Below are 105,681 nucleotides of genomic sequence, written 5' to 3' on the forward strand. Positions count from 1 at the left end.
GCTGCACTATTCACAATAGCTAAGGAATGGAATTAGCCTACATGTACACCAGCAGTTAAACAGACATTGAAAATATGGTATCTATCCATTATGCATTCTGCCCATAAGCAGAAAAAGTTTAGGGTACGGATGGGGTGAGAAGAGCTGAGAGGAGCCAGGAGAACAGCATGGACTCTGCAATAGGGGCTCATGATGCTGAGCCAACAGGGAGGCCAGCAACGTGGGCTTCACAAGACCCCTGTGTCAAAACCAGCCAGTCAGCTCTTCACAGTAGGCAGGAAATAGAACCAGCCTTGACACTTGTCACCGTACAATTGGATGAAGATGTGGTACAGGGCTGGGACATAACTCAGTGCATACAGCCGTTGCTATCCACACAAAAGGTGGGCAGGTGTTGTAGCCCACCCAGGAGCATGAGGCAAAGATTCCGCCCTGAATCTGGCTCCAGGTTCAGTAACAGATCATACCTCAGTAAATAAAGCAGAAAGGAATGAAGGAAGACATCCTACATCAGTCTCAGGTTTCCACATGTAAACACATTCTACCATGTAGGTCCCAGGTATTGAACTCGGATCCTCAGGCTTGGCTGCAAGTTCCTTTACCCAGTGAGCCATCTCATCAGCCCTCAATACAGTATTACTAAGCAGGTCAAGGCATGCATACACTTTTAATCATAACACTTGTGAGGTAGAGGCCTGAGGCTCAGGAGTTTAAGGTCGTCCTTGGCTACATAAGGAGTTCCTGGCCAGCTTGAACTACATGAAACCCTGTCTCAAAAGCCTGGTACTGGAGTTAGAGCCATTGAGATCACCACTGTTTTTCTGCGAGGACTGCTGCCACCATCACTGACAATGCAGCTATCGGTTAAATAAAACCTTAGCTGGGGTCAGAGAAATGGCTCAGTGGTTAAGGGTGCTTACTGATCTGGAGTACTCAGGTGAGGCAGGCACATCAGATGTCTGCTCATAAACACCTGTAAACACCAGTTCCAGGAGATCTGATAATCTCTCCTGGCCTCTGTGGCCACCTGCACTCGTGTGTGTGTGTGTGTGTGTGTGTGTGTGTGTGTGTGTGTATAAATTCCTTAACTGGCAAGCCTATTGTCCTAGATGTTGAGCCCAGTGACAATATCACGTCAAGGCACCCCCAGCCCCAACCAGCAGAAGCTGATCTTTGCCAGAAAGAAGCTAGAAGATGGCCATGCTCAGTGTAACTACAACATTCCAGAAGAGTCTACACTATGCCTGCTTCATCTCAAAGGTGGAGTGAGGGTGTGAAGACCCTCACAGGTTAGCCCATCACTCTGGAAAGGGAGCCCAATGACACCACTGAGACCATCAAATGGAGGATAGACATCTTTCTCAATCCAGCCCCCTGTGCACTTCCTCCTGGCCTGGAGAGAAGGTATCTCTTCCTCCTCCACCCGCCTCCTCCTTCTAAGATTTATTTATTTGTTATGTATGGTGTTCTGCCTGCATGTAACACCTGCAGGCCAGAAGAGGGCACCAGATCTCATTATAGATGGTTGTGAGCCACTATGTGGTTGTTGGGAATTGAACTCAGGACCTTTGGAGGAGCAGCAAATGCTCTCAGCCTCTGAGCCATCTCTTCAGTCTGCCCCCAGCCCCACCCCTCAGGAAAAGTATCTCTTTTTTTCTCCTCTTCTAAGCATTTGACAAGTTTCACTGTACTTGTAACAAAGTGCTTGCATTCCCTCCCTTCCACAGTATTACCTATAGCCCTCATGTTGCTGTTGGGTTTAAAGATTGCTATTTAATAACGAAAGGCAGAGCCGGGCGTGGTGGCGCACGCCTTTAATCCCAGCACTCGGGAGGCAGAGGCAGGCGGATCGCTGTGAGTTCGAGGCCAGCCTGGTCTACAAAGTGAGTCCAGGATGGCCAAGGCTACACAGAGAAACCCTGTCTCGAAAAAACCAAAAAAAAAAAAAAAAAAAAAAAAAAAAAAATGAAAGGCAGAAAGGCAAGACTTCTTCAATAAGATCACACTGGGAAACATGACAAAGTGACCCAGTTTTGGTTGTAATTTTTGTAATTTTTACTTCTGGTTATGTATCTGCATGAGTGTGTCCCTATGGGAGCCAGAAGAAAGCACTGGGCTCTTTAGAACTGGAGTTACAGGTGTTTGTGAGTCACCATGTAGTGCTGCTGAGAACCGATGTTGGGTCCCCCAAGAGCAGCTGGTGCCTTGTGTTGGTTTCTAAATTGTTTGTTTGTTTGTTTACACAAGGCCTCATGTGTCCAAACCTGGCCTTGAACTCCCTATGTAGCTTAGGGTACGCAGAGTAACCTTGAACTGATTTTCTTTAGGTTTATTTATGTGTACTTATATTTTATTTATGTGTATAGGGGGGCTGTGGCCCTCAGAGGCCAGAAGAGGCCATCAGATCCCTTTGACCAGGAGTTACAGGTGGCTGTGAGCAGCCTGACATGGATGCTGGGAACCAAACACGGGTCTTCTAGAAGAATAGCAAGCATTCTTGCGCCATCTTTCCAACCCCAACCCTCTGATTTTGATGGCCCACCTCTCAAAGGCTGGGATTACATTTAGCAGTAGGATTACTCCTACCAAGTTCCATTTGTGCCCTGGTTTGTTGTTGTTTTGTTTTTTTGTTTTTTGGGTTTGTTTTGTTTTTGTTTTGTTTTGTTTTTTGTTTTGCCTGACACCTTGTATTCTCCAAGCTACACCTCCGCTTCCTCTTCACCTTAATGTAACAAAGTATGCTGATGTTAAAAGGAACTTTAAAAAAGCGCACAACTTAGCTGGGTGGTGGCGGCGCACGCCTTTAATTCCAGCACTTGGGAGGCAGAGGCAAGCAGATCACTGTGAGTTCAAGGCCAGTCTGGTTTACAACGTGAGTTCAGAATAGTCAAGGCTACACAGAGAAACCCTGTCTCAAAAAAAACTAAACAAACCCACACACATAACGTTATAAAACACGTCCTTAAATTTATCTTGTGTGTGTGTGTGTGCTGTGTGTGCGAGACTGTGTGTGATGTGTGTGTGTGTGTGTGTGTGTGTGTGTGTGTGTGTGTGTGTGTGTGCAGGTGCATAGATGCAGAAAGCAGAGAAGAATATCAGGTGCCCAGCTCTGTCACCCTCAGCCCAATTCCCTTAACTTGTGATCCCTCACTGAACCGGACCTAGACTGATGGCCAGCAAGCCCCAGCAATGCCACCATCCCCCTCTGCCTCGCTGCTGGGGCTAGAGACAAGTACACAGCTACACGCAGCTTTTTCCCATGGAAGCTTCGGATTCACACTCAGGTCTTTATTCTTGTGGATCAAGAACTCTTACCCACTGGGCCATCTCCCCAGCTGCCTTCCTTGAATTTCTACAGCCAGGAGTGACCAAAAAAAAAAAAAAGGGGGGGGGGGGGGGGGGGGGCATGGACTTACGTAGCAGCTCAAGACTTCTTCCAAAAGAGGAAGTGTGGAAGAAGGGAAGGAGTGGGGGCCAGGACCATCTGGTCACTGTTTCCTGGAACGAAGTTGAGCCATCCTCCTTCCAGCTCCCTCCTCCCATCTCTTCAGCTTTACCATTAAACCCCATGACTACACATGCACCACAACGTTCCCTCTTAATTCTTGCAACAGTCCTGTGCAATTTTACAGATGACACAACTAGTGTCACGTGAGGTTGGCACACATTCAAAGGGTCACCAGGACGGCAGGAGAGGCGGCTCAGTCAGGAAAGTGCTTGTTCCGCAAGCATAGGATCTGAATTTGAATTCCCAGCACCCACGAAAACAAACAAACAACAACAACAACAACAACAAAAACCCTGTGTGCTTTTAATCCTGGTCTTGGGAGGGGGGTTGGGAGAGGAGGAGGAGGACTCGGGGGGGGGGGGGGGAGAGCCCCTGCCTAGAATCCACCAGGAAGAGGCTGGGGGCGTGGCTCAGGGGTGGGTTTTTGCCTACTGTGCCAAAACCTTGGATTCTATCCCAAGTACCAGACCTATACACAAAATAGAGCCGCGGGCAGTTCTATTAGATTAGAAAAGCCACTGCTAAGATTTCATTGTCCCACTCAGTTGCTAACGCTGAACCCTGGGGACATCATCCTTGCCCCCAAAGAGCACAGCCTTTTCCCTAGCAGGCCACCCCCTCACCCCAGACACATTTTCACAATGTTCCTGGCAGCAAGGAGCTGTTGGTCAACTTCTATTTTCAGGTTTGAGTGATTCCACACAAGAGAAAAATGTTCTGGATGGAGAATTTGATGGGTATTTTTTTTTTCTTTTCTTTCTTGTGTGTGCAGCGGCAATAGTGAGAACTGAATCTAACGCCTTAACTGTGCGAGGCCAATGCTATACAGCTGAGGCACACTTCCAACCTCACTACTGGATTCTAGGCAGGGGCACTACACCTGAGCCTTGTCCCTAGGCCCCTACCTAGGGGAGCATTCTATTGCTAAATCATGCCTTTAACCCTGCCTAACATCTTATCTGGACAGTTACTGAGGGCTCGGGACATCCCTGGAGAGGACAGACCAGGCCCTTTGGTACCAGGCAACAGGAAGTCCGCAGCAAGCACATCGCTTTTCTGGCTCCTGACCACTAAGTCAAATTTAAATGGATGCTGTGGTTCTAGGGCCCTGTTTGTTACAGGGAAGACAGGAAGGCAGGGGTAGAGATCCATAGATGCTGGAAGACCCATTACGGATGGTGCCAAGGAAGCCACCAACCAAACTCAGAATCTGGGACATTCCACAGGTCAGGAAAAGAACCTCAAAGAGCACAAGGCAAGTAATGGCAAGTGGTGACCCTCAAGCTAAGGGGAGGTAACAGGTAGAGAGCTGCAGGTGCAAAGGCCCTGGGGCAGGAACGAAGTGTCACTGGTTAGAGGAAGGCCAGCAAGGCCCCCCGAATGGTATATCTACGTCACACAGAAAACAAGACTGGGCATTTTATTCTCATAAAGGGAGGGGGGTGTCTTAACAATTCTTTGTAATGTGGGATAATTGCCAAGAGACCAGCTGATGGCAGTAGCCATGGGGCGATAAATACTTACACAATCAATATTTGTATTTGGTATAGACACTGGGCTGGGCAGTTTTATGTCCACTTGGTACAAGCTAGAGTCATCAGAGGAGAGAGGCTCAGTTAAGAGAATGCCTCTAGGGGGCTGGAGAGCTGGCTCAGAGGTTAGGAGCACTGTCTGTTTGTCCAAAGGCCCTGAGTTCAATTCCCAGCAACCACATGGTAGCTGACAACCATCTACAATGAGATCTGGTTCCCTCTTCTGGTGGGCAGGCACACATGCAAGCAGAATATGTATAAATAATAAATAAATAAATAAATAGTAAAAAAAAAAGAAAAAGAAAAAAGAAAATGCCTCTATTAAACTATAGGGGAGCCTACATCAGAGATTGGTGCGGGGGGGGGGGCCCTGCCCATTGTAGGTGGTGCCATCCTTGGGCTGGCAGTCCTGGGCTCTATAAAAAAACCGACTGAGCAAACCAGTAAGCAGTGCCCCTCCATGGCCTCTTCAACAGCTCCTGCCTCCAGGTCTCTGCCCTGTTTTTGGTGGTGAACTGTTATATGAAACTGTGAGTGAAACAAACCCTTTCCTTCTCAAATTGCTTTTGGTCAGGATGTTTCATCACAGAAATAGTAACCATAACTAAGACAGACACATTATTTCATGTGGGTATCACTACATGTGAAGGTGTCCAGAGGTAGTGGGGTCCACATTTAATCCCAGCACTGGGAGCTAGCCTGGTCCACATGGTTCCAGCCAGCCAGGACTAGACATTATGATGAGATTTTTTTTTTTTTAAGTGAGAGTAATTTGGAGCCGGATGTGGTGGTGTAAGCCTTTAATCCCAGCACTCCAGAGGCAGAGGCAGGAGCATTGCTGTGAGTTCGAGGCCAGCCTGGTCTACAAAGTGAATCTAGGACAGCTAAGGCTACACAGAGAAACCTTGTCTTAAAAAGAAAGAAAGGTCTGGGCTGGAGAGATGGCTCAGTGGTTAAGAGCACTGACTGCACTTCTAGAGGTTCTGAGTTCAATTCCCAGTAACCACATGGTGGCTCACAACCATCTATAATGTATACATAATAATAAATAAATCTTTAGAAAAAAAAAAAGAAAGAAAGAAAGAAGAAGACGACGACGGAGTGAGAATAATTTAAGCAACAGTTTTGTTTCTGCTGAGAACTACTGAATAATCCTTAGCCCACTTTCCAGGCTTCTCTGATAATTAAGGTCACCCAAGGTCTGGTTACGATCTGGAATGAGCAAAGCAAGCGGAAATTTGAGCCGCAGCGCCCCCTGGTGCTCACCTAGCTTATCTACGCAAACAGATCCCGGAGAGAAACAGTTTGCTGCCGGGATCTTAGAGTTTGCACTTTAAACTTTAGAATTACCTCCCGCGTCAGACAACTCCAGCACTTCAGAGCCTGAGGCAAGAGGACTAGGGAGTTCCAGGCCAGCCTGAGCTACAAAGCACACAAAAACACCCTTCGCCTCCCTCTACCAGTTCCTTCAGCACCGAATCCACAAATGTCATGTTCTTTCTACCCCGAGTTGCAGCACTCAGAACAATCCAATTAAAATCCCAGGGGCGATTACGTCCCCCTATATATTCTCATAGGGTATCAAGTCTCTTCTTGGCTACTTGCTGTCCTTCCTCTGAGTGCCACCAGGTCTCCCCCTCCAGGGGACATGGTCAAATGTGAGGCACCAGAGTACGTGAGAAAGTCGTATCACACTCTCCACTCAACTGTGGAGAATATTCTGACCATTGGCTAGATCTGGGAAGGGGTTTAAAGTTTACCTCCTGTATTGTCCTTGGCTGGTGCCTTAGTTTGAGCGGGACCCCTGGGCCCAAATCTGCCTATCATATTGTTCTACTTGTAGAACATAGGGGAGGGGAATAATGGGAAAATGGGGGGCGGGGGGAGGAATGGGAGGATACAAGGGATGGGATAAACATTGAGATGTAACAAGAATAAATTAATAAAAAAAATTTTTAAATAAAATAAAATAAAATCCCAGGGGCTCGTGCTTTCAGCCTTTCTGGGAAATGTCTTTAGAGTCCCTCTGATGAGCTCAAAATCAAGAGGGTCCTCCTTGCTCTGTCTGCAATCTGCATGGTTCATATGCGCAGACAGAACTCAAGAAAAGGAAACGTCACTCTGCTAGGGGGCACTGTGCTCGGCTCCCCCCCACCCCCCAGGGGCACCCTTCTTAGCCTCCCTGCTCTGCACCCTTCCTTCCATGGTATCCAATTGCCTGTAAGTTCCCACTTAGTTCTCAAGACTCCGCTGCCTCCACCCCTCATCTTATTCTACACCCACGGACAGGACCCAGGCCTTCCAGTAACGCTAGGCAAGCGTTCCGGCTCCGTTGCTCTCATCTCCAGTCAACACTTCACTGTCTGACTCAGCATGCGGCATCCTGCCATGGCTTTGCCTTTGCATCACCATCTCCAAATGAAACAGTCTGAGGTGCCTCCCATCCCCGTAGCCTCTTTGCCTGCAACACCTGCCTGGTTGTATCCCCAGAAAAGAACTGTTCCGTGCTATCCACAGTGAAACACAACTGCTGTCACTCAAATACTATGGGCTAAATTATCTGTCTATTCCCCAGAGTTAGATGCTCATCTCCTGCCCCTTAGCATCTTAAGATGAATATATTTAGAAACAAGGTCTTTTTAAAGATAATTAAGGTTTTTTTTTTTTTTTTTTTTTTTTTAATGAGGCCACAGGGTGGGCTCTAATCCAGTATGTGACGTTGTAAGAACTGGAAATTGGGACACCTGCAAGAGGCAACTTAAGTGAGGACACAGGGCTGGAGATGTGGCTCAGCAGCTGGAAGAGTGCTTGCCTAGCAGGCATGAAGAACTGTGCTCATCCCCAGCACTGCATAAGCTGCAGTGGTGCTTGGCTGCAACCCCAACACAGGGAGGGAGAGACAGGAGAAGCAGGAGTTCAGTCTTCCTTGACTGTTTAACAAGGGCAGTCTGGGACTACAGGATACATTTTCCTTAAACAAAAGATAGCTACTTAACAAACCAACCAAGCCAACACCTCGGGCGAAGTCCAAGCCTGCAGAGCTGTGGAATAATAAATTCCTGTTAAGCCATGCAGCATGAAGTACGTGCATTTATTTATTTTGGGATGTGTGTGTGTGGGTGTACACTCATGTGTGTTCATGTGAGCCCATGCATGTATGTGGGCTCCCACTGAAGCCAGGAGAGAGCACTGAATCCCCAAAAGCTGGAGTTAACAGGGAGTTGTGAGCCACCCAATATGGGTGTTGGGAACCAAACTCTAGTCCTCTGTAAGAGGAGCAAGCACTCTTAACCTCTGAGGCACCCAGGCTCTGGGAATAGTTTTTACATTGGCCCTAATGAACAAATATACTTGCACTGATAACTACGATAAGCCCTGCAATTAGGATCTACAGGCAGTATCTTGGGACTAGGCGGGCCCGGTGTTTGAGTTTGCTATGTGATTGGAATGCTGGCTGACTGCTGGCATGCTGGCTTCAAGCTCGACTTGTAGTTCCTGGAAGCTTGCAGGGGAGAATCAGGATTGAGGCCTACTCTGCCTGCTTCTATTTCTGGGGCTGGAGAGATGCTAAAAGCACTGGATGCTTTTAGAGGACCCAGGTTTGACTCCTAGCATCTACATGGCATCTCACAACCATCTATAATTCTGGTTCCTGAGGACCCTACAACCTATTCTGGCCTCTGCAGGCACTGCATCATAGGGTACCAAACATACACGCAAGCAAAACAGCCATACACATAAAATAAAAAGAATTTTTTCCTTAATTCTAACCAAACAGTCTAAAGCATTTGAGTAAAAATGGGGTGCCAGCCCTACCATCCCCAGATCTGCACCTCTCTGCTGACTCCTCTGCAATTTGTCTACTAAAATTGGGCCCTGGGTTTGAATGGAGGGCCCAGCAAGGGGGGCCCCCTTATAAACTTCAAGCTAACGTTGAAAGTACAGTCCAGGCTCTCAGCCTTCAAGGTAGCTAAAGATGCTGCTGTGGCCAGGGAAAGGTTCAGGCAGGATAGCAAAGTATGGGGGCGGGGGGGGAGGGGTCTGCAGCATGGGTCTGGCTCAATAGCGCTCCCTCTGGGAAGAAAATGAGGTAAGCCCTGATGGAAAGACAGAAAGGAGGAATTTATTTTTCTGGAACAGGAGGAGAGGGCAGAGGCAAGCGGCTGAGTCAAGGCAGAGCCATGTCTTCCAGCTTCTGATCCAGGGTCTTGAGGTCATCGAGGAAGCGGGTTGGAGTGAGGATGTGGGAAGAGCCTGGGCAAAAGGGGAGGGTTAGGGAGGCAGAGGTGCTTCCTGGGAGTCTACTCCCCTTGGCTCTTGTCCTGGCTGGGGAGAACAAGTTCCTGCCCCTCTGTAGACCAGGGCCCTGTCTCCTCAATGATTCAGGAGTTCAGAAGCTTAGGATCATGAGTGTCCAGCCCCAGGTGATTACTCTACCGAGAACTCAAACCCCAGCTCCTTCAAACCCCAGATTTCTGGCCCTTCTCCCCCCCTCGAGCCTAAAACGTTCTGAGTCTAATCCTAGGCCTTTAGGGACTCTGAGGTCAGCTTCAGCCTCTCACAAACCAGAGTTTAGCCTCAGAACCCAAAGGATCTCAAAATCCAACCCTAGATTTCAATAGACTCCAGAGTCCAGCACATGACCCAAAGAGACTCCAGAGTTCAGCCCCCAGCTTTTAGGGACCCAGAATCTAACCACTGGCTCCAAGGAAGCCCAAGTCCATCCCCAAGTCTTAAGGATCCCCATATCTTAGGCCTTCGGGGATATCAAGCCTAACTGCAAATTCCAAGGGACCCCCAAGTCCAGTCCTGGACCCCAAGAGTCCCCAGAGTCATGCTCCCAGGGACCCTAGTTCTTGGTACTCACCTATAAGCACCTCCCACTTGCCTTCAGTGGCCCTGGTCACCTCATAGGCAGCCCTCATTTCAGACATGGCCACACCACCCATAATGCACACGATGAGCCTGGGCCCAGCCCGAGTCTCTATGCCAGCTTTGTTCTTATGCCAGTGGCCAAAGCGAGCACTGCTGAGGTGATAGGTAGAGGTCAGTTCAGCCTAGCTGCTCCCAGGCCCCAACCCAGGCCTCTCCAGGGCCCTCACCTGACAGCTGCCTGTGAGCTGGACACAGGGGCAGGGTCAGACACAAAGGGCCACAGCTTCCGGTCCAGCCGGTCCTCCACCACATCCTGAGTGACCAGACGGGAAGGGTTAAAGGACCTCAGCCAGTGGTGCTCAGAAACTGAAATGGCCATGGGCCACAGTACCACTGCCTACAACTCCTTGTCTCTTGGGGCCCAGGAATCCAAGGTGCAAAGTTGCTGGGCCCCCAAGCACGAGGTACCAGGGCATTCCAAGGACTGGTAACAGAACCCCTGAAACATTACTATTTGATGTTGAGGCTTTGGGGTGTCAGGGAGGGCAGAAGCCAGCATAAAAGTAGCTTCTGGGAGACCAGGATATAGATTAGAAGAAAACACAGGGTGTAGGGAAAGCAACAGCCTCTAGCAAGGAGTTCCTGTGATGCCCCAGTTTCTCTGGTGCAGTTTAGTGTGTCCCTTCCCTGCAGAGCAGACAGGGTACCAGGGGTATGCTGATAATGAGGGATTTTCCACTAAGCCCCAAGGCTTAGCACTGAGAGCCCAGGTGGGCGGGATAGAGGGCTTAGTTGCTAATGGGATCAGTAGAGAGGAACAGGCCCCCCCCCCAACTTATGTACCTCCATCACATCCTTGATGACTGGGGACCAGCGAGACAGCTGGTAGGTGGGCTCCAGGCGCTCTCTCCGCTCCAGTCGGCTAGAGGTCCCTGAGCCCTACACAGGGGCCCGGTGGGGACAGAACGGGGTTGGGGAGGGGAGGGAAGGAGGCCCATCACAGATAGGAAGGGGCTATGAGGCTACACAGAAAGAGAGACGTGGAGCAGAAAGAGACAGAGACAGGGGGAAGCGGCAGCTAAAAGAGACAGAAGAGATGGAGAAACAAAGGCAGAGAGGGCAAAGAGAGTAAGAAAGATATAGACAGTCAGAGACAGAGATAGAGGTAGAGACAGAGACACACAAAGAAAGATAAGATACAGACAGAGAGACAGGTAGAGACAGACAGAGCTGGGAGATAAGAGGCAGAAAGACACACAGACATAGAGATACAGAGATGAACACAGAGGCAGGGAGACGGAGGGATAGGGATGGCAAGGGAGACAGCAGAAACAGAAGTGGGAGGAGAGAAACAGAACAAAGAAAAAGAAGGAAGATTAAGGTGAGGTCAGGTGAAGGTAGAGAAACAGCAAGTGGCAAGGGGCGAGGCAGGTGCGGAAGCTCACATCTATCATGCCAGGTACTCAGGACGGTGACACAAGGGGATGGCCACGGATTTGAGGCCAGTCTGAGTTATGGAGTGGGTTTAAGGCCAGCCTTGGCTGCAGAGTAAGTTCAAAGCCAGCCTGAGCCACAAAGTGAAACTTGTCTCAAAATAATGTGTGAGGGCGACAAGACCAGGGAGGGGCAATGGACATCCCCACAGGCCAGTGGGGGCGCATGATCAGGCAAAGCTGGACACACAGGTCGGGAGAGGCAGACGACAGAGCGGAGCACAGGAAGCCACCATGTGTACTGGGTGGGGTGAGACGTTTAGTGAGGCCTCCAGAGGCCCTAGTTTGACCCTGTCTCTCCCATTAATGGTGACTCGCTCTCCCACTTGCCCCTGAAGACTCAGGACCGCACACCCATATTGTACTAGCATCTAAGGGGTCCCCCATTTCAGCTCTGCTGCCCATCACGTTAGAGAATTAGAGAAGGGCCTTGGTGTTCTTGGTCCCCAAAATGCCACGCCATGCTTGTGCACACAGGCTGCGCATATACCATCCCTGATCCTGTAAGGGCCAAGCTCCATGGCTCATCAGCTCCCCACATACCGTGGAGTTGGTGACAGTGCCCCCCAGCTGCTCCAGGTTCCGGATGAGGTTGCTGTAACCCTGCACATTGGCATGCTGGATCAACTTGGCCAGGTTTTCCTCACTCACACCTGGGGTACAGCAACGGGGTTAATAAGAAGTGACTGCCTTGCGGGCTCCTGTGTGAAGAGATTTGGCCTTTTGTTTTGTTTAGGAGGGAGGGGTGTTGTTTTGTTTTGTTTTGTTCTTTCTTTGTTTTGTTTTGTGTTTCGAGACAGGGTTTCTCTGTGTAGCTCTGACTGCCTTGGACTCACTTTGTAGACCAGGCTGGCCTGGAACTCACAGAGAATCCGCCTGCCTCTGCCCACCAGAGTGCCAGGATTACAGGTGTGCGCCACCATGCCTGGCTTTGTAAAGATACTGTAAAGGGAATATCCTCACAGCTAGGATGTCTCCAAGACCTAGGGGCTTCTGGTGCTTAGAGAAAAGGGAATCGCAGACAGCTATCTCTGTAAATATCTCCAGGGACAGGAATGGCTACATCTGAATGACAGAGCGGAAAAGGTAGAGTGGGGGTTCTTGCAGAACTAGTTGAAAGGAGCTGGAGAGGTGGCTGAGGGGGTCAGAGAGCTTGCTGCACAAGCATGAGAGCCTGAGTCCAAATCCATAGCGCCCACCTCAAAAGCAGAGCATGGCCAGATGTGCCTGTCAGCAGTGCTGTCGGAGAAACAGGAAGATCCCTGGGAATTTCTAGACCCCAGCCTAGGTCAGGTTCAGGGAAGAGACCCTGTTGCCAAGACTTCAGAGGCTTGGTGCCTGACCTGACTAGGAGCAGTGAGGAATGAAGAAAAAGACACCAAAGAAATGATAGACTTGTCCGGGCCAGGTCGCGCACACCTGTAACCCCAGCACTCGGGAGGCAGAGGCAGGCAGATCTCTGTGAGTTCAAGGCCAGCCTGGTCTACAAAGCGAGTCTAGGACAACCAAGGCTAACACAGAGAAACCCTGTCTCAAAGAAAAAAAAAGGAAAAAGAAAAAAAAAAGAAATGACAGACTGGGCTGGAGAGATGGTTAAGAACACTGTCTGCTCTTCGAGAGGTCCTGAGTTCAATCCCCAGAAACTGCAATGGTGACTCACAACCATGCCCTCTATTGCCCTCTTCTGACATGCAAACAGAACACTCATATATATAAAATAATAAATAAAATCTTAAAAAAAAAAAAAAAAAAAGACACGTGCAGAAAAGCTGGGGTCTAATAGCCTGTGCACACTCTGATGGAGTGGCAGTTCCTAGTTTTTGCCCACAGTAGTCAATTGTTTGTAAACACTTAACTTGCCTTTGGATCAGAGGAAGGTCTTGACATTCCAAGCCTGACCCAAGAAGTCCTTGCCACCTCATGAACCTGAAGCACTGAGTCCTTGTCATGGCTGTGCCCACGTCAACAATATCCACACAGGATTTCCCCTGTTCCCCACACCCTGTCTCAAGAGAGTACTGATATTCTGCAGGACACCAATGTCATACTCTGGTCTTCCCACATGCGTGCAAAAAGACCTGAGTTCAAATCCCCAGCACCCGGTAGTTATAGGTACCTGTAACCCAGTGCTTCAGGGATGGGGACAGGATCATCACAGGCTTACTAGACTCCAGCCTAACATAACATCCAGGGAGAGACCATGTCTCAAAGGAATAGGAGAGGGAGTGACAGAGCGAGGCACCTCATGACTTGGTCTGGTCTCCCACGTGTGCAGAGAGCACACAGAGCTACACTACACAAACATGCCTAGAATCAGTAGAGGGAACACCAACTGTATAGGAGCCACGAGCCACAGGTGTGGAGTCTTTTCTTGGCCAACCTTTCTAAAAAGAAAGTGTGTGTGTGACCTTTTTTATTCTCTCAGTAGCTTGGAGCCTACCAATTCAACTAGACTGGCTAAACAGCAAGCTCTTGGGATCCTCCTGTCTCTACCTCCCAAGACCCAGGATTACATGTGGGCATCACACGGGCTGGAAAGATGGCTCAGCAGTTAATAACACTGGCTGTCTTTGCAGAAGATCCAAGTTCAGTTCCCAGCACCTACATGGTGATTCACAACTACCTATAACTCCAGTTTCAGGGGATCTGACACCCTCCTCCGGGTTCCACAGGTCCTAGGCACACATATGGTACACAAACATACATGTAGGCAAATCACTCATACATATAAAATAAATAATTTGTTTCGTTTTCTTTTTTTCAAGGCAAGGTTTCTCCACGTAGTCCCACCTGTCCTAGGAGTTGCTCTATAGAACAGGATGGCCTTGAACTCTGAGATCCACCTGTCTCTTCCTCCTAAGTACTGAGATTAAATGTGTATACCACCACTACCCAGCTAGATAAATAAATCTAAATAATAACATTAATTAATAATTAGAACAGGTTGGCCTGTGGGCATGCCTGTGAAGGATTTTCTTCATTTCATTAGTTGAAGTGAAAAGACCTGCCTACTATGAGTGGCAACATTCCCCAGAGAAGGGATCCTAAACTGTGTGAGAGTAGACAAATAAGCCAGACAGTGGTGGCGCACGCCGTTAATCCTAGCACTTGAGAGGCAGAGGCAGGTGGATCTCTGTGAGCTCAAGGCCAGCCTGGTCTACAGCGGGGAGTTCCAGGACAGCCAGGGCTCTGTTACACAAACTGTCTCCAAAAAAAATGGGGGGAGAGGGGGGAGGACAGAGCCGATGGCTGCTCTCTGCTCAGCTGTGGTTATGACCTTCAGGCTCCTGCCACCCTGACCTCCACTCAGTGATTACTATAACCTGGAACTGAGAGTCAGATAAACTCTTTCTCTCTTAAGTTGCTTTGTTGGGCTATTTTACCACAGCGACAGGAGACAAAGCTACTATAGCAGCCAGCACGCTAGGTGATGAGGGCCTTGTAGCTGGGATGTTTCTAGGGCCCGAGTCCATCCCTGGCTGGCCCCCTCACCCACCATTCCGCAGGAGGATGTAGAGCAACAGAACCCGGATCTTGTCATAGGGTGGCACCGAGGCATCCAGCAGCACTGGGACAATCAACTTCATGGCGTCCTTGATCTTCTCCCCCTCTGCATCAGAGCCCATGGCCAGGTCCTGCCAGCAGCCAGGGGACAGGGACGGGAGGTGGGGGGAGGGGAAGGGGGGAGGGTGCAGGGGGGGAGGGGGTTGGGGGAGGGAGGAGGAAAGCACAGCATCAGGTAAATCAGGGGCTTTGATAAGATGTTCTCACCCTGTCTCATCCTAGAGACTGAAGCTCAGCTAACTGAGCACAGGCCAAGCCCTCCCCATAATCTCCAGCTCTCACTTAGGTCATGTCTCTAGGCACAACTGAGCCACCTCTCTAAGACCCTCACCAGAGCCCATACTTCCTCCCCAAACCCAGCCCCTCCACAAGTTTGACCCTCTATCTGAGGCCCTGCCCTCCACTAAGTTCTCCCTGCCAGAGGGCCCCGACCCTTGTGTGTGTACATGTACACACACACACACACACACAAACACATACACACACACACACACTTTTGTTTTTTGTTTTTGTGGGGTTTTTTGTTTTTCCAAGACAGGGTTTCTCTGTGTAGCCTTAGCTGTCCTGGACTCACTTTGTAGGACCAGGCTGGCCTTGAACTCACAGTATCCACCTTCCTCTGCCTCCCGAGTGCTGGGATTAAAGGAGTGAGCCACCATGGCCGACTCCCGTGCTTTGTCCCATGAAGGGCCCTGACCACCTCTTTCAGGCTTCGCTCCTCCCCAAGTTCTACCTCCTGGGAAGCCCCACGCCTCACTAGGTTCTGCCTCCTGGAGGGACTCGCCCCTCCCCCCTTCTGGGACCCCACCCCTCCCTAAGTGCTGCCTTCTCAAGCTTCCAAAGGTCCTGCCCTTCCCAAAGGCCCGGCTCTACCTGCTCCACACTGCACAGCTTCTCCACCGAGCCCTTGAAACGTTTCATGCAGTCGTCTGCTAAGTGCAGGTGCGTGGAATACTGCAGGGTGGGAACTGGGTTAGGAGGGGAAATCCGGTCAGACAGCCGGACTGAGTCCAGGTAGGGTCGGCTGCCCAAGCTTTACCTTACTCAGCTCCTTCTGGTACTGAGGCATCTTCTTCAGGATGTGGGACAGGTCTTTGATGTTGGCCTAACACGGGGGTAGAAGGCAGAGAGGGTAGGTGTGAGGCCAAGCCCCACCCTATGCCAGGGAAGGTTCCACCCTGGCCTAAGGGCACAAGCTGAGGTCCTGCCCCACCGTGGATCTCTACCTTGTCCGTGGTCAGCCGCTTGCTCTCACAGAATGTTTTCAGGAGCTCCGTGACCTTCCTAGCCATGAGCAAGGGCAGGGGGAAAGGAAAGGATGCTGAGACAGTTGGCGGGGGTGGGGGGGGTGGGGGGTGGGGGTGGGGGGGTGGAGAGGCCTTTTACTGCCAGCTGATGGGAAACCCCTAGACGCATGTGCCAGTCCCAAGCCATGGGGGTTGCACTGGGGTGAAGTGTGGCTAGAGGCAGGTCAAGGGTCCCCCGGAAGAATGTAACGTCTAGAGGGACAGTCACTAGGGATTGAGGCCTGGGTGCTGGGGCCCTCCAATGCAGTCCCCGGGGCCACGCCCTCACTTGGAAACATCTGCTATGTGCATGTGCCGAAGCTCCACCCACAGGTCGTCATCCTCATCCAGGAGTACAGCTTTCTCCCGGGATTCACTCAGTCCTGTGGTCTCATACCTGGAGAAGCAGGCCAGATCAGAAGGCGGGAGGTTTACGCTGGCTAAGGAAGGCACGGAAGGCATGCTCCTGGGTCTGCCTACCTGTACGTGTCCTGTTCAATGTCCAGAAGGTCATATGCCATGGCCTGGAATGTGAGCTCATGTAATAGTGGGGACACGGGATCTGCTGCCCGGTCCATTATAAGCAGCTGTGAGCGTGTTTTCTCTGGGCCCTTAGGCAAGGAGAGAGAAGAATGAAAATACTGACTGGGACCCTACAAAGCGCCCCCGGCACCTCCCCAGCATCCTCCCTCCTCACCTCGCCCAGACTGGGAGTGTCTGCCTTGAAGGCATTCAGCTTGGCCAGGACAGCATGAGCCAGCTGGGCTGTGTCTTCTGGACCCCTGGAGGTGATGCAGTCAAACACAGGGGCATCAGGACGTGGGGGCCGGAAGGACTGCGCACAGATTGGGAATACCAAGGTAGGGGTGAGGGTGGGAGTGAGGGGACTGAGTTAAAGACTGGACACGGGAGCTGGGGAGGTGGCCACGTCAATAAAATGACTATCATATAAGCATGAGGGCCAAGTTCGATCCCCTAGAACCTTGTCTCAAAAAGACAGCTAAGTGGTTAAAGGCTCAAACTGCTCTTCAGGAAGACCTGAGCTCAGCTCCCAGCACCCACATCCAAAGGCTCACGGCTCAAGGCCACCTATAACTCTACTTCCAGGGGGTTTGAACCTCTCTTTAGGACTACCTGAGAACCTTCACTTGCACATACACACAAACTGTTTTTTTTTTTAATCTTAAAAAAAAAAAAAAGGTGGATGGTGACTGAGGAAGACATCTGAGGTTGGACTCTGACCTCCACGCATACACACATGTGTACACACATGAGCACATGCATACACATAAGGGGGAAACGAACGCAGAATGGGAGTGAAGGTAACAAGGTAGCATCGGGGTTGGGGGTGGAGATGGGTTCCCACTTGCGGTAACGAATAGATGGGTATTCCTGGAGGGTGGCACATAGTGTGGCTATCTGCTGGGCCAACGCGTCAAGCTGCCGCGCCCGCTCCCCTGCTCGGAATGGGCAGTAAAGGTTGTAGGTGCTATGTGGGGCATCCAGAGAGAACACCTGGGGGCGGGGAACAGAAGTGTCACAACCACCACTACAGGGGATACCAATCCAACTTCCAGCTGCTGTCCCTGCATCTCCCAGGGGCCTTTGCTATCTTCTGGAACCTGTCCTGCCCTCCTAGAAGCAGGCTAGGGTAGCCCCCACTGAAGCTGAAAGGGAACAGAGATGGCTCCTTGCTCCTTCACACTATGGGGAATGCGACAGTTCTGCCCCACACTCCATGCTGCCTGCTGGCAATGCACAGAGAGCCAGCACTCCAGGCAGGGGACTGTTAACTGTTCACTCTCTGTCAGTGCTGTCTATCCTGCAGCGAGCTTGGACTACTTGGTCAAGGATGGGCCACCCTTTCCCCACCACAAGCTGGAGCTGTACCTGGGCCTCATAGGGGAGGAAGGCAAGGTGGATCTCTTTCAGTGTCTTCACAACCTTTGCCAGGCGAGAGCGGCCCAGTTCACTGAACAAGGGCTCAGGGCACGCTGCAGTTGGCGGGGAAGGACCATCAGAGCAATGTTCTGTCACTGTACTCCCCACCTCATCACAGCACCCAACACCCTGGTTCTCCTTACTCACTGTCAGTGAAGAAGACATGGGCCGCTTTGTAGGTGAAGGTTGGTGTCCCCCGGAAGTCTGCAATCAAGGCCTGAACAGACTAGGGAGTACAGATCACTGTTGGAGCCAGACCCTGCACCCCAGATCTACCTTCTACAGGGAGCCCCTGCAACTGATGCTCATCCCCCCCACTATGTGATTGTGGGAGGGACTCACATATACACATACATTGACACATACATGCATTCTGACATGTACACTCATGTATACATATACACATGTACATTTTGACATGTAAATGCACAAATGCCTGAATTCTCATGTGCGTACATATATACACACACAAATTATGACATATACCCATACATGCACAGACACCTGCATTCTGATGTGCATACATTGACACATGCATACATGCATCCTGAAGCCCATATGCATGCATTCTGATATATACGCACATATACTGGCATATGCATACACATGCATGTGCATTGTGACATGTGTATATGCATGCATCACGTGAGCACACATACATTATGACATGTGCGTGCATGTTCAGATACAACCGGCACGTACACCGTGTAAGCACACACAAACCCATGCATGCCCAGGCCCACTCCTGTAAGCACCTTCTCTGTGGGGCTCAGCAAATAAATGGCCTCCAAGCTGGGAATGGGTTCTCGCCGTTTGTTAATGTCTTCCACGACTAAAGGCAACAGAGGAAGAGACACACGTGGGTGGCACAGAAGAAAAGACAGGGAGTCTTAGGTTTGGGGAACTGGACCCATGGCGGGGTATTTTAAAGGGCTGTACTACTCCCTTAGGTTCCTAAATAGAATCATATACCTGAGAGCCCCCCACTTTAAAAGCTGCAGTCGGGGTTTTGCACAGCCATACTTTTGGTGTCTATCTACTCTCGAGAACCCTGAGTCCACCCAAGCTTCTTAAAAAGACACCTATAGGGGTTACACAGTCACTGTTTTGTTTGTTTTTGAGACAGAGTCTCATGTAGCCCAGGTGGCCTTGTACTTGCTAGCTGACTAACTTTAAACTTTGGATTCTCCTGCTTCTACACCCCCCCCTCGCCCCTGAGTGCTGAGGCTGTACACATTTGCCAACATGCCCATTTTATAGGGTGCTGGGGTTGAACTCAGGGCTTTGCTCACATTAGGCAATTACTCTGCCAACGCAGTTACACTCTCAGCCCAGGAGGTTTGAGTTGGTTACAGCCAAATGATGCTCACCCTTTAGGGGGTGGCAGTCAGGAGGTCCTACGTGGAACCTCATGGACTTCCTTGTTCAGAGGATGCACTTGGTCACATGCTCCTGGCTACGTAGGGAGAAGTCCGTGCCGAGCCAATCTGAGGGGAGTCCCGCACTCAAGAGCTACATCCAGAGGAACCGCGTTTAAAGGGGGGGGGGGTGTCTCACACTCAGGTTTAGTCTAGGGGACACAGGGGCAGGCATCCACTCACTGGTGATGCCCTCCGCCAGGATGTCTGACATTTTACAACAGGATGACAAGATCCGCATGCTTGGGTGATCCATGATGAGCACCTGTCCAGATGGACGGACACACGGACACATGGAGAGGTAAAGCCATGGAAAAAAAAAAAAAAAAAAGAGGACTGTAGCTGGTCCCAAGAGGATCAGAGGCAATGGGGCACCCAGGGGCCCCTCACGTTTTGGGGTCTCGGCACAGATCTGGGTAAAAGGCTGCCTCTGGGTACCCAGGCACTCTGCCTCAGCCCTTACCTTCCACTCGCCTTCCTTTTTCACACTCCGGATGACTCCACTTAGAATTTCTACAGGGAAGGGAGGAGGGGAGAAGAGGGCTTGGGAAACTTGGTCTCTGGGCTGTGGAACCACAACCTGGATCCTGAGTGGCAACACCTGGCATTACCCCCAACTTACAGGTGGCCAAATTGAGGTTCTGTGAGGTCAGGTTACTTAGCCTCGTGTCCACACAGTACAATGCTCAGAGTACAGGTGCATCTTAGGGAGTTGAATAGACGGGAATGAGGGCCTCCTGGTGCCCCTTTAGACTAGAATGCTTGGTTCCCAGATCTAAGTGTTCCTATTAACCTCCAAGCCTGGTTCCCCCATCTCCCACTAACCCTTGTGTAGTGGAGGTTCCTTTTTAACACCTTTTCCACCAAACCTGTTCTGTCCTAAGGAAGGAGTTGGGGAAAAGAGGAAAAAGGGTGGCCTTGCCCAGAGCCTGGCCAGTGCGCCCCAGTGTCGAGTCCACTCTTATCAGGACGGAAGAAGCAGCTGAGGCCGGAACTACTGGAGGTGGGGGAGGGGCGTCCTCAAACCCTCTTCTCCCCACCAAGAACCTGAGCCTGCAAGGAGAAGCCGATCCTTGCAAGGATCTCCTAGGCATGAAGCAAAAGGGAAAGCTGTCCCTTCGTCACCTCCATGGGGCAGGTGCATATGAACCCCTGATGGCTCATATATTTCTTGGACCTACTAACTAGGGCACTGTAGGGCACCACCGCACCCCACCACCCCACCCCACCCCGGGGTCTAGCTCCTGAACTTTCCGGGTTCAGACACTCCACAACCTGTTGCGGAGGCAGGCCCAGAGGTCTAGACTCAAGACTGCGCCTCTGTCTTATCACTTCGTTGAGTCCTCTCCGTCCCAACTTTGTTCCGCCAGCTGCAGTAGAGGGGCAGGTAGCCCAGCTGGGCCCAAGTCCCCCGCCCGTCCCCTCAAGAGTCAAGTGCTCTCCCCACCGTCAGGATCCTGGGATGCCAGAATCCATGCACCACCCCTCTCCAGAGGTCCTCAGCCCCCCAAAGGAGAGCCAAGGAAACACCAGAGCCCCGCCCCGGAGTGACACTCACTTTCCCCCACTACCGCCTTCAGCCCGGAGGGCGCCATCTTCCCCCAAAGAGTACTGCCGCTTCCGGGTCGGTCCCAAGGTGGGGGCGTGGCCTTATGCGTCATCCCCGTGGGCCCCACCCCACGAGCTCCGGCCACGCCCCCTGCGCACCTGGTCCCGCCCTGTAGTGGTCCAGTTTGTTCTACTCCGTGGCAGGCGCACTGACAGGGACTCAGATGGACAATCCCCAGTCTGTGCAGACTCTCGAGGAGTCCTTCATGGGAGTCAAGTGCTCCCTCGCTCACTCACATTGGGATCAGTTTGCTCAGCGTGATGGCAGAGTGTTAAAACCACCCATCTCCCCCGGATACCAAAACCACCCTGTCCAGAAGTTACTCCGCGCCCACTCAAAGGACAGCGAGACTTTCTAGATCTGCAACTGTTACAACTGCCTTCTGTAATCCAAAGACTATTAGCACAAGCTTGAGCAACATTTGGTAGACTCTGGAGGCTTGTAGACCCCACCGTGTGCTAGGCACCTTTTCCTCCCCCCTCCCCTTTTCTTTCTTTTTTTTTTTTTAATCTTTATTTATTTATTATGTATACAGTGTTCTGCCTGCACGCCAGAAGAGGAGCACCAGATCACATTATAGATGGTTGTGAGCCACCATGTGGATGCTGGGAATTGAATTCAGGACCTTTGGAAGAGCAGTCAGTGCTCTTAACCTCTGAGGCATCTCTGGCTAGGCACCTTTTCTATCCACCTGCCTCTGCCTCAAGAGTGCTGGGATTAAAGGCACGCGTCGCCGCCACCCCACTCCACCCCCACCCCCACCCTGGCTGCTAGCACCTTTTCTATGAAGTTTGCTCTCAGTCTTAACATTCTGTGAGAGCGCCGTGCTAAAACAGAAACACCGACTGTGTTCAGGGATTATGAACGTGTATCTGAGACTATTCGTGAAGGAATCCTTCTCAATCTCTTTCATTAGTATATATTAATTGCACGCGATACTGTGTTTCACTATGACATTTTCATATATGCAAATAATGTTTGCTGATCATATTCACTGTCATCTCCCTCTAATGCCCATTCTGGATGATCCTTTTCCCCTTCCTAACCAGTCCTCCTTCTATTTACATATCTGGCGCTCTCTCTCATTCTGTGTGTGTGTGTATGTGGGGGGGGGGGGAGGGAGGGAGAGAGAGAGAGACTCTGACTGAGGATTAAACTCAGGATCTCACACATTCTAGACATGTACTTTATTACTGAGCTACAACTCCAGCTAACGACTTCAGGGGCCACACACACAAGGTGACAACTGCCTCCATGTGCTTAATATACAAATAGATCAAATGCTTACACACCACACACACACACACACACACACGGGCAGGGGGAGGAGGAGCAAGCGACACCTTGTGACACAAGGGTTCAGTCCCTGTATCAGCCATAGTCACCAGGTGAGCGTTGTGGATGTGGGCTTGTTCATCTGAACTAGTTTTTTTCCTGATGACTCTTAGTCTCCCAGGTGGGGCTAGGAATGGAACTCAGCTGGCGGAGTGCTAGCCTATTATGCACAAAGCTCTAGAGTCCACCCCCAGCACCACATAAACCAAGCATGGTGGTCGACACATGTAATCCCAGCAACTTCTAGAGGTAAGAGGATCTGGAATGCAAGGTCATCCTTGGCTACACAGCTGGTTAGTACCCAGGTTATGCTACATGATACCCTGACTCAAGAAAAAAAAAAAATCCTAAAGGAAACCAAAAAGAGCAAGAGTTTGAGCTAGAGGTAAATGTGAGGGTGATTTACTGGAGCAGGTGTGGAAAGTGCTTAACATGGGGCGGGGGGACTTGGCTGGCAGGAATGGAAAGCAGATGAGAAGAGAGTAAGTGCTAGGCAGGAGAGTGCAGTGGCTGCCAGGAGTAGGAAATGGGTAGCAGGAGTGGAAAGTGACTGACAGAAGTGAGAAGTGAGTGACAGAAGCAGGGAGTGACAGAAGCAGGAAGTGACAGTGGCCAGACTTCTTCGGGAGGTCAAACTTGAATGAAAATAAGGATATGACCACTCCAAGGTAGGGTTGAGGAGAAGGATTTTATTGTAAATATGAGGGAGAGTACCGCCAGAGGCACCCAGGAGAGTCCAGAGCAGGGAGAGAAAGTAGTAGGCTAGACATGACCAGTAGATTGAAGCAGGTCATGAGAGCAGAGAGATGGGAAGAGAGAGAGGAAGAGAAGAGAGACGTGGACAAGCTGACAATGGGGGGGGGGGGGGAGGAACCAAGAGTGGGTGTGGTCAAAATGGCTGGGTCAAAATGGAAATCAAAAGCTGGGGGAGGGGAAGCGAAGCCCCTGGGTTGGACAGGGTTAGAGCAGGGGGCATGGGCGAGACAAGCAGACACGAGCCACAGGTCGTTTATGGGACCCATGAGATGGCTGTCCAGGAAAGGCACTTTACATCAAGGCTGACAGCCTCGGTTCAATTCAGGAATCCACATGCTGGAAGGAGAGAACTGACTCCTGAAAGCTGTCCTCTTGTCCTCTGACCTCTACATATATGCCATGACACTCACCAAAAAAAAAAAAAAAAATTAATGGCTTTGGGTATATTAAAGGGTTATACATCTATTGCCATAATCCATTTGGTTGTTGTTATATTAAACCTGAGAATTGTGGGGGAAAAAAACCAAGTCCACAAATGTCTGACTAAAGCAAACTGTGTTTTGGTGCACACCCAGGACTGGCCAGTCAGCTGCCTCTCCCTAAGTCAGGATTTTAGAGAGCAGCCCCTAACCGCCTCTTGAAGTTCCTTTTATAAGAGAGATAAGGTGTTTACAGGAAAGCGTTGCCATACACATCGTTAGATACAATGAAAAGGAAGGAATAAAGCTAAGTAAATGTGGCCGCAAGTTTAGTGTAGGTTATAAAAACATGTTGTGCAGTTTACAAGTTTACATCACATCTAAGAAAAAGGAATTTATTCTTTTTGTTTGTTTGGTTTGGTTTTGGTTTTTCAAGACAGGGTTTCTCTGTGCAGCCCTGGTTGTCCTGGCACTCTGTAGATAAAACTGGCCTTAAATTCAGTGATCTTCCCACCTCTGCCTCCTGAGTGCTGGGATTAAAGGCATGTGCCACCACCGACTGGTTTAGGAACTTACTCTTGTTTTTTTTTTTTTTTTTTTTTTTTTTTTTTTTTTTTTTTTGGTTTTTTCGAGACAGGGTTTCTCTGTGTAGCCTTGGCCATCATGGACTCGCTTTGTAGACCAGGCTGGCCTCGAACTCACAGCGATCCGCCTGCCTCTGCCTCCCGAGTGCTGGGATTAAAGGCGTGCGCCACCACGCCCGGCTGGAACTTACTCTTAATTACAAATAGAAACTTTAACTTGGAAGGACTTAACACAGGACAAACAGGAAGTTATTCTTTAACTACAACAGAAACCTTAACTTACACAGGTGAAAAGGGAACTTGTTCTTAACTGCAAACAGAATTTTTCCTGTTTTGGTCTCACAGTGGGTGACCTTAGGTAATGCTGGTTGACCCGGAGCTTGCTATGTAGTCCAAGTTGCCCTTGAACTTGAGATCTTCCTGACTCAGCTTCTTAAGTGCTGAGATTACAAATGTGTCTCAAAGAAAGTGGACAGTGTTGCTGACAACGACAGGGAGGTCCAGGACAGACAGGTTTACATTTCAAAATAGAAAGAAGGGAATGGAACAGGACAGAGGGAAGGGAAGGGGAGGGGAGGGAGCAAGGAAGGAAGGAAGGAAGGAAGGAAACTAGCTGGAAAGATGGGTAAGTAGTTAAGAGTACTGACTGGCTGGGGGCTGGAGAGATGGCTCAGAGGTTAAGAGCACTGGCTGCTCATCCCGAGGTCCTGAGTTCAATCCCCAGCAACCACATGATGGCTCACAACCATCTATGATATGATATGATGCCCTCTTCTGGCATGCAGGTGTGCATGCAGACAGAGCACTGTATACATAGTAATAAATAAATAAATCTTTAAAAAAAAAATACTGACACTGGCTCCTCTTTCACAGAGCTCAGGTTCAATTGCCAGCACTCACATGGTGGCTCACAGCCACCCATAACTGCAATTCCAAGGGATCCAATGCCCTCATCTGGTCTCCATGAGCACATAACACATGGGGTGCATAATAATACATGCAGGCAAAATACCCGTACACATAAAATGAATATAATTGTAAAGCCAGGATACTCAATGCCAAGTCAGCCAACAATCTAGGAGCTTGAGGCTTCATTTCTCAGACTATGTGTCAAAAATAAAGGTAGGGAAGCCTTCCAGTGTTAACTTCTGATCTTCACATGAGCATCCAGGCACCACATGGGCACACATACACTGCACACTCAGACCTCACCCCACCCCACCTCCCCTCAAAAAAGAAAGGTAACTTTTAAACTTTATTTAAACTTTTTCTTAAAAAGATTTATGTGTGTGGATGTTCTGCCTGCGTGCATGTCTGGGCACCATGCATGTGCCTGGTACCCAGGGATAATAGAAGAGAGCATTAGCTCCCTGAGAACTGAAGTTACAGGTATTTGTGAGCCGCTGTGTGGGTGCTGGAAATGAAACCTAGTCCTCTGGAAAAGCACTTAGTGCTCTTAGCCTGTGAGCTAGCTGTCTCTCCAACCCAGGAAGCCTAAGTGGTTTCCTGAAAGGCACCGGTTCTTGGGGGGCATGGTCAGAAAGTCACAGCTGTTCACTGGAGTGGACAGGGACTTTCTTCATGTTCCTTGTGAGAATGAGAGACTGAAGACAACTCAACTTGGCATCTGAGGGGCAAGTAGACAAGAGAGCCAGGAGTTTCCTTCTGGGTGGTCCTAGCAGCACTACAAGAACTCAGGGGTGTTTAGTAGCAGAAGCCAGGTTGACTGGTGTGTCTGTGCAGGGTGCAGGGATTGGGAGAGGAGACTTGGACCCCAACTCCTGCCTTGGATATGCCCCTGTGGATGTCACCTGCCTTGTAGTGGGATGAACTCAGACAGGAAGGGGGGTGGCTTGGGTGGGGACATCCTGCAGGCTCCACCCTCCCATTGGTTGGTCTTCATTGTTGTCCTGGCTTCCCACTTGAGAGTCCTCAAGGCCCTGTGATCATAGCTGGGCCCGGTGATGTTCAAACCTGGACTGCCCTGCCTGCTATGCCCACACCCACCTCAGCACCAGTCTGGATGAACAATTACCTAGAGATGATCTTTCTGAGGCTTAAGCATCGGTGGGAGCAGATGGGATATGAGCTGGGGATTTGGGGATGGGGAGATATGTTTCCCCTTCCCCCACATCCTGGCCCTTTAAAAGGCCCTCCCCGGTGTGGAGGCCCCTTCAGAGGCCAGGAGAAAAGTGTGGGAGAGACATATGATGGATCAGGAAGAAGAAAAGGGAGAAGGGAGCTCAGACCTTCCTGACAAGGTAAGAGGGCTCTGGCTGACACTACCACCAGCTTCTTGAGTTCTCAGCATCCATGACTGACAGGCTTAATTCATTTGTAGGGCATCTAATTAGCAAGCAAGTCTCTGGGGCCCCCTGACCCAGTTCATAACACATGAGGGGTATAGGTAGTAGGTATATCTGCTCCTCCCCCACCCAGGGCAAAAGGATAGATTCTTAATACCTCCCCCAAGAGATGGTAGATGCTAGGATTTAGGGGCATTTCTGAACCCAGTTTCCCTGTTAAGTGTCCCACCCTCCCCCCAAACAACCCCAGTCTGGTCTCAATCTAGGACAGTAGTGGAATGCTGTCCCTAGAGGCAGTACTGTATGAAATTGCGCTGCAGGCTGGGGCCCCAGGCTGGGAGGTGGGGGGGGAGGGGTGGTTGGGGGGCAGGCCAAGGAAAAAGACTTGTTTCATTTAGAGAAACTCCGCAGACCCGAGAGGACGATGGTGAGAGCAGAGATGGGAAGGCAGGCACTGGTCTAGATGGGAGCTGACTGGAAGACAGGGAAGGTACAGCACCCAACTAAACCATCACGTCTGTCCACAAGGCAGGTTCACCGGACCAGGAAGGCTTCTTTAACCTGCTGAGCCACGTGCAGGGTGACCGGATGGAGGAGCAGCGCTGTTCCTTGCAGGCTGGACCAGGCCAGACTCCAGAAAGCCGTGAGCTGGGCATGATGCAGGGGGACGGTGGGGAGCCTGCCTGAGAAGTAAATGTGACAGGAGCGCAGGGGTGACTCAGGGTGGGGGGCACTGTGTGAGCTCCTTTGGTGTCTGTATTCATGCCCACCTGACTCTCTCCCAAGCAGAGGGTAGCCCTGCTCCAGAGATGGACAATCTCATGGATATGCTAGCCAACACCCAGGGCCGACGCATGGATGACCAGCGGGTAACAGTCAATTCCCTGCCCGGCTTCCAGCCTATTGGTCCCAAGGTAGGTGAGGTGATGTCCAGATAACCTGTGCAGACAGGTCCCAGTATAGCCCTCTAAATCTATGCCCCATCTGCAGCCGAGACAGGCTAGGATCCTATCTCTCCATCTGTCTTGAACTCTGGAAAAGGAAAATTCAGTTGGAGGTCAGAGGAGCTTAAGGTCACGCAGGACTCATGCTAGTGTCAACTGGCTGGAATTTCAGCTCCTGCTCCGACATCTGTGTATTTGGGAGAAGCCACAGGGAGGAAATAGGCAGTTTTCCTAATGGTGACACTCCCGTGTATCAACAAAGAGCATGATTTTGGTTTTGGGGTGTTCTGTTTTGTTGTTTTTGAGATAGCTCAAGCTGGCCTCAAGCCCTCTTACCAATAATGACTTTAAACTTCTAACTTTCCTACACGTACTTCCTAGGTGTCGGGGCTACAGGTGTGGGCCACCACGAGTGCTTTGTGTGGCTTGGGATGGAATCCAGGGTTTTGGTGCGTTCTGTCAGCTGAGTGCTATCCCCAGCCCTTTGTGTACACTAGCATACATGTTTAGAGGTAGAGGCCAAAAGCCACCTTCAGATGCTGTTCCTCGGGCTTTATCACCTTGATATTTGAGACGGGATCTTTCACTACCCTGGAACTCACCAAGGAGACCAGGTTGCCAGCCTTAGGGATCCTCCTGACTGTATCTCTCAAGGCACTGAGATTACAAGTGCACAGAACCAAACCTGGCTTTTCACTTAGGTGCTGGGGATTAAACTTGGGTCTTCAAGTGTACACAGCAAGGATTTTAATGACTGAGTTATCGTCTCAGCCCATTGGTTTGTTTTTGAGACAGGGTTGGGTAGCACTGGCCAGCCTGGAACTTACTATGTAGACCAGGATGGCCTTGAGATAATCTTCCTGCCCCTGCTTCTTGAATTCTGGGATAATAGGCCAGATTCTGATCAAGAACCCACTGAGAAGCCGGGTGTGGTGGCGCACGCCTTTAATCCTAGCACTTGGGAGGCAAAGGCAGGCGTATCACCGTGAATTCGAGGCCAGCCTGGTCTACAAAGCTAGTCTAGGGCAGCTAAGGCTATACAGAGAAACCCTGTCTTGGAAAGACCACAAACACATACAAACACACAGAGCTGACCATCTTATACCAAATACATTCCTGACTGGCAGACGAAGGCAGACAAAGAGAAATGTTGTCTGGACGCATCTCTGGCTTGCATTTTCCTTGGGCCCCTCGCTCTGACCCTTCTTCATCCACAGGATGGAATGCAGAAACGGCCTGGGACCCTCAGTCCTCAACCCCTGCTCACCCCTCAGGACCCTGCCGCACTCGGCTTCCGCAGGAACAGCAGCCCCCAGCCCCAGACACAAGCTCCTTGAGAGTTCTAGCCATCCTGGGCCCTCCCACTGGCCCCTGAGAACAATAAAAACTTGGCACTAGCAATAAACAGTTGAACGTGTGTTATTTCCTGGGCGGAGGGGCTGGAACTTCAGAGCTTGAGGGAGGAGTCAGGAGCTCTGCTGGGCAGCTTGTAGAAGTCTCTCTTCCCTCTGCTTTCGGATCTTCTGCTTAAATTCTTCTAGCTCTTGGCGCTGCAATGGGGGAAAGGGGTGTGATGGAAAGAAAGAAGGGACATACACCTCAGGGCCTGGACTTGCTGCTACTACCCTCTCTTTGGCTTGAGAGTTTCCGTGTCCGCACTGGGACCCCCATGCCAATCACAGTCACCATATAATTGAGTCCAGCTTCATCCTTCAGGGAGAAGGTGATATATGAAACTGTTTGTGCCCTCCCATTTTTTTTTTTTTTTTTAAAGACAAGGTCTCATATACCACAGGCTAACCGTGAGTTCACTATACAGCACAGGAGACCCAGAATTCCCAGCCCTCCTGCATCTATCTCCTAAGCTCTGGAATGCTGGGATTACAGCTCCCTCTTCCCTCTGTCTCCCTATGAAGCCCCGGATGGCTTCAATCTGATAACCCCCCTACACCTTTCCAAGGGATCACAGGTGTAATACCATCACAAACAACGAGAAACTTTTATGGAGACAAGGTCTCTAGCTCAGGCTAGCCTAGAACTCCTATTTGTTCTTTTATGGAGACGAGGTCTCTAGCTCAGGCTAGCCTAAAACTCCTATTTGTTCTTCTACTTCCAATATTCTACTGTGGCTGAGGGTGAAATTTTCATTCCAAGCCCATCCAGGGTAAGGTGTCCCACCCCCTAGGGAAGAAGAACAGGTTACTCACCTGATCCTCCTTCTCTCGTGGCCACAGCTCCCTCTGTGGAACAAAGTCACAGGTGAGAGGACACGGGAGAATCCAGAGACCACATTCAGAGCAGGGTTGTCTCATGGGAGGCAGACAGTGCTCTCCCCCCACCCCGCTCCCACCCCGGCAGCAAGGTACTGACTCCTACCCTCCTTTCCCCATCCCCAGGGATCATCCAGCAAACACCCTCCTGATACCCACCTTGCGCTGGATAACATAGTCCTCAAACCATTCTGCCTGATTGGAGATCCAGAACATCACCACGGGGAAAGTAAGGTAGAGCGACATCTGCAAAGGCAGGGGTGGATGGGCAGAGGCCAAAACTGTCAGCACCCCAGTACAGGGAGATTGTAGGAAAGCCAGATCTATACAAACACACACACACACACACACACACACACACACACACACACACACACACACGGGTGGGGGGGCAGGGACGGACATGCGTGCACAAAGTAGGAGGAAGGGGAGAGAAAGAGAGGGAGAGAGAGGGGGAGGGAAGGAAGGAGGGAAGAAGAGAGATAGAGAGCGAGAGAGCAACAGTGCAAGAATTTCCACTACAATGACATATCCTCGAGACGTTATTGTCTCCTAACTGACACCAGTCGCTTTTCATATAGAGGGGACTCTCATTTTTCAATTATATTGTCTCCTACATCTAGGCATCTGCCTGTCTGAGACGCATTATGAGCCCTGGGCTCCCTTTCCGAAAATCCCACTCTGGATCTGAAGCCTCCCTTCCTTGAACTACACCTTTCAGCTCACCCCTAAGACGCGTCCTCAGACCAAACCCAGATTCTCCTTTCTGAGCCCCTATATCTAGTACTTTTTCCCGTGGAACGCCCCCTCTGCACGTCTCTCACTTGCAAAATCTAGTCTCAAATTCTGAAAGGTCTTGGGTCCAGACGTCTAACCCACAGAGTTCACTGACCCGAAACACCTCTAATTTCAACCCCATCTCGTTTCTCCGGTTCTACGAAGCTACTTCCGTCCAAAATCGACTCTCCAGCAATACAAAAATCTCATTGGTGCGTCGGTGGCGTCATCATCCGGCGCCCCTTTTCTGCTTCCGGTCGCCGCCTTGCCTATACAAAATTCAGCCGATCACGCCCTGCTGACAAAGTGAGGTGCAGCCAATAGGAAACGGGTCTATCTCTGAGAGGGTGGGCCTTCTGTGAGCGACGCCACCAGAGCACGACGCTGTCTGTACCTGGGGAGCCAGGAAGATGGTAGTGATGGCGCGGGTTCCCCGTCCCGAGCGGCCGGATCTTGTTTTTGTAAGTGTGCGCCTACGCGGAGGGTGATACACGAGAGAAGATCAGAGGCTGGATCGGAATCTGGCTCTCGGGGGAGGGGGTTAGGCCCAGACTGTGCATGCCCAATCTATGGGACCTCAGCGAGCCAAAGGCGACATGTCAAAACACGGATCAGGTCGAGAATAAAGAACTGGATCCTTGCGGGGCATGGTGGTACACGCCTTTAATCCTAGCACACGGGAGGCAGAGGCAGGCTGATCGCTGTGAGTTTGAGGCCAGCCTGGTCTACAGAGTGAGTCCAAGACAGAGAAGCCCTGTCTTGAAAAACTAAAAAAAGTAAAAAGTAAAAAGTAAAAAAAAAAAGAACTGGATCCTTCATGGCATCAGTGAGGAGCTGAGGAGCTGCTGTTGAGGTTAAGGCCTTGATAGCTCGCGCCGAGAGAAGTGAGGTCAAGAGGAGACTGAGACAGACAGTAGGGAAAGAGCGTGGATTTTGATAGGCATAGTGTCCAGGTTAAAGTTCTGGCTTCTGGATAATAATAGCTTGACGTCTGCGGCTATAAGAACCTTGGAGGATGAAGATAAAACTAACGTGTGGATGGCCACTGGGGATCCTTAAAAGGTGAAACTGTGGTGGCTGAAAGAGACGCCCCATATTTCCACGTACATAGTGTTCAAAGTTAAGGTCCATAACCCTCCTGTGTGTTTTTGGGGTTACTGGGGTTTAACCAAGGGTCTTGTGCATGCTAGACAAACACCCTGTCACTGATCTATCTCCTGTACACACATATGTACCCCACCTCCTGAGAGGTCTGGGGAGGTTGAGCTATGAGGGCCAGAGGTCTGAATTAACACGCTAGCACAGTGATTCTCAACCTTTGTAATGCTGCAACCCTTTAATACATGTTACGGTGACCCCCCCCCAACCATACAGTTATTTTTGTTGCTTCTTCGTAACTGAAGTTTTGCTACGATTATGAATCGTAATGTAAGTACCCGTGTTTTCTGATGGTCTCAGGCGACCCCTGTTAAAGGGTCATTCGTCCCTCAAATGTGTCCTGAGTGACCTAGCTTCGACAGAGGAAGAAATCACGCGGGGGACCTTGTTGTATTGTGTTTGTTTGCTTGTTAAAGTTGTGTTTTTAAAAGAATGTTTATGTGTGTGTGTTCTTATGGGTATGTGCATGTGAATTAGGGGTCCACAGAGGCCAGAGGCTGGAGTTACAGGTGGTCATGAGCTGCCCTGACATGAGTGTAGGAACTGAGTTCAAGTTCCCTGCAAAAGCAGTACATGGTCTTAACTGCTGAGGCCTGTCCCCAGCATATTGTGTGTGTATGTATGTATGTGCATTGGTCAGAAATAGATTATGTTTAGCCATATTCCTCAGTTGCTCTCCATCTTCCTTTGGGACAAAGTCTTCCCTACGAACATGAAGCTCACTGGCGGGCTAAATGCCTGGCCAGTGAGCTCTAGAGGGGTCTACCTGTCTCTGATTGCCCAGCATTGGAGTTACAGATACACACTGCCATGCCTGGCATGTACAGGTAGTCATGCTCAGGCATACCAACTGGGCCATCTTTGCACTTCTATTTTGCTCTTTGTTTTAATTTTAGCATGTGTAAGAGACAAGTCCTCTGTGCACCACTATGTGCATGTGGGAAAGAAGAGGGCCACTGAAAAGATTTATTTATTTATTTATTATGTAGATAACATCCTGCCCACCAGAAGAGGGCGCCAGATCTCATCATAGATAGCTGTGAGCCACCATGTGGTTGCTGGGAATTGAACTCAGGACCTTCAGAAGTGCTGCCAGTGCTCTTAACCTCTGAGCCATCTCTCCAGTCCCCAAGAGGGCCACTTAAAAGAGTTGATTCTCTCCTATCGTGTAGCTAGAACTCAGGGCCTCAGGCTTGGTGACAGATGCCTCTACCCACTGGGCATCTCACCAACCTCCCATTTGTTTTATTCTCTGAGGCCTTTTTTTTTTTTTTGCCTCTGAGGTGATAGGGGTGTGGGCTTGCACCACGACCTTTTGGAAGGGCGTGAACTTTTAGTAGGAGCCTAGAGTTTGGGGCTAAGCCCCAGTATGGGATGTGGCTCCGTGGATGCGCTGAGGACAGGCCTCTTTTCTCCCCCTTCCCTGGCCCTGGCAGGAGGAAGAGGACCTTCCCTATGAGGAAGAAATCATGCGCAACCAGTTCTCCGTCAAATGCTGGCTCCGCTACATCGAGTTCAAACAGGGGGCCCCGAAGCCCCGCCTCAATCAGTTGTACGAGCGAGCGCTCAAACTGCTCCCCTGCAGGTGTGCATGACCCTCCCTGTGCTACCGTGCTTACCAGCTTCCACCCCTCCACATCCAGTCCCGACACAAGTGACAACGTACCCAGGCGATGGCCGGAAACACGGCCCCGGGATAGGTCACACCATCGTCCCTCCTGTGCCAGGCTTTTCCCTTCCCTGTGAGCTCTCTTGGCTCTCCTTATTCCCTTTCCTCACCGCAGGTGCCTCCAGAGCCAAGAAAGGGTTCTGGAGTGTTCCATAACCCATCGTATCTGTCTTTCCCGCTCTTTAGCTACAAACTCTGGTACCGCTACCTGAAGGCACGCCGGGCGCAGGTGAAGCATCGCTGCGTGACTGACCCCGCCTATGAAGATGTCAACAACTGCCACGAGAGGGCCTTTGTGTTCATGCACAAGGTGGGGAGCTGGAGAAGGGGCGCGGGGGAGGGGGCAGCGGGGGGGGGGGGGCGGCAAGTTCACCGCCATGAGAGGGCCTTTGTTTTCATGCACAAGGTGGGGAGCTGGAGAGGGGCGTGGGAGGGAGGGGGGGCAAGTTCACCGCTCTTGTGAGAACTATTTCCCCAGGGAGATGTAAACAGGGGGTCTACCCCCTTCCTCACAGTGCTCCAACAAAACAAAGTACCGGTCCATCAAAATGTCCTACCAACTTGAGGAACGAATGAGCTTATTGGGCTTATTTACAGAGCCTGAGTGAGGGGTCACGAGACAGACCTGTCGCCTCCCTGCTGCCCTTATTCCCTAGCTATGGATGGTAAGCAAGCCATGGAGCCTATGGCTCAGACCTGGCCCGCCACTCTCCGTTATTTCCAGATGCCACGTCTATGGCTAGACTACTGTCAGTTCCTCATGGACCAGGGAAGAGTAACACACACCCGCCGCACCTTTGACCGGGCCCTTAGGGCACTACCCATCACACAGCACTCTCGAATCTGGCCCCTGTATCTGCGCTTCCTACGCTCCCACCCACTGCCTGAGACTGCTGTGCGAGGCTACCGTCGCTTCCTCAAGGTGAGCACCATTGGCTAGACCAGTTCCCGGTCGGCTTCCAATCCCTGGCTTATTGGGATAAGGGCCCTCATGTAACATATAGGCTGCAGGAAGAGGTTCCAATGAGTAGATAACAGTTTATTTAAGATTTCTCTCTCTCTCTCTCTCTCTCTCTCTCTCTCTCTCTCTCTGTGTGTGTGTGTGTGTGTGTGTGTGTGTGTGTGTGTTGCATACCCAAGCATGTGGAAGGCCAAAGTTGATACACATCTTCCTTAATTACTCTTCACTTTATTTATTGAGGCAGGATCTCTTACTGAACCTAGCTCACCAGCTAGAACTAGATTTGGCTAGTTCTCGCTAGCTCCAAGGACACCCCACCCCCACCCCGCCGTCTCTGCCTCTCTAGTGTTTCCATGGCTACCTAATGTTTATGTGGGTTCCGGGTATCCACACTCCAGTCCCCACACTTGCAAGGCAAATGTTTTATACTCTGGGTCGTCTCCCCAGCCCCTGTGATGTCTTATCTTTAGTTTCTCAGGTAGTTAGCTTTTAGCTTGTACCCGCACCACAGTGGGCATAGACGTGAGAGCTAGTGACGGCGTGCATAAGGCCCTCCCTACCACTGCACAGGGCTTTCAGTCTAACAGAGTAGACACATGCATGGACCAGCTATGTGAAACAGTAAAACCACACATGGCAAGAGGCATTAATAAGATAAGTGTGGAGAAGGCAGCATCTCAGGCAGAGCATTGTGTGCTCAGGCTCTGGTATATGTTATAGTAAATTCCTTTGCATGGTCCTGCTTGGGTGGCCGCCTGTGACCGAAGCAGCTTCATCCCTGACCATTAGAGGCTGAGCTGGACTGCTTAGAACTAGGGTTGGACAGTGTTGAGGGTGTCGAGGGAGGTGTCAAGCCTGGCAGAAAGGCCAAGGCTGGACCATTCAGGACTAAGGCTGGCTGCTCAGACTAGATTACTGTCGTCTTAGTTTCTCTTTCTTTCTCCTCCCCCCGCCCCCTTCTTTCTTTTGGTTTCTTGAGACAGGGTTTCTCTGTGTAGTGTTGACTCTCCTGGGCTTGCTCTGTAGACCAGGCTGGCCTCGAACTCACCTGCCTCTGCCTCCCGAGTGCTCTCAGCTTCTCTTTCTGTTGCTGTGATAAAGCGCCCTGAAACAATCTAAGGGCAAAGGGTTAACCTTGGCTCACAGTTCAGGGCTACAGTTCATCACAGAAGGGAGGGTGGTAGGAGTTTGAAACGACTAGTCACTTCACCTCCGAGATCAGAGCCCGGCTCTGCACGCACACGGGTTTGTACAGCATCATACAGGGTTCCTGCAGAGGAAATGGTAGCATCCATAACTAGAATGAGTCTTCTGGTATAAGTTAACATGATCCAGTTAATCTTACAGACATGTTCTCTGGCCCATCTCCTCGGTAATTGTAGATTCTGTCAGGCGGACGGTTGACACTATCCATCACAAGTAATGTAGCCAAGCTGACCTAAAGGAACAAGGGCAAGCCAGTCAGGCCCAGCGCCACAAGGCTGCAGTGCTGAGCCCAGGCTGGACCACCAGGGATGGCTGTTTGCTAAAAAACTTTTAATTGGAGGGTTGAGGGGGCAGGTGAGGGGAATGGAGAGGCCTAGAGCTACTTAGTCAGGAGAGAGCTGTCATCTCCTGCAGCCCCACTCACCTTCTCTGGGGTGGCTGTTCTCCAGCTGAGTCCTGAGAGTGCTGAGGAATACATCGAGTACCTCAAGTCCAGTGACCGGCTGGACGAGGCTGCACAGCGCCTGGCCACTGTGGTGAATGACGAGCGCTTTGTGTCCAAGGCCGGCAAGTCCAACTACCAGGTGGGTCTGCTGGAAAATGGCGACTGGGTGAGAGGTGTCTGCCATCCTGGCCCAGGACTCAGATGTTTCCCCCATACCCTGTGTCTTGTAGCTATGGCACGAGCTGTGCGACCTTATCTCCCAGAATCCGGACAAGGTACAGTCCCTCAATGTGGATGCCATCATCCGCGGTGGCCTCACCCGCTTCACTGACCAGCTGGGCAAGCTGTGGTGCTCCCTGGCAGACTACTACATCCGCAGCGGCCACTTTGAAAAGGTGTGTGGCTACCTAGGCCTCAGCTGTGGGGTGGGTCTCTGGAGGACACACAGAGTGCATGAACAGGACACAACCACAGACACGCTGTGTGCGACACATCACATACATGCACACATTTGCCATCCCAGCAGTGAGGATGGGTGCAGCGGCCCTGTAGGCGCGTGAGCCTTTGGGCAGGCTGACTTGGGGTGTGGCTCTCTTACATCCTACATGTTTATCTTGGGATCTTGTTAACTTAGATGCCTTGTTTGAGAGCTTGTTTCGGGGAGCACGGCTACTCATATACTCTTGACCGAAGACCAGTTCTCTTTTCATGGACAATTGTCCTTTTCCACGTACATAGTGAGCAGCCTGCAGCTTTAGGAGGGACATACTTGGGACAGTGAGGAAGGAAGGGGACACCTGCCTATCCAGCCTGATCAGCTGAATCAGCTCTAGCACTCAATGTGGTGACAGATGTCTCAGCCAGCCTGCCTTCACGGATGTCCCTGAGTGTCCCTGTGTTGCAAAAATGGGGGTGGTGGCTACTCTTTATCATCCCTGTAGGGAACTGGATCCAGCAGCACAGGCAGAGTACTCACCAGTGGCCTGATGTGAAAAAAAATCTCCCCTTGGGTGATTTTGACTGTGGCTGTCCTTACCATCTTGCTTTGTAGAGGCATGCTGGGAAGAGGGGACTGGGTGGGACTCTGAGGGTCTCCAGAGGAATGATGGGCTACTGTGGCCTAAGGAAATTGGGGAGGAGGCCTGGAGTGAGTGATGCTGAGGGATTGTGCAAGGCAGTTGAGAAGTTCACAGAGCCCCTTTCCCTAGTGCCTTCATGAGGACGTGGGGTAGAGAGATGGGACTGTGCTGTCTAGGGATGAGGAGAGTCTGGAGAACACATGCTCAGGAAGGGGGTCAGGCAGCCACTAGAGGAGAGAAGGAGCCTCCACAGACAAGCTGTGCTGTGTGACTTCCTGGTGAGACATAAGCAGACGTCTCTTTACCACAGATAGGTAGTTTATTTCTTTAGTCTCCAAATGTATGCAGGAAACCAGGGAACTTATTGGGCTTCCTCACAGGAACATGGGTGAGGATAATTTACATGGATGGCTCAGAGTAGCTGCATCACTGAGAGCCCACCCCAGCTTGGGAGATGGTTCACGAAAGCCGCATCCTTGGAGACATCCTGGGCCTTAGGGCTTGGTTGTAGAGTCTCCCTTACCTGCCAGTTGTTAGCTGCTTATATAACTTGGGGGTGGGGTGGGGTGGGGGTCCTTGTGACTCTTGCAAGTTTCTTTTGCTTTCTTAGCCTCAGCAGCCTCCCTCTCCCTCCAGAAAAGAAGATTGCAGTTAGGAAGAAACAACTTCATAGTAGGCTGTGCTTAGAGTTCTGTGGGAGCTGGAGTCTCGCTGCTCACCTGTTCTCACAGGGCCAGTACTATATGGAACTGGCTCAGTTGAATCTTGGGACATTGCCACACAGGGGACTACCCAGCCTACGTAGGAGGCCCTGCAGCTTCAGACGGTCAGGCAGGATAGGGCAGGGATAAGCCAGCGGAGTTCCATCCTACGCTTGGCGCTGGTCAGCCCATGGGTGCTGGCAGAGGGTCCTTATGGGTGGGCTCTCATGCCTCTCCTCTGTACCTCTCCTCAAACCATGCCTGAACCCCCACAGGCTCGGGACGTGTATGAAGAGGCCATCCGCACTGTGATGACTGTGAGGGACTTCACCCAGGTGTTCGACAGCTATGCCCAGTTCGAGGAGAGCATGATTGCAGCGAAGATGGAGACTGCCTCTGAACTGGGCCGTGAGGAGGAGGGTGAGATGTGGGACACCTGGCCGGGGAGGAGAGGATTGAATTCCTTGCCAGTGCTGGCAAGGGCAGAGGCTGGATGGATGCTGGGGCCAAAATGTCCTAGAGTCGTCTTAATTGGGTATGGGCATGGCAGGAGGGCTGGTGCTAGGTCCTTGGTGGTCTGCCTGCCTCTTTAAGGGTCTACACTGCTAGGCTTGGAGGGAAGGAAGCTTAGGAACAGAAGTAGCCAAGGGCCTGTGCTGTCACCTCCAAGCGCCCCTGACTTCGTGACCGTGTTTGGCTCCCAGATGACATCGACCTAGAGCTGCGCCTGGCTCGCTTTGAGCAGCTCATCAGCCGGCGGCCCCTACTTCTCAACAGTGTCCTGCTGCGCCAGAACCCACACCACGTCCACGAGTGGCACAAGCGTGTGGCCCTGCACCAGGGCCGCCCCCGGGAGGTGTGTGATGGTGGCCCCCAGTTCATCTTCCCCTGCCCCTTAGAGCTGCCATGGCCCCACCCTGCCTTCACCTGTCTGGTTTGAATGCTCTAGATTATCAACACGTACACGGAGGCCGTGCAGACAGTGGACCCCTTCAAGGCCACGGGCAAGCCCCACACACTGTGGGTTGCGTTTGCCAAGTTTTATGAAGACAACGGACAGCTGGATGATGTGAGTGGGCCGTGTGCACGCACACATGCATGCTGTTACATCTTCACCGTGGGACCTGGGGGTGGCCAAGTGGCAGGGCCTCAGCCAATCTCTGCCCATCACCATAGGCCCGTGTCATCCTAGAGAAGGCCACCAAAGTGAACTTCAAGCAGGTGGACGACCTGGCAAGCGTGTGGTGCCAGTGTGGGGAGTTGGAGCTCCGGCATGAGAATTACGATGAGGCTTTGAAGCTGCTGCGGGTAAGGATGTGAAGACTGGCTAGGGGTGTGTGATGGGGCCCAGGCAGGATAGCCCCCCTCAGGGCCTCTGCCACTGTCTTTCCACAGAAAGCGACAGCTTTGCCAGCCCGCCGGGCTGAGTACTTCGACGGTTCAGAGCCTGTGCAGAACCGTGTATACAAGTCGCTGAAGGTGTGGTCCATGCTTGCGGACTTGGAGGAAAGCCTGGGCACTTTCCAGGTCAGCTGCCATGGGCAGGGGTGAAGGGGAGCTGGTTCCCAGCCCCAGAGCGGAGCATGTCTTGACCTGTTTGTTCCCACAGTCAACCAAGGCTGTCTATGACCGAATCCTGGACCTGCGCATAGCCACACCGCAGATAGTCATCAACTATGCCATGTTCCTGGAGGAACACAAGTACTTTGAGGAGAGCTTCAAGGTGAGGCGTGCCCTAAGACTGCAAGTCAAGGTCAAAGCCCAGTAAGGCCATTCCTTCCTCTGTGGTCTACAGATGTCCACTTGTCCCTGTCCTCTCCCTGTCGCTGTCTTTATACATCTGTGTTCAGAAACACCGGCACCACAGGGTACAGGCTTGTATTGGGTACAAAACATCTGACAAAAGCAAGTTAAGAGAGAAGAGTTTTATTCTGGCTCACAGAGGATATGGTCCATCATGGAGGGCAAGGCGTGGCAACAGAAAGATTGTCTGGCTAGTCAGGATGCATCAGCAGTCAGGAAGCACAGGCGATGACTGTTGGTGGTTGGCTGTTTCTCCTTTTTATGTAGTCTAGGCTCCCAGGCCATGGGATGGTGCCCACCCCCATTTAACATGGATCTTTCTGCCTCAGTTAACATCATCAAGATAATCCTTCAGACAGGCTCAAGTTTGTTCCTTGGGTTATTCTAGATCATGCTAAGTTGACCATAGTAACTATCACAAGGGTAATTTTTATCCCTTTTGGCAGTGTATTCCAGTGTATGGAACCCAGGACTTCAGGCATTCAAAACAGGGGCTCTTACTACTAAGGATGTATTGGCCTTTGGTCTCTTGTAAAGCCACTAGTCGTGATTGGTTAGGTCCACCCTAATGATGTCATTTTAAGTCCTTTTCCTCATTTCCAAATAAGGTGTTGCCATGGCACTTGGGAAATGAGGGCCCCAGCATGTGAATGGTGTGGAATATGGGCACCTCCCCCATAGCCAGCCACTGAGTCCTTCTCCAAGTACTTGGGTGAAACAGAACAAACATGGGAGCCATGTATGCAGCTCCCATTGGCCGCTGCTTAAGTGAGAGGGTCTAAGTCAGTACAGTGGTGAGTGTGTGTGTGTTTTTGTGTGTGTGTGTGTTTGTGTTTGTGGTGGCCATAGGCAGATGCTCAGGGAGGGAGGTTGCATTTATTCACCTGGTCCCAATCCTGCCCAGAAATAGGAGTCCTTTCCCAGAACACTGGGTGCTGCCTGTGTCTGTAGAGGTTAGGAGCTACCTCATTCGTGACGTACCAGACTCTGTTTAGAAAGCCCCTATTGAGTCCTTGAGGTCCTTGTAGTTGGGGGAGAGTGACATACTTAAACGTGCCATGGTGGAGGGGTGGGCAAGGAAGGGGCCCTGGGTGCTAACCTGTGGCTTCCTTGGAAACAGGCCTATGAGCGTGGGATTTCACTGTTCAAGTGGCCCAACGTCTCAGACATCTGGAGCACCTACCTGACCAAATTCATCGCTCGTTATGGGGGCCGCAAGCTGGAGCGTGCACGGGACCTCTTTGAGCAGGCACTAGATGGCTGCCCACCCAAATATGCCAAGAGTGAGGAGTCTGTGGGCTGTCTCGGGACATGGGGATAAGTGGCACGGGCTGAGCTGCAGGCTGCTAACTGGACCCTTCCATCTTCTGCAGCCCTGTACCTGCTTTACGCACAGCTGGAGGAGGAGTGGGGCCTTGCCCGCCATGCCATGGCTGTGTATGACCGTGCTACCAGGGCCGTGGAGCCAGCCCAGCAGTACGATATGTTTAACATATATATCAAGCGGGCTGCTGAGATCTATGGCGTCACCCACACGCGGGGCATCTACCAGAAGGCTATTGAGGTACCCACCACTAGTGACCTGGTATGGGGTTGGGGTCCAGGTAGAAAGGAGGATCCCAGAAAGCCTGCCTATGTAGGGTGTGGCAGAAGGCCTTCCTGAAGCCAGGTACCTGGACCCCTTTCCTTCACCCCTGCTCTCCCTGACCCCGTGCCCCCCACCACTGTGCTAGGTCCTGTCTGATGAGCATGCCCGCGAGATGTGCCTGCGGTTTGCAGACATGGAGTGCAAGCTTGGTGAGATCGACCGCGCCCGGGCTATCTACAGCTTCTGTTCCCAGATCTGTGATCCCCGGGTAGGGTTGGGCCTGCCTCTGGGAAGGTGAGGGTGGGCATTGGGGATGCTGTTCCAAGCACCTGACTCACCCACATGCCTGCACCCCACCACAGACAACTGGGGCCTTCTGGCAAACATGGAAGGACTTTGAGGTCCGGCACGGCAACGAGGACACCATCAGGGAGATGCTGAGGATACGTCGGAGTGTGCAGGCCACATACAACACTCAGGTCAACTTCATGGCTTCACAGATGCTCAAGGTGTCAGGCAGTGCCACAGGCACCGGTGAGCTGCTGTCACCTCCCTTTCCTTATCATGGGCAATGTCTTCCCCACCCCAGAGCACTCGCTGCCCAGCCTAGGCCTCCCGGGGGCTGGCAGTACCTGGAACCAGCCCTGGGAACCTCAGCCTTGGAGGAGGCCTGAGGTGTGACCTTGACCTTCCTTCCTCACCTGACCTGCACCCCCAGTGTCTGACCTGGCTCCTGGGCAGAGCGGCATGGATGACATGAAGTTGCTAGAACAGCGGGCAGAGCAGCTAGCAGCTGAGGCAGAGCGGGACCAGCCCCCTAGGGCCCAGAGCAAGATCTTCTTTGTGAGGTGAGAACAGGATTTGGGGGTTGGGATGGGGTGAGGCAGTGGAATCCAGCTTTTCTTAGGGCAAAGGTATTCCAGGGAGGCTGCTGAGGGGAGGGGGTGCACTGAGGCAGCTGGCTGCAACCACCTTCCCTCTCCAATCCTAGGAGTGATGCATCCAGGGAGGAACTGGCAGAGCTGGCTCAGCAGGCCAACCCCGAGGAGATCCAGCTGGGCGAGGATGAGGACGAGGATGAGATGGATCTGGAGCCTAATGGTCAGTGGGTTGGGTTCAAGAGCAGAGGTGGGCTACCCCCACCCCACCCCATCCCCAGAGAAATAACCAGCTTGACCCTGCCTTCCCCCACAGAAGTCCGACTGGAACAGCAGAGTGTACCAGCTGCTGTGTTCGGGAGCCTAAAGGAAGACTGACACCCTTCACACTTTTTTCCTCCACAGTTCCTCCCCAATAACCACTTTGTAATACAGTTCCTCTTTGTACCTCACTGTCTCAGCCTCCTTCTTGCAGCCCGCCCAGGTCCCTCAGGGCATGCTAGCATAGAGCTGCCTGCCTGGCCCTGAGCACTGATTGGCTGGGACAGAAGGTGGAGTAGTCAGGGGAGGTGGCCTGTGGACAACCTGCCCTTTCCCTGTAGATCCAGTTCTGGACGCTGCAAGGCCAGTTCCCCTGCCCCACCCCAGGCCTCTTGTCAGGCTTGGCCAGTAAGAAGCCTCCTTGAGCCCCAAGCTGAGGGGGCACTTGGCCCCACTTACATGGGTGTCACAGCTCTGGGATTTCACCAACCCATGAGCCCCCATGTAGTCAGAAGGCTCTGTGAACCTGCTACCAAGGCACTTGTGTCCCTGGCTAGAGGCCAGGAGCCAGGCCTGGTGCACAGGCCACATCCAGAGTGAAGCCTTACTGCTTAAGCTCTGGGAAGCCATTAGGAGCCTCTAGGCCATTAAGGGGCTTTTGGCATCAGTGGACATAATCAGATTTGCGTTTTGAGCAGGTCACGCTGGCTGCCATGTGAGCAGGAGGGAGGGGGCAGTTGGAGGCAGGCTGTTGGCTTGGACCATGGGGTAGCTGGGGAGGTGGCTTTAGGAGGCGAGCTGTATATTATTTGGTAGTGTCTGGGAAACCAGGCTGTAGTGAGCCTTACACCTGCACTCTGCACCTACAGTGGCAACTAGATCCTTAGACATGGGACTCGGAGGAAGGGACACAGAATCCCCAGCTCAGAGACTGTAACTGAGCCCAGAAATGAAGGCAGGTTGGCAACAGGAAACAGAGCTCGAGTTCGAAATTGGCTGCATGCCAAATGCCAGGAAAGACGAATAACAACCACACAGGAGGAAAATGTGGGTGTGGGGGAGGCCCAGGAGAGGATAGCTGCTCTGAAAACTCTTGAACAGGTCAGTTCAGAGGTGGGTGAGAGAATCCCAGGGGAGGGACTGTCAGTAAGAAGGTCACAGTAGACCTTGGCAGAAGCTACCTCGGGGCCAACAAGAGGGCAGAGAGAATGGGCTGAAACTTGTGAGGAACAACACGGGACAAACCTGCTCAAGCTTAGGGAGGAGACACCAAGTCTCAGCTTCTCTTTTCAAATATTTTATTCAAGAAAGTGGAGGACAGACAAGGGGACTGAACTGAGCCCTGAGTCCCTGAAGCTCCCAGCTCAGCCCCCTACAGCATGACCAGACAGGACCCAGGAGTAACCAGTGCACTGTCCTCCAGGAGCGCAGTGCACTGCACAAGGTGGGCACTATTTGGGGGTACCGCCACCCTTCTTGGGCGTGGTGGGCTTCTTGCTTTGCCAAAGGTGTCCCTGGATAGTAAAGGCATCCACACTCATAGACATGGTCTTAGCAGGGATCTGGGTGAAGCGCTTGCGGTCTGAGTTGTACTTATAAATGCCTTCGACCATGGCAGGAGTGACAGTACGAGGCCCGTAGCCTGCCAGCCTCGACAGCTCCTCTGTCTCCCCAGACAGAGTGTAGAGTGCCCGAAACTGGCAGCTCGAGTCCCGGAAGAGTATCAGGAAGTGGTTGGCCTTGCTTTTCTCGATTTCCTGATGGACGGTGACAAGAAACCGGTCAGGCTGGACCACTGACCCACCCACTGGCCCCACACACCCAGGAGGTAGAGAGCTCACCTCTAAAATTCGGTTCTTCTGGGGCTCGTTCACCTTGCCTGCTAGGCAGCAGTGGGACAAGGCATTGTGGATGATAAACTTGTTAGACTTGGCGCTGGGTTCTTTGTACAGCCGGGGACCTGGAGGGCAGTCAGTCAGCAGGGATGGGGGTGGGGGAAAGCAGGTGGAGAACCTGGGGCTGCTCCCGGTCTCCCAAACCTCACTTACCTGTGTACTCAGGCACTGATGCTGGGGAGGAAGCATTGCTTCCATTCTCCCAGTCCCGCTCTCTACTGCCAGGCAGGCGGCTCGGAGACATGAGGCCTGATGGAGAAGGGGCCCTACAGAGGAGGGGAGGGATGGAGGTGGGGGTCAATAGGGTGTGAAGCCTCCCAGTGTACAAAAGGATTAGGAAAGAGGCAAGGCCAGTACACTGCAGAGGACAGGTCCATGTATATTGCATGCTCCCACAGGTCCATGCCATGCCCTTCCATATGCTCAACCTCTTTTATATGCATGTGAGCATGCTCTCCAGCCCTGACTCAGGTTCCCCAGATCCCAGCGGTATACTCATGTGCTTCCTGGCATCCATACAGTCTAGCCATATCCCACTCTAGATTCCACAGAGGTCTATGTCTGATGACAGGTCTGCCCACACTCACCGAGATGTGGGCCTCTTCACACCAAGGTTATTGGAAGCCTCATTGGCCACAGTAGACAGGGAGAGCGTGGATTGGGAATAGACTTTGCTGAGCCGTGAGCCTAGAAGGGATACCACCAGTCAGCCATCCCTAAGGGCCCTTGACCTCCATCAATGCCCAAGAGGCCAGGCCTGCCATTCCTAAGACTTAGCCTTTGTAGCCTGACTCAGTTTTTTGTGTTTGCTTGCTTGGCTTATTTTTTTCCCCCTCAACACAGGGTTTTCCTGTGTGTCCTTAGCTATCTTGGACTCCCTTTGTTAACCATGCTGGCCTTGAGATCAGTTTGCCTCTACCTCCTAAGGGCATGCATCACCACACCTGGCAGCTTTTATTTTTTAAAGATGGGGTTCTCGGGGGCTGGAGAGATGACTCAGAGATCCTGAGTTCAATTCCCAGCAACCACACAGTGGCTCACAATCATCTATAAAGTGATCTCATGCCCTCTTCTGGCCTGCACGTGTACATGCAGACAGAGCACTGTATACATAATAATAAATAAATAAATCTTAAAAAAAAAAAATAGATGGGTTCTCTGTAGCCCAGGCTGGGTATTTGCTGAGGATGACCTTGACTTCCCAATTCTCCAGTCTGCTGGGATTATAGGCCTATAATGCCGTAACTGGTTTATGCTGGGGATGGAACCCAAAGCTTTATGTATTTGGGGCAAGCATTCTACTTTCTTTTTTTGTTTTGTTTTGTTTTGTTTTGAGACAGGGTTTCTCTTCTAGTCCTGGCTGTCCTGGATTTGCTTTGTAGATCAGGCTGGCCTTGAACTCACAGAGATTTGCCTGACTCTGCCAAGTGCTGGGATTAAAGGTGTCCACCATGTCGGGCTTTCTCCTTTTTTTTTTTTTTTTTTAATACATAGAAATTGTAGTTTCAGTGTTTTGAGGCAGAATCTCAATGTGTAGCCCAAATGGGCCTGGAACCTGCTTAGTAGCCAGATTAGAATCAAACTCAAAATCCTCCTGCTTCAGCCTCCTGGGTGTTGTAGTGACAGGCACGTGTCACCATGCCTGCCTCAATATGATTTGTTTGTTCTCCTACAGCGCTGGGAATTGAACCCAGTCACACATGTCAGACAAATCCCTTAGTCCTGAGCTTCACACTCCCATCCATGGGCAAGGGAGCATTGTTTAGTAGCACCCTCAAAAATCCAAGGGGGGGGATCCTCACATCCTCACTATTCAGCCAAGGAAGGCAGGCCCCCTCACCACACTGAAAATCCTGCTCACCCCAAATTCCCCATCACTGCACCCCTGCAGATGCTCCCTTTTCTCCACAACCACAGGGCCTCTCCCAGTCACAGGACAGGCCCCTCCCACAGGGTCCTCACCCAGCAGGCCGCGGGCTGGGCTTCTTGCCAGGGCCGAGTCATCACAGCAACCAGAGCGTGGCCGGGTGGCCCTGCGCCCGCCCCGCCCTGGTCCCCCGGTCCCTGAGGCCCGGGGCCGTAACACCTTATCAAGGTCATCCATCAGCTTCAGTTGTGCCCTGCGCTCATACTCAAGCCTTGTGAAGTCCCCTCGTCGGGGGCCCACCTCCTCCTCAGCTGGGGCCGTGGCTCGGGTAGCAGGAGCCAAGGGGACCACTGGAGCAGCAGGGGCTATGGGAGCTGGAGCCTCCTCCTGAGCCAGCCTGCAGATTAAACACAAGGGGAGCAAACGGAACAAAATATCCAGGTGCTGAGGCAGCAATATCAAAGGCCAGGGCGTCCCCATCGCTGCTCTAGTCTCACCTCACAGCCTCCTCTCGTTTCTGCTCCCTCTCTGCCTCCTGCCACTGTTTGCGCCGCCGGGCCTCCTCTGCCCGCCTCTGCTGCCGCTCAAGCAGGCTAGCTCGCTTTTGAGCCATCTCATCCTCAGGCTTGTCTTCATCCTGGAGGATGACGTGAAAGTTCAGCTGACCACCCCTCCTGGCTATAGCAGGGGTCTGGTTTTTTCCACTGGCCCAGCCTGTGGCTCACCTGACCTTTCTAAAAATCCTCATAGTACTGAGTTGGTGCCTACTTTATGCACAGCCCTAAAGATCTGGGAGCTATGTACACAAAACATTTGACCCAAAGAGGAAGACAAGCACGTAATAAGAAGACTTTTGTTTTGTTTTGTTTTGTTTGATTTTCAAGATGGGGTTTCTCTGTGTAGCCCTGGCGGTCCTGGACTCTTTGTAGATCAGGTTGCCCTAGAACTCACAGAAATCCACCTGCCTCTGCCTCCAGCGTGTTGGGATTACAAGTGTGCACCACCACAACCGGTTTTGTTTTGGTTGGTTGGTTTTTTTATACACAGACTTTTAATGGTATAACTATGCTTGGAGTGCTGCCAGGCTGCACTGCCGTCTATCCTATTCAGGATAGACCCCAAGGTAGGATGGAGGGACTAACTTAATTGGGGAGAAGTGAGAACTTTCCAGATGGGTTAGAAAGTTCAAAGGCCTTGAAGCAAGATATGGTTGGGACATTGAGCTGAAAAAAAAAATTATGTAAGTCATAGTTAGAAGAGGCCAAGCCCAAAGCAGTGCACACTGTTTTATCCTCAGGGCAAAAGAGGGCAGTCAAAATCCCTAACTGCTCAGGGAGACAAACAAAAACAAAACCAACCAACCAAGCAGCAGAGACCAGCAGGAACGGAGTGCACACTGTTCAGTTACAACACCGTACATACATAGTGGCCCAGGCTGCGAGGGGCATGGAGATCGAGGATGACCAAACAGGCTAGGTCAGGAAGATGGAACTGTAGGATCGCCCTAGCCCTGTTTGTCCAGCCACCCTACACCTGTCCATCCTGTCTCTCCCCCGACTCACCCATCCATCTGCCCAACAACTACTTGTCTATTTATCAATGTTTCCTGTGTACGTCAGCTGCCTACCCACATATCACTCATCTTCCATCGATCTGTCCAATGAACATAGCCACCTACTTAACTATCCACCTTCCCTTTCAATATACCTACCTATCCCTCATCCAATCCATCCACCTAGCCAAACTAATCAGCTACCGACCACTCACCCACCTAACTTATCCATCGGTCCAACCACCCATCCACCAAGCTAGCCACTGCCTAGCCAACCACCCATCCATCCATCCACTCAGTCCATACCGGTCAATAAGCCCTTCTCCCCAAACATCTACCCACCACATCCTATCGGCTCCCTGATTAGCCCCTTGGATAGCCCCACTTCCCATCCATTCACACACCCACTATTACCTCACCTTTTCCCTCTCACCTGCCAAGTGACTCACCTTATAAAAGAATCCAAGCCCAGATCGGGGCTCCCCCTCAGAAGATGCCTCTTCCTCCAAGGAATCCTCAGCCCCAGGGGGGCTCCCGTCCCCCTCCTCCTCAGCAGCAGGCTCTCCCAGGCTGGCTAGCGGGATCTCAATGAGGGCAGGCTTGGTGGTGGGCTCCTCAGGAGGTGTCCCCTCCGACAGGAGGATAGAGGAGCGAGTCTGTACAGGCACCTGGCTGGGTGAAAACTTGCGTAGGTGAGGGAGGCTGTCTACATCGTGAGGTGGTGTGAGCACCCGGGTCAAGGGTGCCAGCTTCAGCTCTGCCGGCCTTGCGTGTTTTGGACTACGGGGTGTTGGATTGGGGCCTGGCCCCGGGCTGCGCCGGGCAGCTGGGGCACGACGGGCAGGGCTAGGGGATGCTGCTTTAGGCCCAGTGGTGGGTCCGGGGATAACCCAGGCTGCAGGTGGTGGGGCAGGTCCAGGAGCTTCTGGAGGGGCTAGAAGCCGCTGTTGCTGGTCTGTGAGCCTCTGCATGTCCCGCTGCAGAGAGCTCAAAGCGGCACTCAGCTTACTGACTGCTCGGTTGTAATCCCCCAGTCCCTCTGGAGGCACTGGGCCCAAATCTGGAGAGAAGGTGACTGACTTAGGGCGTGAGGAAGAGGACGGCTCACCCTGGCCCTCACCTGCTGGCCGTTCCCCACCAGGAACTGAGCCCAGCTCAGCTTCCTCCTCAGCCTCCCCTGCAGCCTCCCGAGGCTGCACCTGAAGGAAAGCACTCTTGCCCAGTCTCTGCCTGTGTTTGGCAAAGATGGCCTCAATGCGTCGCTTCTGCGCCTCTATGGCTCGGCGCTTCTCCTCCAGCCGGGCTCCCAGCTCGCTCATCTCAGAGCTCAAGGCCTCAGGTGCTGTGGGAGTGGACGTTGGAGACGCCATTCCCGATTCAGCCTCAGCCTTCACCAGCTGTTTCTTGCGTTCGGCAAAACTGGTCATCTTCACTTCGGAGTTGTTGGCTGCTGGGGATGAAGCCACAGCTTTTGGGGACCCCTCAGATGTGGAGGGTGGTTTCAGTACCTCCCCCGCTGAGCAGGGAGATGGTTTTGAAGGGTTCTCAGGGTGGGATATGTAGATGGGCGCTTTGTTGAGCCCATCAGACACTGGCTTTGAGGCTCCTTCAGGAGGGTAAGGGGAGGCTAGTGGTGGTTTGGAGAGACCCTCAGGAGAATGGAGGTAGAAGCTGCCATCAGCAGCCCCATCAGGGAGCAGCCGGGGCTCAGCACTGTGGATGATCTGCAGGGCCTCTTCAATCGTGGGTAGGTCTCCAGACTCCGGGGGTGGCTGAGCAAGATTCCGGGATGACGACGATGACGACACAGGACGTGGGGGACCCAGACTGTCTGAACTGACGGAACGCAGCAGAACAGGATCTCCCATGACCACGTCCACGTCGCTGTCCAGGCCAAAAGGGAGTGCTGAACGACACAGCCTGGGAGAGGGGACGGCTGGGCGGCCAGAGGGAGGGGTCAGCCCCTGGGACAGGCCTCTGGCCTGCCCTGATCAGCCCAATCCCTCTTCCAAGGCCACAGGGCCCCCTTAAGACGTACTCACCTAAGCTGACGGTTCCAGGCCTTGCCAAGAGCCTCCATGTGAGACATGGACGGAGAGGACTTCAGGGAGCCTGGCAAGGGACAGCAAATGGTCACTGTGAAGTGGGAGGTCACTGGGGTGGGGGTTGGCCGGTGTCTGGGACAACCTCTGCAATGTCCTCAAGTGAGTCACAGATGGGTCATGTGCCTGGTTGTGCTACGTCTCCGGAAATGGCTGGCTCGGTGATACACTATTTGCCTAGCATTTATGAGGCTTCAATCTTCAGTATAGTGAAATATGGTTAGCAGTTTCTTTTGGACTGATAAGATGGTTAAGGACCTGCCTCCAAGCCTGATGACCTGAGTTCTATATTGGGGACCTACATGGTGGCCAGAGAGAACCAACTTCTGCATGTTGTCCTCTCTGGACATCCACTCATGCATTGAGGCAAACGTGCAGCCCACATACACAAGTGATAAATACAATTTAAAAAGTTAAGTGAAATGAACAAACATTAGCAATTAGTTGTAGTTGGTGTCATGCAAGGAATCTTCTTTGTTTTCTTTTACTGAGACTGGGTCTCACTGTGCAAACCTGGCTGGACTGGAACTCTGTAAGTAGACCAGGCTGGCCTCCAACTCACAGAGAACCACTTATCTCTGCCTCCTCAGTGCTAGGAGTAAAGGTATGCTTTGCCTCACACGGCTGATGCAAGGGGGCCTTGAAGCTAGCTATAAAGGAAGTCAGAAAAAACCCAGAGACGGACACTGGAAGACTCAACATAAAGTCAGCGGGGGCGGGGGCTGGGGGGGGGGTTCTTGTGGTTGAAGTTTCCTGGTAATAAAAAGCCATATTCTCTCTTCACCTGTGGATCCTCGGAGTGGAGACTGGGGACCACCAGGTGACAGTAGCGGGTGACGGAAGTTGAACACAGGAGAACTGCCAAAGAGATACACAGCAACCTTCAGTCACCTCTCACAGGTGTCCCCAGCCCTGCCCCGGCATCCAGGTGGGTAGGAAGAGGCTCCCCATGAAGGAAGAACCCCACCCCAACAGGGACCCGTACCTGCTGCCGCTGTTATTCTGAGATGGTACAGTCTCAGTATTCCTGGGGGACACAGCTACTAGATGCACAAAAAAAAAAAAAAAAAGAGGTTAGGCAGGACAGGGCTCCCTTACCCTCTCCTAGACCCCCAAGGCAAGCCCAGGGCCCCCAAGGCTCACCGTGTCCATCAGGCAAATCTTTGGCCTGCACAAAATCAGGCTTCAGGACCTCAAAACACATATACATCTCAGCTAAGAGCACCACCAGGTTGACCTGCATGCCAGAAGGAGGTGAGCTGACTGGTGGAACAGGCCTGGATGTGGACCTCTGGCCCTAAGGCTCACCTCCAAGATGGCCTTACCTTGAGGGGCGGTGGGACATACAGCAAGTCCTCAAGGGACAGGGGGCAGCCACGAGGGAGGTGGGAGGCACAGAAGTCTTGCACCAGCTGGAGGTTGTACAGGCTGTCTGCCACCGACATGGGGTCCTTGAGGCACACCTCTGTGGGGACAGGATGTATCGGCCTCCAACTCAATGGGAAGGAAGGTGGGAGCCCCAGGGAACCCCTCCTATGAGATAGGTCTTATACCTTCTACAAGATGCACACTACCAAGTGTTGACCCCTAAGACTTAACTCAAAAGTTCTTGGTTCCTTGTCCTCTGCGTGTATATGCATGTGTGTATACACGGCTACAAGCTGGAGGTTGACAGTGGGTGTCTTCCTTCTCATGTGGTCTCTACCTTAAATGCCAAGACCCTGTCTCACTGAAACTGGTGCTTGCTGACTCTACTAGTTGGCCAATGAGTCCCTGGAATCCTCCTGCCTCTGCCTTCCTGGCACTGGGCAGGATATATCTGCTGAGCAGATATATTTGCATGGCTTCAAAGAACTCAAACTCAGGTCATTATATTTTTGCAGCTTATCAACTGAGCCACCTCCAGCCTCCTCAGAACCCTTTTTCTGGAGAGATGGCTTGCGAGAGAAGAGCAGACACTGCTCTCACAGAGGACCTGAGTTTAGCTCCCAACACCACATCAGATGGGTATAACTACAGGGGATCCAACCCACTTTTCTAGACTCCAGACCCACACACATATACACATATTTTTAAAAGTAAAGTAAATCGGCCTGGAGAGATGGCTCAGAGGTTAAGGGCATTGCCTGCTCTTCCAAAGGCCCTGAGTTCAATTCCCAGCAACCACATGGTGGCTCACAACCATCTATAATGTGACCTGGTGCCCTCTTCTGGTCTGCAGACATACATGCAAGCAAAATACTGTATACATAATAAATAAATAAATAAACAAACAAACAAATAAATCTTTTTTTTTTTTTTTTAAGTAAAGTAAATCTTTTGTTTTGTTTTTTGGTTTTTTCAAGACAGGGTTTCTCTGTGTACTCTTGGCCATCCTGGATTCACTTTGTAGACCAGACTGGCCTCGAACTCACAGCAATCCACCTGCCTCTGCCTCCCGAGTGCTGGGGATTAAAGGCGTGCGCCACCACGCCCGGCTCAAAAGTAAAGTAAATCTTAGAAACAAAAACCAAAAGAACATCTTCCTAAGAGCTGGGAATCCAGGGCACTTAGAAGAGGATTTGTCTGTAATATTTACGAAGCCTGGGTTCCATCTCAAGCATCTCATGAATTTAGCCTGGAGCCCATGTCTGTAGTTCCAATACTTAGAAGGTTGGGGCGGGAGTATCAGGAGTTCAGGCATGTCCTTGGTCATACAGAGCCTGGGCTATATGAAATTCTGCCTCAATTCACACACACACTCAAAAGCCTTTTTCCTAGGCAGATGTAGTAGCTCCTACCTGTCATCCCAGCACACGGGGGGCCTTAGGCAGGAAGATAGGGAGTTTGAGGCCAGCCTGGGTTACAGAGCAACCCATGTCTCAAAACAGTAACAGTAGCCAACCGTGGCCCCTGGGAACTGCATTTCACCCAAAAGTTACTTCTAAACAAGTTCATTTTTTTTCTTCAATGGAAATGTTACGCTGTCTAGAAAGTCACGACTGTGCCTGTGGCCGGGTGTGGTGGCGCACACCTTTAATCCCAGCACTCGGGAGGCAGAGGCAGGCGGATCACTGCGAGTTCGAGGCCAGCTTGGTCTACAAAAGGACTCCAGGAAAGCCAAGGCTAACACAGAGAGACCCTGTCTCAAAAAACAAAACAACAACAACAAAAAAGGGTGCCTCTGTTTCTGGGTACCTAAAGTAGAGTTTGGAACATGACCCTTCAGCAAGCATGAACTCCATAAAGCACAGAGAGGTTTAGACACTTGTGCAGGGTCACAGAGCTGGCTTAGGAGAGAGATGCAAGCCTGAATGTTCTGATTTCACAAGCCCAGCTCTGCATAAACCAGACATGGTAGTGCATACCTGTAATCCCAGCACTTAGGAGGCAAAGGTGGAAAAGGTGAGAAGTTCAAAGTGAGGTCAAGGCTGGCCTAGGCTATGTGAGACCTTAGCTCAAAACTGAACCATACTGGCCTCGCAGACTAGAGATGCCTTCCCAGGATGAAGTCTGCTACTCACCCTCAAGTCGTAATAGCTGAGGACAATAGCAGTGGATGGTGGCAGCCAGTGCTGCCCCACTGGCCAGGTCCTGAAGGGTAGTCACATTTGGAAAGCAGGGGGCCCTGCGGGCAATGGCTCGGTCCTTGCGGTATCGAATCTGTGGACGGCAGCAGAGTGAGGTTAGCAGTCCAACTGGCCCTACCCAGGTTTGGCTGGCATGCAGGCTGGAATAGGGAAGACTTGGGTTTCTGCCATGGAGGGGTGGGAAGCTTGGGATCCCCAGAGCCAGAATGGGAGGGGAGGGAGGGCCAGCCTGGAGCAAGGGAGGGGCAGAAGCAAGAGGCGGAAGACTTGTCTGCGAGCAGCCAGGCCAGCAGCGGGGGCTAGGGACAGGGCCTCCTGAGACCCTGGGGAAGGGGGGATACATTACCATAGGGGGTTTGTTCCCCGACTCCTTCAAACAGAAGGCAATTGCGTGCTGGGGGGGGAAGGAGCGGCCGTCAGCAAGGCCTGCTGGGCCCCCAAAGCCCCCTCTGGGGAAGGGAGGAGTGCTGACCCCTGTCCTGAGCCTTGGCCATCTAGCTCCCTAATCATACTCTGGCCGGCTTCGGGGACCCCAGCTCCTCCCGGCCCTGAGGAACCCCACAAAAGCAGCCTCCCATGACAAGCCCAGGCCCCGGCTTAGGGAGAGGATGCAGAGGAAGCAAGTAGGCAGACGAAATAATCAACCCCACCCCCAAAACCCAGACCCCAGGGTGGGGAGAAGCAGTGAGCAAAGGTGGGGACCCTATGCAGCCTGTACTGTCCCTTTATTTATACGCTGCAGGAATAAACTATATAAAGCAAGGAAAAGTTTAGACCATGATGCAACATCACACAGCTAATTAGGGGGAGAGAGAATATGAAATTTTCTAAACCTCAAAACTCCACCCCCTTGGAAAGCAGGGGATCTTCCTCTTGGCTGGGAAGAGTCCTTCCGTGTCTCTGCAACTTGAGGTCAGTGACTACACACCTGATAGGCAAAGGGGCCCTCTTCTCAAGCTGAGAACAGGCACAAGGGTTCTGCCTTATTAGCTAATGAAGTTCATCCACTTGTTTGTTTTTTTCAAGATTTATATTTATTTGTTTGGTTGGTTTTGGTTTTTCAAAACGACAGTTTCTTTATGTAGCCTTGGCTGTCCTGAACTCACTTTGTAGACCAGGCTGGCCTTGAACTCACAGAGATCTGCCTGCCTCTGAAGATTTATTTTTATTGTACGTGTATATGTGTGTTTCTATATGGTGTCTGTGCCTGTGCACATGGCGCCTATGAAGACCACAAAAGCGTGTTGGAGCCCCTGCAGCTGGAGTTACAAGCATCACTCCAGCTTCAACCCTCTGCCTGTCTGTCTGTCCGTCTGTGGTTCTTTTAAGATAAGGTCTTCAGAGATATGCTAGGCTGGCCTGAAATTTACAATCCTCCTGCCTCATCTTCCCAAGGGCTGGGATTACAAGACATACACAAGCATGCCCAGCTCTATCTTTACTAATGACAGAGATTCTCCCCATCCTGGGTTCCAAAGGGTTCTCTCAGTCCCTGGGGGCTGGGGTGCTACCTCCATTGCTCACAGCTGGGGCTGGGGGAGGACGCAGGCCGTCAAGCAGAAACAGACACAGACAAGACAGAGACAAGCCGGACAGGCAGACAAGACAAGACAGAGAGACAGCCCCACTTACAGGAACCAGCTTCCAGTACCAGCGTGTGGGGCACTATTGCCAGAGGGACAGAGAAGGGAACAGCAGGGGCCGGTGCAAGAAGTGGTGCAGGGAGAAAGAGGAAAAGAGAGTCACCTCCAGGCCCACCCTCAACCTCAGCAATGGCCAGGAAGTTCAGCCCATCCTTTCCCACCAGCCCCAAATCATTCATCCACCCATCCATCCATCCTCCATCTTTCTTCTCTTCCATCCATCTCTTGCCCTAGCCTCACCGAGGGCTGGGCAGGAACAGTGCCATCCAGAGGGGCTGCAGGAGATGCACGCTGGGCTGCTTCTTGCTCTGTCTTTTCCTGTAGCCGCCGAACTGTCTAAGGGTGAGAGAGAAGTCAGTGCCTGGTCACTTGGCTAACCCCACTGCTTCCATTCACCTTGTGCCAGCCCAACCCTACTTACTGTGTCTACCCAGAAAAGGAGTTTGTGCTCCAAGCTGCTCAGAGCCAACGGACCAGGCAGTGTCTTTGTCCACTCAAAGGAGAAGGCAACCATGAGAGCGTCTATGACAGCTAGGTGAGCTCCCTGTGGGGTCAAAGACTGGAAGATGAGACCAGAAGGCAGGGCAGGAAGAGGAGGAAAAACCTGGAAGTGGGAGGGGCGGGGCCAGGGATTGGCAATGGGGCCAGAGATTGGCCAGTGGGACCTTGAGGGCTAGAGTTATGAAAGAGGCTAGGGTAAGACTCCAGGATTTACAATAAAGTGGACCCTATAGGGAAGCCAAGGGCAGAACTGAAGACGCTGAGGAGTATTGGAGTATTGAGGGTATTGGAGTATTGAGGGAGGAGTGGGGTATGATGGGCAGAACTGAGTCCCTTAGCTTGATGAAAGAGGTAAGCATTATGGGAGGAGCTAAAAATTGTGGGAGGAGCTACATTTGATGGATCGAACATGAGAGAGTGGATAGGGAAAAGGCTTTTGGGGAGGAACCAGGATTAGTGGGTGGAGCTTGAAGGGAGGTTCGGGCAAGATACTAGAAACTTTGGAGGAAAAGTGCACACAGCACTGTTAGGGTGGCAAAGGGGAGGAGCCAACGCAATAGGCCGGGAGCAGAGCCTACCATGAGAATTGGCTGGTGTTTCAGGTCCGCCTCGCGCACAGGGTGTTCCGGCAGCGAGGGCACTGTGCCCCTCCTCGCCAGTAAGGCCAGCAGCGCAGAGGGGCTGGGGGGTGGCTCAAGCTGTGGCAGTGCCTGATGCCAGGCCCGGCAGTAGAGCTCCGCAGAGAGCAGCAGGCGCATCACGGGGGGCTTCACGTGCTCCTGGGCGTACTGATCAGTATAGAAGGGTTCCCACAGCTCCGGGGGCACATACTCTGCATTGGGGAGGGGCATGGCAGACCAGATCAACACATAACCCATCTGCTCACCCTCCTACAGAGACATGACCCCCAAGGAAGGGAGGGTGAGGACTAGGAAGGGACGCTAGGGCCAGGCGGCACAGAGGTGCAAGCCAGGGCCTCAACAGGGGTGGTCCCAGGCCGCCTGAACTGGGAAGGTAGAGAGAATTCTGAGTGCTGAATTTATTTTACGGCTTCAACTCGAATAGCCAAGGCACAATGGTTCCCCTGCCCCCCCCCCCCCCCCATCTCCCCCTCCCCCCATCTCCCACCGTGTACCTATGGAAGCCAGAGGTCCCTACTGATTATACTCTTCTATGGCTCTAAATGTGTGTGTGTGTGTGTGTGTGTGTGTGTGTGTGTGTGTGTGTGTGTGTGTGTACACGTGGGTACCCTGTACAAGTGTCCACAGAGGTCAGAAGACAGTAGGTGTCAGTCAGACACCCCCACCCCACCCCACCCCCACCTCCACCCAGAAGCTCCCAGAAATGAGAGTTGAGAAATGAACTAGGGCTCTCTGGGAGAGCAGCCAAGTGCTCTTGACAGCTGAGCACATCTCCAGCCTCTACTGGTATTTTGAGACAGACGCTTCCCCCACACCTGAGCCTTGCCATTACAGTTGAACTGGCTGACCCCTGAGCCTTCTAGGATCCTCGCATCTCTACCTCTCCGGAGCTTAGGTTATAGTCAGTCCAGTTCTTCTTTCCTCCGGATTTGGGAGATCTAAACTCGGATCCTCATCCCTTCCCAGCAAGCCCCTTTATCACGGAGCCATCCCTAGTCCCTCTTTTTTTTTTTTTAAAGATTTATTTATTTATTATTATGTATACTATGTTCTGTCTGCATGTACCCCTGCAGGCCAGTAGAGGGCACCATTATAGATGGCCGTGAGCCAGCATGTGGTTGCTGGAAATTGAACTCAGGAGCTCTGGAATAGTAGTCAGTGCTCTTAACCTCTGAGCCATCGCTCCAGCCACCCCCCCCCCCCCCCCCCCCAGTCCCTCTTTGTCTAGCTTCTGGAGGTTGAGTCTCAGGTATCCCAAGCTGGCCTCAAAACTGCTAAGAATGACCTTGAATTTCTGACCCTCCCACCTTCACCTCCAGACTCCTAAGATTACAGGCATGCACCACGACGCCCAGTGTATGCCCTGCTGCCCAGTGTATGCCCTGCTGGGGACAGAAGGCAGAGCTTCTCACGTGCTTCTCAGGCACCGTCAAGCCCCATCACTTGGCTATGGAAACTTTGTTGTATGGATGGGAACTAACATTACAGAAAATGCACAGGGAAGGAAAGGGACCAGACTAAGGCTACATCAGTCTCCGATGCCAGGACCGAGACTCATACTCAGACCGGAAGCAAACTGTATATCCTCTTGTCATCTCAGTGGCTGGGGTGGCTGTGAGGCTGCCTGACAGAATACACAAGCCAAAGTCAGGCAGAAAAGCAGGTACTCTGAGCAAACCGAGGCCAGGCCTTGGGGACACTTGTCAAAGCAGAGAGCAGGAGGCATGGGGGCTTAGATGAGTGGATACTGAGGTCAGCCCAGGAAAACTATTCTTGAATAGTACAGAGGAGAGACAGGCCTAGCAGGCGCAGCTGTAATCCTAGCTTCGGGAAACAGAGGAAGGATACGAGCTTCACACCAGCCCAGGCTATGAAACAGTGCCAGTTTGGGCATGACATCCTGACTCAAGGGGCCCACCAAGAGCTGAGTATGGTGGTCCACGTTTGTGATTGCAGCACTTGAGAGGCAGAGGGAAGCAAGCGGATCTACGTCTGAGTTCGAGGCCAGCCAAAACTACAGTGAGGCCATAGCTTTAAAAAAAAAAAAAAGTGCTTGATAATATAGCTCAACATTGCCACAACCTGAATTCCATCCCCAAGACCCACATGGTAGAAGAAGAGAACCAGCCCCACAAGTCAGCCTCTGACCTCTGACATCCATATATATGCCATGGCATGGACACCCCATATACACACATACACACACACACAAAATAAAACGGGAGAGTAAACGGATGGCTAAGTGGGTAAAGGTGCTTGCTGATAAAGTAAAAAGTCAATCTCCAGAACCCATGGAGAGGTGGGAAGAAAGAACTAACTCCACCATGTTATCCTTTACCTCCACGCATGCTCTACCGCAAGCAAACCCCCACCACCACCCACACAGGACTATAATAAAATTACATGGGAAAAACCAGTTGGGTGTGGCAGGCCACACCTGTAATCTCGACACTCAGGAGGCTGAGGCGGGAGAACTTTCGCAGCCTCAAGGCCAACTTGGGGGGTATATTAACTTCCCAACCAACCTGGACTACAAAGAGAGGCCCTATCTTTTCATTATTAATTAATTATTTATCTAATTGTTCACCTTACATCCCGATCAGAGCCTCCTCCTTCCGGTCTCACCCTCCCTTCCTCTTCTCTCATACGCCCCCCCCCGCCCCCGTCCTATATTCCTCAGAAAAAAGGGAGCCCTTCCATCAACCCACCCCTGCTAATCCAGTTGCATCAGGAATGAATGTATCCTCTTTGCCCTGTGGCCGGGAGAGGCAACCAAAACAGGGGGTTAGTGATCAAAACACAGTCAACAGAGTCCATGTCAGAGATAACCCCCAATCCCCTTACTGGGGGACCCACATGAAGCATAAGCTGCCCATTGGCTACATCTGTGTAGAGGGCCTAGGTCCACAAGGCCCCTCTGGGCGCTGGCTAGTTAGCTCTGTTGGTCTTCTTTATCTCCAAGTCCTTCCATCCTTCCCTCCCCTTTTCCACAAGACTCCCTGCGCTGCGCCCAGTGTCTGGCTGTGAGTCTCAGCATCCGCTTCGATCCAGTGCTGAGTGGAGCCTCTCAGAGGGCAGCTACGCTAGGCTCCTGTCTGTGAGCATAGCAGAATATGGCTAATGGTACCATGGGTTGGCTCTCTCCCATGGGGGTGGGTCTCAGGTTGGGCCAGGCCTTGGTGAGAGAGAGGCCCTACTTAAAACAACAACCACCAGGCTGGGCGATGGTGGCGCACGCCTTTAATCCCAGCACTCGGGAGGCAGAGGCAGGCGGATCACTGTGAGTTCGAGGCCAGCCTGGTCTACAAAGTGAGTCCAGGATGGCCAAGGCTATACAGAGAAACCCTGTCTCGAAAAATCAAAAAAAACAAAAAACAAAAAACAAAAAAAAAAAAACAACAACAACAACCATGAAACCAAACAGGGAGAGTCCAGGAGGGAGGTTGACAGAGGGTGGAGTAAAAATACATTGTATACAAATGTGTCTGAAACCGTCAAAGAACAAAGTGTACGTTAAAAGGAGGAGAAGACCAAGAAGAACTCCTGAGGTTAGGAGAGGTGACTAATTATGGTGACTTGGTCAGCAACTGCCTTAATCCCTACTTCAATCAGACCAGCTGTTACATGTGTGTAAAAGCAGTAGGTGAGGGAAGATGCTGAAGGAAGTGCTCTGGGGTAGAACATCAGAGGAGACCATTCACTCACTCTTCAAAGTCCGGCTCCCAAGAGGCCACTTGACCCGAGGACCTGGCATCATTAACAGAAGAAACCCCTTCTTGCCACATCTCCTTCCCTATTCCCTAAAACCACACTTGACCCTCCCGCCAAGGACTGCACTCCTATGGAGCGTCAAGCGCAGCTCCCGCTCCTTAGCTCTGTCCCTTCAAAGAGGAGGCATTTCAAGTTGGCACTTGTCCAGCCTCAAAGCCCGACCTTGATGCCCAAGATGCACACGTGATGGAAGGGGAGAACCAACCAACACATGACCTTCACATGCGTGCCACAACAGGCGTATGCTCACACACATTTTTTTTTTTTAAAGAAGTGATTTTTTTTTATTTTTTTGATTTTTTTTTTTTTTAATTATTTCTGGTTTTTTCAAGACAGGGTTTCTCTATGTAGCCTTGGCTGTCCTGGACTCGCTTTGTAAACCAGGCTGGCCTCAAACTCACAGCGATCTGCCTGCCTCTGCCATCCGAGTGCTGGGATTAAAGGCGTGCGCCACCACCGCTTGGCTAAAGCTGTAATATTTTTAAAGTTTTAAAGAAAAATAAAGAATGTCAAGGCTTACTGAAGGTACTCTGGGCAGCTTGAACATAATGACCAAGGCTCAGGCAGGCCTTGCCCTCCCCCCAGATTCCCTCTGCCGTGTTAAAAATAAAAACCCTTAGATTACATTCCCGGAGCTAGCCCCCAAGGTCTATTCCCTTATTTGGCTACTTCCTCCTCCTGAGGCTGACTACCAAGATCCAGAGATCACTGAAGTACAGCTATCAAAAGCCCCCTGTGGCTGCCCCAATTAACCTGTCCAAATTCAAATTAAACACCTCAACCTAAAACACGGTTTTCCCCCTTTACCTTTATAAACTGCCATTTGCCTATGGGCCACGTCTGTTTTCTTTCTATTCAGAGACAGTCCTTTGTCCCACTCGCCTCCGGGACAAACATCCCTTTCCTCTTCTCCTTTGTTTCCCTCTCCCTCTAACTCCTGTCTTTGTCCCTTATTCCTGCCCTCTGACCCTCCAGGGCAAACAAATCTCCTTTGTGCTAACTTGGTCTTGAGAGCCGTGTGCCTATGCTTTTCCAGTCACTCTCACCTCTCCCTGCTCCCCCCTGCCCCTCACTGCCCTATCACTTTCTCTGCCTCAACCTCCCTGCCCTGGCTTCCTTCCTAGACCCAGCTTCTGTTCTCCCATTCCTAGCCTCCCCAAGGCCAACAGCAGCCAGCCAAACACACACCCACGGGCCCACAATGCACCTGGGCTCTGTGCCCAACACCTCCTTCCAGAACCCTTCCTCCTGCTATCTTATTCCAAAGGGACAAGCCCCGCCCCACCTTGTGAAGCCTAGTGTGGCCGTCTGATTGCCACCTGCTGCAGACCCGGATGTGTCCTGCTGCTCTGCTACTCTGGCATCTCCCACTACCCTCCCCCCACTCTACACTCTAGTGATGTTACTATCTTCCTTGCCTTTACCTGCCCATGAGGCACCCAGGCCCCTATTATCACACAAATCCTGACCCTTCTCCACTCCCCAGTGCCCTCCACCACCACCCCACCCCCTACCCCCTGCCCTTGGTGAGGCTCAGCCACAAGCACTTTCTGTCCTGAGAGCAAAATATAAGGACTTCCTCTGAGGAAGAAAAAATGACCCAGAGCCAAGCAGTGGTGGGTGGCGCATACCTTTAATCTCAACACTTGGGAGGCAGAGGCAGGCCGACCACTGAGTTCGAGGCCAGTCTAGTCTACAAAGGGAGTCCAGGACCAGCCAAGGCTACAGAGAAAACCTGTCTTGAAAAAAAAAAGGGGGGGGGGGCCGGGCGTGGTGGCGAACGCTTTTAATCACAGCACTCGGGAAGCAGAGGGAGGTGGATCGCTGTGAGTTCGAGGCCAGCCTGGTCTACAAAGTGAGTCCAGGATGGCCAAGGCTACACAGAGAAACCCTGTCTCAAAAGACCAAAAAAAAAAAAAAAAAAAAAAAAAAAAAAAAAAAAAAGAAAAAGAAAAGGAGACCAGGCGGAGGGGGGTCGGACGACAACTTAGAATCCCTCCTCACTGACCTTTGTTTGGAGACAGGGTCTCATGTAGCCCAGGCTAGCCTCAAACATGCTATGTAGCCAAGGATGAATTTCAATTTCCAATTCAGCCTCCACCTCACCAGTGCCAGGGTTCCGGGGATCCATAATCACTACGTCTAGTTTATGTGTTGCTGGTGATTGAACTGGAGGCCTTGAGCACGCTAGGCAAGCACTCTATGGATTGAGGTACATCTACACCCCTCATCTTGCATGTACCCCAAGCACTCACTCTACACCAGTGACCTTCCACCTGCCTGGCATTTGGGGTGAGGGGATGAAGGGTAGTACTATATGAGGCTTACCAAAATCCCTGGTCACTACTCATGACTGTCAGGGCCATCTTCCTTCACTGTAGAGACAGCCAGCAGGGCATGGTGCCACACTTGGGAAGCAGGCAAGAGGGTCACAAGTTCAAGGCCATGCCGGGCTATATACTGAGACTGTTACAGATAGGTAGAGCTGCCAGATGAGGCAACTTGTGCCTGCAACCCCAATCTTTGGAAGGCTGAAACGGGAGAAGGGGTTCAAGGCCAGCTTGGTGAGTTCTGAGATAGTATTATACTCGATAGTTCACGCTATGTAAACGGAACAAGACGAAAGCAACTCTAGGGAGATGGCTCAGTAGATAAAGGCCCTTGACACTAAACCTAACAAAACTTGAGTTTAATCTGTGGTGCCCATATGGTGAAAAGAAAACTGGCCCCTGAAAATAGTTGTCCTCTGACCCTGCAACACACATCATGGCATACACATGGCATGCACATGGCATGCATACACTAAATTAATGTGCTAAAATGTTTATTAATATAAAATAGTTGAGCCAGGTGTGGCGGCACACACCTGTAATCCCAGTGCTCTGGGAGGCAGAGGCAGACAGATCTCTGGGAGTTCAAGGCCAGCCTGATCTACAGAGTGAGTCCAGAACAGCCAAGCCTACACAGAGAAACTCTGTCTCGGAAAAAACAAACAAACTTAAAAGTAGAAACAGAGAAATTAACTTGATGAGAGTTTATTCAGCTCAATACATAATAAGTAGCAAATCATTAACAGGCTAGTTGACTGGTGGTCTTGCTTTTCTTTTGAGATAGGGTCTTTTGTAGCCTAAGCTGGCCTCAAACTGTGATCGCAGCTGAAGATAAAGTTGAACTTTGTTCTTCATGCCTCTAACTCCCAAGCACTAGAGTGACAGGTGTGGCCTGCAATGCATAGTCTGGCTTCCTGCATGCTAGGCAAGCATTCTTTCTGCTAAGCCACATATCCAAACGACATTCTGTTGTTTTCCTTTTGTTTTTGTTTTGTTGCTTTCACAGGGCATATCTATGTGGCCCAGGCTGGCCTTGAACCCATGATCCTCCTTCATGCGTCTGCCTCCCAACTGTTTGAATGACAGGCTGTGCACCAACATACTTTTGCTCCAGTGTTTATATTACCTGCACATCTGGATTCTACCAGCAACATTTCAAGTGCTCAATAACCACATGGGGGCTAAACCCAGCCCTACTGGACAGAACAGTTCTAGAACACAGCTAATATTTATCCATCCCATAACCTTCTGTGTGTTTAATCCTAAAACATACTTTTGTTGTTGTCCTGGCAAATAAGGTCTTGTCTCCAGTAGGACTGAGCTACATTCCTAGCCCCTAAGACATTTATTCTAATGCCACTGTACAGACAAGAAAACCAAGGCTCAGAGAGCTAAGTTAACTGGCCCAAGATCACACAGCCAGCCAGTAAATGGTGGAGCGTGATGAAACCAGTTTCCCTCACATACCTCTCTCATATTCTCAAGGCCTAAGGCATGGCATCTGGTATTTCTCAGACATACACAGAACCCTTTCTTATCTCAAGTCTGTCTCCTCTGAGCCCACCAGCCTGCAATCCTCACACCCGTGCCTTGGGGGACACCAGAACCACCCCTCCCCAAGCCTCAGCTCACTGCCTGTCTGGTCTTGTTGGTCCTCAGACACCTCTGTCTCCCCAGTGCCCTCAGATCTTGGTGTGAGAGGCCTTCCTTCTGCAGCATACTCTGTAGCCTTTGGCTCTGACCTCCAGCCACCATGGGGAGCTTCATGCTCTCCTTCAGAAAGTCCTTTGCATATAGGGGCTCCTCCCTTCCTTGGTGGCCTTTGAGTCTGCTTCTCAGGGGGAGCACCCCTTCCCCCCCTCTCAGATCTTGGGACGTTTCCCTTGCAGGCCCAGCTGCTTGGACCACACCAGGTCTGACCACTGTAGGTATCCAGGATCTAATTTGGTGCCCATCCCCTGGATCACTCTCCTGGATCTCTCCCAGCATCTCCTCCACACCCTAAGCACCCCAGCATTGCCCTGCCTCTTGAAAGGCATCTGTAAAGAACCCTAAGTTTGCAGGGCTTGCTGGCATAAACCTGTCAAGCCAGCAAACCACCAGGCTGAAGGAGGAGGCTCACAGCTGGGGTCCAGTGAGATGGCTCACCAGGTAAAAGAACTTAAACATGAAAGCCTGGTGATTATGCCAAGTTCGATGTCCAGAACCCACACAAAGATGGAAGGAGAGAATCAACTCCTGAAAGTTGTCCTCTGACCTCCACATGTCTTGTATGGCACACATGTCCACACAAACAGTAATAAATAGTTTGGTTTGCTTTGCTTTTTAAGAGAAAGGAGAGGGCTGGAGAGATGGCTCAGAGGTTAAGGACACTGACTGCTCTTCTAGAGTTCCTGAGTTCAATTCCCAGCAACCACATGGTGGCTCACAACCATCTATAATGAGATCTGATGCCCTCTTCTAGGTCACAGGTATACATTCAGGCAGAGTAGTAATACATAATAATAAATAAATAAATATTTAAAAAAAAATAAAACAATAAAATAAAAATATTTTTAAAAAGAGAGAGAGAGAGAGAGAGAGAGAGAGAGAGAGAGAGAGAGGGGAGAGCCAGGCATGATGGCGCACGCCTTTAATCCCAGCACTCGGGAGGCAGAGACAGGTGGATTGCCATGAGTTCAAGGCCAGCCTGGTCTACAAAGCGAGTCTATAAGGGACAGCCAAGGCTACCCAGAGAAACCCTGTCTCAGGAAAAAGAAAAAAAGAGAGAGAGAGAGAGAGAGAAAGAAAGGAAAAGTTCAAAGCCTGCCTGGGCTATAGAGTGAGAGAGCACAGGTCAACCTGGGCAACTTAGTGAGACCCTGTCTCAAACTGTAAAGTAAAAAGGAACCGTGGGGATGTGGCTCAGCAGAATCCTAGAGGCCACCAGTGAGGGGCTAATTGTGGGGCTCAGTGGTAGAACACCTGCCTGCAATCTACCAGAGAGGGGCTCCGAGGCATGGTTCACTGGTAAAAGGCCTCCCTATGACTCCCCCGAAAAAGAGGCTGGGGTCATAGCTCAGCTGGAGAGGACTTGCTAGCATAGGGCTCTAGGCTCCGACCCAAGTGCTGGTAATAGACAAAAAAACACCACCACCAGGAAGAGAGAGATGGTTTGGCTGGTAAAGGCACTTGCTACCAACCTGACAGCTTGAGTTCCGTCCCTGGAACCTACATGGTGAGAGGAGAGCGAACACCCACAACTCGTCTTCTGACCTCCACACTTACCCTGCGGTACCCAGAGGCATACACACAATAAACAAACATATTTTTCAAGTCAATCCAGCTTAGTTCTGTTCCCCATCATTTTCTCCACCCCACCCCACCTCACCCCCCAGTCCTTGTTTGGGAGAGAGACAGGTAGATGATAGTTTGAATTTGACCCTGGGGGCGGCTGCCGCCACTGAGTAGTGTTACACAGTGGAGAGGGCTAATCAACAGGAAGAGAAATGGGTGACTCTGAGCATGAAGGTCCCCCTCAAAGGGCGTCCCTTCCCTTCCATAAACTTATACAGTAATTTCTGCACTGTCCTCTGGCCAATAAAATACACCCTCACCAGTCGCAGCAGCTGCCACAATGAACACCCATCAAGCTATGTCTTGTGCCACAAAATACAATTATTTTTACCTCTCAAGAACTTGGCCCAAAAAGTACTGGGGGTCTCAGGCTAGCAAGATGGCTCAACAGACGGAGGTGCTTGTAGTCTAATGACCTGAGTTTGACCCCAGGACCCATGCTGCTCTCTGGCCTCCACATATATGGCCACACACATATACACCAATAAATAAACAAGTGTAATTTCTTTTTTTTTTTTAAAGTACTAGGGTTGAAAACCACTGTATGCGCCACAGGTAAGCAACTTCTATTTGTTTTCAGGCACAGATACAAAGGCGGACAGACCTACATTTTTTTTTGGTTTGTTTTAAATAGAAAATGAAGCAGCAGAGGTTCAGAGAATCTGAATTATTTTTCCATACTGTGGAGGGGCTGGGACTCAGTCATCCATGACTTAACAAAGGTTGGGCTCTTGTGATGGCAAGATTGCTCAGTGGGTAGAGATGCCTACGTGGAAAGACCTGATGACCTCAATTAGGTGTCCAGATGTCACATGAAGGTGGCAAGGAAAGAAGTGGGGTGGTTTTTTGTTGTTGTTGTTGTTGTTCTTTTTGTTGACCTCCATGTACGTGCTGTGGTGCACACTCACACTTACACATACACATCATCATAATAAATTAAAATGAAAAAGCTCACAAAGCCAGTCTTTCTAATCTAATTATTGCCAGCGCGCGAGGGGCTGGGACTCAGGTCCCAACTCCCCAATCTTTTTTTCTCTAGCAAATCCTTGGGGGTGGGCAGGTGTCAGAGCCAGCTGGCCACACAGGGAAAAGGGTGCAGAAAGAGAGATTAGGAGAAAGTGGCAAAGACAGGATTGGGTAGAAGCCACTGATGGACAGCTCTCATAGGAGACCCACACCCAGAACAGGTTGGTCTGGGAAGGCAACGGAGCCGGGGGAGGGGTTGCACCCAGTCGGTGCCAAGATCAGTAGGAAGGCAGGGCATTTACCACCAACACACACACACACACACACACACACACACACACACACACACACACACACACAGCCCCCCTCTCCCCTCTGCTGCTGTTGCTCCCAGTAAGGCCTAGACCTTAATTAACCCCTGTTTTCCCCAAGGCCAGGCTAGGCCTCCCACCTCTGGTCTGTGGTGGCTGAAGCTGCCCAAGCCAGAACTTGGAGAGCCTTCCCAGGTCTGAAAATCCACCTTCCTCATCCTTGTCCAGTAGGCATGGTCCTAGTCCTTCAAGCCCATGGGCACGGGGAAGGGAGTAGAGAGAAGCTGGCTCCAATAAGAGAAGGCCTCCCAGCTGGGGCTGCCACCCCAGGACACATGGTGGATGAGCCAATGTAATCCCACCTGAATCCTCCAGAAAATGAGGCAGTAAGTCACACAGCTGCCAGCCTTTAGCTAGGGCCATCCAGACGAAAAGAGAGGGGGGGTTCCCAGAGGTTCCTCCGACTCTGGCCATAGGCATTGGCAGACAGAGCCAATACAGGGTGTGTGTGTGTCCGCCCCAGTCACAAAGCTGTAGATATGTAGATCTGAGCTCTTAAAAAACGCTCCTTGGGGAGTCCAAGCCACTGTGTTGGGGTGGGGGTAGGGGATAGAGGGAATCCTCACAGGCTTCTGATGTGTGTGAAAGGGGAGTTGGCTGTGCAGTCAGGCCCTAGGGTTTGAGGAGTGGGAGTGGGAAACGGGAAGCCGAGAATCGTACCAAGGAGACGACCCTTCCCCCCACACACCCAAAATTGGCCTACAGACCCCGCCCCTGCTCACCTGGGGGTTCTGATCCCGGGGTCCCTTGGCGCACAGCTGCTAGGCGGGCCCCACCCCCGTCGGCGTTCCAACGACCCGTGCGGGCAAAGTCCAAGGGCCCGGGCCGAGCAGGAAGCTTGGAGGCCCAGCTTAGCAGAGACCGAGAGCTCGGGGACCCTGGGCAGCCCCGATGCTATTGTTCCCACGGCCCCGGCTTGGCGCCCCGCCCCCCGCACCTGCCGCGCCCCAGCCTGGCTCCCCTGTCCCCTTCCCAAAGGCCCTCGGGTTACCTGCTCCCCCGTATGCGGCCCTCAGCACCCACGCCAGACTCGCCGCCGCCTTGGCTCGAGAGAAATCATACTGGTCCAATGACTTGATCTCAGGGACCAGGAAAGTCCTCCGCAGTGGCCCGGACCCCGCGGGCGCCGCTTCCACCATGGCGACGCCGGGGCTGCGGCGGCTCGAGTCCGCGCGCTCCGAAGGGCTGAGCTGCACTGCGCTGTTGCCGAGCCGCCGCCACCACGGTCACCCACTGCCGCGGCGGCTGCTGCTGCTGTTGCTAATAAAGCTGCTGAGGCGCCGCTGAACCAGGTGCGGCCGAGCGCGCTGGCGACGCTGCGTCGACCCCGCCCCAGGGCGGAGCCCAGGTGCGTCCCGCCCCCTGGATTGGACTCAGTTTTCTCAGGTCCCTTGGGTCCCCAAGGTCCCCACGGACATCAGTGCTTCTATGGGTCCTCCTGCTGCATAGGGCGGCGGCGATGGCGAAGGAGGGAAGGGCTGCAGAGGAAAGCGTGTGCATGTGTACGAATGCGTGCGTGCGTGCGTGTGTCTCTGTGTGTGTGTCTGTCTGTGTGTGTGTGTGTTCCTGCTCACGCCTGAACCCTGAAGAGGCTTTAGGGACCCTCATTCATGGGTGTCCATGCAAGCTTGTGTCCACATTCAGGTCAATGAGTGAGCACCTATGTAGGTTTATGCTCAGTCGCCTGCTGAGTATGTGTGGATGCACCTGTTTCTGATTGTGTGGACAGAGGAATGGTGGCTCGGGGTGGTCAAGACTTGGCTCAGTAGGTAAATGAACACACTGACAAGCCCGGAGACCTAAATTCAATCCCTGGTATCTTCTTGGTAGGATTCGAAAACGGATTCCTGAAAGTTGCCCTCCGACCTCCATGACATGACCTTTCACTAATTAAATGAATAAGATTTGACTTTAAAAATTGTACAAGCTGTGCCAGGCGTAATGGCGCACGCCTTTAATCCCAGCACTCGGGAGGCAGAGGCAGGCGGATCACTGTGAGTTTGAGGCCAGCCTGGTCTACAAAGTGAGTTCAGGACAGCCAAGGCTACACAAAGAAACTTTGTCTCAAACAACAACAACAACATTGTCTGGGAGGCAGAGGCAGGGGAATCGCTGTGAGTTTGAGGCCAGTCTTGTCTACAAAGCAAGTCCAGGGCAGCCAAGGCTACAGGGAAAAAACAAAACAAAAACCTGTCTCCAAAAACCAACCAACCAAACAAACAAACAAACAAAAATGTACAACAAAAATAAGCCAGGTGATGGTGGCATACACCTTTAATCTCAGCACTTAGGAAGTAGCAAGCAAGTCTCTATGAATTTGAGGTCAGCCTGATCTACAAAGTGAGTTCCAATACAGCCAATGTTACCCAGAAAAATCTTGCTTTGAAAAACAAACAAACCAACAAACAGAAAGGGTGCCTTGGCCCCATGCATATTCAGGTGGGTCTCTATGAGTTTGAGGCTACCCTGGTTTTTACAGTGAATTCTATGTCAGCCAGCCAGGACTACATAGTGAGACCCTGTCTTAATTTTAAAAGTAAAAGAATGTGTTTGTACTCCTGTGCCTGAGAGTACCTGTGAGTGGATTCAAGTGGCCATCTCTGTCCATAGGTCATCTGTGTGTAAAGGTGTCTGTTTCACACATATATATATACAACAGTTTGTATTACAGGGTTCTGGCTGTTCCGCAGTTGGTAGAGTGCTTGTCTGGCATGCACAAAGGCTTGGGTTCCATCCACAGCACCACACAAACTAGGCATGGTAGCACATGCCTGTAATCAAAGCACATGGGAAGTGGAGAGAAAAAAAAAATTGTGCAAGCTCAAAGTCAACGTAAGACTCAATAAATAAGTAAAATCAAAGACTTTTATTATATAAGCTTTGTGTCCTAAGCAGTGTGTGTGTGTGTGTGTGTGTAGCTCTAAACATGTTTGTCTGTCATATACGGGTGTGATTGTTGATTCTGTCAAGGCAGGAAGATGGTGGAGATACTGAGTGGGTGTATTTAGGCGGGAGAAAGGCTGTGTATGTGGAGAGGTTATGCAGTTTTTATTAGGTGCACTGCAAATGTCCTCATGTGTACTTTTGGTCTCTGCAGTATTTGTTGAGGGAGGGCTCTGACCAAGTGTAGGTAAGAATACACTGGGTCTGCGGGAGTTTGTATGTGAGTGTGTGCGTGTGGTTGTATGCATGGGGCCATGTGTATGTGAGTAATTATTTCTAGGTGTGTAATTTTTGCACATACAGTCTGTTTTTTTCTGTTTTCAAGTTCAGCATCAACAGTTTCGATCAACTGCAACTCTACAGATCTAAAGTTCTGTGAAGAGGACACACACCCTATATTGGTTCCTTCTGCATTGGAAGTAGCTAGAATGGGGGGGGGGGGAGAGCCTCTAGAACCCTCCCCTCGCCCCACCTCCACTTTCGGCTAGATGGCCCTAGCTAAGGCTGGCAGCTGTGTGACTTACTGCCTCATTTTCTGGAGGATTCAGGTGGACATACATTGGCTCATCCACCATGTGTCCTGGGGTGGCAGCCCCGGCTGGGAGGCCTTCTCTTATTGGAGCCAGCCTTTCTTTACTCCCTTCCCCGTGCCCATGGGCTTGAAGGACTAGGACCATGCCTACTGGACAAGGATGAGGAGGATGGATTTTCAGACCTGGGAAGGCTCTCCAAGTTCTGGCTTGAGCAGCTTCAGCCACCATGAGCCAGAGCTGGGTGCTTAGGGTGTGGAGGAGATGCTGGAAGAGATCCAGGAGAGTGATCCAGGGGATGGGTACCAAATTAGATCCTGGATACCTACAGTGGTCAGACCTGGTGTGGTCCAAGCAGCTGGGCCTGCAAGGGAAACGTCCCAAGATCTGAGAGGGGGGGAAGGGGTGCTCCCCCTGAGAAGCAGACTCAAAGGCCACCAAGGAAGGGAGGAGCCCCTATATGCAAAGGACTTTCTGAAGGAGAGCATGAAGCTCCCCATGGTGGCTGGAGGTCAGAGCCAAAGGCTACAGAGTATGCTGCAGAAGGAAGGCCTCTCACACCAAGATCTGAGGGCACTGGGGAGACAGAGGTGTCTGAGGACCAACAAGACCAGACTAGGCAGTGAGCTGAGGCTTGGGGAGGGGTGGTTCTGGTGTCCCCCAAGGCACGGGTGTGAGGATTGCAGGCTGGTGGGCTCAGAGGAGACAGACTTGAGATAAGAAAGGGTTCTGTGTATGTCTGAGAAATACCAGATGCCATGCCTTAGGCCTTGAGAATATGAGAGAGGTATGTGAGGGAAACTGGTTTCATCACGCTCCACCATTTACTGGCTGGCTGTGTGATCTTGGGCCAGTTAACTTAGCTCTCTGAGCCTTGGTTTTCTTGTCTGTACAGTGGCATTAGAATAAATGTCTTAGGGGCTAGGAATGTAGCTCAGTCCTACTGGAGACAAGACCTTATTTGCCAGGACAACAACAAAAGTATGTTTTAGGATTAAACACACAGAAGGTTATGGGATGGATAAATATTAGCTGTGTTCTAGAACTGTTCTGTCCAGTAGGGCTGGGTTTAGCCCCCATGTGGTTATTGAGCACTTGAAATGTTGCTGGTAGAATCCAGATGTGCAGGTAATATAAACACTGGAGCAAAAGTATGTTGGTGCACAGCCTGTCATTCAAACAGTTGGGAGGCAGACGCACGCAGGAGCGTCATGGGTTCAAGGTCAGCCTGGCCCACATAGAGTAGCCCTGTCAACGAACTAACAAGCAAATAAACAAACAAACAAATAGAATTTGGGCTGAGTGTGAACATATGTTCACAGATGTACATGTACACATAAAGGCCAGATGAGGGCATCAGATCCTCTGGAGCTGTAATTCCCAATGGTTGTGAGCCTCCTGAAGTGAATACTGGGAATTGCCTTCCAGTCCTCTGCAACGGCAGTAAGAACTCTTAATTTATGAGCCATCACTCAAGCTCCCAAATTTGAGTCTGAACTAAACAACAAATATATAAACTTAAAAGCAAATTATTCTCCAAGCAATACAATCTGATTATGGAACTGGATGTGGTAATGTAAGCCTTTAATCCCTGTAGGCACTGCTTTTTACTCTACTTTATTTGGGGTTCCTTAATGCCTCTACCTCTCCACAATACCCCCATCCTAGATAGGGAAGAAAGAAGGTTAGAAGGGAAAGGGGAAATTAAAAAGAGGAAAAAAAAAAGGGAGGGAAGGGGACATAGACTTCTTTAGACTGGTTAGGGTCAGTTATCAGGATACCTAGCAGTCCAGCAACAAAAATTGGTGAACACAGAAGCAGGAAGAACCAGCAGGCTTCTCCCTCCCCGGTCTGCCTCCTCCAAGCCCTCCTCTCTCTGGGCTCTAATATTTATATTCTCTTGAAGTCCTCAGAAGTCCACAAACTCCAGCTGGCAAAGTCCACGCCAGGCATGAGGCAGTTACCAGCTGTGGACAAACTAAAGCCCAATATCCCACACTTGGGATTAAAACAAAAACATATTTACATAACATAACTGAGTTTTAATTTTATTTTTTTTAAAGATTTATTTATTTATTATGTATACAGTGTTCTGCCTGCATGTACGCCTGCATGCCAGAAGAGGTAGGTACCAGATCTCATAGATAGCTGTGAGCCACCATGTGGTTGCTGGGAACTAGATTCCGGAACCTTTGGATGCTCTTAACCTCTGAGCCATCTCTCCAGCTCCATAAACTGAGTTGTTGAAGAAACCGAAACTTCCACTACAAATCCCAGCACTCACAAAGGAAAAGGCAGGCAGATCTTTATGAGTTCCAGGCCAGCCAGGGCAACACAGTGAGACCCTATTTCAAAAAAGAAGAGGAGGAAGAGGAAAAGGAGGAGAAAGAGGAAGAGGAGGAAGTGGAGGAAGCAGAAGAAGAAAGACAATATAGGGTTGGAGAGATGGCTCAATGGTTAAGAGCACTGCCTGCTCTTCCAGAGGTCCTGAGTTCAATTCCCAGCAACCACATGGTAGTTCACAACCACCTGTAACATGATCTGATGCCTCTCTTCCGGCCTACAGGTGTGCAGGCAGGCACAACACTGTATACATAATAAATAAATAAATAAATCTTTTAAAAAGAAGACAATATAAGGACAGTATGCATAGCATATATGTTATGGGTATTGATGCCATCATGGAGTGATAATTGAAAGTGTATAAGAAGGCTGGGGTAGTTCTGTTGGCTGAGTTCTTTTCTATACAAAGTCCTGGGTTCAATCCTCAGCACCAAAGTAAAGCACACATGGTGGTACACACTTCTAATCCCAGCACTTAGGAAGCTGGGATTCCTAGGAGGATGGAAAGTTTAAAGCCAGCATGAGCTACGTGAAACCCCATCTGAATAAAGAGTTCATACCCACACTTGGCACTTGGGTACGTCTTATTTTCTGCAAGTCTTCAAGAAGGTCACACCCATGTTCTCGGGTGTGTCTTATTTTCTTCTGAGCTCCTTTCTTTCTCTTACTTTCCTCCTTAAGCGTGTGTTAAAATATCCTTGTTAAACCCCGCCTCTGCCTCATTAAAAAAGAGAAAGTCCATGTAAAGCTGAAATCCTCATACTCAGAAGTCTGAGACAGGAGAGTTGCTGTGAATTTAAGGCAACTAGATGATGGAACCCTCCCTGTGTCTGTGTGTCTGTGTCTCTGTCTGTCTGTCTGTCTGTCTGTCTGTCTGTCTGTCTCTCTCTCTCTCTGCATATATAATGGTAGAGGCTAGAGAGATGACTCAGTACGATCAAAGCACTTACTGTTCATGCAGGAAGATCTGAGTTCAAATCCCGGGCAGGTATGACTTTGTGTATCTATGATCCTAGCATCAAGGATCAGAGACAGGCAGATCCTGGGAACTTCTTGGACAGTCAGCCTAGCTGAACTGGTGAGCTTTCCATTTAGTGAGAGACCATGCCTTAAAAGAACAAGGCAAAGAGTGGTGGGGGAAGACACCCAACCTCTTCTGGCTTCCAAATGTTTGAACACCCGCACATGTCCATGTGCATGCACCACACACTCATGCACGTACATACATACAGAATAAAGGGTGAATGAGAAGATTTCATAGGTTTAATGCAAATATTATGCTAATTTCTTTATTTGTATTTATATGTGGCTGACTGTTTTAGATGCATATATGTGTATGCACCATGTTTATGGCTGCTGCCAGTGGAGGATGGAAAAGGGCATCAGATCCCCTGGATCTTGAGATAACAACAACAGTAAATGTTGGTCTTCAAGCTCCCCATCCCCAAATGACAGCCCCAGGGCCAACTCTTTGTTAAAAGTCAATGTCCTGCTGCACATCACACACACATGTACTTAGGTGTAGGTCTCACGGTCCAGAGCACAGCATGTGCCTGGGCAGGGGGATGGGTGTGCCCAAGGGAGGGGAGCTGGGCATGTGTCCTCCTGTTTGGATGTGTCTATGCAGGAGTGGGTGTGGGTGCACAAAGAGGCCAGTGTGTGGAGTGTGTTGGCGCGCACGTGCACCTTTGCATCAGTAAGTCTCCTGCCTTGGCTCCTGGCCTAGTATCTTAAAGCATGCGCATCAGGTGACTTCTGTACTGAGCCTATTTCCTTATCTGCTCTATTTGTGGTGATAGAGAATATCAGAGAAGATTCTCTGGCAGGGAAGTGTTGTTCCTTTTACCAGTCTGTCACTGTTGTGAGCCTGGTATGTCCTGCTTGGCTCACCCCCTTGTCTGCTTTTCCTGAGAAGGTTCTCAAGACCTCTGTGGACTCCATGGACAAGCCTAGGTGAGCCAGAGCACCTGCAGCTTGCTGCAAACACTCAAGAGGCACAAGGCAGACACGTAGGCATTTGTTCTCCATCCCAGGAGAAAGCTGCAGGCTCTCGCCAGTACTCAGCAGGAAGGGCAGGGGCCATCTGAAAGTATCCAAGCAGAAGCCAGGCTAAGTGCCCTAGCCCCAGGGCTCTCAGGGCCCTCACGGGGCCCATCCCCCACACCTGGCCGACCTGTAAACCTGGCTCTGCTAGACCGCTCCACCCACACACTGGCCAGGCAGGCTGGAATGGAGGTCCCACCTGCCCCCGGGGGCATGTTCCCGCAGCCAGGGCAGCCTCAGACACACTGGTTCTTCTGTGTACACCGGCAGCCCCCAACCCGCAGCCTCCCTCCAGCTCCCAGCAAATTCCTGCCTCCTTCCTCCACCCTCACCTGGATCCTTATTCTCTCACGCCTCTTGCCTCATGGGAGAAAAAGGCCCTGATTATTAAGCTTAGGGATGGGGAGGACTTAGAAGGTTTCTATTAAGGGGTGTTCAGGATTAGGTTTGGGGGAGCCAATGAATTCCCACAAAAGTCATCTGCAAGACTTTTGCCTCTGTGTGGGTTTTTTTTTTTCCTCCTGTAATCCTCCCCCAAATCTTAGCATAAAAATTTAACCCTTGAAACAGGCTAATAGAATGATTTTCCCCCTTGAGATGGAGACTCTCTGGGCTGGGGACGTAGCTCAGCGGGTAGAGTGCTTGCCTAGCATGCCAGAAGCCCTGGGTTCTATCCCCAGTGCCGCATAAACTGGGCATAGTGGGGCACACCTGTTATCCCAGCTCTTGGGAGGCAGAGGCCAGAGGATCACAGACTGAAGGTCATCTTTGCCTACATAATAAAATTTGTGGTCAGCCTGGACTCCGTGAAGCCCTGCCTCAAAAACAAAGTCATGGGCCAAGTGATGGTGCATGCCTTTAATCCCAGTACTCCTGCTAGGGAGGCAAATGGATTTCTGTGAGTTCCAGGCCAGCCAAAGCCGCCTAGGGAGACTCTATCCCAAAAGCAAAACAAAACTAAACTAAACTATCTTGTCACCAAGTCTAGCAACTTGAGTTTGGTACCCAGAACCCACATAGTAAGGTTATCTTTTGACCTCTACACACCTTATGGCACACGTACAATGCATAAATAAATTGTAATTTTAAGTAATGTATTTTTTTGGTTTCCTTTATTTTTAATCATGTGTGTGTATGTGCAGACATGCAGCTGTTCACAGGACTCAAACTCAGGTCTTCTGCAAGTATAAGCACATACTGACTGGTATTAGTTACATCTGCCGGGACATTGTCAGGGAGAGGCTTCCTGGAGGAATGAAGTAGAGTAGATGCTGGAATGATGGCAGGAAATATCTTCACAAAGAACATTCCAAACAGAGGAACCTATAAGGGCAGAGGCCCTGGGGCAGGCATGAGCAGGAATGCACGTGTTGTGTAGGATGAGGAATTTAAAAGCAGCTCCTAGGCCAGGTGCACAGTTGTTTTTGTTGTTGTCTTTTGTTTTTTGTTTGGTTTTTGGTTTTTCGAGGCCGGGTTTCTCTGTGTAGCCTTGGCTATCCTGGACTCACTTTGTAGACCAGGCTAGCCTCGAACTCACAGTGATCCACCTGCCTCTGCTTCCCAAGTGCTGGGACTAAAGGTGTAAGCCACCACGCCCTGCACAGGTGGACTGTTTTTAATCCAAGTACTTGGGAGGCTGAGGTAGGCTAATGTCTGAATTTGAGGCTAGCCTGGTCTACAGAAAGAGTTCCAGAATTACCATGGCTACACAGAGAAACTTTGTTTCAAACCCTCCCCCTCCTCCAAAAGGGAGCTCTTGTATTTGCTATCTCTGATCATTTCACACTGTCTCCAGTGCCTGTCTCGATCTTTCTCTAACCCATAAAACACAAGTCAATGGGGCTGGGCGTGGCGGCGCATGCCTTTAATCCCAGGCAGAGACAGGTGGATCCCTGTGAGTTTGAAGCCAGCCTGATCTACAAAGTGAGTCCAGGAAAGCAAGGGATACACACAGAGAAACCCTGTCTTGAAAAACAAAACAAAACAAAAACACCATCAACAACAGCAAAACACAAGCCAATACATCTGCCAAGCATGTTAGGAGAGCTGAGGCAGGGGATCACTTGAGGCAGGAGTTCAGTCAGGCATGGGCAGCATAATGAGACACGTCTGTAAAAAAGGTAAAAACAAAAACAAAAACAAAAAAAACTAGGTGTGGGGAAGGAGTGATAAACATGTTTTCTTTTTAGATCACAAGTGGGGGGGATGAGAAAAAGACTTGTGAGAGAGCAGGTGATGTTTATCCCCTTAGAAGTCAAGCCACCATGTGGGGGGGGGGGATTGGTTGTTAACCAGCTGAAAAACATCCTTGAACAAATTCTGAGAGGAGGTGAGCCAAAACCAAGAGGCGGGGCTTTTGGAGACTTGGGGTAGTTTTGACTGTTCATCGCACCACTTCCAGACGCTCCTACAGAGAACTGCTGGAGGGAAGGCTTCGGGGCTCCTGCTGAGGTTCTGGTTCTGGTTGCTCCAGGTTCCAGCAGAAGAAATCCTGCTGATTACTCCAGGCGAATCGTTCCTCAGAACTGATATCTTTACGGTTTCATTATTGTATTCTTTAATCTTCTCTTCCTGTTGTTTAAGTTAGTCGGGTTATAACTGAGGTACTCTTGGTTAATAAGTTCATAATAAAATATAGTTGTTAAGAAAAATGAGCCTACAGTGTGGTGGTATATGCCAGTAATCTCAGCGATGGGGTGGTTGAGGCAGGAACATTGCTGTGAGTTGGAGGCTAACCTGGACTACATAGTGATAGTCTATCTCAAGAAAAAAAGGTGGAGCGGGAGTGATGAGGTGATGGGGGTGGGCTGGATTCCATCCTAACATCCCACAACCTGGGGTGTGGGGAGTGATGAGGTGATGGGGGTGGGCTGGATTCCATCCTAACATCCCACAAACCTGGGGTGTGGGGAGTGATGAGGTGATGGGGGTGGGCTGGATTCTATCCTAACATCCCACAAACCTGGGGTGTGATGGTGAAATAGAGGCAGGAGGATCTGGTATTCAAAGTCACCTTTGGCTACATAGTAAACTTGAGGCCAGTTTTTTTTGGGGGGTGGGGGGTGGCAGCGGTTGTTTTGTTTTGTTTTCCAGACAGGGTATCTCTGTGTAGCCTTGGCCGTCCTGGGAGCTCACTCTGTAGTCCAGGCTGGCCTCAAACTCAGAGATCCACCTGCCTCTGCCTCCTGAGTACTGGGATTAAAGGTGTACACCACTACCGTCCGCCCTTGAGGCCAGTTTTTGAGATGTGAGATCCTGTCAAGAGGAGAAGAGGGGGGGTGGGGTGGCGGTCGGGAGAGAAACAGCCAGAAAGACAGAAAGTCTGCAACACACCCAGTTATCCTCCAATCAGCCAAGAGCATCAGACACAAGGAGTGTCTGAGAAACTGTCCCAGTCAAAAAAGAATCTCGGAAAACTTGATAACTATGTGACATGTGGGCCTGTGACTGTGGCTCAGAGAACTGACCTAACATGTTTGTGGCCCTGAGTTTCACCCAAAAAACACAAAATCCCATCAAAAACCAGGTCAGGTAAGTGTCATTTAGGATCCACAGTGGGTCCTGAAATAGAAAAGGGGGCACTTTGGAAAGACTGAGATCAAATCAATGAGTGGCTTTGAGTTAATAGTGATGAGTTAAAATTAAAATTAATATAATGCTTTCTTTTTTATTTTTTTTTTCTCCTGTTAGTTTTGTTTTGTTTTTCAAGACAGGGTTTCTTTGTGTAGCCTTGGGTGTCCTGGACTGGCTTTGTAGACCAGGCTGGCCTCGAACTCACTGATTCACCTGCCTCTGCCTCTGAATGCTGGGATTAAAATGTGTGCCACCTTGCCACCGGCCTTTATTTATGTTTTTATGTGTTGTGTGTGTGTGTGTCTGTGTGTGCGTGTGTGTGAAAGAACAACTTAGAGGAATAAGTTCTCTCCTTTCACCAAATGGATTCTGGGGATCAAACAGAAGTCATTAGGATTGGGGGCAAATCCTGCAAGTTGTCCTCATCTCTCCTCTGATCTCCACACCTACGGGACAACATACACTCATGAATACAAGCACTCTATTAATAAATAAAAATCTTAAAGTACTGTATAGTGCAAGGGAGGTGTGCTTGGCTCATAGAGCCTAGAAACTGTCAGTGAGGGTCTGGGGTGGGGTTCAGAAGACAAGCATCTGCCTAGAGTCTACCAGTGAGCTAGTGAGGGTGGAGCTCAGCAGTAGAAAGCTGACCTAGTGTGTATGAGGCCCAAGGTTCAATCGTTGAGTATGAAGGGAGGCAGGGCAGGGGGTGGGAGCCACAAGCACGTATGCAAGTAATAGACCCTAGCTTGACCATCTGGTCCAGGACTCATATACATGTGTAAGCTTTAAATTGGCCCCGAGGGACCTACCATTTCTAAGACATTCCTACCGGGACCCAGTGGACCACACAAGCTCCATTAAGGAGGCCAGCGTTAGGGTGTGGCTTTAGGGCTGGGAAAAATGCAGAACATGTTTTGCAGATAGAATTGATAGAACGTGCCAGTGAATGCGCGCGCGCGCGCGCGCGCACACACACACACACACACACACATACACACACGCACGCGCGAGGGCAGGAGTGGGAGGATGTTGGGGAAGGAGTTTGAAAACGTTCAGATCTCTCTGCCTTTCTCAACCGGGAAGCTTCTGCGTCAGGTGCGGGGATGGGAACACAGGATGAGGAGGTGACTGAGGATGGTTAGTGTCATTTTGCATGGAGTCAATTTCAGGTCCTCAAGGGATATCATGGAGACCAGAAATTTATAACATACAGGGTATACAGGATACAGTGCCTAGTAAACTCCCAGAAACTGCATTCTGTTCTTTTTTTAAAGACAGGGTCTCTCTCTATCTTTACATAGGCCTGGCTGTCCTGTTACTCACTTATGCAGATCAAGCTGCCCTCAAACTCACCGAGAGCTACCTCCATCTGTCTCCTGAGTGCTGGGACTAAAGGCACACCCCACCATACCCAAGCCTTTATTGTTTGTTTGCTTGCTTGTTTATTTTACTTTTGAGACAGGGTCTTACAATGTAGGTCTCACTGGCCTGGAACTCACTGTGCGGACCAGGCTGGCCCCATCACAGAGATCCCCCCTCCCTTTGCCTCTGCTGCCCAAGGGCTAGGATGTGACACCACGCCCCAGCAAATTCCATTTTATTTCTCACGTGTATGAGTGTTTTTTTGTCTGCCCGTATATCTGTGCACAGCTTGCATGCAGGGCCTGTGAAGGTGGGATGAGGATGTTGGGTCCCCTGGAACTAAAGTAACAGTTGGTTGTGAGCTTCTCTTTGAGTACTACAAAGCAAACTCTGGTCCTCTGAAAAGCAGCCAACCATCCTAACTGCTGAGCCATCTCCCCAGCCCCCATTCCCTCTTACTGATTATCTTAGGGTTTCTATTGCTGCAATGACTGAACCCCATGACTAAAAAGCAAGTTGGGGCAGAAAGGGTTTTTGTGCCTTGGAGTTCCACATTGTAGTCTAGCACTGATGGAAGGCAGAACAAGAGCTCACACGGGCCAGGAACCTAGATGCAGGAGCTGATCCAGAGGCCAAGGAAGGGGCCTGCTTACTGGCTTGCTCATCACGGCTTGATCCACCTGCTTTTTTTTTTCTACTTCTTCAAGACAGGGTCTCTCTGTGTAGCCTTGGCTGTCCTGGACTTGCTTTGTAGACCTGACTGGCCTCAAACTCACAGAGATCCGCCTGCTTCTTCCTCCTGAGTGCTGGGATTAAAGGCGTGCACCACCATGCCCAGCTCCCACCTGCTTTTTTATAGATCCTAGGACCCACCAGTTCAGGGATGGCACCATCCACAGTGAGCTGGCCCCTCCTCCATTAACCACTAATGAAGAAAATGCCCTACAAGCTTGCCTAGAGCCCAAATTTATGGAGGCATTTTTCAAACTGAGGTTCCCTCCTTTCAAATGACTCTAGTTGTGTCAAGTTGGCATAAAACGACCCAGCACACTGATACAAAATTATGTTGGATTTGGAATCCTTCAGTAAGTGAATGAACAAGGAAATCATGTAAAATTCAGTGCTAAAAAGAAGAGAGACTGGACAGTGGTGGTGCACATCTTTAATCCCAGCACTTGGGAGGCAGAGGCAAGTGGATCGATGTGAGTCCGAGGCCAAGCCGGGCTACAAAGTGCGTCCAGAACAGCCAAGGTTACACAGAGTAATGTTGTCTTGAAACACCACCCCCCCCAAAAAAAAAAAAAAAAAAAAGGAAAGAAAAAAGAAAAACCAACTGACTGAGCCAGGAGTGGTGCCTTTAATCCCAGCACTCAGGAGGCAGAGGCAGGCAGATCTCTGTGAGTTTGAGGCCAGCCTGGTCTACAGAGTAAATTCCAGGACATCCAAGGCTACACAGAGAAACAATGTCTCGAAAATCCGAGAGGGAGAGAGAGAGAGAGAGAGAGAGAGAGAGAGAGAGAGAGAGAGAGAGAGAGAGAGAGAAGGAGGAAGATGTGGATGTGGTGGGACAAGTGGATCTCTGTGAGTTTGAGGCCAGCCTTGTCTACACAGTGAGTTCCAGGAGAGCTAGGACTATGGAGAGAGACCCTGCCTCAAAAGAAAAACAAAACAAAACAAAAAGTGAGTGGGCTTACAAAATGGCTCAGTGAGTAAAGAAAGGCATCTGTCACCAAGTCTGGTAATCTGAGTTCAGTCTGTGACCCTGACGTGGTGGCTCACAACCACCTGTTACTCCAGTTCCAGTGTTTCTAATGACCAACTCTGGCCCCCTCTGGCACGTATACACAGGCAACACACACACACACAGATCATCAAGTGTAAGTATACACACACACACACACACACACACACACACACCTCAAAATAAATAACATTAAGAACTAAACAAAGTGAGGCCCGCAAGATGGATAGTTCAGTGGTAAAGGCACTCTTGCTGCCAACCCTGAGGATCTAAGTTCAGTCCCCAGAACTCACAGGGTGGACAGAGAGAACTGGCTCCCACAAACTGTCTTCTGAGAGGGTGTTCCTGACCTCCACACACAGACCATGACATGCATGTACATACCCCGCATACTCAGTACACTAAACAAATATAAATAAATAAATACTGAAATTAATATTTGTGTTTGTTTGGTTTGAGGTTTTTTTGTGTGTGTGACAGAATTTTCCGGTATATCCCTGTCTGTCCTGGAACTCACTTTGTCAACCAGGTTGGCCTCAAACTCACAATTTCAGGCTAGTAAGAGAGCATCTCAAAACACAAGACAATCCCAGCACTTGAGAGGCAGAGGCAGGCGGATCGCTGTAAGTTCGAGGCCAGCCTGGTCTACGAAGTTAGTCCAGGACAGCCAAAGCTACAGAGAGAAACCTTGTCTCAAAAAAACAAAAAAACAAAAAAACAAACAAAAAACAAAAAAATCAAAACACAAGACAGAGCCAGGTGTGTTGGTGTGTACATCTGCAGCCCAGCACTCAGGGAGGCAGAGGCAGGCGGATCACTATGAGTTCGAGGCCAGTCTGGACTACAAAGCGAGTCCAGGACAGCCAAAGCTACACAGAGAAAAAAACAAAACAAAAAAACAAAACCCAACCAACCCAAACCCACAAGATAGGTCAGGCAAGATGGTTCAGGGGGTGAAGGACGATCTGAGTTTGATCCTTGGGATTCACACGGTAGAAGGAGAAAAATGACTCCTGCAACTTGACCTCTAACCTCGATACATGCACATTAAATAAATAAAAGCTGGGTATGGTGGTGCATGTCTTTAATCCCAGCACTCGGGAGGCAGAGGCAGGCCTGGTCTACAAAGCGAGTCCAGGACAGTGAGGGCCACACAGAGAAACCCTGTCTCGAAAAAAAAACCCAAACTGTACCAAGAAGAGACTTGATACCCTATGAGCATAGAAAGGGGGAGGAGGTCCCCCTCAGTCACAGTCATAGGGGAGGGGAATAAGGAGAAAAAGGGAGGGAGGGAGGAATGGGAGGATACAAGGGATGGGATAACCATTGAGATGTAATAAAAATAAATTACTAAAATAAAATTAAAAAAATAAAAATAAATAAAAATTAAAGGAAAAAAAAAAAAAAAGAAAAGAAAAAAAACCCTGTAATATAATGATTAAAAACACTGTAGGAAGATTGACACCTGAATGTGACTTCATACAAGTGCACATGCACACACACGTAAAATAAGCATACAGGCATGTAAACACTGAATACCACCAATCAACACATCCTTGTCTAGTGATGTGCCTAATAATTCCACCTGGTTTCTCTCATGAGCCCGTGGGCACACACATATGCTAACACCCACCCACACGTGTATACTGTGTATGACGCTCCTGTATACTGTGAACACCGGAGCAGCTCAGGATACAGCGCTTCTCCTGGCGTGTCTTTGGTCATTTACGTGTCCTTGATGAGAAGAAACATTTTGTCCATTTCATCGCTTTCTTCAGTTCCACTCCTCTGGTGGGAGGAGGCGTCTGGGCAGACGGAAGCAAGCAGTGACTTAGCAACTGAGAAAAACAAGGTCAAGGGCTGTGGATGCGGCTCGGTTAGTAGAACGCTGCCTAGCTTCACACGAAGACACAATCCAGATGTGGTGGGGGCACACCTGTCACCCCAGCCCTCAGCGGTGGAGACAGGAACACCAGTGCAGAGCAAGTCTGAGGTCAGGTGGGGTACATGAGACCCTGTTGGGGAGACGAGAGCACAAAGTTACCCCGAAGTCCGTCGGGGGGCCCCCTGGCCTTCTCAGTGAAGAAACTCTCTCTCCTCCTCCGGTCTCTTCAGCAGCGTCGTCTTTTGACTTTTGACATCTCACGTCTTTCCGCCCCGAACTGAATCTCCGCTGGGCAAATTGTCAAGATATATTTTATTTATTTTCTGTGTACGTGTGTATGCGTGAGTGTATGTACGGTCACCGCATGTGTGCAGGAGCCTGTGGAGGTCAGAAAAAGCACTGGATCCCCTGGATCTGTGGTTACAGGCCATTGTGAGCAGCCGTGTGGGTGCTCTGGATGAGCAGCCAATGCCGTGCCCCCCACCCCCCCCCAGCACCCTTTCCGGCTAACTATCTCTCCACCTCTCTTCAACACCAGCGACTCCAAAGCCTTACCCAGAACCCGGTCTGTCTTTGATTTCCAACATGAACTAGAAGCTCACCACTGAGAGAAACACTCTGTTTGGAGTCTGTCGGCTACAAAGTGCTGCCTTTAGCACAGTCATGAGTATCAGTGAAATATTGACGATTGCGGAGGCTGTTTCTCAGCTGTGGTGGATAGCTTTTAACTGTCACCTGGTGTTCTGATTGTGGCGTCTCCCCCACCCCCTTCAGTGTCATAATCTAGAGTTATCTCAGAGGAGGGAGCCACAATTAAGCAAATGCTTGCCTAAGATTGGCCTCTAGGCAAGCCTATGGGGAGGGGCATTTTCTTAATTGACGATTGACCTGTGGCGGGTGGTGGTGGTTGGGTTCTAGGATGTGTAAGGGTGGAGAAAGGACTTTTCCTTTCTCCCCTAGTTTGCTTTTTGTCTGTCTGTTCTGTTTTGTTTTTAATTTTTATTTTATGTGCATTGCTGTTTTGCCTGCATGTATGTCTCTGTGAGGGGGTCAGATTTTGGAGTTACAAACAGTTGTGAGCTGCCATGTGAGTGTGGGGAATCAAACCTGGGACCTTTGGGAGAGCAGTCAGTGCTCTTAGCCGCTGAGCCATCTCTCCAGCCCCTTGGTTTGTTTGTTTTGTGTTTTGTTTTTTTTTTTTTTTTTTTTTTTTTTTTTTAAAACAAAGTTTCTCTTTGGCCTAGATGTCCTGGAACTCTCTCTGTAGACCACGGTGGCTCACAGAGATCCACCTGCTTCTGCGTCCCAAATGCTGTGATTAAAGGTGTTCACCATCATGCCTGAATATTTTTTTAAGACTTATTTATTCAATTCAATTTTTTAAAAGATGTATTTATTAACTATACAGTGTTTTGCCTGCATGTATGCCTGCACACCAGAAGAGGGCACCAGATCTCATTCTAGATGATTGTGAGTCACCATGTGGTTCCTGCTTTGGAAGAGCAGCCAGTGCTCTTAACCTCTGAGCCATCTCTCCAGCCTCCTATTCAATTTAGTTTTATGCCTAGTGTGTGTGTGCCTGTGTGAGATTATGTGTACACACACATGCTACTGCTCATGGAGGCCAGAAGCGGGCACCAGATCCCCTGGAAATGGACTTACAGGCAATTGTGGCCTGCAACGTGGATGCTGGGAACCGAACCTGGGTTTCTGAAGAACAGTCAACATTCTTAACCACTGAGCTAGCCAACATGGTGGCCCATGCCTTTAATCCCAACACTCAGGAGGCAGAGACAGGTGGATCGCTGTGAGTTCAAGGCCAGCCTGGCGTACAAAGTGAGTCCAGGACAGCCAGGGTGACATAGAGAAACCCTGTCTTGAAAAACCAAAAAAACAAAACAAAAAACAAACAAACAAACAAAAACCACTGAGCTATCTCTCCAGACTCTGTCATTGCAACAGGAAATTATTAATTAATTAATTAATGGCCACCAGCTATCATGCCAGGAATTTCTGGTCTTTGTTGTCCTCACTTCGTTCCTGTTCCTCACCTCTCAGTGCCTTGATTAAGTACTGTGTCCTACCCATGAATACAATGACAGAATGGAGTGACCTGAGAGTCATAGGTGTGGCCTGTGGGTGTTGCTCAGTAGGTAAAGTGCCCCTTGCATAAGCATGAGGACCTGAGCTCGGACCTGGGTTTTTTGTTGTTGTTGTTGTTGTTTGTTTGTTTATTGAGACAGGGTTTCTCTGTGTAGCCTTGGCTGTCCTGGACTCACTTTGTAGACCAGGCTGGCCTCGAACTCACAGCTATCCACTTGCCTCTGCCTCCCGAGTGCTGGGATTAAAGGTGTGTGCAACCACGACTCGGACTTGTTTTAGATAGGGTTACTATAGTGATGAAACACCATGATCCAAGCAACTTGGGGAAGAGAGGGTTTTATTTGATTTACACTTCCACGTCACTGTTCATCATCCGAAGGAGGTCATTACAGGAACTCAAACAGGACAGGAACCTGGAGGCAGGAGCTGACACAGAGGCCATGGAGGGGGTGCTACTTATGGGCTTGCTCAGCCTGCTTTCTTAATAGAACCCAGAAACTCCTGCCCAGGGGTGTCTCCACCCACTCCTGGCTGGGCTCTTCCCCATCAATCATCAATTAAGAAAATGCCCTACAGGTTTGCCTATTGTGTGACCTCACGGAGCCAAGTTTTTCAATTGAGGTTCCCTCCTCACCGATGACTCTAGTTTGTGTCAAGCTGACACAAACTTAGCCAGCACAACTTACCCCTTGTCAACTCGACAAACACATCACTGCTAAGCTACAACGTTTTTTTTGTTGTTCATCCCCAAGATCACACATTACTGTAAACATCACAACATAAAACATTTATAAACATCCACAACCTTAGAAATGCAAATACTTTAAAACTTCAACCTCTTTTAAAAAAAGAAAAAAAAGTCTCTTTTTAAAATCAAAAGTCTCAGCCGGGCGGTGGTGGTGCATGGCACTCAGGAGGCAGAGGCAGGTGGATCTCTGAGTTTGAAGCCAGCCTGGTCTACAAAGTGAGTCCAGGACAGTCAAATTTACACAGAGAAGCCGGGCGTGGTGGCGCATGCCTGTAATCCCAGCACTCGGGAGGCAGAGGCAAGCGGATCGCCAAGGCTACACAGAGAGACCTTGTCTCAAAAAACCAAAAAAAAAAAAAAAGTTTACCCAGAGAAACCCTGCCTCAAAAAACAAAAACAAAATAAATAAATAAAATCAAAAGTCTCTCAATTATGGGGCTCCTATAAAATCAAAATAAAAAAAATAAGCCAAATAATTTTTTTGCAGGGGATAGAGTCTCTCACATAACTCTGACTGTCCTAGAGCTCACTATGTAGACCAGGCTGGCCTCGAACTCATAGAGAGCTGCCTGCCTCTGCCTCCTGAGTGCTGAGATTAAAGGTGTGCACCACAATGCCTGTCTGTTAAATGTTTTCTTATTTCGAGTAAGAAGAACCAGGGCACAATTGCAATCAGATCAAAGCAAAACCAAACTCCAACAGTGTAATATGTGGGATCCACTCATGACCTCTGGGCTCCTCCAAAGGGCTTGGGTCACTTCCCTGGCTCAACTAGCTCCAAGTCACCACTGCTGCTTGCTTTCTTTCTTTCTTTCTTCTTTCTTCTTTTTTGTTTGTTTTTTTTTTTTTTTCCGAGACAGAGTTTCTCTGTGTAGCCTTGGTTGTTCTGGACTCACTTTGTAGACCAGGCTGGCCTCAAACTCAAACTCAGCAGTCTGCCACCTCTGCCTCCCAAGTGCTGGAATGAAAAACATGTGCCACCATGGCCTGGCTTACTGCTGATTTTTTGATAGTCACCCCATGGAACTGATATCTCCAAAATGCTGGGGTCTCTGCTACCACTGGGCTGCACTTTCACCAGTAGCTTCTCCTGGGCTTTCCCTGGGGTGTAGAGACTCACCTTCTCTCCACGAGCCCTTCAGTCCTGGGGTCTGAACTGCTGCTGAGCTTGTACATATTCTCTATTGGCCTATCCTGTCCTCTCACAGTGCCATGCCTCAGTTGCTCTCCATAACCCCTCATGCCTTCAAAACCCAGCACCACTTTGGTGAGGAACAGGAAATGAAGGCGGGATGACAAAGACCAAGTTTGTCTGCCAGTATGAGTGTGGTACTCCATTGGCTGCCTCTGGGACAAGACTTCTGTGCGCTGACTCTGGGGAAACATTTCCCAGTTTCCCCTCGTGATAAGGCTAGCCACTATTTTGTCCTTTTCTTTTCTTATCCTTATCCTTATCTATCTATCTATCTATCTATCTATCTATCTATCTATCTATTTATTATCTATTTATTGAGACAGGGTTTCTCTGTGTGGCCTTGGCTTGCTGCCTAGAGGTCAAGATATAGAGCCCTCAGCTCCTCCAGCACCATGTCTGCCTGCATAATGCCATGCTTCCCGCCATGAGGATAATGGACTAAACCTCTGAAATTGTAAGCCAGCCCCAATTAAATGTGTTCCTTTATAACAGTTGCCTTGGTCATGGTGTCCCTTCACAGCGATGAAACCCTAACTAAGACACATGGCCCATAGCATGTGCACCCTCTCATAAAATAAATAAGTATATATATAAAAAAATTAAAACTTACAAAGGGATGGAGAGATGAGCACAGGTGTGATTGCCACCACCACCATTTGGCAGCTCACAGCTACCTATAACTCTAGTTCCAGGGAATTCCATGTCCTCTTTCAGTTCTCCTAGGCACTGAGTGTGTGTGGTGCTCATGCAGGCAGTGAGGTCCATGAACACACACAGAGAATAAGTAATTAAATAAAAATATAAGCAACAACAACAACAAGGGGAATGGCTCCTGAAAAACTATACCCATGACTGATCTCTGGACTCTACACACACACACACACACACACACACACACACACACACACACACACGAAGTTTTGATGCACACACAACAAAGCCAGTCATAAAAAAATCACTATTTATGAATATGAAAAAACATGAAGCAGAAACTCATTACAGGGAGGATCACATGATCCTCCCAGTCTGTCTGTATGTCTGAGTGCCCACACCTTTGGGGAGTGCTCCCCACCACCCCAGCCAACAACCACTCAGGACTAACCACTTGTCTGGGCCAATAGGACAATACCACAGAAGCAGAGGCTTGGAAAATATTTACATACTGAAGTAGGACATTAAAAATGAGGCAGGGAGCCTGGCCTGGTGGTGCATGCCTGGGATCCCAGCACTCATGGAGGCAGAAGCAGGAAGGCTGAGTTCGAGGCCAGCCTGCTCTACAAAGCGAGTCCAGGATATTCAAGACTATAGAAAGACACTTTTTCTAAAAAACAAACAAACAAAAAAGTGAGGCAGGGAATGGAAGGCTGCAGGGTAGGGGAACCTTGCTACCAAGTCTGATGACCTGAGAGAGATTCCTGGGATGCATATGGTGGAAGGAGAGAACTGACTTCTGCAAGTTGCCATCTGAACTCTACATCCACATACAATAACGCTGTCTCACACACACACACACACACACACACACACACACACACACACACACACACACGGTAAAATAATAAAACACAAATTGTCTTCATTAACTTTTTCTTTTCTTTTTTCTTAGGGTCTCACTTTGTAGACCTTCCTGTCCTGAAACTTGCTATATGAACCAGGCTGGCCTTGAATTCACAGAGATCTACCTGCTTCCGCCTCCTAAGTCCTAATAGTACAGGCTAGGGGTCTTTATGTGGTTCATTTTCTCTGCCAACTAAAGAATTAAAAGGCAGGACAAATCTCAGGGACAACAGGTGGCAGTGGGGAAATCTCCAGTCCTCAAACAGCAGTTGAAGACAGGCATTTAAGCTTGAAGCTGACACACAAAGACCCTCTGCAATTCAGGGAGAGTGACAAATCCAGCCTCTCCTTGAGGAGTCTCTGAAGAGTCTTCTGCCCTAATTTAGGATTGGTCAGTTTGAAGAAAGACAGGATGGCTGATTGGCCCAGATCTGTTGTTCGACATGTCCTGGGCAGGCCTTGACCCTTTGACCCAGCCTACCAGCAGAGTTCTGCTGGCAGGAGACAAAAACCTGCAAGCCTGCAAGCTTAAAACAAATGCCTTTCAGGCTTTTGTCTGAGGTAGGGTGAACAAGAAGCTGCTACTTTATTACCTAGCTCTGACCCCTCTGCTTATCAGAGAGCTGTCTAACTCCTAGTCTTTCATTAGGTTTAAAAAGTGTGTGAACCACACCCAGCCCCATTATTATTTTTTTTTAAAGATTTATTTATTTATTATGTATACAATGCACATCAAATCACATTATAGATGGTTGTGAGCCACCATGTGGTTGCTGGGAATTGAACTCGTGACCTCTGGAAGAGCAGTCAGTGCTCTTAACCGCTGAGCCATCTCTCTAGCCCTCCATTATTTTTTAAAAAGGCAAAGAAAGAAATATTATTCTTATTATTTTTATATTTAAAAATTAAGGCAACAAGGTATACGGTGATAAGATATAAGAAGGTACCAGGCAGCAGATAATATGTTGTAGAGGAGTTTAATAAATGAGCATGGGGGGGGAGAAGGAAAAAAGGGGAGGGGTACCCCAAGAGGGAGGGCAGAGAGGTGAGAGAGAAAAGAAAAGGAGAGGGCAGAGAGAGAGAGAGAGAGCATGTGATGTGGAGGGACAGTCCTTTTATATGGCCTTGGGCAGGGTCATGCCCCAGTGGCAGGTAAGCGGTGACATCACATTAGGCGGACCAAAGCGAAATGCTATTATTATTAATATTTTGTTTTTTCGCTGGGCGTGATGGTGCAAGCCTTTAATCCCAGCACTTAGGAGACCTTGGCAGGCGGATCACTGTGAATTAGAAGCCAGCCTGGTTTACAAAGTGAGTCCAGGACAGCCAAGGTGACATAGAGAAACCCTGTCTCGGTAAAACAAACAAACAAACAAACAAACAAAAATGTTGTTTTTTCAAAACAGGGTTTCTCTCTATAACCCTAGTTGTCATGGAATTCACTTTGTAGGCCAGGCTGGCCTCTAACTCACAGAAATCCACCTGCTTCTGCCTCATGAATGCTAGGATTAAAGAGTGAGTCACCACCGCCCGGCACCAAGCGTGTTTTTATCTTGTATGTTTTCATGAGTGAGCACAGGCGTGCATGTGCCGTGGCCTCTCTGTGTGCAGGTCAGAGGATTATTTGTGGAATCCATTACCTTTACTCCGGTTCTAGGGACTTGAACTCAGCTTCTCCCACTTGGTTGGAAAGCACTTTACCTACTGAGCTATATCCCCAGACCTGGTTTCTTTGGTTTTTTTTGGGGGGGGGGATGGGTTGGGGTGGGTTGGAGGGGCAATGTAGCCCAGGCTGGCTTCAAATTCACTTAGGGTGACCTTCCACTTCTCATGCTCCTGCTTCCTTTATACCTCCTGAGTGCTGTGGTTACAAATGTTAGCATACCTGCCGGGGGGGGGGGGGGGGGGGGGGGCTGCCTAGCAACCCATGACATCACCACCTGCCCCCCTCCCCCAACTAGATGTGCCAGCTGCCCAGGATATAAAAAAGGGCAAACCCACCTCTCTCTCTCTCTCTCTCTCTCTCTCTCTCTCTCTCTCTCTCTCTCTGTCTCTCTCTCTCTCTCTCTCTGTGTCTCTCTCTTCCTTTCTTCCTCTCTCTTGTTCTTTTACCCTCCTGTTCTCTCTTGCTGCCTCTTGGTCGCCCCCCACACCTTTTCCTGCTATCCCATGCTTCTGGAATAAACTTCTCCACGTCATATCTGTTGGCTGTCATCTTACTTTTCATATTCAAGAACAAACGTGTCACCAGGCTTGGTTTGTTGTTTGGCTGGGGAGGGGCAGCGTGCTTGGTGTGTAACACTGTGCTTCCAGGAGCAATCCCAGCTCTCCTGTCTAACAGCTTCCAACCGTGCTACGAAACAAAGCCTTCTACCCACTGTGGTAGGGACTCTCCTCTCTTCTTCTAGAGCAACTTAGCCACGTTTATCAAAGCACTACAATGAATCCACTCACCTGTGAGTGCTGTCGTCAAGTCCAGTGTTTGTTTTTCCTAAGAGCAGGAACAGAGAAAACAGAAGCATGTCCTCACTCATTTATTGTAATAACACGCTGGAGAGAATGGGAGGAAATTACCTAGCGCTTGGACTGTGGCTAAAGGGTAGAGCACTTGGATAGTCTGCAAGAAGACTTGGCTTCCATCCCAAGTATTAACTAAGCCAGGCACAGCGGTGCTATGATCCCGGCACTTGGGAGGCAGAGGCTGGAGGGTCAGAAGTTCAAGATCATCCTTGGCTAAATGAGACTCTCAAAGAAGCCACTGCACAAGCCTCATGTCTGAGGTGAATCCTCATGACATAGTTGCTGTCTGACATCTGCATATTTGCACATAAATCAATGTAATGACAGTTTGGTTTTTTTGTTTTTTGTTTTTGTTTTTTCGTTTTTCAAGACAGGGTTTCTCTGTGTAGCCTTGGCCATCCTGGACTCGCTTTGTAGACCAGGCTGGCCTCAAACTCACAGCGATCTGCCTGCCTCTGCCTCCCAAGTGCTGGGATTAAAGGCGTGTGCCACTATACCCGGCATAATGACAGTTTTCAAGAGGAAGAGAGGGAGAAAGAGAAGAAGGGAGGGAAGGAAGGAAGGAAGAAATGAAAAGAAGTTAGTGGGTGTGGTTCACACCTCTCATCCCAGGAGTTTGAGGCAGGAAGATCTTAAATTTAAGGTCATTCTGGGCTACATATTAAGAACCTACTTGAGGCAGGCATGGTGGCACACCCCTGTAATCCCAGCACTTGGGAGGCAGAGGCAGGAGGATCTCTGTGAGTTCAAGGCCAGCCGTGTCTACAAAGCAAGTCCAAGACAGTCAAGGCTGCACAGAGAAACCCTGTCTCAAAAAAACAGAACAAAACAAACAAACAAACAAACAAACAAACCTACCTGAAAAAGAGAGAAGAGGAGGAGAGGGAGGAGGAAGAAAAACTCCCAGTTTCATTTATGACAGTGAAAAGCTAAAAACAATGGTGGTGGAAGAAGTCAGGAGCTCAAGGAATATTTTTGTTTTCAGTAACAAGAAATCTCTGGGGCTCTATGAGTTCTCCCAAATAACACAACCTCATTGTCAAAGGGGCCGAAGAGTACAACAACAAAAATGCAAATATTCCCTCTCTTAGAGCCCCCCAACCCTACCACCATTAGGTCACGACATGCAGCGCACCGGAGTGCTGGGCATTCACCGCAGGCTGCTCTGCATGCTTCTGCTTGCTCTTCATGCCTGGTCCTCACCTCCAATGCAACTGGCCTGGATGCGGTGTCCCAGCTTCCATGGAGAAATATACCAAGGAACGTTTCCATGTCAATAAACACAGGCCTGCCTCATCCTTTTAATGACCTCGGAGCGTCCCCATACCCCTACGCTTTTGCTGATGACCACAGGAACTATCTTCCAGTTCTGCTTTTACTAGCGGTGACATAACTGCCCAAAACCTGGTGATGAGCTCACCTCAATATACCTGCGATTGATTGCTGAGTTAGAGGTTCTGAGCTTTACATTTTTTTGTTGTTGGACCAATAATCAAATTGCATCCCCAAAGGGAAAAAAAAATCTTAGACCAAGGATGTGGCTGAGTTGGTAAAGTGCTTTCCAACTATGCTCAAAACCCTGGTTTCCATTGCTAGCACGAACCAAGTGTTGTGGCAGTCCTATAATCCCAGCACTCAGGAGGTGGAGGCAGGTGGAGCAGGAGTCCAAGATTACCCTAGACTCTATAGGAGTTTGAGGCCAGCCTGGGTATCTTGAGACCCTGTTGAAAGAGTGAAGGGGAGAGAGGAAGGGAGGAGGGATGGGAAGGATGGAAAAAGGAAGGAATAGAATAAGAGGACAAAGGGAATATGGAAGGGGATCTGGAGAGAGAGAAGGAAGAAACAAAAGAAAGTGGAGGGAAGGGAAAGGAAGGGAAGGAAAGGGAAGGGAAGACTTGGTCTTCATTGGCACTTTCAGTGGCTAGGGTTTGCTACACACTTGCCACACAAATATGAGGAACTGAGTTCATTCCTAACACCTACCTGAAAATCTGGGCTTTGTGCCATGAATTTGTAATCCTAGGTCTGGAGAAACAAGAGACAGGCATAGACCCTGCTGGTTCCTGGCTAGCCAGACAGGCCTAGATTCCAGTAAGAGACCTTACCTTATAAAGTAGAGTGCTAGTTGGGAACTGAGGAGGTGGTTTGGTTGGAAAAGGGCCTACTGTGCAGGTACAAGGACCTGAGTTCAATCCCCAGCAACTACATAAAATGTGATTGCATGTGCTTGAAACACTATTGTTTAGTGGCTGGTGGGGGCAGAGATATGAGGATCTTGAGGCTCGCTGGCCAACCAGTTTAGCCAAATTGGTGCACTAAGAGATCTCAAAGAAATAAGGTGGTGAGGCTAGAGAGATAGCATCCAGCTCTGGTCCTCCTAGCTCCACATCTCCTGTGCCACAACACCAGTTTATACATTGTTGAGAACTGAAAATCCAGCCTTCATGGATGCTAGCCACTCTGCCATCTGAGCCACATACCAGCTCCTCTTATTTTAGACAAGAGTGTGGAATGGTTTTGGGCACTGTGTATTCAGATGCTGATTTCTGTGTCCAGAGATCTGGTTGCACTCAGAACATGGTCATTACCATCATTATTGAAGCATCTCCTGTCTCAATGTTGTGTAAAAGTTGTTTCCATCATCTCTGATTGGTTAACAAAGAGCTGAACAGCCTGCTGGGCAGTGGTGGCACATGACTTTAATTTCAACACGTGGGAAGCAGAGGCAGGTGGATCTCTGTGAGTTCAAGGACAGCCTGGTCTACAGAGTAAGTTCCAGGACAGTCATGGCTACACAGAGAAATCCTGTCTCAAAAAACAAACAAACAAACAAACAAGAGCTGAACAACCAATAGCTATGCAGGAGAGAATTGAAGTGGGACTTCTGATCCCAGTTAGGGGGTCAGGGGAGGGAGAGAAAGGGGGAGACAATAAGGGGGTCATCATGAAGAGGTTGCCATGAGGACACAGAGCAGGAGCAGCCAGGATAAGACTTAGGTGGCAAGTAATGGGGCACAAGGCTGGGAAATAGCCCATGGATTTATGTGCATGCCATGTGAAGACCAGAAGAGGGCATCCGTTTCCCTGGAAACTCTGTGAGACACCATACGGTTTCTAGGAATCAAACCTGGTCCTCAACAAGAGCTGTTAATGTCCTTAACCTTGTCTCAAAAACTCTGGTAGACAGGTTAGCATAATTAAATGTCTGCCCAGCTATAGTGCTTAAAGCTTATTAATAAATGTAATAGGTTTCTGTGTCGTTATTGGGGAGCTAGAGAAGACAAAGAAAAGCCCATACTATATTTTTACAGATAGGAGTTTATGTAGTCCAGGCTGGCTTCCAACTTGGTAAGTAGCTGAGGTTGGCCTTGAACTCCCATACCTCTTCTTGCCCACGAATGCTGAATGACAGGAGTGTTCCCCAACACCAGACAACAGATCACTGACTTTTAGCACTGAATAAATACTGCTTTGGAGAAGTCTGGTTTCTAGAATCTTAAAAGCCACTCACAGACAGCTGAGTATCCCACCTCAGTAGCACTCTCACACATTTTATTCTTATTCCTTAATTTGGGAAAAGGCTAAAAATATTAACACACTCAGCCTTACTGAGAACTAGGTTAAAAAAGCTATTAAGCCAGAAAATGACAACGATTTTAAAATCTCTCTCTCTCTCTCTCTCTGTGTGTGTGTGTGTGTGTGTGTGTGTGTGTGTGTGTATGTGTGTTTGCATGTAGATGTGGAGGCCAGAGGTCAATGTTAGATGTCTTCTTCCTCAATTGCTCTCTGTGTTTTATATTATTGCTACATTATAATAACATTATATAAATATAAATAAAAAAATATTATTTTGATTTTATGTGTATGAATGTTTGCCTGTGTGGATTTATGTGCATGCCATGTGAAGACCAGAAGAGGGCATCAGTTTCCCTGGAAACTCTGTGAGACACCATACGGTTTCTAGGAATCAAACCTGGTCCTCAACAAGAGCTGTTAATGTCCTTAACCTTGTCGCAAAATGTCTGGTAGGCAAGATGTATTGGAGCACACCTTTAGTCCCAGTATTCTGGAGGCAGAAGCAAGAGGAGCTCTGTGAGTTAAAGGCTTACATAGTGAGCTACAGGACAGCCAGAAAGTATATAGAGACCCTGTATCAAAAAGCAAAAACAATAGAACAACCAAAAAACCCAGGTGGAGGAGTGGTGCATGAGGTTGACCTCTGACCTCTGAATGCACAGGTAAATCTGCAAATATAAGAGGGATTGGAGCAGTGAAGAGAAGGAAAAAATAAATAATGTAATTGTATTTTAACTTTAAAAATGAAATACTTAGCCAGTCATGGTGGCACACACCTTGATCCCAGCCAGTACTTGGAAGGCAGAGACAGGAGGGTTTCTGTCAGTTTGAGGCCAGCCTGGTCTAGAAAGTGAGTTCCTGGACAGCCAGGGCTGTTACACAGAGAAACCCTGTCTTGGAAAACCAAAAAGTAAAGAAATAAACACACAAATAAATGAAAGAAAAAACAAACAAACAACAAAAAAAAGAAAATCAGAGAAAAGAAACAAAGGCAGACTTTAAAAGCTGTCATGCTTCAAGCCAGGGATGGTGGCACATGCCTTTAATCCCAGCACTCGGGAGGCAGAGGCAGGTGAATCGATGTGAGTTCAAGGCCAGCCTGGTCTACAAAATGAGTCCAGGACAGCCAAGGCTACACAAAAACCCTTTCTCGCTGGGCGGTGGTGGCGCACGCCTTTAATCCCAGCACTTGGGAGGCAGAGGCAGGCAGATCGCTGTGAGTTCGAGGCCAGCCTGGTCTACAAAGTGAGTCTAGGACAGCCAAGGCTACACAGAGAGACCCTGTCTCGAAAAACCAAAAAAAGAAAAAAAAAGAAACCCTTTCTCAAAAAAGAAAAAGAAAAAAGCTGTCATGTTTCTAACTCTGAAGTAAGTAATTCAAGCCTCCATACCTCTTTCTTTCTTTTTCTTTCTTTCTTTTTCTGAGGCAGGGTTTCTCTGTGTAGCCTTGGCTGTCCTCAACTTGCTTTGTAAACCAGGCCGGCCTCTGTCTCCTGAATGCTAGGATTAAAGGCATGTGCCACCACACCCAGCTCAGACCTGTTAGACACAGCTGAGAACAACACCCATCACATAGGATGAAGACTGAGACATACAAAATACCGGGATCCAAACCCAACGACAGAGCCCAAGGCACAGCTAAGAGGTCCAGTCCTTGCCTGCTGTGGGTAAGGTGATGGGTTCTATCCTCCAACGGACAAATAAATTAAAGTGTTTCTAAACAGGAAGACAAAATTAAAATGGCACAAATATCTCCTGACAAGCCGTGGTTTTGTTTGCCTTCTCTCTCAAGCATCTTATAAATTCCTCAAATCAGTCTTCCCTTTCACAGGATTGAGTTTCAGTAAAAGCAAAATCAGAATATTTAAATCAAGGGACTGACCTTGGAATGCAAATCATGGTCTGTGCATGCCAATACATACAATAATTAACTTTTCTTGAGACCAGGTCTCTTTATGTATCCCTGGTTGCCCTCGAACTTGCTCTGTAGACCATGCTGGCCTTAAACTTAATGTAAAAAACAATGTTTAAATTGAGGACAGAGCCAAGAGGATGACTATGAGAAAAGAGAAGAAACTGTTAGTAGAAGTTCTTGATTTGTTTTAAGAAAGGGTTCTTAAGCTAGAAAGTAGTTGTTAGGATTCTGCCCTAGTCGGCCTGCCTATGATGTCATTGCCTACCTGCCATAGGGCGTGGCCCTACGCAGGGCCATATAAAAGGAATTGTGATCTCTCTCTCTCTCTCTCTCTCTCTCTCTCTCTCTCTCTCTCTCTCTCTCTCTCTCTCACACACACACACACACACACACACACTTCTCCCCTTCTCCCTATCTTTCTCCCCTCTCTACTCCTTTTACTCTTCCCTTCTCTGTCTCTGTCTCTCTCTGGGGTACCCCTCCCCCTTTCCTTCTCTCCCCCATGCTCATTTAATAAACTTCTCCATCTAATATCTGTTGCCTGGCATCTTATTTCTTTTAAATCATTTAAGTAGCAGTGCAGGCAAGCCTTTGATCCCAGTACCTGGCAGAGGCAGAGGCAAGGGGAAATCACTGAGTTTGAGGCCAGCCTAGTCTACAGGACAGCCAGGGCTACACAGAGAAACAGAGAACCCTATCTTGGAAAAGAAAAAAAAAAAAAAAAAAAAAAAGGAGAGAGAGAGAGAGAGAGAGAGAGAGAGAGAGGAGGCGGGTAGGAGAAAGAGAGGGAGGGAGAGGATATTACATAGTCCAAGATAGACTTGAATTCCCTACATAGCTGAGGATGACCTTAAACTTTTGGTCTTTTTGGCCCTACCTCCAGGTGTTAGAATGGCATTTGTGCACTGCTGTGCCCGATTCATGTAGCACTAGGAATAGGAACGCAGGACCAGGACCTCCTGTGTGTTAGGCAAGCACTCCACTGACTGAGCCTTATTCTCGGCTCTTTTTCATTTTTCTTTCTTTTCTTTTCTTCTTGAGCCAAGGTCTTATGCTATAATGCATAAGAAATTCTTTTTCTTTTCTTTTTTGTTTGTTTGTTTGTTTTGAGACAGAGTCTTACTGTGTAGCCCTGGATGGCCTTGAACTCGGAGAGATCCTACTGCCTCTGCCTCCTGTATGTTAAAATGGCCTCAAATCTTCAATCACTCTTCCTCAGTCTCTTGGGTCCTCACCTGGCCTTGTATCTCCTGATGAGGACCCATGGCTACTGCCTTTGTTTCACTTGTCCTGCAAGCTTATTTTAACTATGCAGTGGTTTTATAACGCCACTTATCCCTTATCCTGCCTCTAATAAAATAAATAAAAAGCAAGAAGATACACAGCTCTTTCCCATACTAATTCATATTATTTCCCATTCCAGAGCTCCTAAAGGAAAGCGGCATTCTTCCCACCAGATTCCTGAATGCTGCAATGGGAGCCCCCTAGTGGCAAAAAGTAAAATAAGACATTGGCTAAGCTAATAGTGCCTCCCAGTTTTGGAGCCTCTGATAGCAAGGACCCCTGTGGCAACATATCTCAAAAGGTGCAATAGTGACACTCATTCTTCCTAGTAAACAAGAACTGCCTAACTTAACGAAAGGCCCACTCAACAGGAGGCAAGTCATGCTTTTTCCTGGGTGTCATACATAGCTAGAGGTCATGGGTTGTACAGAACCTATAACTGCCCCTTTCCTAAACCCGCATAATTCCTAACTGCATTCTAAATCCTTATCCTTACACACACAGATCGGTGTAGTTCTCAGCCCTTGTCAAAGAAACATCCCTTTCTCAGAAACGGAGACTATTGTAGTCACAACTCATCAAAACAGAGAGAAGTGATCACAGGGGCCCAGCTCCCATAGATCCATCTACAACACAACTCCTGCAGCTAAGGCTCAGGGAACATTCTGGAAGGTAAAGCAGAAAGATTGTAAGAGACCGAGGACCAGGACATGCACCGTGAGATGGTGTCTCCTAGAAATGACAGGAAGCTTCACCTAGGACACCTTAACAATATGGCTGCCAAAACAAGAACATGAACAAGAACACCAGTATACAATGCTCATATGGAGAAGGGAAAAACCTCACAGGGCCCCAGTCCTAGGCAAATAACCCGCAAGCAACTAAGGAATGCTGCAAGCAAGAGATTAGTCTTTCCAAGGGAGGAACTCCAGCTGCTTATCCTAAACCAAAGGATCCACCTTGAAATTATATGCATACAAGCAGCACTAAAGCAACTGAGAAAAATTACATTTATATATTTATGTGCACATGCATTTCCTTTTGCTTAAGTCTCCAAGCAACTTCTTTTTTCTTGCAGTGCTGAAGAATCAAAACCCAGGATGTGGGGGGCTGGAGAGATGACTCAGTGGTTAAGAGCACTTGCTTCTCTTGCAAGGCTTGTTACTTACCCACAATGACAGCTCACAACAACAGCCTGTGACTACAGCTCCAGGGGCTCTGCTTACCCCTATGGACACAGAGGGTCCCTGCACTCAGAAGTGCACACACAAACACACCCATACACATATAATTTAAAATTAATTTAGACATACAAAAATGTACAACCACATGGTGGTTCGCAACCATCTACTGTGAGATGTGGTGCCCTCTTCTGGTGTGCAGGTGTACATGCAGGACAGAACACTGTATACATAGTAATAAATCCTTTTTTTAAAAAAAGATTTTACTTATTTATTATTATGTATACACTGCTCTGCTTGCATGTACTCCTGCAAGCCAGAAGAGGGCGCCATATCACATCCCAGATGGTTATGACGTGGTTGCTGGGAATTGAACTCAGGACCTTTGGAAGAGCAGGTGGCGTTCTTAACCACTGAGCCATCTCTCCAGCCCCTAAATCCTTTTTTTAAAAAGGTATGATGTGGTGAGTTTTAGTGTATTCATAGAATTGTGATACAGTGTGATGATCAAATTCAACAATGTTTCCTGACTGGGGATGTGATGCAATTGTTTATCCCATCACTTGAGAGACAGGCAGAAGCATCAGGAAGTCAAAGCCAGTCTTAGCTACATAGCAAGTTTAAGGCCAGCCAGAGCTTACATGAGATCTTGTCTTTAAAAATAATAGTGAATAGGGGGAAAATATTTCTTTCTTTAAATTGTCCCTCTTTGTCTTGTCACAATATGATAATAAACAAAGTGTCTGGTGGGTAAATGCACTTTCCCCACACCTGACACCATGAGTTCATCCCAAATGGTTGAAAGTAAGAACCAACTCTGGCCAGGCGGTGGTGGTGCACACCTTTAATCCCAGCACTCGGGAGGCAGAGGCAGGTGGGTCCCTGTGAGTTTGAGGACAGCTTAGTCTACAATGCAAGTTGAGTACTGCATTTGTCCTTTGACTACTGCATTTGTGTCAAAGTGTGTTTGTGTGTGCGCACGCACACACACACACACACACACACACACACACACACAAACACTGAATAAATGGTAAAAAAGAGGATCCACACTTAAGCCAACCGTGAAGAATGAACATGCTTTAAAGCAAGGAAACAGCGCTGGCAAGGACAGGGAAATTTCTTTAGACAGAGGCCTCAGGGGCTGAGGAGGTGACGGTTGGTGACAATTCTTCAGATACATAAAGGACAAAAAGATTGGAGAATAGACACAGTGAGGAGATTGGGGAACAGAAATGGTGCTGGGGAAACTCCCAGAATTTAGGAGATGAAGACAGGAAGATCAAGAGACCAGGGCTAGAGAATTGGTTTAGTGGTTAAGTGTACTGGCTTGGGCCAGGTGTGGTAGCACATGTCTTTAATCCCAGCACTTGGGAGGCAGAGGCAGGTGGATCTCTGAGTCTGAGACTAGCCTGGTCTACAGAGTGAGTTCTAGGACTGCCATAGAAACCCTGTCTCCCGCTCCCCCCCCAAATTCATACTGACTCTTTCCAGAGGTCCCAAGTTCATTTCCCAGTACCCACATAGCAGCTCACAACTGTCTACAACTGTAGTCCCATAGGATCCAATGCTCTCTTCTGGTGTGCTGACATACATGCAGACCGAGCAACAACACGAGTTCAAGACCAGCCTCAGCTACATAGCAAGCTCAAGGCTGTCGTGATGTGAGGTCAGTATCGTCTGTAGGGTAGACTCTAGAATCACCAGGGAGCTGGGCCTCCGGGCATGCCTGTGGGGGATTCTCTTGATTGTGCTCATTGGTGTGGGAAGGCCTGTCTTCCGTGTCGTGGGACCGTTCCCTGGCAGGGCATCTTGGACTGTGTAAGTTAGGAGGTGAAGCTGAGCAGCGTTGCCTCCATTGCTCTCTTGGCTATACATCCAATGTGACAGGATGCTTTAGTCTTCTGAGGACTTGACTTCCTCATCATGATGGGCTCAATCTCGAACCGTGAGCTGAAATAAACCCTCTCACCTTTAAGTTGCTTTTGCTGTGATACTTTGTCACAGCAACAGGAAATGAAAGTAAAACACCTGGGCTATATGAGACCCTGTCCCCCACCGGCTGTGGAGATGGTTTTAGCAGGTAAAGGTATTTGCCATGTAAGCCTGACAAGGAGAATTCAATCCCTGAAATGCACATAAAGGTGGGAAGAGAGGACTGGCTGTGCAAAATTGTCCACTGACCACCGACATTCATAGGCACAGATGTACACACACACACACACACACACACACACACACACACACACACACACACTTACTTTTAAGTCAAAACAAAGGGATGAACAGATTGCTCAGTGGTTAAAAGTACAGGCTGCTCTTTCTGAGGAACTGAAAGTTATTCCCATGGCAGCTCACAACCACCTGTAACTCTGGTTTCTGGGAATCTGATGCCATATTCTGGTCTCTGCAGGCACCTGGCATACATGTTGTGTACAGGGACACATGCAGATAAAGCACGCATAAAGATACATTTTATTTATTTAAAAAATTTTATTTCATGTACATTGGTGTTTCGTCTATATGTATGTCTGTGTTAGGGTGTTGGATCCCTTGGAATTGGAGTTACAGACAGTTGTGAGCTGCCATGTAGGTGCTGGGAATTGAACCTGGGTCCTCTGGAAGAGGATCCAGTACTCTTAACTGCTGAGCCATCTCTCCAGCCCTAAACATAATTTTTAAAACACATAAAATGAAGTAAAAAAAAAAAAAAAAAAAAAAAAGGATGCTGATGGAATTGAAACAGCAAGAGAAAAAAGACGACAGATGATTAGGATGGAAGCATTGCCATGTGGCATAACTTGGACCAAATTTTCATTAAAAATCATTTATCTTATGTGTTTTGGTGTATTACCTACATGTTTGTCTGCCATGTATGCAGGAGCCAGCAGAGGCAAGAAAGGGGCAGCTAGCCGGGCAGTGGTGGCACACACCTTTAACCCTAGCACTCGGGAGACAGAGGCAGGTGGATCGCTGTGAGTTCGAGGCCAACCTGGTCTACAAAGTGAGTCCAGGTCAGTCAAGGCTACGCAGAGAAACCCTGTCATAAAAAACAAAACAAAACAAAACAAAACACCAAACCAAACAAACGAACAAACAAACAAACAAAAAAAAAAAAAAAAAAGAAAGAAAGAAAGAAAGAAAGAAAAGAAAAGGGCAGCTTATCCCCTGGAGTTAAGTTATTAGCTATTAGTTCAATTCCTGTGTGCTGGGAATTGAACCCAGGTTCTCTGCAAGAACAAGACTTGTAACACCTGAGCCAGCTCTCCAGCCTCTGAATATTCTTTTTTTTTTTTTTAGATTTTTATTTTATGTACAGCATATGAGTGGTCTGTCTTCATGTATGTCTGCATGCCAAAAAGAGGACATCAGATGCCAGTATAGGTGACTGTGAGCCACCATGTGGCTGCTGGGAGTCAAACTCAAGACCTCTGGAAGAACAGCCAGTGAGTGCTCTTAAACTCTGAGCCATCTCTCCAGCCCTCCTGAATATTCATTTTTAATATGCTCATCCCTGAAAATCTGGATGGTGTAGGCTTTGGGGGGGGGGCTCAGAAGCAACAGCAGAGGGGAACCTCAGTAGCACTTCAGACAGCTGCCACAGCGCTGATGTCTTAGGACCATATAGGTTGCCTTGCCCAGAAGATTGTGTTGCTGTGCCTGGAAGGACTAGTTCAACACACACTACTCAGCAGCTCCACTCCTCGGTGTATCCTGAGAAGACTGTAGGCAGGGACCAAGCATACACTTCTGCTCAACGGCACGATTTACAAAAAGTGGAAGCCATCTAAACATCCTTCAGCGGACAATGGATAGATAAAATGTGGTCCAGTCACATGAAGGATGGAATATCACTCAGCCATAAAAAGGAAGGAAAGAGACATGTTGCACTCTAAACAGTCTGAAAACATGATGCTTGGTGAAATAAGCTAGACACAGAAGAACACCCAGGAGGATTCTATGCACAGAAGGTCGTCAGACTTGTCAGGCCTACAAACAGGTAATAAAGTGCTGGGTACCTGAGCCTGGTGGGGGTGGGGGCATGAGAAGTTAGTGATTAATGAGACTAAAGAGCCAGTTTGGGAAGGTGAGAAAGTTCAGTGGAGATAGCTGCACAATTCAAGTGTAATAAATGTTGCAAAACTTTACGTTTCAAAAATGGCTCAGAAGCTGGAGAGATGGCTCAGCAGTTAAACCACTCGCTGCTTATGCTGGGTTGTTTAGGTTAGCTTGACACACACCTAGACACACCTGAGAAGAGGGAATCTCGGTTGAGAAGTTGCTTCCGTCATATGGGCTTGTGGGCAAGTCTACACAGTATTTTCTTGACTGTTCATTGATGTAGGCACCCAGCAGTGTCTCACATAATGGGCCTGGGTTGCATGTACAAAAGCAAACTGAGCAAGCCATGGTCTCTGCTTCTGTCCCTGTCTCCAAGTCCCTGCCTTGAGTCCCTGCCCTTGCTTCCCTAGTGACAGAGTGTGACCCAAGAGTTGTATGGTGAAACAAACCCTCTCCTTCTCAAGTTGCCTATGGCCACGGTGTTTATCACAGCCAACAGACACCCAACCAGAGCGCTGCTTTGCAGAAGAACTGAGTTCAGTTCCCAGTACCCATGTGGTTCAGCTCACAACTGTAAATCCAGCTCAAGCGAGGTCTGACACCATTTTTCTGGCCTCCGTGGGCACCTAAATGCGTGTGCGCATACTCCCACCCAGACATTAAACACATAAATAAAAATATAAATGCATCTCTTATAAAGAGATTAAGATAGGAGCTAGCAAAATGTCTCAGGAAGTGAAGGTACGTTCAACCAAGCCTGATGGCCTGAGTTCGATCCCCAGGTCCCACAGGTGAAAGGATAGAACTGACTCCCGCAAGCAGTTATACACACAAATCACAGCTTGCACGCACCCCTGCCACAATAAGTAAAAATGTAACAATTTTTAAAAAAAGAAATGGTTAAGACGGTACATTTTAGGCCATAGAGATAGATGACTGAGCAAGTTAAGAGCACTGCTGCACTAGCTAAGACTTGAATTCAAATCTCCTAAAACATGAAGGATGTGGGTAACGGGCAGCCTAACACTTGTAATCCCAGTGCTATGGAAGGTGGAGATGGGAGGATGGCTGGGGCTTGCTGGCCACCAGCTTAGTTCCATGTTCCATGAGAGTCCCTGGCTCAAGGAAATACAGCAAAGAGTAATACAGGACATTGTGTATCCTCCTCTGGTGTCTGCGTGTGCACAAGTGCCCATAGCCAACAGGCATGCTTGCATGGGTCTCTTGATCAGGCGCAAGCTTTCCACTGTCCCATCAAGTCCAGTGACTGGCAAGTCCTTGCCTGGAATCTGAAGGGATCCAGGCCCAGGCTGGAGTCCCATACAAGAAATATCTGATGAGTTATGTTCCACAACCAACTTACTGACCCATTTGTGGTTTTAGTGTGAAATGTCCTTCTAGGCCTACGTGTTTAAATACTTGGTCTCCAGTGGTGGCGCTGTTTAGCAAGGTTGCGGAAGCTTTAGGCGAGGAGGCGAGTGGCCCTACTGCCTGCCCCTTGATGCTTCTTGACTGCGGACATGATGTGACCAGCCAACCACCCTGCCTTTCGTGGCGTGATGAGCTATAGTTTCTGGAACTGTAAATCACCCCCCACCCCCAGTTCCTCCTCCCTACCTCAACTTGTTTCTTGTCAGGTGTCTTATTACAGTAACTAAGCAACAAAGGCCTCTAGATATCTACCGTCACTTCCCATGGCTACATTGCTAGAAGCCCCCAATGCAGCCTGGCTCCATGACCAAAGCTTACTCTTCCAGCTTTGCTCATGGAGCCAGGCTGCATGGGGGCAAAGGGTTGTTGGGAATTTAACTAAGGATCTTTGTGAGAGCAACCAGTGCTCTTAATTTCTGAGCCATTTCTTCAGCCTCAGACCTATACCCTCTTTACTTTTAATCTAAATATAAGGTTTCACTAAACTGCCTTGAACTCCCTCTGAAGTCCAGGCTGGTCTTGAACTTGTGACCTCCTGAGTATCTTGGGATGACAGGCCTTCACCACCAGTCCAGGCTAAAAGAAGGTTCTAGAAAGCCCTATGTATGCCCATGTCTTGAGCAGAGGTGGTGATCTCTTTAAGGCTTATTTGTAGCATATACTGTCACACAGAGCCCCTACACATAGTAGGACTGGCTTAGGTGCATAAGCTATGGAACTTTTTTATTTTTATTTAGTTTGTGTGTATGAGGGACAGTATGTACACAAGAGTGCAA

General features: G+C 49.7%; 5 protein-coding genes across 7 annotated transcripts; 2 read left to right on the plus strand and 3 right to left on the minus strand.

Moving 5' to 3' along the window:
- Positions 1-9,123: 9,123 nt before the first annotated feature.
- Positions 9,124-21,278, minus strand: Stxbp2 (syntaxin binding protein 2). Of its 2 annotated transcripts, none has more exons than XM_051162921.1 (19): positions 21,176-21,278; positions 20,081-20,130; positions 19,801-19,882; positions 18,955-19,031; positions 18,347-18,425; positions 18,149-18,252; positions 17,625-17,773; positions 16,956-17,040; positions 16,739-16,869; positions 16,548-16,655; positions 16,199-16,256; positions 16,012-16,077; positions 15,846-15,926; positions 14,905-15,043; positions 11,952-12,061; positions 10,759-10,854; positions 10,143-10,228; positions 9,908-10,065; positions 9,124-9,294 (listed from the first exon to the last, which is right to left on the minus strand). In XM_051162921.1, exons 1-19 carry the CDS (start codon positions 21,276-21,278, stop codon positions 9,209-9,211), a joined length of 1,848 nt encoding a protein of 615 aa, XP_051018878.1. In that variant the 3' UTR covers positions 9,124-9,208. The 2 variants fall into 2 exon arrangements, with proteins under 2 accessions (XP_051018878.1, XP_051018877.1); XM_051162920.1 differs by having other exon boundaries at positions 9,908-10,068.
- A 5,718-nt stretch (positions 21,279-26,996) lies between these two features.
- On the plus strand, positions 26,997-28,988 carry Pcp2 (Purkinje cell protein 2). Of its 2 annotated transcripts, none has more exons than XM_051162923.1 (4): positions 26,997-27,053; positions 27,155-27,269; positions 27,416-27,540; positions 28,788-28,988. In XM_051162923.1, exons 1-4 carry the CDS (start codon positions 27,051-27,053, stop codon positions 28,905-28,907), a joined length of 363 nt encoding a protein of 120 aa, XP_051018880.1. In that variant the 5' UTR covers positions 26,997-27,050; the 3' UTR covers positions 28,908-28,988. The 2 variants fall into 2 exon arrangements, with proteins under 2 accessions (XP_051018880.1, XP_051018881.1); XM_051162924.1 differs by having other exon boundaries at positions 27,031-27,053; positions 27,159-27,269.
- Positions 28,989-29,011: 23 nt separating this feature from the next.
- LOC127203981 (protein PET100 homolog, mitochondrial) lies at positions 29,012-30,812 on the minus strand. The gene is made up of 4 exons (XM_051162925.1): positions 30,733-30,812; positions 30,000-30,086; positions 29,778-29,810; positions 29,012-29,120 (listed from the first exon to the last, which is right to left on the minus strand). Exons 1-4 carry the CDS (start codon positions 30,757-30,759, stop codon positions 29,037-29,039), a joined length of 231 nt encoding a protein of 76 aa, XP_051018882.1. The 5' UTR covers positions 30,760-30,812; the 3' UTR covers positions 29,012-29,036.
- Positions 30,813-30,916: 104 nt separating this feature from the next.
- On the plus strand, positions 30,917-42,557 carry Xab2 (XPA binding protein 2). The gene is made up of 19 exons (XM_051162926.1): positions 30,917-31,078; positions 33,212-33,360; positions 33,631-33,754; positions 34,169-34,366; positions 36,061-36,195; positions 36,287-36,451; positions 38,112-38,256; positions 38,541-38,692; positions 38,786-38,905; positions 39,013-39,144; positions 39,232-39,363; positions 39,446-39,559; positions 40,760-40,922; positions 41,013-41,203; positions 41,373-41,495; positions 41,590-41,761; positions 41,946-42,075; positions 42,219-42,328; positions 42,422-42,557. Exons 1-19 carry the CDS (start codon positions 31,028-31,030, stop codon positions 42,481-42,483), a joined length of 2,568 nt encoding a protein of 855 aa, XP_051018883.1. The 5' UTR covers positions 30,917-31,027; the 3' UTR covers positions 42,484-42,557.
- Positions 42,558-43,615: 1,058 nt separating this feature from the next.
- Positions 43,616-68,166, minus strand: Camsap3 (calmodulin regulated spectrin associated protein family member 3). The gene is given in 20 exon segments (XM_051162927.1): positions 43,616-44,123; positions 44,208-44,326; positions 44,415-44,527; positions 44,849-44,948; positions 46,224-46,525; positions 46,626-46,765; positions 48,130-49,581; positions 49,583-49,616; positions 49,723-49,792; positions 50,567-50,640; positions 50,768-50,825; positions 50,926-51,019; positions 51,108-51,247; positions 53,286-53,424; positions 53,698-53,745; positions 54,984-55,016; positions 55,235-55,330; positions 55,416-55,538; positions 56,074-56,327; positions 67,902-68,166. Coding segments are annotated over 20 exon segments (3,843 nt in total). The 5' UTR covers positions 68,050-68,166; the 3' UTR covers positions 43,616-43,817.
- Between the last annotated feature and the right edge of the window lie 37,515 nt (positions 68,167-105,681).

Source organism: Acomys russatus, chromosome 19 (genome assembly GCF_903995435.1).
Source record: "Acomys russatus chromosome 19, mAcoRus1.1, whole genome shotgun sequence".
NCBI classification, from domain to species: domain Eukaryota; kingdom Metazoa; phylum Chordata; class Mammalia; order Rodentia; family Muridae; genus Acomys; species Acomys russatus.

What these genes read in the sequence shown, in the direction of transcription:
- Stxbp2 (XM_051162920.1), bottom strand. Translation starts at nt 21,278, where the DNA reads ATGACGCATAAGGCCACGCCCCCACCTTGGGACCGACCCGGAAGCGGC. An exon ending in TGCTGAGCCCCACAGAGAAG is followed by an intron (nt 18,426 to 18,954) that starts GTGCTTACAGGA and finishes TGTACTCCCTAG; the next exon opens with TCTGTTCAGGCCTTGATTGC. An exon ending in AGCGGCTGACCACGGACAAG is followed by an intron (nt 16,078 to 16,198) that starts GTAGAGATCCAC and finishes CCCCCGTGTTAG; the next exon opens with GCCAACATCAAAGACCTGTC.
- Pcp2 (XM_051162923.1), top strand. An exon ending in AGGCCAGACTCCAGAAAGCC is followed by an intron (nt 27,270 to 27,415) that starts GTGAGCTGGGCA and finishes TCTCCCAAGCAG; the next exon opens with AGGGTAGCCCTGCTCCAGAG. An exon ending in TCCAGCCTATTGGTCCCAAG is followed by an intron (nt 27,541 to 28,787) that starts GTAGGTGAGGTG and finishes CTTCATCCACAG; the next exon opens with GATGGAATGCAGAAACGGCC.
- LOC127203981 (XM_051162925.1), bottom strand. Translation starts at nt 30,759, where the DNA reads ATGGGGTTGAAATTAGAGGTGTTTCGG. An exon ending in TGAAATTAGAGGTGTTTCGG is followed by an intron (nt 30,087 to 30,732) that starts GTCAGTGAACTC and finishes CTGCCTTTGCAG; the next exon opens with ATGTCGCTCTACCTTACTTT. An exon ending in ACTATGTTATCCAGCGCAAG is followed by an intron (nt 29,811 to 29,999) that starts GTGGGTATCAGG and finishes TTTGTTCCACAG; the next exon opens with AGGGAGCTGTGGCCACGAGA.
- Xab2 (XM_051162926.1), top strand. Translation starts at nt 31,028, where the DNA reads ATGGTAGTGATGGCGCGGGTTCCCCGTCCCGAGCGGCCGGATCTTGTT. An exon ending in ACCAGGGCCGCCCCCGGGAG is followed by an intron (nt 38,693 to 38,785) that starts GTGTGTGATGGT and finishes TGAATGCTCTAG; the next exon opens with ATTATCAACACGTACACGGA. An exon ending in ACTTTGAGGAGAGCTTCAAG is followed by an intron (nt 39,560 to 40,759) that starts GTGAGGCGTGCC and finishes CCTTGGAAACAG; the next exon opens with GCCTATGAGCGTGGGATTTC.